The following is a 144,179-nucleotide window of genomic DNA, read 5'->3' as shown; positions in this document are numbered from 1 at the left end:
AAATTTTAATGATATTTAATTAGATTACATAATTAAATTTGTTATTAAAATAAATTGAAACTGTAAGTTATGAATGACATTTTAAATGTATTAAATTATTATTTTAATAATACTATTTTAAATAAAGGGTAAATTATTTTATTTGATAATCAATAATTATTATTCTAATAAATTTAATAAATAGTGACCCTTTGAATATTTTAGAAAATTAACTTTGACCAATAGGGGTAATTCTAGTTTCTTTTCGAATATTAAAATGGGTTAATTTGTAGGGTAAATTCAAATTTTCATCTTGGTATGTTGAAACGAAAACTAAAAACCTTGCATCTAACTCAATAATATGTTTTCAGAATGAACCAAACTATTAGACTACTTTGTTTCTATGTGTGGTCTGTGTTTTGGGGTTTCAAGGTTTGTCCTAGAGTTGACCAGTCTTAGGATGTTACCAGAGGCTTGGGGGTTATGTGATTGTGATGTTATGATATTAGATCTCAATCTTTTATACCCAACCATGGTAATGTGATGGTACGCTCTATGATTTATGTTGATCTATTGATTGTTATTGCTTTCCAGTGTTCTTGTGTGATGCTAAGGTGAAATGTATGACCTTCTTGACTTAACCATTTTTAGTCCTCGACTAGTTATATTTGAATTGCTTTCCAGTCGCTTTGATAGGACTGAGGTGATTTTTTTCTTTTTTCCTGGTGATGCCATGTTGTGACATGTTTGACTTAACCATTATGAGTCTTTGATTAGTATTTTGGGGATGTTTTCCAGTTGCTCATAGAGAATTGATGTGTTATTGTGAATTATCTTTTGATGCTTTCCAATCACTTGTATAGGACTGAGGTGATTTTATATGATCATTTGATTTTTGATTTTATAAGCCTAGGGTAGGTTATCTATATGTAATGTTGGGAAGTGTCTTGTAATGGTGGCCAGGGCTCTAAGTGGTTCCCAGGGTAATCCACTGTAAGTTGTTTAATAAGTGAAAACATTACACTAAATGGGAATAAAATGAACCTAATAAGAGTCTTTGTATGTTCTCGCCCATGCCTTGAGTGCTAGGACAGACTAGGATGAGAGTAGAGAGAATGGTTGGTTGCGACATTGCATCCGCAGTATGCCTTGTCAGTACGAGAAGATACTAGTGGCCGCATAGGGATCACTAGGGGGCCAAGGTCCAGATAGACTACTAGGGTAACTCTAGCATGATTTGTTCGATGACACTTGCCCACTTACATAGTAGGTTTCTTACATGTCTTGTGTGCCTCTGGGTATAGATGTCAACCTATCTTGGAACCCTTGAGTTAGAATACTTTTAGTATTTCCTAGACTTAGAGAGTACTTTTGATATTTGGTTTGATATCATGTTTGGGACTTGAGGTTATCTCCTTAGCATGGTGGGAGTGGGCCATTTAGGTTCCATGCGATTGGGTGGTAGTGCTTTTAACTCTTACCATTGAGATCCGTCTATTGCTACTATGGCTAGAGTTTCCTTGATTGCATTTCCTTTCATTCTATCTTTGTATCATTATGATGGATGTTTATATCTTTTATGATGGATGGTTTCATTTATTGTATTGTACCTTGTATCATGAATCCAAGGAGGATGATGTAATTCTATTTTTATAAATGTATATTCTTTTAGCCTATCATACCCTATGACATGTACAACAGATGATTGAGCATTCTAAATTTTATTGCCAACTAGCATTTAGAACAAATGTATATTATTTAAATAGACTTTGGACTTTTAATTATTCTTTCATGTGAATGTGGTATTTTTTAGACTTGGTATTAATTAAATATAAATGTGACTCAACATCATGGGATCCTTAAGGAATGTAACCTATTATGTATGCTTATGGATGATTGTATGTTATTGCTTCCACTACTTTATGTTTGATGTGGATCTTATTCTTTCTTGTTAAAAAAAAATGTTTGGCAAACTTAGTAAAACTTTAGATTAATTCTTTTGGATCCCTTGGCAGGGCGTTATAATACACTCTAACTAGGTAGATATTAGAAGGAGTTTGAAATCACTTAACAAGGGTTTCTTAATAGAACTTTGATAGTCTAGTTCTTAACGGGCCTAATGATTCTCTTAATTGAGTATTCCTTAAAACGGTGTTGTAATTGCTCTTAACAAGTGAAATTTATTAAAGCACTAGTGGAAATTTGTGGGCATCATTCCCACACATGGTTTTCACCATCTAACAAGGGGTTTTCTAGGAAAAATATTGTTTCAGGTATTCTATGTGTGTGAACACTGTATGTGATTGGCTTATATGTGACATTCTCCTTTGCATATTTTTTAATGTTAAAGTTATTTAAGAAGTGTTATGGATTTTTGGTTGCACTAATTCACCCACCCCCTCCTTCTCCCCCTCTATCAATACTTGTGAGGCCTACCAGTTGGTATCAAAGGTAGGGGCCCTTAAAGAAGCCTAACAACTTGTGTGAGATAGAAAGGCATAGAGAGTTATAAGTACAAGATACAACTAGAAAAAGAAGAGAAGTTGATCCATGGACTAAAAGATCAACTAAATCCATCCATTGCTAAGAGGCTAGAGCTTTGTGAGAAACTGAATGAAATGGAGAAGACTACATTAAACACTTGTTAGAACATTGATCTAAAGAATTTGAGGAATCTAATACAGATTTGATGAAGGAAAATGAGAAGTTGAACAAATAAATGAAACCCCAAGGGATGATATTGACGGTTAAGTAATTAAGATATGTGAAGAGATAGAAGAAAGAAGAGTTGCAAAGGATGCTTGAGGAAAATTGCATAAAAGGATTAGAAATTTGCTAAGGATTCCCTAAAGACAAAAGAGGAAGATCTATTCAAGATTTGACAACAAAGTTCAATAATGCATGAAAGGGTTCATGATATAGGAGAAGAAAAATAGCATATCCTAAGTGAAAATGAAAGATTGAGGGATGAGATTTTGAAGACTGACCTAAAATTTGAAAAGGAAGTCAATGAGAAACTAAATAAGTATAATAAAAGTTTATAAAAGTTGTAATAATAGTTCCCACTGTATGAACCAATAAAAATATGGAACCTTTATCTTGTTTACATCTGGACTAGATTTCAATAAACTGCTCGACTCATCCATTTGTATTCAAATGATGAGGTTCTAAAGCCTTTGAAGTCATATGGAAGAAATATAATTTAAGAAAAGGTGCAACACACTGCCACCCACTCAACTAATCCCAAACATTACAATACCCACTTAGCAAAGTGTAAATTACAAACTGGATAAATAAATGTAGTCACAATAGCGATGAGAATAAATAAGGAGAAAACATCTTAGAGCATGAATTTAGTGAGCTTGTGCAAATGGGCATTTGATAAATCCTATGAAATTTTTGTTTGTAATTACCAGAGATTTGAAAGAGACATTTAAACTCAAGTCTCAACCTCTGAAACTATGTCACAAAATTATCAAATACTTTGTGATTTCTTTGCCGTATTTTTCCTTATTCATCACCTACATCTCTTTTATGTATCGTTGTCTCTATACTGCTTCTCCCCTTGCCACCAAATAACTTCAAAAACACAAACAAATAAGATAAATGGAAAATTTTTGAATCACATCCAGCCACATGAATTATTTTAAGGTTTTCACTTTCCCATGATTCCTAGGTGTGTGGATTATTAACATTTTTCCTAATTTTGTTAAACTAGATACATAAATGACTACCAAAAAAGTAGGCATAGCCAATCATAAAACATGATTACATACATAAAAATATGTTTTAAGCCCATGATTCCTAGGTGTGTGGACTATTAACATAGTTAGATACAAGACTGACTACCAACAAAAGTAGCCATAACCAATCATAAAACATGATTAAATACATAAAAATAAATTTTAATAGAATAATTTTAGGAGACCATATGTTAAATGATTTGAGCACGGCTTTCAAAGCACAAATGAATTGTAAAGAAGGATATGAAAACTATAGTCTCCTCCTATCAATAGCGAGACTAATAAATGATAAAAATAAGTTCAAAATAAAGAAGCATTTTGACCTGTACACTATGATGACTTTATATGTATTATTCTTATGAATAATTAATTATTAATAACTAATCATTATTTATAATTTATTATTAAATATGTATAATTGATTTTAATTTTAAGAAAATATATGCAAGATTCATAGGTGATAAACTAATAGTTTATCTTTTTCTCTACAAAATTAAGTAGGTTGAGATATATTCATACTAAGATTTAAATTTAAAGGATCTAACAAATTAGACATGTATCAATGAAATGAAATTCTAACATGCTTTTAATAAGATAAAAATAAAGTTCTGTAGTTCTCTTTGTTTCTTGTGTTGTTCTGCTCTATTTGGTATTCAATAAATTTTTTACCCATCTTTTAAATTAAATAAGTTAAAAATAAATTTAAGAAACAAAAAATTAAATAAATTATAATATTTTTTATAAAATTAATAGAACATAATATTAAGAATAGATAACATTTCAGAAACAAAGGAAATGCACCATGCTTCAAGGAATACATTAAAGTTTACACAATTAAGATAATTGCAACATCAAATTTATTAGGATAATTACATGGTTCATATGAGTTTATTGTTGAAGTAAATATTTTTTGAATTTTTTTTTTATGTTGGAACTAAAAGAGAGGTAAAATTTTTATTGAATATCAAAGAGAACAGAACAACAGAGGAAATAAAGAGCACTAAAGAGTTTTATCATGGTCCACAAGTTGAACCAGCTTATAAGAAAATGGAAGCATCCTATGATAAACAATGTTCCAATCTAGCTAATTAATTTAAAAGTTTACTTTTCTTGGCACATGCTATAGCATCTTTAAAAGCTTGCTCTACACTATATTTATAAGAGAAACCAAGATCCAATAATTTTTTGGAAGAAAATGGTACATATTTATTATTAGAATCCTCTTCAGAAGAAAACCTGCAATAAACATGAAAGAAAATTTGTCATTGATGTCTATAAACATGAAAGATAAATTGTCATTGATTTCCACATACTATAGATCACTAAACTACTTAAAAATCATTTACTTACTCAAGTGAAATCTTCAACTCTTTAGCAAGAAAATCTTTAAGAGGCTTGATAGTAGCAGAACCAACAAAACAACCATGCCGGCCTAGTGCACTAGGATGCTCCATCAAAAATATATGAGCATTGCATGTATCCTCGATATGAGCTATTGGTACGGAGCCGAATAAAATTTGAAAATACTTTATAAGTTCATAGTATGAAGGGTCCCCTGCCAAAAACAAACAATATTAGTAAGATCCAGAATTGAAACTATTTTGCTAAAAAAGAGCATTTATCTGTACCTTCAATTCAGATAACATTCGAAAAGAGGATGTATCTATGTATACCTCCAATTAGGGCAGATATTACTTTAAAAGATGTCAAATCGTTTGTGTTTGTGAACCAAGGCCCAATAACAAAAGCTGGTTGCACTGTTATGACCTCAAGGTTGTATTTGGCACCATAATTAAGGGCTTCCTGCTCTGCTAACGTCTTTGCACTCATATACCAAGCCATAGCATTTTCTTGAGACTTAAGGTAATCCAGAGGGCTCCAACATGATTCATCAATGCATGAATGAGCTAATTCCCCCTTGTCATTCAATGGACAAATAGCAGCAACAGATGAAGTGAAAATCACTCTCCTAACAGTTTTAGCTCTTGTGCATGCTTTCATCACATTAAGTACACCATTTACAGCAGGTACAATGTAATCTTCCTGCATCTCATCAGTTTTACAGCAACAATTTATATTTGTAACAGAATGAAAAACTACTGAATTTAAATAGCAAAAGGTTTCGTAATCAAACTGCTTATTGTAAATTTCAACATTATTTATGAGTAAAATATCTTGAATGATTTAAGTTAACAGTTATGAACAACTTTACATATTATCTACATAAAATAATAAATAATTATCTTATCCAAACTTATAAAACTATAAGGTAATTGCTTTCGTTTTATTTAATGAAATGTATATATGAAACTTATTTAAGATCTAAGTTCATCAAATTTCTGAAAAAATTACTTATAATTTTCAAAATAAATTACTTACAGGAGAGGATCGAACACCCACAGGACCGGCTAAATGAAAAACTCCTTCACAACCCTCCACTGCAGAATCAAAGCTTCCCTCTTTCAGCAGATCAGCTTGGAAAAGCTTAAGCCTGTCCCCTGCTCCTGCAAGATCTAATAAAGGCCGATATTTTTTCTCGTCTCCTGCAATTTTTGGTGAAAACCGTCTAAATATATATTTTTTAAAGTCTCTATTTAAATGTTAAACATATATTTTCTTGAAATAGAATCTTTAAAGCAAATTACTTACTGCTAACGATTCAGGATCTTTCGGATTCATTAAAAAGTCACAGGATTCAGGGTAAGGTTAATAAGTACCTGGATCTTTAATTTATTGGTAAAAATTTACTGAAATTTTACAGATAACAGCTCTGTTTAAGCGTTGGACGCGATTTTTTAAAATAAAACATCTAAAGCACATTATTTACTGTTTAAGTGTTTAAGATCTAGCAGATCTGGGAAAAACAGAAGCTTCAGGGTGAAGATAAAAGCTACCTGGATCTCTGAGAGTGGCGTTCACCGTGTAACCCCTTTCCAGAAGATTTTTAACCAGCCATGATCCGATGTGTCCTGATGCTCCAGTCACACATACTCGTTTTACAGTCTTCTCAGTCTTATCCGCCATTATTTTTCTTAGGACAGAGCCGCGTGGGACTTCAGTTTTCTTCCAACTAGGTCTCTGTAACTAATGGTAGATGTTTATTTTAAAGTAAAATACATTATAAGAAGATAGTTCAGAAAGAGCATATATCGATAAACGTTTTTTAACTATTGTTTGGATTGCAATCTCAATATTATATTATTAGCTCCGTTTCTATGTTTTATGCAACTCTTGAGTGCTCAAAGTAATTACTTTAACAGAATTTTAGAATTAATTTATTCTTAAAGTTTGTTACATAGCCAGTTGTTTTGATATTTTTTTTAATTTGAATAAAATTATTTATTTAAATTTCCATCGACTCCCGCCACTAAAAAGATGATCAAAAATCAAAATTTAAATGTGACACAGTCGTTTTACGGTATTTAATTTTGCATGATTGTAAGAGAAAATATACCGATAAAATTGAAATCCATTTACAAGAAGATAGTCCATAAAGAAAAAATTGAATTCCATATACAAGAAGATAGTCCAGAAAGATTTGACAGGCTCTTGTTGGATGGATGTAATCAGTTCTATATTTTATTTTAGAATTGCTCTCTTGCTGGTAAATTAAGATGGTGATTGAGACTCATCTATTAAATAAAATTACTTTAATTTTCATTTAATATTAGAGGGGTCACACTTATCGAATCATTTCAAGATTTAGTTCTTTTTTTTTTTTAAAATAATTTTAGTTTATTTGTTTTATTAGTTCTTAGTTTATATCTTAGAATATTATTTCATTATTTCTAACATTAGTAACCTCTGGCTATCTTTCAGCCTTTTTGTATTCTAGGGTCAGCCCTAGTTCTTTTGACTGCTATCTAATACTTGAATAACTCTCTTTCTAATTTTTCTCCATTTTGAAATTAATTTAATTTAATTTTAATATTTTTTGATATTTTTATGACATTATAGAATCTTGTCACTTTCTTATAAAATCTCATTGTTTTTCACAATGTATAATAGAAATAATTGAAATAATAACAACTAGTCTATAGAATATTGTTGGTACATAAAATGTCCTTGTTAGATTTCAATTAATTAATTTTTAATTTGTCTAATTATTGATGGTAATGTTGTTTTCAATTTTTTATTTGTGTGATATTAGTTTTTAATATTGTTAACTTTAGCTCTTAATAAAGTATAGATTAGATCCCATTGCCTCTATGGCCAGTTTGTCTATGGATGTTATGGAATTCAAATAATCTTATTATTGATTTGTCATTCAATCATATTATTTAAGTATAATTAGTAGATAGATGAAATGCATTATTGAGAATTTATCTAAGTGTATGTTTAATCTTGAATTAATTATTACAATAACAATATATTCTTGAAGTATTATTTAAGTATAATTAGTAGATAGATGAAATATGTTATTGAGAATTTATATAGGTGCACGTTCAATCTTGAATCAATTATTTCAAGAACAATATCTTCTTGGAGTTTGATTTAGAGTGGAGAATTCATTAAAATTGTATCTCCGCCTAAGAGAATCTCTCTCGATTTTATTATTATATCAAATGCTATTTGAGTGATTTTCATTATCATTATTAAGTTTAAGTTGTATGATGACCACTTCATAGAATTTCTAGGCAACTTGGTGTGGTCTCCATTGAAAATAAATGCTAGGTAAGTATGCTTGTACCATGCTCTTAAAAGTAATGTACATAACTCCTCAACTATCTCTTTTCTTCTTTAAAACAGTTTTATGAAGGATATTCCTTGTTTTGCTTTCATAGACTAGCCTCTACCATAAGTGATACCACCACTCTAAGGGCTCATTTGGTTGTTGGAGTACAACTGGAATAGGAATAAAATATTAAAATTTGTTTTGTATGCTTTGTGTGATACCCCAAATCAAAATTGGGAATATGAATGTACGCCAAATCAAAATTGGGAATAAGTCAAAGGGCCCTTGGTCTACTGGTGAAGTTGAATGGCTCACAAAGAGCCCACTAGGGATCAAGTCTTGCTGAGTGCAAGGCCCAAAGACATCATAAGGGATGAGGTCGGGATCATGCCTCGGGCGAATTTGGTAGCGTGGATGCTAGTTAGTCCTTGGCTCTAAGCTGAAAAGGTTTCAAGCACGAGTGGGCCCGTATCAGGTTCCTAAAACGTCTAGGTGGCCTTCGTTGGTTGGGAGCTTGTGGGCTTCATGCCTCGCTAGGCTACCTCGTAGGTTTGAACCCTCTATCAAAAAAAAAAAAAAAAAATTGGGAATAGGAATGCATATTCTCATTTTGGCCTCAAAATGAGCATTTGACCATTCCCAAAAATACTTGTTATTGAAATAGATTATTCTTATTCCTATTTTGACTTTTTCTAATTTGATAACATTTTCAAATCCACTATTGGTTCAAGTTCACTAGCTTCCAAATGTTCTCTCGCAATGTGGGGCATCTGATCAGATCCTTCTTTCTATCTGAGTGTTATACAAGGGAAACCCAAATTATAAAAGAAGAAGCATGACATCTATAGGTAAAGAATTTAGCAGGCCCAAAACAATGCTTGGCACTATGAAGCCTTCTCACATGATATCCAAAATCAATGCTATATAATTTTCAAGCACAATGGTTATCCCCATCTTTCGAACTAAGTGAATTCCCTCTCTATGGATTTTCAATACCAATCAGGCCAATTTTCTTTCCCTAGTTCAAAGGCTCACCGAGAAGATACCATCAACGAAGAATCTTACTAGTACAGTCGGTTCAAAGAAGAAGAAGAATTTATTCAGAACTAAATCTTCTTCCATGAAACACCCGCATGGCATGGTAGCTGTTGATGAAAATAATTCTGAAAAGGAGGTAATCGAAAAAGAATATCCTCAATCCACTTTTACACACCATGGCATTTCTAGATATTTATTTAAGACAAAATTAATATGTTGTCTTAAATATTTAACTTTTTATTTTAAATACCTTAAATTAAAATTAGAACTTTCTTAATTGTCTGAAACTAAAAATTTAGATAAATGAAAGGAAACATGCATTTTCAATTGCATTTTGGTGAGGTTGAAGTGGGAAGAATTTTTTTGCTCCAACTTCTAATTTGCAAACTCTTATTATCCCATCTATTTTTTCTCACTTTTCAGCGGGCCATCTACAGAGTTGTGAGCTCTAAGCTCTTCACTGACATTGAGGTACGTAAAAATTACTAAGAGCAGTTTTAAAAATTGTTTTGATGCTTTATTGAATAAGGGTTCTGAATCCCTAACAAAGTGGAGATTTTAGTATAGTTTCAAAAACCCCATTTCTTAAGCCCATTTCTCTCATGCATAGATTCTTGTCTTGGTTTTAAGATTGCAAGTGTGCCCTAAAAATTAGAGCATAACCCTGGTAGGAGAAAGAAGAAGCTGCAAACCCATTATAATAATCTCAATTTGCATTCACCCAGCTTAGAGATTTCCCCGCCTATGCCCTTCGATGGATCCATCTGAGGCCATATTCCATCTGATGGTCTCCTATGTTTGCGTAAGGCTTAGGCTAAGCAGGGGCAACATTCTTGGTGGGGATTCAGACGGAGCAGTTGTGGAGATGGAAAGAGGGGAAATTCTAATTGAACAGAGACTCGATCATGCAACCTTGGATAGTTACCCCAAAATGATGTATTCCCAAAAGAGGGCTTCTAGGGGTGAGAAGGATTGCTGCTCCATTTGTCTTGCAAACTATGTGGATGAGGATGTGGTGAAGGTTTTGTCACTGCGCCATCATTAATTTATGTACATGGAATGGATAGATGAATGAATACCTAGATTTATATACTTATACAGTTTTGTATTCTTGTTTTTCAGATTGGAATGATTCAGTCGTGTCATTTTTCAATTGAATTATTGATCTGTATTTCATAATCAGTGAAGATTCATTTTTAAATTTGAACGAATCTGTTGAATGGTATGTTTTGGATTGTGCTCTATTGGGCAATTCTTTGGGGGATTAAAAACTATGTTTGATTTGAAAGACTCGTGAAGTCATTGTTCTAGCACAGATCTAACTAGAAGTGATAAATTGTCACATGCATTTAAATTAACTTGTATAATTTGTGATGGAATTAAGAGTTTATTTAAGGAAGTGTTCTTAGAATAAGGAGTTTATATTTGAGGGAGTGATCTTGATTTTAGATTTGGAATGAAGATTTTATCTAAACAAGTGATCTGGGTTTAAGATTTGGGATCGGTTTCTGTATTTGAAACTGATTTGGGAATTTAGAAAATTGTATTAAGCTATTTGATTTTGGGTTTTGTTTTCCAGATTTTATAGAACACAAATTAATATATAGAACTTGCAACTAGACTTTTTTTTGTTCCTCTGTATTAGATTATGGCCCCAATAGGGAAAACCAATGTCAAAACCCTCCGACTAAAATGACTTAGTCCGCAGATGACCCTAGTAGGATAGGAACATGTGCCCTTCAATGAATCCATCCGAGATCAACACATGTGGATGATAAGGAGATGATTGTGTCATCTCTGAAGAAGACCATATTATTAGAGGAGAAATGGTGAGAAACCCTTGAATTAATTTTCAGGAAGAGGCAGCCAATGCCATCCTTAAGCTCTTAAAAAGATTTTACTAGGATTTGGAGCCAGGATTGGTCACCCGACATTTGGGTGATATAAAATTGTAGAGAATTGATGCTCAACTCCAATTCCACCATCCAAGCTAATAATGATGCTGTTGTCAACGAGATATAGAAAAACATGAAATTAGTCACTCACAAAATTAACGGTAGTTAATTTTTTTTAATAATTTGTTGCATATATATAATTTTCCTTTCCGTGATTTTTATTGTTAAATTTATTTAAGAGGTGTTTTAATATTTTGGATGCATTAAATCATCCCCCCTCCCCCTCTCTAAGTGCCTTTGAGACATAGTAACAATTAGTATCAGAGCTAAGTTCCCTTGACGAAGCCTACTAACTTGGGTGAGATCCATAAGAAAGGCATGGCGAGTTAGAAGCGACTAGAAAAATAAGAAAAGGTAATAAATGAACTAAAAGATCAACTAAAGGTATCCATTACTAAGAGACCAAAGCTTTGTGAGAAATTGAATGAAATCCAAGACTAAATTAACCACTTGTTAGAACATGGATCTAAAGAATATGAGTAAGCTATTGCAGATTTGATGAAGGAAAATGAGAAACCAAACAAAGAAAAGGAAAACCTAAGGAAGGATATTGAAGGTTTAGAAATTACGAAAAACAAGAGTTGCGAAGAATGTAAGGAAAATTACATAAAAATCCAACAAATTTTCTAAGGATGCTCTGAAGACGAAAAGAGGATGATCTATTGAAGATTTGATAAGAAATTACCATAATGTAGGAAAGGATCCACGATACAGGTGATGAAAACCAACAGATCCTAAGTGAAAATGAAAGATTTAAGGATGAGAACAAGAAGTTGAAGAGTGACCTAAAAATTTAAAAGGAAGTCAATGAGAAACTAAAAAGTATGATGAAAGTTTAGAAGATTTGTAATAATAGGTCCTAATATAGAAACCAATGAAAATATGGAACTATTCTCTTGCTTACATTTGGACCATATTTCAATGCACTACTTGATTCATCCATCTATATTCAAATACTAACGTTCTACAGCCTCTGAAGTCATATAGAAGCGCTATAATTTAAGAAAAAAATCAACACCCTGCCACCCACTTAGCTAATCCAAAAAATTACAATACCCAATGAGCAAAGTGTAAATTCCAAACTGGATAAATAAATGTAATCACAATAGTTGTGAGAATAAATAAGGGAAAAACATCTCAGAGCATGAACTTGGTGAGCTTGTGCAAATGGGTATTTGATAAATCTTATGAGTTGTTGCAATTACTAGAGATTTGAAAGGGACACTTATAATTAAGTCTCCACCTTTGAAACTATATCATATATTTATCGAATACTCTATAAATTCTTTTCCTTATTCGTCGCCTCCATCTCTTTTCTATATTCTCGCCTCTCTACTACTTCTCCCCGTGCCACCAAATAACTTAGAAATAATAGACATAAAAGATGAATGGACTAGTATGCATGCATGCAAAATGTTGAAGAACACTCAACCTTGTGATTTTTTTAAGGTTTCCACCTGCCGAAATTATTAACATTTTTCCTTATTTTGTTAAGCTAAAATCATAAATGACTACCAACAAAAGTAGCCATAGCCAATTATAAAACATTATTAAATAGATAAAAATATATTTTAATAGAATTATTTCAAGAGACCATAGGTTAAATGATTTAAGCACAAATTAATTATAAAGAAGAATGTGAAAACTATAGTCTTTACCTATCGATAGGAAAGACTAATAAATAATAAAAACAAGTTCAAAATAAAGATGAATTTTGTCCTCTATACTATGACAAGTTTATATGTATTTTTTTAATAAATAAATAATTATTAATAACTAATTAATATATTATAATTTTTATTTAAATATTTATAATTAATTTTAATTTAAAGAAAATGTATGTAAACTGATAGTTTATCATTTTCTCTACAAAATTAATTAGGTTGAGATATATTCATAGTAAGATTTAAATCTAAAGAATCTAACAAAACAGAAATGTATTATTGAAATAAAATTCAGCATTATTTTAATTTATTTAAATGAAACAAAAAATTAAATAAATTATAATATTTTTTATAAAATTAATAAAACATAATATTAAGAGTAGATAATATTTTTGAAACAAAAGAAATGCAATATGCTCCAAGAAATATATTAAAGTTTACACAATCAAGATAATTGCAACATCAATTTATAAAATTTGATCTAAATTAATTAGGATACTTACATGGTTTATAACATCAATTTATAAAATTTGATCTAAATTAATTAATATACTTACATGGTTTATAAAAGTTTATCGTTGAAGTAAATCTCTCTTGAAAAAAGATTTGTGCTCTATATAATTAATTCAAAAGCTTATTTTTCTTGACACATGCTATAGTATTTGCAAGAGCTTGCTCTACACTATATTTATAAGAAAAACCCATATCTAATAATTTTTTAAAAGAAAATGGTACATATTTGTTTCTAGAATCCTCTTCATAAACCCTGCAATAAAGATGAAAGAAAAATGTTATTGATGTCCATATGTTATAGATCAACAGAATAATTGCAAATTACTTAAAAATCATTTGCTTACTCAAGTGAAATCTTCAACTCTTTAGCAATAAAATCTTTAAGAGACTTGATAGTTGAAGATCCAACAAAACAACCCTGCCGGCCTTGTGCACTATGATGCTCCATCAAAAATATATGAGCATTGCATGTATCCTCAATATGAGCTATTGCTACGGAGCCGAATAAAATTTGAATATGCTTTATAACTTCATAGTATTTAGGGTCCCCTGTCAAAAACAAACAATATTAGTAAGATCCAGAATTGAAACTGTTTTGCTAAAATGAGTATTTATTTGTACTTTCAACTCAGATAACATTGGAAAAGAGTATGTATTTATGTATACCTCCAATCAGGGCCGATAATACTTTAAAAGATGTCAAATCGTTCGTGTTTGTGAACCAAGGCCCAATAACAAACGCTGGTTGCACTGTTATGACCTCAACAAGATTGTATTTGGCACCATAATTAAGGGCTTCCTGTTCTGCTAATGTCTTTGCAGTCATATACCAAGCAAATGCATTTTCTTGAGATTTAAGGTAATCCACAGGGCTCCAACATGACTCATCAATGCATGAATGTGCTAATTCCACTTTGTCATTCAATGGACATATAGGGCAACGTCTATACAGCCACGAAAATGCACTTCCTTACGAAGGAGAGGACTTAGAATTTTTTTTGAAAAGTTAGAAAAAACAATGTAAAGGGAGTTCATTTTCGTGGCTGTATAGCCACGGGCATATAGCAGCGGCAGATGAAGTGAAAATCACTCTCTTAACAGTTTCAGCTCTTGTGCATGCTTTCATCACATTAAGTACACCATTTACTGCAGGCACAATGTAACCTTCCTGCATCTCATCAGTTTTACAGCAACAATTTATATTTGTAACAGAATGAAAAACTACTGAATTTAAATCAAAGTGTTTAATGTAAATCTCAACATTATTTATGAGTAAAATATTTCGAATAATTTAAATTAAGAGTTATGAATAATTTTACATATTATCTACATAAAAATAACTAACACTTGCACTCAAAAGAGATGCAAAGGGTTCGCCGATAGTTTAAAAAAAGTGCAAAAGTCTATATAAGATGGTTTTGTGCATATTTTTCTTGTTAAGCATTGAATATGATGTGAAAGCAAATGTAAAAGATGAGCACAAAATTAAAATAGTTAAATAATAAAAGCTTGGACCACAGACATAGTTTGTTCTTAAATTCACTTTTCTTGCAACTTCACATTGATAGATATTTGGGCATTCCTTTCTTAGTCCAACCTTCCATTAAGGATATGTGGTTGTCGATCTTTTTTGAGATTGAAGACAAGCATACAAATGGAAAATCCAACGGTTTTATCTTGTTGGAAGGGTCCAGATTGTGTAAAAAAATTTGGCATCTCATGCAATATATTACTTCTCTTCTTGGATGTTTGCCAGTTATTAGTTCAATGTGATAGAAAATCTTTTAAGAGACTTTTTGTGGTCTGACGATTTGGATAAGAAATTAGGCATTGTACTTGTTGGTATTATCCTTGCAAACCTAAAGTACTTGGTGGGTTGGGCTTAAAGGATCTTAAATACATGGTGTTTCTCTTGCTACCAAGTGGATTCTCAAGGCCTTGCTTGGAAATGAACCATTGAAAATTTTTGGTTCTAAGAAAACATATATTTGTAGGTTTGGAATAAAAATAGGTAAACAATGGGAAAATGTCCCTATACGTGATATTGTTTTTTGGGATTTTGAGATGAAAACATTTGGGTCCTCCATCTTTCATTCCTTATAGAAGGCATGGTGTCAAGTAAGGAATCTTCTCTATTGTCGAGTAGCCATTAATAAATCTCATGCATATGTTGTCCTTGATAGATCTTTATCGTGGGTCCCTGAATCTTAAGCCTCTTACCCTTACCCAATGTTGTTTTTTCAAAGAGTGGAATGCCAAATGGACTTCATTGGTTAAGGATATTTTGGTTGACAATTGGTTAGATTCTTGGGAGGAGGTTAGCAAGAAATTTGGCCATCCTTCCTCTCTGAAGAAAACATATTTTTTGATCACCCAAACAATGGACAATTTATTTCTAGGTAAACTATATGACAATGATAGTTTTGTTATTTAATTACAATGAGATAATAGTCCTATGCTTTTTGATATATCAACTAAATAACTTTATAATATGATGAAGAATGATTTAGTTTTTATTAGCAATATTAACCAAAGTTGGGGCGTCAACTAGCCTATCTCTTTTTGGCATCATATTTTTGAGCTTTTTTGGCATTCTCCTATGGAGCTTAAGAAGACTTGTTTTGGATGGTTTATTATTCTCAAAAAGTTAGTTGTTGGGTCTGTTTTATCCCCTATTGGTATTGAACCCTTGATGTGCTCTCTTTATAATTGGCCTAAAACTTTTGAGTGTCTTGTTCTTGAGTGCAAATTTGTTGTTGAAATCTGGTCATTATTTTTTAGGAGGCCAATTTTCTAGGATGGTCGTGTTCGTCTATCATAACATGAGGTCTAGGTTGGTTACGTTGATGCTATTAATCTCAAATTAAACAAGTTCTGATTTTCCTTTTCTATTGAAGTACCTTTGTATCTTTGGAAAAAGAGGAATGCAAAGGTTTTCCAAAACAAGAGGAGGGGTCTTACTGAGTTTAACTTTAAACTCATTTTTTTTTAACTTTAAACTCTCTTTTTTAACTTTAAACTCATTTTTTTTTACCATGTCACATGTTTTTGTTGTTCTTGAGATCGTGTAGACTAGACTTGTGATTTTGTGATGTAGAGCATCCTAGGTGTAAGGGCAATCTTGCATCACCCAAAACAAATTATATTTCTAGTTTTATATTTTCAATAAGGACTATTCCTATGTAGAGTTGTGAACAATTTTACATATTATCTACATAAAAATAATAATAAATAATTATCTTATTGGAACAGATAAAACTCTATGTAATTGCTTTCGTTTTATTTACCGAAATTTATAGATGAAACTCATTTAAGATCTAAATTTGTCAAATTTGTGAAATATTTACCTATAATATTCAAAAAAACATCACTTACAGGTGAGGATAGAATACTCGTTGGACCGGCTAAATGAAAAACTCCTTCACAACCCTCCACTGCAGAATCAAAGCTTCCCTCTTTCAACAGATCAGCTTGGAAAAGCTTAAGCCTGTCCTCTGCTCCTGCAAGATCTAATAAAGGCCGACATTTTCTCTCGTCTCCTGCAATTTTTGGTGAAAATCCGTCTAAAATTAGAAAAAGAAGAATCTCTATTTAAATTTTAAACATATATTTTCTTCAAATAGAATCTTTGAAACAAGTTACCTACTGCTACCGATTCAGAAATTTTTAGATCCATAAAAAAGTGTGAGGATTGAGGGTAAGGTTAATAAGTACCTGGATCTTTAATTTATTGCTAAAAAATTTCTGAAATTTTACAGATAACAGCTCTGTTTTAGCGTTGGACACGATTTTTTAAAATAAAACCTTTAAAGCACATTATTTACTGTTTAAGTGTTTAAGATCTGGCAGATCTGAAAAAAGCAGAGGCCTCAGGGTAAAGATAAAAGCTACCTGGATCTCTAAGAGTGGCGTTCACAATGTAACCCCTTTCCAGAAGATTTTTAACCAGCCATGATCCGATGTATCCTGATGCTCCAGTCACACATACTCGTTTTACAGTCTTCTTAGTCTCATCCGCCATTATTTTTCTCAGGACAGAGCCGCGTGGGACTTCAGTTTTCTTCCAACTAGGTCTCTGTAACTAATGGTAGATGACTGTGAGAGAAAAGGGACCTAAAATAGTATAGTACAATTATAAGAAGATAGTTCAAAATTTTAATGTGATGCACACTCGTTTTACAACATAAATTTTCATCAAATTAGATCTCTCTATTTAATTATCCATGATTGTACGCGAAAATATATTGATAAAATTGAAATCCATTTACAAGAAGATAGTCCATAAAGAAAAATATATCCTCAAGCGGCTGAATGAGTTTTATAAAAATTTGATAGTGAATGTTTCTTGTTGGAGAGTGTTCCGATGTATATTCAGTTTTATATTCTATTTCAGGATCGCTATCTTGCTGGTAAATTAATATGGTGACTGGGACTCATCTATTAATTGAAATTACTTTCATTTCAATTTAATAATTGAGGGGTCACACATACCCAATCATCTCAAGATCTAGTTCTTAGTTTTTATCTTAGAATATTGTTTTATTACTATATAACGTTATCTATATAATCTTGTTTTTAGTATCTTTTGGTTTTTTTATAGCATCATGGAATCTTGTCACTTTTTTATACAAGTCTCATTGTTCTTCACAACGTATAATAAAATAATTGAAATGATAACAACTAGTCTATAGAATATTGTTTATTGTTGGTAAATAAAATGTAGTTGTTAGATTTCAATTAAATAATTTTAAAGTTGTGTAATTATTGATGATAATATTGTTGTTTTCAATTTTTAATTTGTGTGATATTAGTTTTAAATAATATTGTTGACTTTAGCTTTTAATAAAGTATATATTAGATCCCATTGCCTCTATGGTTAGTTTGTCGATGGATGTTATGGAATTCCAATAATCTCATTATTGATTTATCTTTTAGTTGTATTATTTAAGTATAATTAGTAGATAGATGAAATACATTATTGACAATTTATCTAAGTGCATGTTTAATCTTGAATCAATTATTATAATAACAATATCTTGTTGAAGTATTATTTAAGTATAATTAGTAGATAGATGAAATGTATTGTTGAGAATTTATATAAGTGCATGTTTAATCATGAATCAATTATTACAATAACAATATCTTCTCAAACAATTAAACAAAAATTTGAAAATGTAACAACAGTCTGTAACGTTGATAACTGCTTTGCAACTTTACTGCTAAACTTTGAATTTGAATTTTGAATTTGGTTGATGGCAGGCCCTGTGCCTCTGGATCTGCCTCCTTTCCCGGATCTGTAACTCGTGCTTGCGGTTTGTACAGATTTGGAAGACAAATTGGATGGTTGTGGGACCATTGGGGTCGATGGGGAGATTGACACTGCTGCTTTGGATAGTGGAGGTCTTGTTGGTTGTTCGTTGAAGGGTGATCAGAAGTTGACAGATAAAACCCTGTTAGGTTGGAAGAACACGCTTGTTGGCCCCTCGAAGACTAATGTCCTTATGGAGGATCCCAAGATTTACCATGGTCAAAATGGACCTGTGATTACCCTCCAGGATTGTTTGGTGGACAATGTGACATCTGATCTTAAACTGTGTGTTGTTGGCGAATTTGTAGCATTTCGATCTACAATCGAGATGGTGCATAAATAGGTCAGTTAGAGATGGAAGGTCAGGGGTAGTGTTGGTGTCTTTGCAATAACTAATGGCCTCTTCTATTTTAAGTTCACCTTGGAGGAGGATATCAACCTCATTCTCTCTAGTACTTGGTATTATGGGAAGCATTGTCTTGCCTTAACAAAATGGCATTTGGGCATTGATGCTAGTACAAAGTTGAACAAACTTGCCCCAATTTGGGTTAGATTACCTAGCCTACCCCTGGAATTTTGGGATGATAAGATCCTAAGGTGGGTGGGGAATTCTTTTGGTCATTTTGTCAGAGCGGATAAGGTGACTATGCAAAAAGCACAATTGGTTTACACAAGGTTATGTGTGAATGTAGCCTTGAATCGAGCACTCCCCACTGTGGTTACATTGAAGACTAAATGGGGAGAGAAAGTCCAGCCTATAGAATATGAGAATGCAAGTCTATTCTGCTAAAAATGTGGTCACTTTAGACAACTTATTGTGCATTGCAAGATCTAGTTGTAGAAAGACAAATAGAAGGAGGGTTCTCCATGAATTATTATGGAAACATTGGGTGAATCTTCTGATGCGTCAAAACAGGTTGCAAAAATTCATTCTATGGAGATTCCCCCAGTGCTTTCCACTCTGAACAAAAATGTCCCTAGGGAGGGGAAAGCTTTGGAGGATAAAAAGAAAATGGATGAATACCCCTTTAGAAAGGAGTTAGAGGTACTCTTGTGTTCACCCATGGGGGGGCCTGGAGATGGGACGCTGTTGGAGGAAGGTGAAATTGAGATTCCCCACCCTCTTCCTGGTTCCCTAGCAATTCAAAGAGGTGACAACCAGTAGGAAATTACAGCTGTAGGATGTGATACTTAGGAGAGAGTGTGTACCCCATTAAAAATGGTTAAAACTTCCCCAACGAAGATTGTAGCAAAAGGGATGGAAAGCATTAATAAGGCTGAGAAGGATCTTAGCCCTACCTCACAACATGATGAGGATAATGGGGAATGAGAGGTTCATAAAAAGAAGAGCAGGGGGGAAAAAACTAGATGTACGAGCCTATGGGGCAACATGAAGACCATCTAGCAGAGCAACTAGGACAAAGCAAGCAGTAAGGGGCATGGCCAGTGGTAAGTAGCTTACACCAGAGACACTTACTAGAGGTAAGAAATGAAATTCCTCTCTTGGAATTTGAGGGGGTTAAATAACCCCTAGAAGCAATATGCTTTGAAACAATACATATTTCAGGAAAAATTTGACTGTGTTTTAATATAAGAAACTAAAATGTCTAGTGCTAGTTTTGATAAAATAGTTAGTAATATTTGGCTAGGTGTTGAGTATCTACATAGGGATGCTGGTGGTGCCTTGGGGGGTATTGCTACTATGTGGAACCCGAACTCCATGAAGGGAACTGAGGTTTGGAAGGATAAATTTTTTATATTTATTGATTTCCATTCTAGCACTCATTGTTGGGGACTGATCAATATCTATGCTTCTAATAGAAAATTAGGAAGGAAGGAAACACATAATAAATTGGCTAGGATTACTAAAACTATGAAGGATAAACAAATGATGTGTATGGGAGATTTTAATACCCCCCTGTATCATTCGGAGAAATTGGGTGGAAATAGGGACTGCCCAGAAAGCTTGCAAGACCTTAATGATTTTATGAGCAAAATGGACTTTATAGATGTGGAATTGAGAGGGAACCCATATACTTAGACTAACAATAGAAAGGGAAAGGACCTCATCCAAGTTAGATTGGATAGGTTATTGGTGATAGGGAACTGGAATAGACTTAGAAACTCTCATCTTGAGAATCTTACTAGAACTACTTTAGATCATTCCCCTATAATCTTCTTGTGGGAGGATGGTTTGAAAAGTGGGCCGAAACCTTTCAGATATGAAATAATGCGGCATTCTCACCCTGAATTCAAAGAGATATTTCAAGACTAGTAGAATATAAGGATATATGGTATTGCAATGTATAGACTAACCCAAAAACTTAACAACATAAGGAGGAATGTGAAGAGTTGAGCTAAGGATTCATTTGGCAACTTGTTCAAAACTAAAGGTGAAGTGGAGGAAAAGCTTAAAAAATGCCAAGGGGAGATTGTTGAAGGGATTAACATGGACAATGCATCTTAAGAAGAGGAGGAGTATAGAAAAAAGTGGAAGGATATTCTCTTCAAGGAGGAAATTTTTCGGAAACAAAGATCAAGAGTTCAGTGGCTTAAGGAAGGGGATAAGAACACTACTTTCTTTCATAGGTCAGCCTCTAACCATAAAAGAAGAAAAACTATTAATAGGCTGGATGGGGAAGGGGGAAGGGTCTTTAAGGATCAGGAGGAGATGGGAAAACATGCGGTGGAATACTTTAGTAAGGCTTATGTCAAGGACAATAAAGTTACGAATTCGGTGATCAGAAAAAGCTTGATTAATACGATTCCACAGGTACTTGGAATGGAGGAGAACAACCACATTCTTGGCAATATCATAGAGGAGGAGGTAAAATGTGCGGTGTTCTCTATGAAAGCTTATAAGGCTTTGAGTTTGGATGGGTTCCCCCCTGCGTTCTTTTAGCATTTTTGGGAGGTTGTTAAACTTGAATTGGTCTGGGCTACTAGAGATTTTTTCAGAATAGGAAAGATGTTTAAAAGTATCAATAAGACCTTTATTGCTTTAGTGCCTTAAATCCCCACACCAATGTGCCTATAGGATTTTAGACCTATCAGTTTATGTAACACCATTTATAAGATATTTGCTAAAGTCTTGGTGAATAGAATGAAGCCTTTTTTGGAAAGAATAATTCGTAGTCCACAGAAAGGATTTGTTCTAGGAAGACAAATTTTAGATGCGGCTATAACTACACATGAGGTTATTCTTCAATGGAGAAAAACAAAAAATCGGGGATGGCATTCAAATTGGATATCTCCAAGGCTTATGATAAGATTAAGTGGGATTTCCTTTAAATGAGGTACTTGAAAGAGTGGGGTTTAGTAACAAAGTTATAAACTTGATCAAATTTATGGTTGGCATGGTTCAATATTTTGTTCTCCTAAATGGTTCTCCTTGGGGCAACTTTGGAGCCAAAAATGACTAAGGCAGGGTGACCCACTTTCCCCCTACCTCTTCATTATGATTGCTGAAGTTCTAGGGAGGTCTTTCTATAAACTTGTGAATACTAGTTGTGTTAAAGGGGTTAAGCCTACTTCTATAGAAGATACTGAAGTCCTACAACAATTTGTTGATGACACATTCCTATTTGGAGAATCTTTAGTTATAGAGGCTCAAGCTTGGAAGACTATACTAGACAATTATGAAGAAAGCTCAAGTCAGCAAGTCAATTATCATAAGAGTAAGATTTATTTCTTTAATACTAATGCTTCATTATAAGGGAGGATAAGAAATATTTTGGAATGCCAATCAACCAGCTTCTCGGATACTTATCTTGGATTACCACTAACCACTAAAGAACTGACAAATGAATTCTGGAACATGATAGTGGAGAGAATTTAGAGGAAACTTGTAGGACATGGAAAGGGAAGATACTAAGAAATGCTATAAAACTATAGTTGTTTTTAGCGGCTCTCTAGGGTATCCCCATTTATTTCCTATCCCTATTCAAAATTAACCAAAACATGGTAGAGAAGAGTGATAAGATACAAAGGAACTTCCTCTGGTTAGGGACAGAGGAGAAAAATAAAGTGATTCTAGTCAAGTGGGAGGTGTACAAACCAAATAACAAGGGGGGGTTGGGAGTAAGAAGACTTCGAGACCTTAATAAGGCTCTACTCACAAAGATTGGCTAGAGATTAGAAGAAAACAAAACAGTTTGGGATCATATTATGAAAGCTAAATATCTATCAAATTTCTCTTTTAATGGGAATCTATTTAATAATGACCTCCCTTGAGGGTCTAAAATCTAGATGAATATAGTCAGAAGTAGAGGATTATTAAGGGAAGGGACAAGGTGGATTGTGGGAAATGGTTTTAGCATTAGGTTTTGGGAAGACAAGTGGATGGGAGGGAGACTATTGGTTTTCAACAAATTTAGAAGGTCAATGGAGTTGCTTAAAGAAGATGTGGGAAGTAAAGTTGGAAATTATATTGATCACGGGAGGAAGTGGAGGAAGCTTTATAAGGAAACTTACTCTCAAGAGGACATTCAACTTCTCAAGGAATTAGAAGAGTTGATTGGGGAACATAGACTCCCTGAATTTTTCCAGGAGGATACTATGGTTTGGGATTTAACTCCAAGTGGTAGCTTTACAGTTAAATCGGCTTACATACACCTATTTAGCAAGGATCCCTCCCCGTAATTGTGGAGTAAGGTATGGATTAGTAACCTTATTCCAAAACTTAATTTCCTATGGTGGACAACTCAACATGGAAAAATTTTAACGTTGGACAGTTTGAAAAAAATAGGCTTTTATATTACAAATTGTTGCTATCTTTGCAAGGAAAAGGAGGAAACCATAACTCACCTATTTCTATAATGCCAATTTTCCTTAGAGATCTGGAATAGGGTTTGGGAGAAATTTGGGTTGAATTAGGTTATGAAAGACAATTTGGGATAATTTGTGGAGAATTGGAGCTGTCCTTTTGTTCACCCTAGATTGGATTTGCTATGAAAGATGGTTCCACCATATGTATGCTGGCACATATGGAAAGAAAGAAATAACATAATATTTAGGGAGGAGAATAAACTGGTGGAGGTGGTCTTTGGAATAATGGAGAAATTGTTGAAGGAAAATTTAAGAGTGGCTAAATGTAAGATGCCAAAGGAGGAACCAAGTAGACAAGAAGGACTAATTGCTGAAAAATGGGGCTGTCATGAGGATTTTTTCCTCTTTGATAACTCAAAAATGATTAAGAGATAGAAAATGAGATGGATACCACCTACCCTTTCACATTATAAACTGAATTTTGATGGTGCTACTAGAGGAGGTATAGGAGTGGTGGGAGGAGTGCTACAAGATAGGAATGGTGATGCGTTGTTGGTCTATATTGGGAAAGTGGAAAATGGAAGCAATAATCTGGCTAAGGCAATGACATTATTTTGGGGCTTTTAGCTGATTAGGGAAATGCAAATTAAGGAAATTAACAATTGAGGGGGACTCCATATTAATCATTGATATGGTCAAGGGAGCCTCCCAACCAGGATGAAATATTCAAAATATCATTATGGATATCAATCAAATTTTAGAAGGGATGGAAAGTGTCCACCTACAACACATTTACAAGGAGGGAAATAAGGTGGTAGATGCAACAACTGCTATGGGGTTTAAAACTACAACAATCACATGCTAGAGGGATATGGTAGATCTCAATGAAGATATTAAGTCATTAATAACCAAGGAAAGAGGCAGGAATATTATTTAATTATGATTATTAATTTTAGAGTCGGGTTCAATTTTGGCAATTATGTGATGATGTCTGCTAAATTTAACAAAGGTCTATTGCAAATGAGGAGACGTGGCCATACAAACAAAAAAGGAGTGAATGCAAATTAAGAGGGGTGTCATTTCATAATTATGGAAACACATTGCGAATTTCAAATTACTCCCCAATTAAAAGTACAAAAGATATCATTTATCAAACTGTTAGAGATTTTTGGGGTGTGAAAATTATGATGCTATACAATCATGAATCCCATAATAATTTGACATAGGATTTTGAAACTTATCAAGGACGGGTCTAGAAATTTTTCTGGTTTATTGTTAAAGGGCTTAAGGTGAATAGTAGTTGTGGAGATATCATTGAAAAGGAAGTTCAAATGCTCATTACTGAAGAAGGAGAGGCAGAAATTGGTAGAATCGATATGGGGGGGGACTTGAATGTAACGCCCCGCTCGGGAACCCAAGAGAAATAAACCTAACATGTTACAATGTTTACTGAACTTTTTTTTTTTTTTTTTTTGAAGTTTAAGCAACATCAAGATAACATTAATGCGGAAGCAATAAGAACATACATATCAAATACACATTTGCAATTACAGTTTCAATTCCTCAAGGATTCCTTTACGTTGAATCACATTTAATAATTTTTAAATTAATTAGTTTAAGTTTCAAGTACAATGTCTCAAGGTCATAAAGGAATAACAAATACATAATCGCATAAGCAAATGCATAAGTATAAACAATACAATGAAAGTACATCCAATCAATAACATCCACTGCACATGTCGCAGGGTATGTGAAAATAGATACAATACACCAGGATATATGATAACATATATACATCATCAGAAAAGAAGTCTCTGAGATAAGAAATAAGAATGATAAAGGTACATCTTCTGCAACGAACATCCAACAGCTGGCAATGTAAAGGGGAACCCAAATGGTAAGAAGGCATTACCTCCCGACCGCGTGGTTACCTAGTCAGGCTTCCACTCCCACCGTGCAGGGAAGATAATGAACGATCCACATACGACTAATCAAACATAAAACATTCCTAGGCAAGGTACCCCTAATAGCCAAAACTACCTCAAAGGTAACACATGCTACTCAAGAAGATAAAATAATCCAAAGAGAAAGAACACTCAATCCAATACCGACACCTCATAATCAAACATCAATCATAAACCAAGTATAAACCAAATACCAAAATCACAAGATAAAGTCAACAAAAGATAATCATCTCAAGTCAAAAGCCACATGTCAAAAGTACAACATCCATGAATCACCAATCATCATCAATGAAAGTAAATAACCATAATAAACACATCCGACAATAGATACACCACCAACAATTAAGTACACCACCAGAGGTACACAAATCTACAGAGATCTACAAAGGAGACTCAGGCTACATACTAGGGAGTGTCATCAAATGGTTGCTTGAGTTACCCTGGACTGATCTCTTAAGAGACCCCGGACCCTCAAGCGTTGAGTTACCCTGGACTGGTTACTATGAACCCTGGACCCTCAACATCACACATATGGAAACTAGAAAGCCCTCTCAAGAAGACGAGGCACTCATCTCATTCCCATCCTTAGTCTATACAAGCACTAAAGGCATGGGTAGATCAAATATCTCTAACTTATCTTTTTAGTGTGTTTACCCCCCCATAAATTTTACTTACTAGATTATCACTTATAACATAACTTGCATTAGGTTACTCTGGTACTGACCACTTTGGGTCCCGGACCCCTATGCAAGCCACTCCCAAGTCACGTACCTAGACAACCTCTCCTAAGCACATAAAAACACAGTTGTGTCCCATACCACAACACCCATAAAGATCAAGCTCGGTTCCTTAACAGGCAACCCAAAAGCAATTTGGTTCTCCAAACCCAAGTACACATAAATGTTCCATAGAGTAAACCTCATAAATATACCCTCCAATATGAATCATAAAACACATCATGACATCCAGCCACATAAATGGTATAAAAGAAATCTGACAAAGCCTTTGGTGTACATCCTAGACTGGTCAAACTAGGTCAAACCCAAAATCCACAAGTAAAGACAATACATAGAAAACAGTACAATTTCATTTTTTGCGTTTGATTTGAGAATACACAATTGGGTTACAAGTAAAGTTTTGGTTTACGTTTTAATGTATGTTTCAAGTTATAAGAGTCTTAGTTTATTCCATCCAATAACTCATCTGTTTATTCAATTCAAATAGATATATAAAGTTATCCTCTTTATAAAAAAATCAATTTCTAAAAATAACAATCAGAGGATAGTCATTTATTTAAAATAATCTTTAGTTATCGTTAATCAAAACCATTAATAATTCAATAACTATATAATCCATTAATTAATTACTCTTAATTAAAATTGTATTTAATTAAATAATTAATAATTATTTAACTAATCTTATTAATAAATCCATAATTTTTATTTCACCCAATTCACCATTAATTAAATTTAATCAAACTGATTTTTGATTAAAAATTAATTAAATAAATTTCGACTAAATATTTATATCAATCTCTCAAGTTGTAAATAAAAATGGTCATTAATTTTATTAATTAAAAGTTAATCATACTAAATGCATTATTATTTAAATTAATAATGATTATTAATATTCATAAATATAATACTGAAATCTTATTAATAAATATTATTAATTAACAATAATAATAAAAATATTAATTAAAACAATAATTAAAAATTAATATTATAAAACATTAACAAAGATAATCTTTCAAAACCTTTTCATAAAACTATACGCATTTTCCCAAATATGGGTCGGCGTTTTAAATAAGCCGCAGGCTTTTAAGCCAGTCGTGCGGTCCGTACTACATGCGGCAGTGTTAAAAAGGTGCGCCCCCATTCGCAGGCAGGTACACTGCGATATGCAGGTACCCTGCGAATGTCGCCGATCGAGACAGGTAAGTGGGTAATTTTGTTTGTTTAGTTTAATTTTTAATTTTTATTTTTTAAAATTTTTATTTCATTTAAAATTTAATACGAATTTTATTAAAAAAAATTTAAAATTATTATAAATGAAAGATAAGAATTATTTTATAATTTTATAATTCTTACAACTCCTCAATATATATATATATAAAACATTCACATTATTATCCCGACAAGAAAATTAAGTTTAACCTTTCAAATTTCTAATTAAAAATTTTCTTTTTATTTCAAACTAGTCCTCAAATTAATTTTCGTTCTTAAAATCTATTGAAAAAGGACAACGTGTATCTTTTAAAACTCAAGCTTGCTTTCAATGTCCAATAGATTCTCGTATTTTAACTAATTTCTTATTCAAATACAATCCTCTAAAATAAACTCAACGAAGTCATGTACAGATATTTCTCAAACAAGAACAATATCGCATGCCATAAAAACAACACATTCAAAAGACACAGAGCAAACAGAAAAGCGAAAAGCGAAAACTACTGTACAATTAAATCACAAGATCCTACCTGGATCTGATGCTAACCTCTGACAACTAAATGCAAATTCCTACCACAAGCAAAATCTTTCAAGCCACATAAATTTCTTTTCTTTCCAAACCCTTCGAATTGCTCTCCATAAACCTGTGTGTGCCCTGAAAACCTGTGTCCCCCAATAATGACCCGAAAACCCTCTAATCTAGAATCTAATTACCCCTTAGGGTTTATGTCACCACAACTCTAAAATAATAATTATTTTATTTAATTAATTCATTCATGCACAATTAATTTCCTTTTTAAATTAAAATATTCTTTTATTATTCCTTCATGCACTTTAAGTGAATTATTAAATTTACTTTATTTAATTTTCCACTTTACTTTACTTTAATAAATTTATAACTTTAATCTCATGTGCACATTATTAAAATATCAATATTCAAGTTCACATTTTTTTTATCTTTTTAATTAATTTTCTATATTTTAAACTCATACACGCATCATGCAAACTTAAATCTTTTATTCATAAAATAATATCTTTTCACTTTTTAATCTATTTTTGAACGTTTAGTTTGATAAATATTTATTAACTTAAATAACAACAATATTTAGCATTTATTTAAAAATGAACTCTAAATATATTATTATTAAATTAAATAAATATTATCACGTTCTAAATTTAATCTTAAAACTTTTATCTTCAATTTAATTCTTTATATTTAACTAATTTCTCAATTAATTAAATATAATTAAATATTCATAATATCATAATAATTCTCCATTAAATTAAATTATTAATTTAATCTATTAATTAGACTTAATTAATAGAAATTCATCAAAGATTCACAAAACAACATACGCACAAAATCCTCACGGGTTTAAAAAGGGTAGACAATCTGTTATGAGTCCTCCTTGCAGGACAAGTATTATAGGCTTAAGGCTAGGATTGGACCTGATCATTATCTTCCCATTCTCACCATTTGAGTATTTGTAATAGGGCACGCTCATCCTAGCAATTCAGGGAAGTCGATGCCCAGTACCTGCATCCTGCATAAAAGACGAGCATGTACATGTATATAATATATCTAAACTAAATAGACAATGGCGGGGAGTGGTTCATCGTGTAGATCCCGACTAGAAAGTGACTACGACTCCCTCCCTTAACCACATCAAACACGTCAGACAAAAAGATAAAATAAACATGCGCACCATACACATGCAAGTATGGGGTAAGTATCGTAAAAATCACAAGTCTAACATCAAATGCGCACATGTAATAATGCATCTCTATCAATACAACATAATCATCATTAAAGACATCACATTAACATTGTTACAAAAGAAACCACATTTACTAATTAGGAATCATTAAGACATCATTAACGACACATGAATGAAATCAACTAAGCAACAATAACTGATACATTTGTAATCAAAGTCATGAAATAATATCATAATATTACAAATCTAGTATCTCTAAAGCTAATCAAAGCATAAAATCAACCTAAAAGAATTTGACAATGATAACAAAATGCGATCTAGGGGCAAGCACTACATTGAATAGGCTGGAGCCCATGAAGATAGAGAACTTCAAAGATAGGATGACCACTTGTTTTTGCTAAAAGAAGGGGGCTTTCTACCCTACATGCAGTCGATGGTGGGGTACAATGAGAATTGCACCCTTCAATTTATTAATGGTTGGAATGACTGCAAGGTCACCATTAATGGAATCACCTTCCAAGTGACTGAGGGAGTGATTGCAATGGCAATTGGCCTTTCAATGAAAGAGAAAAAAATGGAGAAAGGTCACTAAAACTGTAGACGAGGCTAGTATGAATAATTTCTTTGCAGAAAATGAGGAGCCAATTTGATATAAAGGAGGGTTTAAAAGGGACAAGCTACCAGCCCCATGGGATGATGTGTGGTTGGTCCTAATGAGATATCTGATGCTGGAGGGTAGGTTCGGTGTTTATAACTACTACCATTCTTGTTAAATCACTTTAGAAATAGGGATTCATTTCTATCTCATTTTATCTTTTGCATTCTCTTGAGGATATGGTAGCAGACATTAGGGAAAAAAGAATCAAAGGGCAAAACTATACCATAATCCATCAAGGCCTAATTTTCTACCTCTACTAGTTTCACCTTGCCCTGTTTCCCGTGAGGATGGTGGTGGTTGACAACCAATGCCACCACTAGAATTCACCCCAAAGCACTAGTACTGGTAATAAAATTCACACCCCCACCCCTCCCCTTGTTGGGAAAACAAGAAAAAGAAAAAACCTGATACAACTATGGAACAAAAGGGTAATAAAAAGATAAAAGTTGAAAAACCTATATAGGTGGATGAAGAAGATTTGGAGGAGGAGGCCAGAGGTAAGGCAAGGAGGAGATCTAGAAGACTTGCCCAATCCTAGGCAAGGCATAAATAGAAATCCAATAGATTCAGGGTGGAGGAGGTTCAGGAGGAAAGCTCAGAAAATAATAAAGAAGAAAGGGAGAAGGAAGAAGAAGAAGGTAAGGAGGAGGTGGAAAGAAGTATGAACTCAGAAGATAATTTAGTTGATAATAAATGGACTCAACTTTCTTTCGGTAATGTCAATACCACGAAGATCACACATGTGTCTGCAAGCTTCTCCCTCTAGCTCATAACCTTTTGTGAAGAAAGTAGCAAAATGGACACCTCCCCCATAACTATCTCATCCATGGCCAAGGAAAATTCTAAGGTTTTTACTAACCCAAAGGTTTTGCAAGATAAAATCCAGGTCAAGAAAACCAAGGAGGAAGCAAAGAAGGTGAAAATAGAAACCAATGAAGAGACTGAGGAGCAGGTGGAGTAGTATGCCAAACTGGAGAAGAGGGTTAAAGTTTTGGAGGAAGGGTTATTCACCTTCTCTTAATTTAACCTCTAAGTCACCCACACCGTAGCCACCACCCTCTAGTTGTTGGCAAATCAAAAGGAGGATATAGGAATAGATATGGAGGACCATAAGCTGCTCTTCAAATTCCTTGCTGATGACTAGTCTCAAATTCGGTTGGCTATGAAGGGGAAGGAGAAAAAAGAAAATTGAGTTTTTTAGTTTAATGGGATCCTCGGATCCAAGACTTTTATGTTTATCTACTGTTTTTGGTTTTGCTGGTACCCAGCTATAATTAAGACTTGATGTTGGCTTGTTATGCCAACAATTACTTTGTTGAACTTCCATAGTATTAGATAATGGACTTTTTAGTTTAGTTGATCCTAGTCTAATGCTGATTAGTTACTAGTTGAACAATCTTTGGTTTTTTGAAGCTTTAGTTAGTTTTTTTCTTGCTGTTGGTCATTACTAGTAATGTGCTAGTTACTGACTTTTTGCTTGTAAGGGCCAACCCCCTAGTTTTGGTTGTTTTATATTTCAAAAACAATATCTTCTCAAAGTTTAATTTAGAGTGGATAATTCATTAAAATGTATCTCCACCTAAGTGAAAATTCTCTCAAATTTTATGATATATCAAATGCTATTTGAGTGATTTTCATCATCATTATTAAGTTTAAGTTATATAATGACCACTTCATATAATTTCTAGGCAACTTCATGTGGTCTCCATTGAAAATAAATGCTAGGTAAGTATGCTTGTACCATGCTCTTAAAAGTAATGTCTATAATTCATTGACTATTTCTTTTCTTCTTTAAAATAGTTTTATAAGGGATCTTCCTTGTTTAACTTTCACTAACTAGCCTATACCATAAGTGATGTCTCTTCTCTAAGGGCTCATTTGGTTGTTGGAGTACAACTAGAATAGGAATTGAAAATTAGAATTTATTTTGTATCCTCCATTTGATACACAAAATCAGAATTGGGAATAAGAATGTGTATTCCCATTTTGGCCTCAAAATGAGCATTGGACCATTCCCAAAAATACTTGTTATTGAAATAGATTATTGCTATTCCTATTTTGACTTTTTCTTATTTGATAACATTTTCAAACCCATTGTTGGTTCAAGTTCACTAGCTTCCCAATGTTCTCTCTCAATGTGAGACACCCAATTAGATCCTTCATTCTATCTGAGTGTTATACAAGGAAAGCCCAATTAAAAAGCCAGAGGTATGATATCTATAGGTAAGGAATCTAGTAGGCCCAAAACAATGCTTAGCACTACCAAGACTTGCCACATGATATCTAAAATCAATGCTATGTCAATTTTAAGCACTAAGGTTATCTTTTTCTTTTGAACTATGCGAATTCCCTCTCCATATATTTTGATTACCAATCTGACCAATTTTCTTGCCCTAGTTCAAAGACTCATCGAGAAGATATCGAAAATGAAGAAGCTTACCAGTATAGTGGTTCAAAGAAGAAGAAGAATGTATTTAGAACTAAATCTTCCATGAAACACCTGCATGCCTTGATGGCTATTGTTGAAAACTATTTTGAAAGGAAGTAATTGAAAAAGATTACCCTCAATCCACTACTACACACCATGGAATTTTTAGACATTTATTTAAGACAACATTAATATGTTGTCTTAACTATTTAAGTTTTCATTTTAAATACCTTAAATTAAAATTATAACTTTCTTAATTATCTGAAACTAAAAGTTTAGACAAATGAAAGGAAACGTGCATTTACACATGCATTTTGAGGAGGCTAAAGTAGGAAGAAAGATTTTTCCCCACTTCTAATTTGCAAACTATTATTATTCCATCTATTTTTCTTAGTTTTCAATGGTCCATCTACAGAGTTGTGAGATCTGAGCTCTTCGGTGACATTGAGGTAAATTAAAATTACTAAGAGTAATTTTTAAAATCATTTTGATGCTTAATTGAATTAGGGGTCTAAATCCTTAACAAAGTGCAAAATTTAGTATAGTTTCAAAAATCTTAGTTCTTAAGCCCATTTTTCTCATCCATAGATTTTTGTCTTGGTTTTAAGACTGCAACCATGCTCTAAAAATTAGAGCATAGCCCTAGTAGGAGAAAGACGAAGCTACAAACCCATTATAATATTCTCAATTTGTATTGACCCAGCTCAAAGATTTCCTAGCATGTGCCCTTTGATGAATCCATCTAAGGCCATATTCCATTTGATCACCTTCTATTTTTGAATAAGTCTCAAGCCGAGTAGGGGCAGTATTTGTAGTGGGGATTTAGGTGTAGTTACGGAGATGGAAAGATGGAAAATTGGAATTGAACAAGGACTTGATCAAGAAACCTTGGATAGTTACCCCAAAATAGTGTATTCCCAAAAGAGGGCTTTTAGGGGTGAGAAGGATTGCTACTCCATTTCTCTTGTGGACTATGTGTATGAGGAGGTGGTGAGGCTTTTTCTTGATTGTGCCCACGTCTTATATGTTTCTTGCATTAATAAGTGGCTTTCTAGAAACCCCACTTGTCCTATTTTTAGAGTGGCTTATCCCCTCACTACACCCCTCTCCATGCCCCTCTCCAAGTTTATTCCTCTCACCAAGAATGACTCGCTATGTCATCATTAATTTCTATACATGGAATGGATGGATGTGAATACCTGAATTTATATATCTATAAATTTTGTATTCTTTTTTTTCAGATGGGATGATTTAGTTGTGTCTTTTTTCAATTGAATTATTGATCTGTATTTCATTATCAATGAAGAGTTTTTAAAATTTGAACAAACCAATTGAATGGTATGTTTTGGATTGTGCTCTATTGGGAAATTCATTGGGGGATAAAAAATTGTGTTTGATTGAAAACACTCATAGAGTCATTGTTGTAGCACAGATCTAACTAGAAGTGATAAATTGTCACATGCATTTAAATTAGCTTGTTTGAATTACGATGGAATTAAGAGTTTATTTAAGGAAGTGTTATTAGAATAAGGAGTTTATATTTGAGGAAGTGATTTTGATTTCAGATTTGGAATGAAGATTTTGTCAAAATAAATTATTTGGGTTTAAGATTTGGGATTAATTTATGTATTTGAAACCAATTTGGGAATTTAGCAAATTGTATTAAACTTTTTGATTTTGGTTTTTTTTTTCGGATTTTATATAACATGCATTAATATATAGAACTTGCAACTAGACTCTTTGTCATTCCTCAACATTAGATTATGGTCCCAATTGGCGAAACCAATGTTGTTAGAGTAAATGGTTCTTTCCCATTTCACTCTTTTATTAAGTTTACTTAGGCAAACTCATAAATTAGGAGGAATTATATATTTTGGATATTATTATTAGGATGATATTGTTGATTCATCCCTTTGACTTTAACTACTCCTAAAATGTCACATGTGGTTAATTCCAATTGGACACCACCCTTCTAAATTGTAGGTGGATGGTATGTGGTTGAGTCCACGAGGATTCTACTTCCTCCAAGTTGAGATACTTGTCTCAATCTTGTTCAAGTTTCTGCCCAGGTCATGCCTATATAAACATGCTAGCTCTCTATATTTCATATCTTAGATATATACCAAATATATCATACAACATATTAGGAAATATTGATGCTATTATACCTCTAAGCATTTGCATAAGAAATTGGTCTCATATTGTTATTATGTCAATTTCATTTCCTATTGTTTAACCTAACCCTTTCAATAGATTATGGATTTATATTTGTTTTCACAATTTCTAACATGGCATCAACACAGTTATTGAAAGATTAGATTATTTTTAATGGTCTTGGAAAATATTGTATGCTCTTCTCTTGCATTTCTATATGAACTGGACAATCAAAAATGATTTATGATGACCTAATAATGTCTTTTGCACATATATTGTTTTTCTTGATCTAGTGATTGCAACACTTTGAAGGATTTAGATCTTGAGGACAACACGCAAATAGCATTTTTTTATATTAGTGGAGCCCACCTTCTTGTCGAGCCCACCTATCCATGGGGCCCACCAACTTGCAACATCCTACACAAGTGGGGTCCACACCAATTAGAGTCCACCTACAATAGGTCCAACTTCTAGCAAGGCCTACATCAAGTGGGACCCACACCAAGCAGGGACCACACCAAGTGGGGTTCACATCTAGTGGGGCCTCCTATAGCAGGGCCCACTTTTGGCTAGCTCATATTAAGTGGGGCCCACCTCTAACAATGTCCATCTTCTTGTGGGGGCCACCTCTTATGGGTACTTCTTACAGTTCTTTATGACAATCTTTGCACAATCTTGAATTTTACAACTTCTGAGGCAACATTTGAGCTCATGCAGATACTTTTTGAGGTGTTATTTTGTTTAAAGTGCATGATTTTGACTACTTCTCATCTTTAGTATTGATTCAAGGATATTATAGGTAGACATAGTACTTTCAAAATTTGGTCAAAATTGGCCTAATTTAGCACTTGTACTCTATTAGATCCTTGAGTGATCTAGTGTCCTAATTGTATAAGTCTCTTATTGCTTCATATTTGAAGTTGTAATTATCAAAATTAAAAGTTCACTTTGGTCCATTTTGGCAATTGGCAGTTGTACATGCACTAAATTATAAAGTGCCAAATCATTGCATCTTGAGGGAAAATTTCTAATCTAGTAAATTTGGAAGGGTGATCATGTGTTGTGTTGGTTTCATTGGTTCTTGGTTGTAGTAAAAATGGGAAAATAAAAAATTGAATTCCTAACTCCATATAATTATGAATCATGGAAAAAATCAGTAAGGAATTTTCTAAGGGAAAAAGGTTGCACATGATATGTAAATGAAACTATTACTGCACCTATTGATGCTTATGCTCTTCAAGCATGGGAGATCAATCATGAGAAATCTCTTGGATACATTTGGGCATTAGTCTCTTTTGATTTGCAATTATATTTGGAATCATTCAAAACACCTAAGAGGCTTGAGATGCTCTGGAAACTTTGTTTGGTAAAACTGATAAGATTAGGGTTATCAAATAGATAATGATTTTATGAATATTGATCCAAAATTTTTTAACAACATCCAAGATTACATCTCCAAGACTAAACAATTAAGAACATAGCTAAAGGAATGCAAGATAATTTTAAGGAAGATATACAATTTATTCTCAATGTGTTATCCAAGCTTGGTTTTGGGTATTCTATATTTGTTTCTACCTTTCATACCAATCGGGTTTCTATAGGAGCTACATATGTTTATCCTACTTTTGATGCATTTTCAAATCTTCTAATCCAAGAGGAAGTAAAGCTAATTCAAATGGGTATCGTCAAGACATCCAAGTCACAAGCATTAATTTCTAGTGAGCCTAAGGTACAAAAAGAAGTAGGGAATCCTGAATAGAAACAAAAGAATAAACATACAAGTCACAGAGAAAATTTGAATCTTCTTCCTCAAATACAAAATCATCTAAAAAGGAAAATCCTACTTGTGCATATTGCAAGAAGAATGGACATGAAGAACATCATTGCTACAAGAGGAACATTGATGAACTTAAGAATATTCTTAAGAAAAATCAAATAAATCTACCTTCAAGAGTGACTACTTCATCCTCTTCTTCTCTATCCAATGTTGCTAAAGGAAAAGATAATAAGGGAAAAGATCAAATTGAGGGAGAGGTCTTCTAGATTCAAGAGGTTCTCATCATATGGCATCTTCACAGTCTTTGTATTCTTCATTTGTGCCTTGTAATGAACTACCTATTTTAATGGGCAATCTGTAATGCCCCACCATGTGACCCAAAAGAAATTAACCTAAAGTTTCACAAAGTTTGCCAAACATTTTTTTTAAAGATAAAAATACAACAATAGTTATGAAATAGCCAAAGCAATTAACATACACTCATACATCAATGACACATAAATAGGTTACAACTCTTAAGGGTCCCATGACGATGAATCACATTTAATTTTAATTAACACTAAATCCAAATATAATAAATGCACATCACAGAATAATGTACAAGTATGATTCCATTTAAATAATATATAGTCATCTCAAATGCCACTTGGCAATAATCATAATGCACCATCATCCATTGTACAAGTCACAGGGTATGAAGGGCTGAAATAATATGCATCATAAAATAGATTATAACATCTCTTAAGAACTTGTGAAAATAAATACAATACACTTAGAGTATAACTATCCATCATAGAAAAATAAAATCAGATATGAAAGAGATACAAAATAGGAAACTCTAGCCACGACAATCAAACTATCAGATCTCAATGGTATAAGAAAAAACACTACCACTTGACCTTGTGGAACCCAAAAAAGCCCACTCCTACCATGCTGAGGAGATAAAACCAAGTCCCAAATAGGATAACAAACTCAAAAGTCAAAACCAACATCTAGGTTCAAGGAATCACCTGAAAGCAAACTATCTCAAAGGGTACTAAGACACAAGTATCAACTAAACCCAGAGGCATCACAAACACATAGGAAACCTATTATGTATGTGGGAAAGTGTCATCGCACAAGCCAACTCTAAGGTTACCTAGCTAGTATTTTAATCATCCATCCCCCTAGTGTCTCTATGCAACTTTAGTATCCTTTCATACTAACAAGTCATACTAACGAGTCAACTCTAAGGTTACTCGACTAGTCTTTTAATCCTCCGACCCCCTAGTGACTTTCTATAGTACCAATATCTTGTTAATTCATTTTAAACCCATTTAATGAAATTTTATCACTTATTTAATAACATACAATGGGTTACCCATTAGCCTCTTTAGGGCCTCGACCTCCGTTGCAAGCCACTTCCAAACATGACATACAGATAACCTACCCTAAGCTCAGTAAAATTGAAAGATCACAAAAGACCAAATACCATATATCAAATCTTAAACCAACAACTAATAAGTACCAAAAATCATTGATCATAATCACAGATCCCACCAATACGATCATCCTAACACGATTGATCCCAAAATCAGGTATACATAAAACAATTCATGTCATAACTTGACATCACCAAGAACAAGTCATACAAACACCTAAGTCCTATAAAAGTGACTAAAAGGAAATCCAAATACAATTGATTGAAGACTCAAAGTTTATATCAGGTAGGTCACACCATTCACCTCAGTTTCACACAAGAACAATGGAAAGCAATAATAATCAATACATCAAAACACCTCATAGAGCATACCAGACACATTACCATGGTTGAGTATAAAGATCAAGATCAAAATATCATCATGACATCACAAAAAAGTACTCCTGAGCCTCTGGTAAACATCCTAATTTGGTCAAAGCTAAGTTGATCCTGAAACCCGACATTAGTAAAATCACACGTCTCATACAAAACATACAATAGTAACTTATCACAATACATTAGGTTTTGGAAAACATGCATATTTAATTTTCACTTATAGGTTTCCAAGTTTTCATTTCCAAATATTTTAGTTTATAATGTTTTCAATCTCAATTAGGGTTTCAATTTTCATTTTCTCAAAGTATTATAATTGCTAAGGTTTTTGAATAATAAAATTTCCCTAGTATAACAAATCATTTTCAAATATCTAAACCATATAAATACATCCAAGTTTATAAAAGAAAATATTAATTCTCCCAATTAATTTTTTTGATTTTTAATTTCTTTAGAATTATATTTAAATAATAAAGTAATAAATCAAATTTTTAAATAATTAAATTTCAAATTTTAACAATACTTATTAAAAATAATAATAATAATTATTATCAATTATTACCATAATAATCATCAATTATTACCATAATAATTATGAATTATTACCATAATAATTTTAAATTTATTAAACTTTGGAAAAACTTTCTTGAAAAAGAAACCTTAAAAATAGAAAATTTCAAAATTAGAAACATGCTAAAAATGGAAACTTTCCAAAAATGGAAAGCTAATAAAAATGGAAACTTTTCAAAAATAGAAATTTGACAAAAAATAGAAACTTTCCCAAAAATAAAAACTTGCTAAAAATAGAAAATTTTCAAAAATGGAAACTTGCTAATAATAGAAAATTTCCAAAAATAGAAATCTGCTAAAACATAAACTTTTCAAAAATGGAAATATGCTAAAATAGAAACTTTTCAAAAATGGGAACTTACTAAAAATGAGAACTTTTCAAAAAATGAAAATTTACTAAAAATGGAAACTTTCCAAAAATAGAAATGTACTAAAAATGGATTTTTTTCAAAAATAGAAACTTACTAAAAATATAAACTTTCTAAAAATTGAAACTTGCTAAAAATAGAAACTTCAAATTAACAACAAGGGTCTCAATTCCTCCATTCATTACAAATGCTTTTGAAAATGAAGAGCAATAATTTTAACATGAGGGTTTCAATTATAAATCACAGACAATTTCAAGAACAAAAATCGATTTTATCAAACAAGGGTTTCAGATTCCAAACTCAAACAAAGAACAAATAAAATTTATCACAAGGGTTTCAATTGAATCTATAACTCTAAAATCATATTTATCTAGATACGAAGAAGACAATAATTCGAAGAATGGAAAATGGAAATCTTATTGCGCAAATCCAACACAAAATTCTACTTAAATCTGATGCTAACACACAAACACGTAAACACACAATTGCATGAAGAACACGAGAAAAAAACCCATTCTTCTAAAAACTTCCTTCTCCCAAAATCGCTTCTCCAAATCCCAGTTCTTTGAAAATCTTCTTTCTTGAAAATTGCTCCTCCAAAACTTGTGTAATTGTAAAATGAGCTCTAGATCTTTGATAAAGAGTTCTCCTTAAATTTGGGGCTCTGATTGTGCAATCATGATAGGGAACTCATTGATCAATTACTGTTTATAACTTTATTACCTTTTACCTTTTCATGCACAACTCTTTTAGATATTTAATTACAAAATATCTTCATTTAAATAATTAGCTTGCTCTCTTTAATTAATTTATTATATTTTAATTTCATGCATACACTTTATGCACTTTAATTAAAATAAACTTTATTAAATAATTATTTACTCTCTCTTATTAATTACTAGAAGTTTTAATAATATATTTATTAATTCAACTAATAATATTATTTAGAGTTTATTATTAAAATAAAACTTCTAAATAATAATTATTAAATTAAATAAATATAAATACACCTAAATTAGAACTTTAATTAAAATCATTAAGTTTAATTCCTTTATTTAATTAATTTCTTAATTAATTAAATATAATTAAATATCAAATTTCTTTATAAAATTTCTATTAAATTATCTTTTAATTTGATTTAATTATAATAGAAAATCGTCACAGACCCACAAAACCAAAAATGACAACTCAATTGAAGATAAAGAACAAAGTCAAACTCTAGGGTCAAAGTCACGAATTCATGTCATTTGATGAATTCGAAAAGGTGAAACTAACTCAGATACTTGTCCTATTTTCTAAGACAATTGGCTTAGGGTTTAGGATTTAGACTCAAGAGTTATCACCCCACTTATACCCTTGAAATACTGCGATAGGGTACACTCATCCTAGCAATTTAGGGAAGTCGATACCTAGTACTTGCAATCTACATAAAATCCATGCATGTATAAACACAATATTCTAACTAAACAGACAATGGTAGGACATGGTTCATCATGTAGATCCTGACTAGTAGGTGATTATGACTCCCTTCCTCAACTACATCAGAAATGTCAAACATAAAGAAAACATACACACACACTATACACGTGCAAGTATGGGGTAAGTATCCATAGAAATAGCATAAAAATAGTTCATCTAACTAACATCATGATATAATTGGAATCACTACATGAACATATATATCATCATTGAAATAATGTTTCAAACATGTTCCCTATATCAAAACAAAACTTGCACCACAAATTTAAATATTTTAAAATTTGATAGATATAAAGTTACCTATATATATATAAATTCATATATGTATGTGCACACATATATGTATAATACCTATGGGGAACAACATTTCATCACTTTCTTCAAGATCATATAACTTTGTCCTCTCTATAGTACATTGCAATAAATAATAACTGACACCTTTATGATTTCTAGGCTCAACAATCACTGCAAAGACATCTCCTGCATAACAAGTATACATACATGTGTACAATATATATAAGATAGTTCATTGACAATTAAATAACAAATTGAGATTAAGTGATAAGTTGAGATTAATTTTTATGATACTTACCCACTTTTACCAATCCAAACAAATGATTATAATCATAAGAAATTAATGGAATATCATCAAAATTTTCACCATCTTTATCAAATGTATTAGTAACATCAAGTGGTACCAAAATCCATGCACCTGTATATCCATGTGTTTGATTGATGCATTCTTGATAGTCTTCATCAATGCAATTATCACAAAAACATGAGTATTCTCTTGTCTTTAGTGTCCAATTGCAATTATTTGTACTCATGACTGAATGTAAAGAATGTGTCTTTTCTATCCCCTTGCAACCATGCATGTTTTTTCTATTAACACTTGAAAGTTCATTAAATTGAAAATATGGACAAATTAAATTTAAACTTCAACAAATTGAAAGATAAAACATAAAAATAAAAATTTAAAACTTAATTGCATCAAATTTAAACAAATGTATACATCCATACCTATTATCTCCCAAATGACTCTACATGGCACCTGTCGACTTGTTGTTGATGATGTCCCGACCTCATTTTGTGCAAAATGTGTCTTACACCATTCAATAACATCATGTTCATCATTTATACGAACTCCCTGATAATTCATTTGATACTTTCGTAGAGCACATTTGATGCAAGCTCTAGCACCATCATGTTCACCGTTTCCATGGCCACTCTCGAAGAAATTGCATGTGTGTTTTATATTCTCATTGAGTTAATATCTACATAATGCATAAAATGGTCTAGATGATTTAAATTGTACAACACATCCATCAAACCAAAGATGATTTAAACTATAAGGCACATCCATCAAACCAAACATAATATTTATCAACATTTATGTCTCTTTCTTTCAAATAAGAAAATAACATATTGAAGCAATGTTCTACATAGTGAATTTCATGTTCTTTATCATCACTTATATAAAAGTGATATTCCTTTTTAATTACTCATGCCAGAATTGTACTCTGAACACCATCCGAATCTAACTGTGCATGTCTATAACAAACATGTACCATAATAGTGACCTTCTTAGAAAAGAAATAATCTAATTGAATTGCTTTCTGATGAACAAAGGAATAGTTCTTTGCAAAATCAACTAATACAATCCATGTGGAAAATCATCTCTCAAAGTTTGAAATTGTTGTGCTTGCCACTTTGCAAAAAATGCGTAATGAATATAAGGTTGAATCAAATTCTTAAATATGTCCATAAATGTTACAATAGGTAACTCCTCTTCAACATATTCCAACCTTTTTGTCTCTTTCCCCAACATTGTTTCATTCTTCACATACTTGTAACTTTTGCAATTCAATTTTTTTGTTACATCAATATTTTCAATTTTCAAAGGAAATAGAGCCAATTCACGACATGTTTCACATAATCCTTTGATGTAATTTATTTGACCAGCTAGATCATCTATTTTTTCACATAGAATGGATGATATAAACTCAGGGAGCAACATGAAAACCATATGTGTCTTTCTACAAACTTTCAAAATACCTGATAGTGGAGATCAAACTCAATATGATGACAACAAAAATATGTTTCAAATACTTTGTTTGACCTCACAAAGTATGGCTTCAATTTTTCAAACAATGTTTGCCCAACTTTTACATTAGGATGTTCACTACAAAATCACACATATAAATCATGTTGTGTTGTGTCCAACCAATGTTTTGTATGATGTTCATATTCACCAGATGCAATCCTATGCCTGATAACATCTCTACTATTTGATGAAGGATGAGTGTTATCAATTCAAAATGATATGACTAAATTTTTTAATCCCTCTTCAATCCTATCAGAATGAGGTACTCTACACATGATTGCCCAATTGTCTTCCATAATATTGTCATCTAGAATTAATCTTCTCTTAACATATTCTCTCGTTGTTTTCCTACTAAAACCTATTTTAGATGAAATTGAAGATATTTATATATTTTGGGTTATATTATTATTTACAATAGACATCAACATCACTTTTCTTGCCATGGACTTATCTTTAGTTTGAGACAGTTTTCCTATGTTTCTCAAACCTTGTTTAACATTTTCAATCACATCAGTTTGCATGTTAGAAAATCTTCCATTCTCTAATGTTGTATCTACATGTAAAAATTTCAATGCCTCTTACAACTTCTTTTGTGTAAGAAAAAGTGGAAGCAATTGAACTTGTTCAAGTGTTTCAGTGTTATCAAATTTAGTCATAATTTATCTTATCTTCTTATTCATTGACCTTTTCTTAGACAAACTTACTGGTTGAATAGTAGCTACAAGTCTTTTCAATTTATCCACATCCATTTTAAGTAAATGATCTAAATTTTTATGAGAAATAAAATTCTTTATAGATTGAGAAATATTAATGAGTTCATCCATACTAATTCCTACACCTGATCCTAACCCTTCTCTGACTTCTATTACTAAAATTTCTATAGGGAGCAATCTTGAACCTTCTCCAACATTCATTGTTTGAGATTCTCCAGGGAAAGATTTTGACCCTTCTCAAACTTCTTTTATTTGAAACTCTATAGGGAGTGATCTTGAAGCTTCTTCAATATCATTGTTTGAGATTCCATAGGGAGTGTTCCTAAGCCTTCTCCCATATGCACTTCTACTACCTCTGTTGAGCCTTCTTCAATATTTCATTCACCTTATTGATTGTTTGCAACAAATTTATAAATAAATCAAATTAGATAAAAAATAAGATTGAAACATAATTAAATTCAAGACTATAAAAATAAATAAATTTAATATATATAATTAAAGACTTTGTTTATTTCGATGATAACGTGCCATAGTCTTTTGAAGATTTCTTTGTTATACTTCATCCGATCTCTTCCTTGAATATGCCTTCCTTTCTTGTTTTCCATCAAAAAGTCATAAAAATAAAAAATTTACCCTTGCCTTAATAAATTAATGCAGTAACTTTATAAAAATTTTGTAGCAACTTTAAAACATTTGGCTTCACTATCAATATTTTGTCTTGTTTGCACGTTATGTGATGATTTATGTTTTTTTGACATGTTCGAATGAACAAAAATTATTTTACACGTTCGCCCGAACATGTCAAATTAAGTTTGCAGGGGACAAAAATTTTAGCCATGTATGTTTGCCTAAACATATGTTCGCACGAACATGTTCTATATGTTCGTGCGAACATCATGTTCATGCGAACATGTTAGTTTATAAACTTTTCACCCTCTTTTCTGGAAAGAAAATTAAATTGGCTCTTTTGACATCCAAAATTGATAATGAATGATCTCCTATTGTAAAATAAAAAATGCCAATTTGTACTACTCAAAGCAAGTTTTCCAATGACTATAATTGTAATACATATTGTATTCATTAAAACTTTCAAATATGAGTTTAACTCATTATAGGTTCATTACCAATTGAACATTGACTGACTTCAAAACTTTAGGAAAATTAGTAAACTAGGTCAAAAAAATTTGAAAAAATCTAGGAAATAGGTTATTGAGATAGGTTTCTATTAGAAAATAAATAGATTTATGATAAATTGAGTTCATGTTATCTGTGTCAAAATGAACATATGTCTAAATTACAATTGATGTCACTTCAAAACTTCATAAACTATACAATATTCAACCAAATTGAATCAAACCAAATGCATCCTCTAGATATTGATGTTACCAATCCAATGCCAAAAGAATTACCTCATTATCATTTTTAGAAAAAAAGTTATGTGTGTCAAGCAAACTATCACTCTTTAAAAATATTGATTTTTAATATGTACCACTTTCTGGAGGAGAAGAAAAAATTGACTTAAGTAATTTATTTTTTTAAATTAAAAAATGTGGTTACGAAGTAGGAATAGAGTACTAAAAATCACTATTTTACATCATCTTAAAATTATTCATAATTTTAGAGATATAGTCACTTGAATGTAAGGCTTGTTTTAAAAATATCGATTTCAGTGTCAAAATTGGTCAAAAAGTGGATTGTGGAATTCTAGAGAGATCATTGCTACAAGAGTGGTTGATCATGGATCTTAGATAGACCACCTTGAAGACTTTTCTCTTGATGATGATAGTAACTCTTCAACATATTTTGATCACACTTCTAGTGTTGATTCACATATTGAGGAGAACTTTGGCTACTCAAACTTGGGAATTCTTACATGTGATGAAGTTCCTGAGTCATCCATTCCTTCTCCTTCTATTGATATTATTTCTACTAGTATTCCAGATGATTCTTACATTCATACAACCATGGGTTCATATGAATTAGTACAACAGTTGGAGGAGATCACTTTATCTTCACGTGAATTAGTACAACAATTAGAGGATATCACATTACCTTCAAAGAAGATTCTTGATTCTTTACAACACGTCCTGAATTCATCCTCAGTTGATAGCGTCTTGTCCTTTTAAGCAGAGTGCCCAAGTACACATTCTCACATGGATTAGTTACCAATGTCTCCTTTTTTGTTACCTTCTTCTATTAGTGTTGATCTCAATTGGTTCATGACATCTTCTTTCAACCTTGACATGGGGACACTTGAGCACATTCTAGCAATTCCATACTTTTTTAGGTTTCTTCCTTCAGATTGGGAGGCTTCATTAATGCACCTTTAGTTTTATTTCTTCCTAAACGGAGGAATATTGTTATTCAGTCATGACACAATTTCTATATTGAACCTGGAGCATCTACCACTGGTCGACATTCCACATTGAAGAAGGGTTGTTATCTCTCTCTTCTTCTCATACTTATCAATAGTATATGCATGATGTATGTCGCAATGGGGGGGTCTTTATTATACGTTCCATTTATGCATCTTGTCTTCTCAGTTACCCAATACATGATTTATCCACAACATTCTAGAATATCCACAACCTTCTAGAATTTCCACCTAAATACAACTAAGCACCACCATGTGGCCCAATTAGAAAATTACATTTCTTTTGTAGATCACAGCAAATATTAAATGCATGATTTAAGGAACTTTCTAAAAACTTCTTAAGATGCCACCTACACACCTCAATTAATGGAATAACAACTATTTTTATTATTTTTCTATTTATGCCACCTATGCACCTTGAAAATAAAAATTTCTCTTTTCTCCTTTTTTCCTTTTTTTCTATTTTTTATTATTTTCTTTTTATTTTCATCATTTTCTCTCTCCTACACAATTTTTCTTTTATAATAAAATTTTATAAATTTAATTTTCTCATGCAAGATGCTCCTGCATCAAGATCTTGTCGTAAAAGTCCAACCTCACATTATCAATGGCATTCAACTCTAGATTCATTAGCATGGTCCAAGGAACAAATTTCCCACTATTCATGTCATTGTAGTACACACTCACTCTCTCCATCTACAAATCAGTTGTCACTATTCATCTCATTGTAGTACACACTCACTCTCTCTAGCTACAAATCATTTGTCCCGTGACATCTCCTAGTTGGATCAATTCCATGCTCTACACACACTTTTAGAATTTGGAATCTATCTCATTCCCAAACTGCCCTTCTTTAATGTGTAGAATTGACCTCATCTTCACCTCAAGTCAAGAGTGAGTAATCAATCAAGAGAAATATCAATCCCAAAAAACCATGGATAAAAAAATGTGATATGGAAAAAATTTGCACAAATTTTGGGGCTTTATATAAATGGGAACCCAAATTTCCACTGGGAAAAAGAAGACCATATTAGTAGGAAGAGGAATTGTGAGAAACCCTTGAATTAATTTCTAGAATGAGGCAACCAATACCATTTTAATTCTTTTTTAAAGAATTTACCAAGTTTTGGAACTAGAATTGGTTGCGCAACATTTAGGCAATCCAAAATTATAGAGAATCGATACTTAACACTCCAATTCCATCATGTAAGCTAATAATGATGTTGTTGTCAATGAGATATAGAAAACCATGAAATTAGTCGCTCACAAAATTAATGGTATTTAATTTTTATTTATAATTTTGTCCATATATTTAGGGGAGTTTAATTTAGTCCATAGTTTTCAGCAAACAATGGGGAATAACACATGCATCATTCATTGCTAGTCTTCACCAATAAAGCTTGTTGTGTAGTAGTTTGGGTATGATTTTTAAAACTTATTCAAGAAGCAAATATATAATTTGCCTAGGATATGATGAAATTTTATGATGATTATAGACTTATAATAGAGATATGTTATTTTGAATTGGTGAGAGAGCATCAATTATTAATAAATTATGGACTCTCTGTTGTAAAAAATAAAGTATTCACTGTTCAATCTGAGCTTGTGTAGTATGATGTCTATTCAATGTGCATGTATGTACTTCAACTATTGATTACCTTTGAATCTAGTTGTTGTAGCTTTTTTCTTTTCTACAAAAATCTCATCCAAGTTATAACCTAATAGAGAATCTCATTGCATATGAAAGCCACATACATCTACTATGACTAAGAACATAGTGGAAGAAAACATATTGAGATTACATATCTGTGTTTTATGGTGACATTGTTTTCCCATGATGTCTTTTCTCACCAAGTAGCATGTTTTACCATTATAATAAACTTGAGAATTTGAAGATCAAATTTTCATCACCAGTAAAATTGTTTCCATAATGATAGTGCAACCATGACCATTCCACTAAGCATTAGCTAGTTAGTGCTTATCAAATATAGGTTGAGATCCATGCCCATTTCATTGAGCATAAGTCTATTAGTGTTTTTCAAATATAGGTTGAAATTCTAATTATTTTTAGTTAGAGCCTAATTTCTAGAGCAAGTCAAAATGTATAAATATTTTTTAAAAAAGTATTTAACATATTTCATGGGTATTATGATTAGCAGATGTGTAAAATAAATTTTATCTCAAATTAATGTACAAAATAATTTTTTTTGCTGAATTACTATGTAATTTCAAAGCTTAAAGTTATCTAGATTAATTGTTCTAAATTTTTGATAAGGAAGAGTGAATATATGGTACCAGAAGGCTAAATTTTAGGTCTTATTTAGAATTTGTTGGGTTCATTTGTGGTAAAATGTGTAAAACTAAAGTTCTTTTTTCTATGGTGAAGGGTTACTATTGTTCATCAAAATAATGACATAACAAAAGTGGTTTCTAGCTAAGGCATTGGTAATATTCTTGTGTGTTTTTGTGAGGTAAATATCAAGAATGGATGTGTTATTCACTTGCATTGACTATTTTCCAATTCATCCATAAATATGTGAATTTAACAGTATATACAATCTATTTTTTGTTTACAACAAGTATTTTCTCATTCATCTTTAATTGTTGTCTTATATTTCAGTAGCTCAGTAGCTACTCAACAATGGAATACTACATCCAACTGTGATGATATGCCTATAAAATTTGAATTAGTTTCTCCTCGCAAGTTTAGTGAAATTTGCTACTACTAATGTACTCTAAAGTATCTTTATTTTTCTCTTTTTTGTTTCATATTTCTCCTTGTGATGCCTTCCTGCACCTTGTGAAGGTGGCTTATGTGTTTGATTTTGGCCAATAATAAAAAATCTATTAGATTTGATTGTAGCTTATGTTAGCAGCTGATATTAATGATATAATCGTAACTAACTGATATAAAAAGGGTTTTAGGAAAATTATTGGCATATATGATAGACCCATATAAAGAGATTGAAAATTATATTTCCTTCAATTAAATGAAAATGCTAAATAATAACAAAAGAAGAAAAGCATACGAGCTAAACATAACATAAATAGATAGCATACAACTACCTCCTTATTTATTGATTAGGAATTGCACTTGCAACAATCATAACTTTGTCAGTGCTAACTTTGAAAATAATGAAACAAAATAAGATCAAGTAATTGTAACAAGAGAGGAGTAGATCTAGCAGAGCCTTTGATGTTTCAATATCACAATCTGTTAAGTACATTCAATGATTAGAATGGGATTATCCCATTTTTAGATTTGTAAACCTAAAAGGCCATACACCCAATCAAACTTATTATTTTCATACCCAAGATACAGAGCCATAAAAATTGATACTTATAATTGTCCAATAAAAGAGGTTCTCAAACATTACATCCATCAATATATAATAGAAATATAGGATACATGGCCCTGCAAAAGTAGAACTTGAATTCTTGAAGTCCAAATAATTCAGTGCAGATTTATTTAAAATATATTACAGTAAGCATCTAAGGCCGCAATTGATCTACCCAATAATGCCACAATGCCAAGCCAATAAATCTTTGTGTCTCTATACTCTTGTTCAAGTCCAACACATACACAACCCCTATAGCTTCCAAAATCTGAACCAAGCAATTAAAAGCATTGTTTATGCCCCCAGTCCTCACATTGAATATCAACACATTCACATTGTTTAACTGGCAAGTTATTAAATTTATGCTTACCTAGTAAGAATATTTCAATAGCAGCATATTCATGTTCTTAAATAGTTTATAGGAACTTTATCATCTTGAATTTGGACAAGATGAAAAATGCAGGTTATCCAGTTAGTGGATTGAAGATGAGTTCTAATTCTCTTGTTTGTTGTTACTATCAACACATATTGGTTTTTGGATTACATTAATAGATTGCATTGTAATGGATGTTCTGATCAGTCAAGCAAAAACAAACTCAAGATATTGATAGGTTTTATTTTTGTTTGATGATATAATATCTTTAGAAAAGTACATTATTTGTTGGAAGCTATCCAAGGACAATGACATATATATAATCATAATTTTTTAATAATGAGAAAAATAATTGGAATTGCATTATTTATGTTTAGTTATGTGAAGTCTAAAACATTAACAATCTTTAAAATAAAAAAATGTATTATTATTAACCAATATATACAAGATTTATTCACCTAGGAAAAAATATTTTCAAGAGATTCAATTGTAAAATTATTGCTGGCAGGTAGTTCCAACCCATCTTCATTGATTTCTTGCTCGGGCATTCCATCAATCACAGAAAGAAGAATCACCAAAAAAACCAAGGGATAGCTGATAGTAGTAAACTCCTAGTTGATGAGGAACTATTTAATTAATGAATTTTTCTTAGAATAAATTTCAACGCTACAACTATTCTTGCACTCTATACTCATTGTAGAACCCCATGTATCCATTTAGAGTTTGTGAATCATTAGTTAGAGCTTTATAAAAGGGGTCAAAAACATCATATAATTATCTTTAAAAATATTTATAATCTCTTAGGTCTCAGTCCATAGATCAGAATAATTTACAAGGGTGACCTTGCTTCCGTCATCCCTATTGACCTTATCGAGATGTAGTAGACCCAATGTAAGGCCTGTTCCAAGGGCCATGAAGCACATGAATGCTATGTAGCTTCCATCATTTATAGATGGATTATTGATTGAGTAGTTTAGAATGAAGGGAATGAATCCTCCAACAACCCTACCAAAGTTGATAAGACTTCAAAACAAGGAATTAGTAATGATCCATACTGTGGTTGAACTGCCCACAATCTCCTAGGGATGAGTGAGCACTTAATATTCTTGGGAATAAGAAGCACACAACTCCTATCAAGCCCACTTGCACCAGAGGTGAATTATAACAATGCCAAAGATAAAGACATCCTTCCTTAATACCATCCATTTTCACTTCCATAATAACAATACAAACTCTTCTCCCCCATTGACTTTATAACCATCCCCAAGATCTCCAAGAACAAAGGAAACCACCAAAATTTCTAAAGAGGGCAGTTTTGAATTTACAAAGATGAAAGTAGGCTGTCTTATCTCACAACTAGTAGATTGAACATGAGTTTTGACTTCCTTGTATTGTTCGGTGTATGTAATAGATGATGTACTCACTCAGAAAAAATCTAATACATAGAAATTATAAGTACAAAATCATGTGACAGTTGGATTGGATTGAGTTAGATCTTGTTAAGTTGTAGCATCTTGTTGAGAGACATATCTTTGGCAAGGTGATGTGGACTTCCAATTACAAAATCCTATGGGTGTCCAACATTAGGATTTATTTGATAAATTTTTGAATATAATAATGAAATTTTTTTTATGTACATTTTATTGAAAGAAATGAGTATTTTTATGTGTATAATATAAAGTAATATGAGACTACAAAAGGTATAGATATAAGACTTAGTGATTTGAATTTGAGAATCTTTTTTTTATTTCATAACCATCACTTATATCAAAAGTGATATGTTGGATGCACTAAATTATTAAAGGGTGTTAGAATTCATTAGCATCACTCTAGTCTACATGTCAAAAAAAAAATACTATTTTGGACACTTCATTTTGCACGTAAATTAAAATGTTGTTGTTAATTGTATTAGATCATTCTATTAGAAGAAAATATATTTTGATGAATTACACTCTTTCCTATTTGCATATTCGTTATTCTTGAGAATTTGTCAAAGTATGATACAAGTTGTTCACTAGGGTTCAATTTTTGTAGGATCTTACAAAGATAAACTTGAATACTTTACATATAAAAGTTCTCTTTTCCACTATTTTGCATTAGTGTTACCTTTTTTTGGGATACACATTTTTATATATTTCATCAACTATTTATGTAATGATCCTAACTAGCATACATGGACTTTTTTGTAGCTTCCTATTAGGCTATCTTTTTGGTGTGCATATGAAATGAAAACCACATAATTATGTTTTTTTCTTCTACTCACACCATCATTTTTGTGAAATGAAAAACTAAACTATGAGTTAATAGGATGCACATTGAGTAATATTGTTTCATATCAATTTTATTATGATTAAAATATTTAACTAATTATTGATAAAAATTATATGTTTTAGATTAATATATATGAATTATAGAACTCCTTAGTGACATAACTGAAACCCATCAATATAGCAAACACATTCAACAATGAAAATTAAATAATCTTACCGATGAGCTATTGTGCGAATAAACTCATAAGCATTGAGTGAGAGTTTTTGAAGAGAAGCGTGTTACTTAAAATGGTTCTTAGCTATGGTTGTGTGATGAGATAAATGTCAAAACATAGTATATTTTTTTGCTATATAATTATTTTAAATAATGATAAAAAATCATTCTAATATATTATCTCAAGCTACCTCAAGACATACAAGAATTCATATTAATTTGTTGTTGTTGGTTTCCACATTGCAAATTCCCCAAAAAGGTGATCCAAGAATAAGAAAATAAAATTAAAATTTCATTTCTTTGAAGTTGAAAACTATTTGTCAGTTTTTGCACCACTGAATTCTATATTAATAATATATAAAAAGTTTCCACTTATGTATGTGTCACCTTAAAGTTGTGTTTTCATAGTTCTAAATTTCTTAAGTTGTAATAGTTGTGTGATCCTGAAGAAGATGTAATATCCAAGTTAAACGTTGCAAACTTATTGTTGATAGTATATGGTGCATTCAGGGAAATAGAAGATCATCATCATCTGAATATTCAGATGATCGAGCAACAAAACCTGCTCTATGTACGAAATAATATTTTAATGAAATGATATATTGCATTGCAAAAGGTGTCAAAATACGAAACTAAAGAAGAGACGACTTGTTGGTATGCATAGATTGAAATATGGAGTTTATATAGAACAAGTATACTATAATTAACATATTGGTAATTCTTATAATAAATAGTATATATGTGTATTATTATGGATCATTTTAATTGAATTTTTGATAAAAAGGTCCTTCTATCTCCCAATGTTGTTGAAGAACCAATGAATATTACTAATGATAATGAATCCCAAGATGAGGATCAAGACGAATTTATGGATGAAACCACTTCATAGGTAAATGAGGGTGGTGTCAATAAATTTATCCAAGACTTCTTCATATCTTGTGAAGAAGTTACTGATTCACCCCTAGCACAGATGGCTAGAATGCCACTTTTCCCAAATGGTGATACTTCAATATTGGTGACACTTATGTTGTTGTTGAAATTGAAGGTTACAAACAGATTGACAAATACATGCTTTATTTATATATTGAGGTGGGATTTTGTGTTCTTATAAATTAATGCTCTTTGATGTCTTTAAAGTTTTAAGTATTATGTATACTAATAAAAATAATTTATTGCATCATATAGACTTTTGGCAAAAAAAAAACTTCCAAAGGACATTAAGTTGCCTCATTCCCATAGAGAAGTATATTCCATAATAAAAGACATTAGAATAAGGTACAATATATATGATGTATGTTCAAATGACCATATATTATACTATGGGCAAAATGGAAATTTACAACAATGCCCAATGTGTCACACAAGTAGGTATCATCAAGATCAAGTATCCAAAAAGGTTCCTTATAAAGTACTACAACATATTTCCCTAAAGCCAAGGTTTGAGAGGATGTTAAAATGCAAGGAACTGGTAAAATATATGAATTATCATGCACATGGGAGAAGCCAAGATAGTGTCATGCGTATGGCTATGGATAGAAAATATTGGAAAGGGATTGAAGAAAAATTGCCACATTTTAGAAATGTGTCAAGGAATGGAAGAAACTCTCTAGCAATGGATGGTGTTAATATTTTTGGACATCTTAGAACAACATATTATGTTTGGCTAGTTTTAATTATTAACAACAATCTTCACCCTTGGATGGTAATGAAAAAGGAGCATGCAATGTTAAATCTTATCATACAAGGTATTAGAACATATGACTAAAATGATCTCTTGAATATTATATACAATTAATTAAATTTTTTTGAACCCTAATAATAATTTTTTTGTTTAAATACTTAGGGAAGTATCAGGTAAAGGAAATAGATGTATACATGGAGCCCCTCATTGATGAGCTTCATGAATTATAGAATGGTGTAAATATGTATGATGTATCAAGGCCTATCAATGATAGAAACTTCCTCTGTCATGTGATACTTATCTAAACAATTAACAATATTGCATAGGCAGTTGGCATAGTTGCATGATTTTCTATTAATCCTAAATAAAATCACATGATGATAGTCAAAAGGATTTTAAGATATCTAGAAGGAACTGAAGAATATGGGCCATGTTATAAGAAAGGAGGAAATCTTGAGTTGAGAGCCTTTACTGATACAGATTGGGCAAGAAGCATTGGTTATAGGAAAATTACTATGGTTATAGGAAAATTACTAGTGGAGGATCATTATTTCTTGGAAAGAGGTTAGTATCTTGGACAAGAAAGAAGTAGAATTGTATTTCTCAATCCACAATAGAGGAAGAGTATATTGTTGTAGCAGTTAATTGTTCTAACATAATGTGGATCAAGAAATTGATGTGAAGAATGAAAGAAGAAATAAAGGAAACAACGGTTCTCTATTGTGATAACACAAGTGCAATCAATATATCCAAAAATACACTGATGGACACAAAGACAAAATACATTGCAAACAAATATCATTTCCTAAGGGAATTGGTTCAAGATAAAGAAGTGAGATTGGAATATGTGAACACAAAGGAGCAAGTAGAAGATATATTTACTAAAGCTTTAGTACCTAAGGATGAATTCATGTATCTAAGAGGTAAACTAGGGATTATTTCCCTATCTGATGCTCACTAAAGAAAAAGATAGCGAGGCATCAACCTGGCTCCATTGAAGATCTATCAAGTTGATGTAGATTGTCACACTTCAAGTGTGAAATGGAGAGCATATTGCATATGAATCAATTAAAGGTACATTGCATCTTCAAAAGCCTATATCATTTGGCAATTGATGTCAAAGAGGGAGTTAAGAATTTAGTGTCAACATGGAAGATTGAGGGAATTTCAGTATCGATAAGTGTAAGAATTTGTCATAGGGAAAAATTCACCCAAGATCAAAGAACTCAAACATAATCACAATAGTAAACCAACAAGGTATGATTAGAATAACAATATCCACAATTGATTTATTGCTATTCAATGTTCTATACAATGTATTGTATGCATACACACTAGGAATGCCTATATATAAAGGCCTCTAAGATGCATCTAGAATGTCTCTAGAAGGTTCTAGGAGATAAGGTCAACAACTAAGCACACATCCACCAGAAGTGGATTATCCTCCATTGTAGATAAGAGGATAAGTATGATGAGGTGTATCTCACGTGGAGATGATGTAGACACCATGGGCTGAAATAGAGTGCTTACTCCTATGTTGTAGACACCATGTGCATAAAAAGAGGTACAAACTGCTATGTTGTCAACATGACAACTCACAAGAGTATGCATACTCCTAGGTGACTAGCTAATAAATAATAAAATAATGCATTAACCTAAGTAAACTTAAGCAAGTGTAAATAGTGAGTACTTATTTACACCAACACCCCCACTTAAGTGTAACTTAGGGGAATGCATTAAGCTCATAAAATCTAGGATGAAAATGCATGATAGGTCTCGGCTACTAGGCCATGTTAGGTACCCAAGTACACAATGAAATGAAATCTCTCATAAAGTAGAGAAAGAGGGAAAACCTCATGGGAAAAACCCTCCCCCAAAAATAGAGATGAAAAACAAGATGCATCGATGGATGAAGTAATCATGACCCCCCCATTATGACATACATCAAGTATATACAAAAAGAGACTAGAAGGACAAAATCCCTTAAGAGGAAAAAGTCCCCCCCCCCAAATGTAGTGTGTTGATAAGTGATAGCTACTCCAATGTAGAAGATGATCCATGAATGTTAAATAATGTTCCTCCCCTTTGGAAGAAACAATGGCAGAGGTATAGGTGAGATGCTTCCCGTATGTGTAGAAATAATCTTGATGATGAATGGTGTCTCTAAACCCTGCTCAACTGTCCCTGTGTCGATGCTGATGGTCACTCCTTCCAACACTACGAAAAGAACATATGCAGATCTAGCAAGGATGGATGTAGAACATGCCCTAAAGAACCAAGTGTCTACTCAAATGATAAAGAGACCTCCTGCAATTGCTATACATAAGGATCCACAATCATATCAACTTGTGAAGACTGATCATGTAGAGAATGGACATGAGGGTTAGAGTGAGCCCTCGCAAAAACTTTGGAAGGATCATCTTCATCGAAGAGAAGATGTAGATCATCAAGGAGTTCTCCCAAATCTGCTATGTGTGACTCCACAAACAAACCTAAAATAGATATCAAGAAGCCATCAACTACTGCTAGAGCTAGAAGACAAGGCATACCCTATTGTGTTGGACCTATCATTGTGGAAATGGATGAAGTATTTTACTCAACAAGAAGATCAAGGATAATATCAAGTTTTTGCATGGTTTACAAAGTTGTAATTGCCAAGGAAGCTTGTTTGATGAATAAAGTGAATAGTAATCGAAGCTAAACTGAATATGTAAGACATGAAGTGTCATATTACAATCATTTCATCTTGGGTCCATCTCAAGAAAAGCCCTAATAGGTTTGTATGTTATTTATCCTCTAGCAAGGTCACTCCAAATAGGATGAGAATGATATCTACTAGGATATGAAGATTATACATGTAGTGCCTGCCCCTTGTTTGCATTTCTGTTATCATTGTCAAACTCTTTTAGGCCGGTTTTATGCTTGATGATTAGTAGCATTATTTTGAGATTATCAAATATTGTTTCAAATTCAGTTGATTTTATAATGAGATTACTTGGTACTCTATACTTCAAGTATGCATGATGATTTTTAGTTAAATGGATTATCATATGTGTTTTCTTATGGATACTTACCCCATATTACATGTGTATGGTGTGTGTGTATGTTTTCTTTATGTATGGCATTTCTGATGTGGTTAAAGAAGGGAGTCGTAGTCACCTGCTAGTTGGGATCTACATGATGCACCACTTCCTACCATTGTTTGTTTAGCTTAGAATAATGAGCTTGTACATGTGTGGATTTTATGTAGGTTGCAGGTACTGGGTATCGACTTCCTTGAATTGCCAGGATGAGCGTACCCTATCACATTATCTCAATGGTAAGAGAGGGGAGATAAATTCTTAACTCCAAATCCTAAACCTTTAAGCCATTTGTCCTAGAAAATTAGGACAAGTATCTGATTTGTGTACCCTCCGAATGCATTGGATGACGTCAATTCGTGATTACAACCCTTTAGTTTGATTTTGTATGGATTTTGCTATGATGGGTTTTCGTATTTTATTTTATGAGACCTTGGTGAATTTTCTATTAATTAAGTCTAATTAAAAGATTAAATTAATGATTTAATTTAATTGAAAACTATTGTGATATTTTAATATTTGATTACATTTAATTAATTGGAAAATTAATTAAATAAAGAGAATTAAATTTGAAGATAAAAGTTATAAGAATAATTTAGAATGTGATAATATTTATTTAATTTAACAATAATATATTTAGAGTTCATTTTTAAATAAATGCTAAATAATATTATTATTTAAGTTAATAAAATATTTTATCAATTAAGTTTCGAAAATAAATTAAAACGTGAAAAGATGTTAATTTATTAAAAGTATTTAGATTGCATGATCTATGCATGAGATAAAAATATAAGAAATTAATAAAAAAATAAAACAGGTGAATTTATTAAAGATATTTTTATTGCATAAAGTGTGCATGAGATTAAAATTTAATAAGTTAATTAAAAAAAGTAAAGTAAAATTAAATAAAGTTGTTTTATAATTTAATAAATGTGCATGGGAAAGATAAAGGAAAGATTAAGAAAAGTTAATATAGAGTTCGAGTTTGGTGAGCAAGGAGTTCTCTTGGGTGAACGCACAATTGGTGCCCTGATTTTAGGAGAGAACTCCATATCACAATTTGGGGGTTCATTTTCAAGGGATTGAAGTTTTGGGAAAGACCACAAATTTTGGAGAAAGAAGGACTTTTTGGGAAGGAGAAGGTTCTGAGAGGAGGAATTTTCTCTATAGTTTTCTTGGGCATAGTGATTAGCATCAGTGTCCAGGTAGATGCTTGTGATTATTCACTCAAATTTTAATATGCTCTTCCTTTCTTGTCTTCTTCGTGACTGTGGTTTGTTGGTCTGTGTTTTACTACAACGAATCTTGTAATTTTGTTATCAGGAATTTTTATATGCATATCATTTTCGTCTGTATATGAGAAAAATTAAACATTAGAGCAATCCTCCTTTCATAGAATTAAAATTTAGAAATTAAATTGGGAAAGGTTTGAATTTTATAATGAAAATTTTAGTTTGGAAATTCTAATGGTTAATGATATTTATTCTATTAGACTATAATTGTAAATGTTTATAATAAAAAAGTAATAAATAAATAAATAAATAAATATATTTATATATTAATTTTTATCTAAAATTATTAGTGAATGGGGAAATTGGTTGGAAGGATAAATTTTATTAAAAATAAAATTGTGTGTGTGTGTGTGTGTGTGTGTGTGTGTGTGTGTGTACACATTGGGGGAGGGAACTGTTTTAAAAGTTTTAATTAAAAATATATATAAATAAAATATAGTTTTTGGGAGGAGGGGGCCACCACCCCCCAAACCCCTTTATCCCCTTAACCTTTTGGCACTGGCGGCTGCCAAAGCAAGCCGTGGTAGTTAAAGGCAGACCACGGCTGCTAATGATAGCCTACGGTTGCCTTGTGTAGCTGCAAGGGCTTTTAAGGTAAGTATTTTTAAAAAAAAAAAATTAAAATGTTTTTTTAAAAAGAATTTAATTAATATATGTTATTAAATATATTAAAAAAATATTAAATGTTTTAAATTGATTAATATATTAAAATTATTAAATTTTATTAAGTGTTAAATAATTATTATGCTAATTAATAATAATAATGTTATTTATTATTATTATTATCTGAATAATAATTATTTGTTTATCGATAGAATAAGTATTTAAAGAAGTTAATAATAATTAATTAAATTTTTTAATTAATTATTATTATTATGTATTTGGAGAATAAAAGAAAGATAATTAAATTTTAATGATATTTAATTAGATTACATAATTAAATTTGTTATTAAAATAAATTGAAACTGTAAGTTATGAATGACATTTTAAATGTATTAAATTATTATTTTAATAATACTATTTTAAATAAAGGGTAAATTATTTTATTTGATAATCAATGATTATTATTCTAATAAATTTAATAAATAGTGACCCTTTGAATATTTTAGAAAATTAAATTTGACCAATAGGGGTAATTCTAGTTTCTTTTCGAATATTAAAATGGGTTAATTTGTAGGGTAAATTCAAATTTTCATCTTGGTATGTTGAAACAAAAACTAAAAACCTTGCATCTAACTCAATAATATGTTTTCAGAATGAACCAAACTATTAGACTACTTTGTTTCTATGTGTGGTCTATGTTTTGGGGTTTCAAGGTTTGTCCTAGAGTTGACCAGTCTTAGGATGTTACCAGAGGCTTGGGGGTTATGTGATTGTGATGTTATGATATTAGATCTCGATCTTTTATACCCAACCATGGTAATGTGATGGTACGCTCTATGATTTATGTTGATCTATTGATTGTTATTGCTTTCCAGTGTTCTTGTGTGATGCTAAGGTGAAATGTATGACCTTCTTGACTTAACCATTTTTAGTCTTCGACTAGTTATATTTGAATTGCTTTCTAGTCGCTTTGATAGGACTAAGGTGTTTTTTTTCTTTTTTCTTGGTGATGTCATGTTGTGACATGTTTGACTTAACCATTATGAGTCTTTGATTAGTATTTTGGAGATATTTTCCAGTTGCTCATAGAGAACTGATGTGTTATTGTGAATTATCTTTTGATGCTTTCTAATCACTTGTATAGGACTGAGGTGATTTTATATGATTATTTGATTTTTGATTTTATAAGCCTAGGGTAGGTTATCTATATGTAATGTTGGGAAGTGGCTTGCAATGGTGGCCAGGGCCCTAAGTGGTTCCCAGGGTAATCCACTGTAAGTTGTTTAATAAGTGAAAACATTACACTAAATGGAAATAAAATGAACCCAATAAGAGTCTTTGTATGTTCTCGTCCATGCCTTGGGTGCTAGTACAGACTAGGATGAGAGTAGAGAGAATGCTTGGTTGCGACATTCCATCCGTAGTATGCCTTGTCAGTACGAGAGGATACTAGTGGCCGCATAGGGATCACTAGGGGGCCAAGGTCCAGATAGACTACTAGGGTAACTCTAGCATGATTTGTTCGATGACACTTGCCCACTTACATAGTAGGTTTCTTACATGTCTTGTGTGCCTCTGGGTATAGATGTCAACCTATCTTGGAACCCTTGAGTTAGAATACTTTTAGTATTTCTTGGACTTAGAGAGTACTTTTGATATTTGGTTTTATATCCTGTTTGGGACTTGAGGTTATCTCCTTAGCGTGGTGGGAGTGGGCCATTTAGGTTCTATGTGATTGGGTGGTAGTGCTTTTAACTCTTACCATTGAGATCCGTCTATTGCTACTATGGCTAGAGTTTCCTTGATTGCATTTCCTTTCATTCTATCTTTGTATCATTATGATGGATGTTTATATCTTTTATGATGGATGGTTTCATTTATTGTATTGTACTTTGTATCATGAATCCAGGGAGGATGATGTAATTCTATTTTTATAAATGTATATTCTTTTAGCCTATCATACCCTATGACATGTACAACGGATGATTGAGCATTCTAAATTTTATTGCCAATTGGCATTGAGAACAAATGTATATTATTTAAATGGACTTTGGACTTTTAATTATTCTTTCATGTGGATGTGGTATTTTTTAGACTTGGTATTAATTAAATATAAATGTGACTCAACATCATGGGATCCTTAAGGAATGTAACCTATTATGTATGCTTATGGATGATTGTATTTTATTGCTTCCACTACTTTATGTTTGATGTGGATCTTATTCTTTCTTTTTTTAAAAAAAATGTTTGCCAAACTTAGTAAAACTTTAGATTAATTCTTTTGGATCCCTTGGCAGGGCGTTATAATACACTCTAACTAGGTAGATATTAGAAGGAGTTTGAAATCATTTAACAAGGGTTTCTTAATAGAACTTTGATAGTCTAGTTCTTAACGGGCCTAATGATTCTCTTAATTGAGTATTTCTTAAAACGGTGTTGTAATTGCTCCTAACAAGTGAAATTTATTAAAGCACTAGTGGAAATTTGTGGGCATCATTCCCACACATGGTTTTCACCATCTAACAAGGGGTTTTCTAGGAAAAATATTGTTTCAAGTATTCTATGTGTGTGAACACTGTATGTGATTGGCTTATATGTGACATTCTCCTTTGCATATTTTTTAATGTTAAAGTTATTTAAGACGTGTTATGGATTTTTGGTTGCACTAATTCACCCACCCCCTCCTTCTCCCCCTCTATCAATACCTGTGAGGCCTACCAGTTGATATCAAAGGTAAGGGCCCTTAAAGAAGCCTAACAACTTGTGTGAGATAGAAAGGCATAGAGAGTTATAAGTACAAGATACAACTAGAAAAAGAAGAGAAGTTGATCCATGGACTAAAAGATCAACTAAATCCATCCATTGCTAAGAGGCTAGAGCTTTGTGAGAAACTGAATGAAATGGAGAAGACTACATTAAACACTTGTTAGAACATTGATCTAAAGAATTTGAGGAATCTAATACAGATTTGATGAAGGAAAATGAGAAGTTGAAAAAATAAAATGAAACCCCAAGGGACGATATTGAAGGTTAAGTAATTAAGATATGTGAAGAGATAGAAGAAAGAAGAGTTGCAAAGGATGCTTGAGGAAAATTGCATAAAAGGATTAGAAATTTGCTAAGGATTCCCTAAAGACAAAAGAGGAAGATCTATTCAAGATTTGACAACAAATTTCAATAATGCATGAAAGGGTTCATGATACAGGAGAAGAAAAATAGCATATCCTAAGTGAAAATGAAAGATTAAGGGATGAGATTTTGAAGACTGACCTAAAAATTGAAAAGGAAGTCAATGAGAAACTAAATAAGTATAATAAAAGTTTATAAAAGTTGTAATAATAGTTCCCAATGTATGAACCAATAAAAATATGGAACCTTTCTCTTGTTTACATCTAGACTAGATTTCAATAAACTGCTCGACTCATCCATCTGTATTCAAATGATGAGGTTCTAAAGCCTTTGAAGTCATATGGAAGAGATATAATTTAAGAAAAGGTGCAACACACTGCCACCCACTCAACTAATCCCAAAAATTACAATACCCACTTAGCAAAGTGTAAATTACAAACTGGATAAATAAATGTAGTTGCAATAGCAATGAGAATAAATAAGGAGAAAACATCTTAGAGCATGAATTTAGTGAGCTTGTGCAAATGGGCATTTGATAAATCCTATGAAATTTTTGTTTGTAATTACCAGAGATTTGAAAGAGACATTTAAACTCAAGTCTCAACCTCTGAAACTATGTCACAAAATTATCAAATACTTTGTGATTTCTTTGCCTTATTTTTCCTTATTCATCACCTACATCTCTTTTATGTATCGCTATCTCTATACTGCTTCTCCCCTTGCCACCAAATAACTTCAAAAACACAAACAAATAAGATAAATGGAAAATTTTTGAATCACATCCAGCCACATGAATTATTTTAAGGTTTTCACTTTCCCATGATTCCTAGGTGTGTGGATTATTAACATTTTTCCCAATTTTGTTAAACTAGATACATAAATGACTACAAAAAAAGTAGGCATAGCCAATCATAAAACATGATTACATACATAAAAATATGTTTTAAGCCCATGATTCCTAGGTGCGTGGACTATTAAATTTTTTTTTCTAATTTTGTTAAGCTAGATACAAAACCGACTACCAACAAAAGTAGCCTACTAGTTGGTATCAAAGGTAAATGGAAATTTTTTGAACCACATCCAACCATGTGAATTATTTTAAGGTTTCCACTTTCCCATGATTCCTAGGTGTGTGGATTATTAACATTTTTCCTAATTTTGTTAAACTAGATACATAAATGACTGCAAAAAAATTAGCCATAGCCAATCATAAAACATGATTACATATTACATAAAAATATGTTTTAAGCCCATGATTCCTAGGTGTGTGGACTATTAACATAGCTATATACAAGACTGACTACCAACAAAAGTAGCCATAACCAATCATAAAACATGATTAAATACATAAAAATAAATTTTAATAGAATAATTTTAGGAGACCATATGTTAAATGATTTGAGCACGACTTTCAAAGCACAAATGAATTGTAAAGAAGGATATGAAACCTATAGTCTCCTCCTATCAATAACGAGACTAATAAATGATAAAAACAAGTTCAAAATAAAGAAGCATTTTGACATGTACACTATGATGACTTTATATGTATTATTCTTATGAATAATTAATTATTAATAACTAATCATTATTTATAATTTATTATTAAATATGTATAATTGATTTTAATTTTAAGAAAATATATGCAAGATTCATAGGTGATAAACTAATAGTTTATCTTTTTCTCTACAAAATTAAGTAGGTTGAGATATATTCATACCAAGATTTAAATTTAAAGGATCTAACAAATTAGACATGTATCAATGAAATGAAATTCTAACATGCTTTTAATAAGTTAAAAATAAAGTTCTGTAGTTCTCTTTGTTTCTTGTGTTGTTCTGCTCTATTTGGTATTCAATAAATTTTTTACCCATCTTTTAAATTAAATAAGTTAAAAATAAATTTTAGAAACAAAAAATTAAATAAATTATAATATTTTTTATAAAATTAATAGAACATAATATTAAGAATAGATAACATTTCAGAAACAAAGGAAATGCACCATGCTTCAAGGAATACATTAAAGTTTACACAATTAAGATAATTGCAACATCAAATTTATTAGGATAATTACATGGTTCATATGAGTTTATTGTTGAAGTAAATATTTTTTGAATTTTATTTATGTTGGAACTAAAAGAGAGGTAAAAATTTTATTGAATATCAAAGAGAACAGAACAACAGAGGAAATAAAGAGCACTAAAGAGTTTTATCATGGTCCACAAGTTGAACCAGCTTATAAGAAAATGGAAGCATCCTATGATCAACAATGTTCCAATCTAGCTAATTAATTTAAAAGTTTACTTTTCTTGGCACATGCTATAGCATCTTCAAAAGCTTGCTCTACACTATATTTATAAGAGAAACCAAGATCCAATAATTTTTTGGAAGAAAATGGTACATATTTATTATTAGAATCCTCTTCAGAAGAAAACCTGCAATAAACATGAAAGAAAATTTGTCATTGATGTCTATAAACATGAAAGATAAATTGTCATTGATTTCCATATAGTATAGATCACTAAACTACTTAAAAATCATTTACTTACTCAAGTGAAATCTTCAACTCTTTAGCAAGAAAATCTTTAAGAGGCTTGATAGTAGCAGAACCAACAAAACAACCATGCCGGCCTAGTGCACTAGGATGCTCCATCAAAAATATATGAGCATTGCATGTATCCTCGATATGAGCTATTGGTACGGAGCCGAATAAAATTTGAAAATACTTTATAAGTTCATAGTATGAAGGGTCCCCTGCCAAAAACAAACAATATTAGTAAGATCCAGAATTGAAACTATTTTGCTAAAAAAGAGCATTTATCTGTACCTTCAATTCAGATAACATTGGAAAAGAGGATGTATCTATGTATACCTCCAATTAGGGCAGATATTACTTTAAAAGATGTCAAATCGTTTGTGTTTGTGAACCAAGGCCCAATAACAAAAGCTGGTTGCACTGTTATGACCTCAAGGTTGTATTTGGCACCATAATTAAGGGCTTCGTCCTCTGCTAACGTCTTTGCACTCATATACCAAGCCATAGCATTTTCTTGAGACTTAAGGTAATCCAGAGGGCTCCAACATGATTCATCAATGCATGAATGAGCTAATTCCCCCTTGTCATTCAATGGGCAAGTAGCAGCAACAGATGAAGTGAAAATCACTCTCCTAACAGTTTTAGCTCTTGTGCATGCTTTCATCACATTAAGTACACCATTTACAGCAGGTACAATGTAATCTTCCTGCATCTCATCAGTTTTACAGCAACAATTTATATTTGTAATCAAACTGCTTATTGTAAATTTCAACATTATTTATGAGTAAAATATCTTGAATGATTTAAGTTAACAGTTACGAACAACTTTACATATTATCTACATAAAATAATAAATAATTATCTTATCCAAACTTATAAAACTATAAGGTAATTGCTTTCGTTTTATTTAATGAAATGTATATATGAAACTTATTTAAGATCTAAGTTCATCAAATTTCTGAAAAAATTACTTATAATTTTCAAAATTAATTACTTACAGGAGAGGATCGAACACCCACAGGACCGGCTAAATTAAAAACTCCTTCACAACCCTCCACTGCAGAATCAAAGCTTCCCTCTTTCAGCAGATCAGCTTGGAAAAGCTTAAGCCTGTCCCCTGCTCCTGCAAGATCTAATAAAGGCCGACATTTTTTCTCGTCTCCTGCAATTTTTGGTGAAAACCGTCTAAATATATATTTTTTAAAGTCTCTATTTAAATGTTAAACATATATTTTCTTGAAATAGAATCTTTAAAGCAAATTACTTACTGCTAACGATTCAGGATCTTTCGGATTCATTAAAAAGTCACAGGATTCATGGTAAGGCTAATAAGTACCTGGATCTTTAATTTATTGGTAAAAATTTACTGAAATTTTACAGATAACAGCTCTGTTTAAGCGTTGGACGCGATTTTTTTAAATAAAACATCTAAAGCACATTATTTACTGTTTAAGTGTTTAAAATCTGGCAGATCTGGGAAAAACAGAAGCTTCAGGGTGAAGATAAAAGCTACCTGGATCTCTGAGAGTGGCGTTCACCGTGTAACCCCTTTCCAGAAGATATTTAACCAGCCATGATCCGATGTGTCCTGATGCTCCAGTCACACATACTCGTTTTACAGTCTTCTCAGTCTCATCCGCCATTATTTTTCTTAGCACAGAGCCGCGTGGGACTTCAGTTTTCTTCCAACTAGGTCTCTGTAACTAATGGTAGATGTTTATTTTAAAGTAAAATACATTATAAGAAGATAGTTCAGAAAGAGCATATATCGATAAACGTTTTTTAACTATTGTTTGGAGAGTGCATTGACTTGTAATCTGTTTTGTATTGCAATCTCAATATTATATTATTAGCTCCGTTTCTATGTTTTATGCAACTCTTGAGTGCTCAAAGTAATTACTTTAACAGAATTTTAGAATTAATTTATTCTTAAAGTTTGTTACATAGCGAGTTGTTTTGATATTTTTTTAAATTTGAATAAAATTATTTATTTAAATTTCCATTGACTCCCGCCACTAAAAAGATGATCAAAAATCAAAATTTAAATGTGACACAGTCGTTTTACGGTATTTAATTTTGCATGATTGTAAGAGAAAATATACCAATAAAATTGAAATCCATTTACAAGAAGATAGTCCATAAAGAAAAAATTGAATTCCATATACAAGAAGATAGTCCAGAAAGATTTGACAGTCTCTTGTTGGATGGATGTAATCAGTTCTATATTTTATTTTAGAATTGCTCTCTTGCTGGTAAATTAAGATGGTGATTGAGACTCATCTATTAAATAAAATTACTTTAATTTTCATTTAATATTAGAGGGTCACACTTATCGAATCATTTCAAGATTTAGTTCTTATTTTTTATTTTAATAATTTTAGTTTATTTGTTTTATTAGTTCTTAGTTTATATCTTAGAATATTATTTTATTACTTCTAACATTAGTAACCTTTGGCTATCCTTCAGCCTTTTTGTATTCTGGGGTCAGCCCTAATTCTTTTGACTGCTATCTAATACTTGAATAACTCTCTTTCTAATTTTTCTCCATTTTGAAATTTATTTAATTTAATTTTAATATTTTTTGATATTTTTATGACACTATAGAATCTTGTCACTTTCTTATAAAATCTCATTGTTCTTCACAATGTATAATAGAAATAATTGAAATAATAACAACTTGTCTATAGAATATTGTTGGTACATAAAATGTCCTTGTTAGATTTCAATTAATTAAATTTTTAATTTGTCTAATTATTGACGGTGATGTTGTTTTGAATTTTTTATTTGTGTGATATTAATTTTTAATATTGCTGACTTTAGCTCTTAATAAAGTATAGATTAGATCCCATTGCCTCTATGGTCTATGGATGTTATGGAATTCCAATAATCTCATTATTGATTTGTCATTCAATCATATTATTTAAGTATAATTAGTAGATAGATGAAATGCATTATTGAGAATTTATCTAAGTACATGTTTAATCTTGAATCAATTATTACAATAACAATATATTCTTGAAGTATTATTTAAGTATAATTAGTAGATAGATGAAATGTGTTATTGAGAATTTATATAGGTGCATGTTCAATCTTGAATCAATTATTTCAAGAACAATATCTTCTTGGAGTTTGATTTAGAGTGGAGAATTCATTAAAATTGTATCTCCGCCTAAGAGAAACTCTCTCGATTTTTTTATTATATCAAATGCTATTTGAGTGATTTTCATTATCATTATTAAGTTTAAGTTGTATGATGACCACTTCATAGAATTTCTAGGCAACTTGGTGTGGTCTCCATTGAAAATAAATGCTAGGTAAGTATGCTTGTACCATGCTCTTAAAAGTAATGTACATAACTCCTCAACTATCTCTTTTCTTCTTTAAAACAGTTTTATGAAGGATATTCCTTGTTTTGCTTTCATAGACTAGCCTCTACCATAAGTGATACCACCACTCTAAGGGCTCATGTGGTTGCTGGAGTACAACTGGAATAGGAATAAAAAATTAGAATTTATTTTGTATGCTCTGTGTGATACCCCAAATCAAAATTGGGAATATGAATGTACGCCAAATCAAAATTGGGAATAAGTCAAAGGGGCCTTGGTCTACTGGTGAAGTTGAATGGCTCACAAAGAGCCCACCAGGGATCAAGTCTTGCTGAGTGCAAGGCCCAAAGACATCATAAGGGATGAGGTCGGGATCATGCCTCGCGCGAATTTGGTAGCGTGGATGCTAGTTAGTCCTTGGCTCTAAGCTGAAAAGGTTTCAAGCATGAGTGGGCCCGTATCAGGTTCCTAAAACGTCTAAGTGGCCTTCGTTGGTTGGTAGCTTGTGGGCTTCATGCCTCGCTAGGCTGCCTCGTAGGTTTGAACCCTCTATCAAATTTTTTTTAAAAAAAATTGGGAATAGGAATGCATATTCTCATTTTGGCCTCAAAATGAGCATTTGACCATTCCCAAAAATACTTGTTATTGAAATAGATTATTCCTATTCCTATTTTGATTTTTTCTAATTTGATAACATTTTCAAATCCACTATTGGTTCAAGTTCACTAGCTTCCAAATGTTATCTCGCAATGTGGAGCATTTGATCAGATCCTTCTTTCTATCTGAGTGTTATACAAGGGAAACCCAATTTATAAAAGAAGAAGCATGACATCTATAGGTAAAGAATTTAGCAGACCCAAAACAATGCTTGGTGCTATGAAGCCTTCTCACATGATATCCAAAATCAATGCTATATAATTTTCAAGCACAATGGTTATCCCCCTCTTTCGAACTAAGTGAATTCCCTCTCCATGGATTTTCAATACCAATCAGGCCAATTTTCTTTCCCTAGTTCAAAGGCTCACCGAGAAGATACCATCAACGAAGAATCTTACTAGTACAGTTGGTTCAAAGAAGAAGAAGAATTTATTCAGAACTAAATCTTCTTCCATGAAACACCCGCATGCCTTGGTAGCTGTTGATGAAAATTATTCTGAAAAGGAGGTAATCGAAAAAGAATATCCTCAATCCACTTTTACACACCATGGCATTTCTAGATATTTATTTAAGACAAAATTAATATGTTGTCTTAAATATTTAACTTTTTATTTTAAATACCTTAAATTAAAATTAGAACTTTCTTAATTGTCTGAAACTAAAAATTTAGATAAATGAAAGGAAACATGTATTTTCAATTGCATTTTGGTGAGGTTGAAGTGGGAAGAATTTTTTTGCTCCAACTTCTAATTTGCAAACTCTTATTATCCCATCTATTTTTTCTCACTTTTCAGCGGGCCATCTACAGAGTTGTGAGCTCTAAGCTCTTCACTGACATTGAGGTACGTAAAAATTATTAAGAGCAGTTTTAAAAATTGTTTTGATGCTTCATTGAATGAGGGTTCTGAATCCTTAACAAAGTGGAGATTTTAGTATAGTTTCAAAAACCCCATTTCTTAAGCCCATTTCTCTCATGCATAGATTCTTGTCTTGGTTTTAAAATTGCAAGTGTGCCCTAAAAATTAGAGCATAACCCTGGTAGGAGAAAGAAGAAGCTGCAAACCCATTATAATAATCTCAATTTGCATTCACCCAGCTTAGAGATTTCCCCGCCTATGCCCTTCGATGGATCCATCTGAGGCCATATTCCATCTGATGGTCTCCTATGTTTGCATAAGGCTTAGGCTAAGCAGGGGCAACATTCATGGTGGGGATTCAGACGGAGCAGTTGTGGAGATGGAAAGAGAGGAAATTTTAATCGAACAGAGACTCGATCATGCAACCTTGGATAGTTACCCCAAAATGATGTATTCGCAAAAGAGGGCTTCTAGGGGTGAGAAGGATTGCTGCTCCATTTGTCTTGTAAACTATGTGGATGAGGATGTGGTGAAGGTTTTGTCACTGCGCCATCATTAATTTATGTACATGGAATGGATAGATGAATGAATACCTAGATTTATATACTTATACAGTTTTGTATTCTTGTTTTTCAGATTGGAATGATTCAGTCGTGTCATTTTTCAATTGAATTACTGGTCTGTATTTCATAATCAGTGAAGATTCATTTTTAAATTTGAACGAATCTGTTGAATGGTATGTTTTGGATTGTGCTCTATTGGGCAATTCTTTGGGGGATTAAAAACTGTGTTTGATTTGAAAGAATCGTGAAGTCTTTGTTCTAGCACAAATCTAACTAGAAGTGATAAATTGTCACATGCATTTAAATTAACTTGTATAATTTGTGATGGAATTAAGAGTTTATTTAAGGAAGTGTTTTTAGAATAAGGAGTTTATATTTGAGGGAGTGATCTTGATTTTAGATTTGGAATGAAGACTTTATGTAAATAAGTGATCTGGGTTTAAGATTTGGGATCGGTTTCTGTATTTGAAACTGATTTGGGAATTTAGAAAATTGTATTAAGCTATTTGATTTTGGGTTTTGTTTTCTAGATTTTATAGAACACAAATTAATATATAGAACTTGCAACTAGACTCTTTGTTGTTGCTCTGTATTAGATTATGGTCCCAATAGGGAAAACCAATGTCAAAACCCTCCGACTAAAATGACTTAGTCCGCAGATGACCCTAGTAGGATAGGAACATGTGCCCTTCAATGAATCCATCCGAGATCAACACATATGGATGATAAGGAGATGATTGTGTCATCTCTGAAGAAGACCATATTATTAGAGGAGAAATGGTGAGAAACCCTTGAATTAATTTTCAGGAAGAGGCAGCCAATGCCATCCTTAAGCTTTTAAAAAGATTTTACTAGGATTTGGAACCAGGATTGGTCACCCGACATTTGGGTGATATAAAATTGTAGAGAATTGATGCTCAACTCCAATTCCACCATCCAAGCTAATAATGATGCTGTTGTCAACGAGATATAGAAAAACATGAAATTAGTCACTCACAAAATTAACGGTAGTTAATTTTTTTTAATAATTTGTTGCATATATATAATTTTCCTTTCCGTGATTTTTATTGTTAAATTTATTTAAGAGGTGTTTTAATATTTTGGATGCATTAAATCATCCTCCCTCCCCCTCTCTAAGTGCCTTTGAGACATAGTAACAATTAGTATCAGAGCTAAGTCCCCTTGATGAAGCCTACCAACTTGGGTGAGATCCATAAGAAAGGCATGGTGAGTTAGAAGCGACTAGAAAAATAAGAAAAGGTAATAAATGAACTAAAAGATCAACTAAAGGTATCCATTACTAAGAGACCAAAGCTTTGTGAGAAATTGAATGAAATCCAAGACTAAATTAACCACTTGTTAGAACATGGATCTAAAGAGTATGAGTAAGCTATTGCAGATTTGATGAAGGAAAATGAGAAGCCAAACAAAGAAAAGGAAAACCTAAGGAAGGCTATTAAAGGTTTAGAAATTACGACATTTGAAGAGATGGAAGAAACAAGAGTTGCGAAGAATGTAAGGAAAATTACATAAAAATTCAACAAATTTTCTAAGGATGCTCTAAAGATGAAAAGAGGATGATCTATTGAAGATTTGATAAGAAATTACCATAATGTAGGAAAGGATCCACGATATAGGTGATGAAAACCAACAGAAAGGATGCTCTAAAGATGAAAAGAGGATGATATATTGAAGATTTGATAAGAAATTACCATAATGCAGGAAAGGATCCACGATACAGGTGATGAAAACCAACAGATCCTAAGTGAAAATGAAAGATTGAAGGATGAGAACAAGAAGTTGAAGAGTGACCTAAAAATTTAAAAGGAAGACAATGAGAAACTAAAAAGTATGATGAAAGTTTAGAAGATTTGTAATAATAGGTCCTAATATAGAAACCAATGAAAATATGGAACCATTCTCTTGTTTACATTTGGACCATATTTCAATGCACTACTTGATTCATCCATCTATATTCAAATACTAAGGTTCTACAGCCTCTGAAGTCATATAGAAGAGCTATAATTTAAGAAAAAAATCAGCACCCTACCACCCACTTAGCTAATCCAAAAAATTACAATACCCAGTGAGCAAAGTGTAAATTCCAACCTGGATAAATAAATGTAATCACAATAGTAGTGAGAATAAATAAGGGAAAAACATCTCAGAGCATGAACTTGGTGAGCTTGTGCAAATGGGTATTTGATAAATCTTATGAGTTGTTGCAATTACTAGAGATTTGAAAGGGACACTTAGAATTAAGTCTCCACCTTTGAAACTATATCATATATTTATCGAATACTCTATAATTTCTTTTCCTTATTCGCCACCTCCATCTCTTTTCTATATTCTCGCCTCTCTACTACTTCTCCCCGTGCCACCAAATAACTTAGAAATCATAGACATAAAAGATGAATGGACTAGTATGCATGCATGCAAAATGTTGAAGAACACTCAACCCTGTGATTTTTTTAAGGTTTCCACCTGCCGAAATTATTAACATTGTTCCTTATTTTGTTAAGCTAAAATCATAAATGACTACCAACAAAAGTAGCCATAGCCAATTATAAAATATTATTAAATAGATAAAAATATATTTAGAATTATTTCAAGAAACCATAGGTTGAAATGATTTAAGCACAAATTAATTATAAAGAAGAATGTGAAAACTATAGTCTTTACCTATCGATAGGAAAGACTAATATATAATAAAAACAGTTCAAAATAAAGATGAATTTTGTCCTCTATACTATGACAAGTTTATATGTATTTTTTTATAAATAAATAATTATTGATAACTAATTAATATATTATAATTTTTATTAATATTTATAATTACTTTTAATTTAAAGAAAATGTATGTAAACTGATAGTTTATCATTTTCTCTACAAAATTAATTAGGTTGAGATATATTCATACTAAGATTTAAATCTAAAGAATCTAACAAAATAGAAATGTATTATTGGAATAAAATTCAGCATTCTTTTAATTTATTTAACTGAAACAAAAAATTAAATAAATTATAATATTTTTTATAAAATTAATAAAACATAATATTAAGAGTAGATAATATTTTTGAAACAAAAGAAATGCAATATGCTCCAAGAAATATATTAAAGTTTACACAATCAAGATAATTGCAACATCAATTTATAAAATTTGATCTAAATTAATTAGGATACTTACATGGTTTATAAAAATTTATTGTTAAAGTAAATCTCTTTTGAAAAAAGATTTGTGCTCTATATAATTAATTCAAAAGCTTATTTTTCTTGGCACATGCTATAGTATTTGCAAGAGCTTGCTCTACACTATATTTATAAGAAAAACCCATATCTAATAATTTTTTAGAAGAAAATGGTACATATTTGTTACTAGAATCCTCTTCATAAACCCTGCAATAAAGATGAAAGAAAAATGTTATTGATGTCCATATGTTATAGATCAACAGAATAATTGCAAATTACTTAAAAATCATTTGCTTACTCAAGTGAAATCTTCAACTCTTTAGCAATAAAATCTTTAAGAGACTTGATAGTTGAAGATCGAACAAAACAACCATGCCGGCCTTGTGCACTATGATGCTCCATCAAAAATATATGAGCATTGCATGTATCTTCAATATGAGCTATTGCTACAGAGCCGAATAAAATTTGAATATGCTTTAGAAGTTCATAGTATGAAGGGTCCCCTGTCAAAAACAAACAATATTAGTAAGATCTAGAATTGAAACTATTTTGCTAAAATGAGTATTTTGGTAAAAAGAGGGGTAAAAATTTATTAAGATAGAAAGGAATATAACAAGGAGAGCTCAACAAGGAGCTCGATCCTGAGCAACAAGATCATCAAATTCTTGCACCATCTTAAAGGACAGTTGCCTCCTATCCCTAATATTCCAACCCGGATCATGACTAGAAGCCCATTTGGCTAAACAATCAGCAGTTCTATTCCATTCATGAGGAATATACGTGAACCTAATGAACTGAAAAGAGGAAGAGAAGAAAAGAATCTGCTTAACAACAGTGGCCAGCTGCCAACTAACATCCTCAAGCTCTTGCGAAGAAAGCATGTTCACCACCACCTGGGAATCAGACTCACAGATAATCTTACTCCATCCCCACAAGAAACACTGTTCCATAGCATATAAAATAGCCTGAGCTTCCGTGAGATTGTTAGTATAATCACCCTTATGAACTGAGAAGAAAAATTTAACATCCCCAGAACTACAACGAGCCACTCCGCCAATACCAGCTGGACCAGGATTCCCACGGGAAGAACCATCAGTGTTAATTTTCAGAACTCCATAGGGAGGAGGAGTCCAGTGCCCATCCCGGTTAACCCAACCCTTCCTCTGATGGTGAAGCTGCCTGGACATAGAAGGAACCTATGAGCTGCAGCCCCATCCTGAAGATGAAAATTGAGGCGATTACAGATAGCAAGATCAACCGGATACATATCCCCATCAAGCTCACACTTCACAAGAATAGTTTCCTGAAGAGAATGTGATATTTTCCACCAAAGATGCAAAACACCAAGCCGAACATCTTGGAATATGCGACGATTCCTCTCCAACCAGATATGCCAAAGCATGAAAGATGGGCCAGCCATCCAAGCAGCATGGAGAGAAGAAGACTTGGAGGGAGCACTACCCAAGCGGGCCCAGAACTCAGGCAAAGAGGAAGCATGCCGACAAGAGCAACCCCAAGCGCTCCACCAAAGGTGCCATATCTGAGTAGAATAGGAGCAATGGAAGAACAGATGGGAGACAAACTCCTCTCCATTACCACACAAAACACAATAAGAGGGGCCCTGAAATCCACATTTACAAAGATTATCCTAGGTAAGAAAATGGTTGTGAGCCACTAGTCACATGAAAAAATTGCACTTGGACCAAGAAACTTTATTCCAAACTTGCTTCCACCAAGGGACCTCAGCATCCTCAAATAATTGTCTAGTTATCTCCTGATACCCAGCAGAGACATGATATTTACCAGACAAGGTACCACCCCAAGCCAAAACATCTGGACCAAGCAAATAACACTCTCTAGAGGCCAGAATTTGAGAAAGCTCCTGACAATCCATGTCTGTACCTCCAGGAGGCCAATCAAAAGAATGCTTCCATCTGTAACCAACAACAGGTCCCAATTGATAAGGAGTCTTGTAATGAGCCACTTTATCCCATCCAGCGGCAAGAAAAGAGTCACAAAGAGGCTGAAGATGAGGGTATATGGATAAAATGGGAGGGAATCCATCCCAAGCATCAGACCAAAAAAAATCCTGAGAACCTCCTTTACATATCCAAAACAGACCCCTCTTCACCAACATCGCACCTGTCTTCAAAGTATGCCAAACCATTGAGCCACGACCTTCAAGAGGAAGTGCAGAAACAAAGGAAGGATCAGCACCATGAAAATATTTATGAGTGATAATACGAGCCCAAAGTTGATGTTGTCCAAAGCACCATCACCAATAAATTTTAGCAGCCAAAGCTTGACTACTCAATAGAGTAGATCGAAGACCAAGACCACCCTCCTTTTTAGGCCTACAAATAGTTGCCCAATTAACCAAACTCCATTTAGTACTACGCAAATTACCACTCAAAATGAATTGTCAAGAAAGAGCATCAAATTCCTTGAGAAAGTAAATAGGTGCAGCGTGAACCATGCTTCTATAAGTAGGAAGAGCTTGGATAACAGCTTGAAGAAGAGTAACCCGGGTAGCAGTAGAAAACCATCTACGAGTCCAATGATTTACCTTATCCTGAAGCTTGGTAATCAAATTTTGCCAGAAGAGATGTGGCTGCTTGGAAACAGCAATAGGAATGCCAAGATAAGTCAAAGGAAGTGATCCTATCTGAAACCGTAGGATACCAACAATCCTGTGCTGAATAGAATCAGGAGTGTTAAAAAAGTAAATGGAAGATTTGTGCTCATTAAATTTCTGGCCTGAAGTTGCCAAATAAATGTCCAAAGCATGTCGAAAGGCTTCAGCTTCCTTGATCCTAGCAAGACTGGCAAGAGCAGAATCATCAACAAATTGAAGATGGGAAAGAGAAGGTAAGCCATTACCCCACTGCCAGCCTTGAATAGAATTCTAGGACACCTGATACTTAATGAATCTGCCCAAGCCTTCAGCCATGATGATGAATAGATATGGGGAGAGAGTGTCACCCTGGCGGAGGCCTCTAGAAGCACCAAATAGTTGAGAAGGTTGACCATTAATAAGAACAGAAAAAGAGGCAGAAGTAACACAACTCATAATCCAACTCACCCAATCAAAGCTAAATCCAAAAGAAAGAAGAATACTCCTTAGGAAGCTCCATTTAACTCTATCATAGGCCTTAGCCATGTCCAGCTTAAAAAACATGGCTCTCTCCCTTGAAGTAGCCATAGAGTGAATAGCTTCAGTAGCAATAACCACCCCATCCAAAATTTGTCTGCCAGCAACAAAACCGCCTTGTTCTTCTGAGATAATAATGGGAAGCCACCTTTTCAGTCTCTCAACAATCAACTTAGTAATAACTTTGTAAACCACATTACATAAGGCAATTGGTCTTAAAAACTCCAATTGATTAGCACCCTCTCTCTTAGGAATAAGAGTCAAGAATGTAGAGTTCAAAGCTCGAAGCATCTGCTTGCTAGCATAGGATTCTTTAACCACCTCCAACAAATCATGATTAATGATGTCCCAAAATTACTGAAAGAATTCAACTGGAAAGCCATCAGGACCAGGAGCCTTCCCCTTAGGCATGCCAAAGACCACCTCCTCCAGCTCTTCCAAAGAGATAGGACGCATGAGATAATCATTCATTTCCTGAGTGATAAGGGAAGGAATACAGGACAAAATAATATTTTCTTCATTATCAGCAGGAGGAGAGTCCTCAGAGAAGAGGGTAGAGAAGTACCAAATAGCCTCCTGGAACAAAGCTGGCAAGGAATTTAGTTGGATACCTTGAGAATTAACCAAAGAAGAGATAGTGCTCTAATTTCGGCGAGATTGCACTGTTTTATGGAAAAAGGCAGTGTTTCGATCACCTTCCTGGAGCCAATCAACTCTAGCCTTTTGCTTCTAAAAAATTTCCTCTCGAAGTTCCCATTCTTCTAGAGCTCTAGAAGCAAGGGATTAAGCCTTGCCAAGATCCTTTGAGAAACCTCGATCTCTAATCTCCCTTGTGATGATATCAAGATCTTCTTGAGCAAGCCTCTTCATAAAGTGAAGGTTCCCAAAGCATTCCCTATTCCATATCTTGAGCTGCCTTTTAACATATTGAAGCCTTTAAGAAAATGAGAACATTGCAGTACCATATGTAGGAGCACCATCTTTCCACCAACAAAAAACAAAATCATGAAGAGAGGAGTCACAAAGCCACATCAACTGGAACTTAAAAGGAGGATGCTTCGAAACATAAGCCCCTATAGTGGAAAATTTGATTGGCCAATGATCTGAACCCCTCCAATCAAGGATTTTTGAAGAGATAGTAAGGGTGCCACTAACCCAGAAGCAAGAAACAAGAAATCTATCCAGACGTTCTGAGATAGCAGCAACACCAGTCCTATGATTATTCCAGGTGTAGAGAGCATTAGAAGGCTTAACATTAGAGAGATGAAAAAGAGATATGTGTTGCTGAAGAAGAGCAGAAGAAGGCCCCAGTCTAGCCAAACCACCATGCTTCTCCTCCAGACTTAAAACTGAATTGAAGTCCCCTGCTAACACCCAAGGATGATAAGGATGACAATTTCTAACATATTGAATATGTTCCCAAAGTTCCTCCTTTCCCACAAGATCAATAGGTGCATACACATTAGTAACCATGATTACCTCTCCTGAGTCTAGAGCAAAAGCTACCATAGAGAGAGTTGAACGAGAAGACATCCAGCCAAGAGGAGAAATTTTTTGAGGATCCCAAAATATAGCTAAACCACCAGCACTGCCTATTGCCCCAACACACTGGCATTGGCCACGAGACCAAATACTAGAGGCATGTTGGACCATAGACTCCATAGAGAGCTTAGTCTCTTGGATACAAAAAACATCAGGACTATGATCAACCACCAAGTTATGAATAGCCTTTTGTCTAGGGATGCGATTCAACCCCCTTACATTCCATGAGAGAATAATCATCATTGGGTAGAATTGGGAAAATGAGAATCCAAAGGTTTCACTGAACCAGACTCAATCAATATATCTCCTGTGAGTTTAATCTTCTCTTGGTCTGTTTTACGCCCACTCCTTAGAGGGGGAGTAGAAGAAGCCCGCTTAAAGGGTCGAGGCAACAACCCCAAGGGGAGAGGAGATCCCTTGCCCTTACCTGATGGTAGCACATCCTTAACCAAGTCAGCCAAAACAACATCATTATCCTCCAACACTGCAGGAGTCACCAGAGCCTCTGTCATAGGAGCTACAGGGACCTCACAGTTCTGATATACCAAAACTTGGGATGCCCCACAGGCATCATTAGGAACAAATCTCTCATCTAGGCAAACTAGATCAGGAGGAGGAATACCCTCCTCTAGAACCATACTATCCAGCACCTCAAAGCGATTAAAACCTGAATCAGATAATCTTTCTTTCAAAAGCCTCTTTTGACCACGTCCCTTAGCTCGAGGGCGAACAAGGGTAAATCCATCCTTATCCTGCATTTGAGCCTTACCCTTACCTGTAGCATCTTGCGGATTCATCCCCTTGGTAGTATTAGCCATTTGAGATTGTCCTTTCCCTGTAGTATCTGCCAAACCACCAGCATTGCCAGCTGTAGAACCATCCACTCCTTTGAAACTCGAGTTACGGGGGCACTAACACTGTAAATGACCATACTCATGACAAATTTGGCAACGGAAAGGGAGGGATTCATAATCTAACTGCTGCACCCAAGAAGAATCCCCCAGACAAATTTCCAAAGAATCTGGTAATGGGTTATTCAAATTAATTTCAACACAAATTCTAGCATAAGAAATAACCTTTTTATCGAGGGATTGATGTATGATCGTAGCCGGCTTCCCCAAAAAATCAGCAATTTGTCAAAGGATGTCTTCACGCCAAAATTCTAAGGGAAGACGAGGCAAGCGAACCCAAACTGGCACTATTGAAGGGAGATCCTCAGCAGAATTAAAACCTGAATGCCAAGGTTTGAAAAATAATCCCACATGGTTGTAGAAATAAGGGCCTCCTTCAAAAACACGATCATGATTAGACATGCAAGAGAATACAACAAAAAAATAACTATTCCCTGCCAACATAATCTCCATATCGCCTTCCACCTGCCATGAGCGGCGGATGCATGCCTCAAGAGCGGATAGGGAAATCTAGATTCCAAGAAATTTATATATCAAAGCATGCTTGGTCCAATAATCAATGTCCTCCATTACAGTCGTTGGAGGAATAACCAGAACAGGGGGATCATGGTTACGCGGAAAACAACCATTAACTTTTTTCAGCTTGGAGCTCTCCCCTGAATAAAATGATTTAGATCGCATTGCATGCATAGTTGGAGAAGAACCATCTGTTCTCACCAACGGAGAAGAAATCCCAGGCCTTGCCATGCAAACAATAAAACCCCAATCCAAAATTGACTGCAGAAGATTTCCAAAAACACCGACGCCTAAAATGAGTATTTATTTGTACTTTCAACTCAGATAACATTGGAAAAGAGTATGTATTTATTTATACCTCCAATCAGGGCCGATAATACTTTAAAAGATGTCAAATCGTTTGTGTTTGTGAACCAAGGCCCAATAACAAACGCTGGTTGCATTGTTATGACCTCAAGATTGTATTTGGCACCATAATTAAGGGCTTCCTATTCTGCTAATGTCTTTGCAGTCATATACCAAGAAAATGCATTTTCTTGAGATTTAAGGTAATCCACAGGGCTCCAACATGACTCATCAATGCATGAATGTGCTAATTCCCCTTTGTCATTCAATGGACATATAGCAGCAGCAGATGAAGTGAAAATCACTCTCTTAACAGTTTCAGCTCTTGTGCATGCTTTCATCACATTAAGTACACCATTTACAACAGGCACAATGTAACCTTCCTGCATCTCATCAGTTTCAAAGCAACACTTTATATTTGTAACAGAATGAAAAACTACTGAATTTAAATAGCAAAAGGTTTCGTAATCAAAGTGTTTAATGTAAATCTCAACATTATTTATGAGTAAAATATCTTGAATAATTTAAATTAAGAGTTATGAACAATTTTACATATTGATAAGTAGGAGATGATTTCCACAGCTAGTCAAATTGTGATGTGAATATCAGGATTTAACTGTGTGATTTTGAGTCAAACTCGATGACCCATGTTTCATGAGTAGTGATTCAACATGAATCCATCTCTCATGAGAATAAATGGAACACTTAGCACTCACTGGATCTAGGTGATGCTCACAGGGGTGAAGCACGGGGGACAATGATTGTATTAATTTAATTTATTATTATTGTTATGCCATTTGACTGACTATATGTCTATAACTAAATTAGCTACAGAAAAACAATTTAAAATTAAAATAAGAAGTTATGTTTTTAAGGTGAGTGGATTTAACATTCATATAGAAGAACAATTATAAATATTTAAATTTAAAGTTATTTTAGAAATTTCTTAAATCTGAATGTTTATTATACAGATATTTAGTTAAAAAATCATAAATAGAAATTATAGTAAATATCAAATTTTATTCTAAAATATCATGAATATACGTTTATTTTATTTGTTTTAATTTAATTTGTTAATTAATCTGGTGAGAAGTGTTTTTTGTGTGTTGCTATATTTTCATATCAAATTATTTCTTATGAAGATTACTATAAGATATTTTCTCCTTTTCTATAAAGTCCATTAACTTTTTTAAAACTTCACTTTTGTCTATGATTTCTTTTCACATAGCTCAATTTAAATTAAATATTATTTTATTCAATAATATTAAATATTAATTTATTAAAATTCTATTTAAATGTAAGTCAATAAAAAAATGTAACTATTCAAGATAAAACTATAAAATATTAGAATATCATTTTAGTTGATAATCAAAATAATAATTATAATATAATATTATTAATATAAAATTAATAATCAAATGGAAAGATTAATAGTAAAATAGTAATATATTAATTGAATAATAAATTATTAGAATTCAATAATATTATAATATTTTACTAATGACAATATAAGATTATATAGTAGTATTGATATAATATATTTATTATATAATGAATCATTTTCTAATAATTTAACAAATCACATATAATTTGTAATTATTGTATAACTAATTCTAAAATATGTTAAAATATATTTAATGGCTATACAAATTACATAGTTCTCTTTATTTACTATGCATGTTAGAGAATGTGTCAAAACTCACCTTTTGGAGAACTCATCTTTCATTTATGGTTTGCATTTTTTGGTTACTTTGCATATCCTCATTTTAGGGTTTTGTATGTGATCATTCTAGGGTTACCTTCCATGTCTTCTATTAGGTTTGTCTCTTAGAGGGTATACAAAATATCATTTTTTTGGAGTTGGAAAATATATTGCACTTTTGAGTTGTATTTTTATATAATGACACTAGATTATTATAGCTAAACAAGTATTATATGTGTCTTTTTATTTTTGACATTTCACATGTCATGTGTTTTGTAAATATTAAAATATCATTATGACGTTAAATTACTTTATAAAAATTATATACCATCAACTCATTTGGAAAGTTGCTAATATAAAAATCTATAATAAATATAAAGATATCAACTAATGTACAATTTCAATTATCTTTTAAAATTATGATAACAAAAGCTTGATTTTGACATTTCATAATATTAATAAAATATGGTAACTTTTCTCATTATCAAATAAGTCAACATAAAAAAAATTAGTGAAATAATTAGTATTAATACCAAAAGTAATAATTTAATTATTCTAATTATTCAATTATATATAAAGAAATAAGTAACACTACAACAACATTACTGGATTTTATTTACCAATTTAATATTCTATTTCTCAATCTTTGCAATTATTTTAATTGGATAATTCCATTCCATTTCAAAACCTAACATAATAATAGTCAAAATTTTCATCATATTAAAACAATAATTTAATTAATTAAAAAAATTGAATATATCTATTTGAAATTAAATATAAAAATTTATAATTGAATTATTTTTTAATAATTATATTTAATATATCCTTCCATTTCGAAAGAAATTATTTTATCTTTTATAAAAATTAGTACACTTAAAAATACTAAAATTATATATTATTCATAATAAAATATTTTGTTTTAAACAATACTCAACTCAATTGACATTTTTTTATTGGTATTGTCTTTTTATTTAAATGTCTCAAATATAAATCATGATACATTGAAAATATAAATCTTACTGTTGTACAGGAGACAGTACGATTGTTATGGGAAATGTGGATGCTATGGTGTTAATGGCTCCATCCCATTCCATGCAAGGAGGCAAATGACGCATCGCACATGACATTTGAGGCAGTGCAAATTTTTGGCTATTTAGCTAGTGCTAGGATCGAGGGGGACGCCTGACCACAAATTCTGTCCATAGTAATGAAGACACGCCAGGAATATCATCTACGCAGCCTTGCAACCCAACTGCAATGACAAATTATTAACAATCACATCTGATTTTTCAATGCTAAGCAATTAGGAATAAATTAACTACTAATGATTCTTGAGTTTTCATCTGTACCCAAATTTAAATAATGATTGAAGAAGAGGAAAGATGTGATGGAAGTTGTCCACAGTGAAACAGAGAGGAGATGAAGTCGTTTGGCAAGAGGAACCGCCCAACTGAGTGCACTGTCGGCTACTAAGTAGGACGTTGTGACTCCTGAGTGATTGAGGTCTGAAATGAGGTCAGTCACATGGGATTCCATGTTTGTGAGTGAGAGGAGACAGGCCCCCTTGTTACCCCACCTTTCTGATTCTCCCACAATGTAGTGTGGAATGATGCCCACCCGAATGTCTAGGCCAGGTTTATGAGCATTTGAGAAAATATCCTTCTCGACCTTCGCGATGATTTTGTGCCAGGCCTGAGTGAGAATGAAAGTAAGAGAAACTCCGTGAGAGGCGAGTTTTCTTGTGAGGTGCATCATGGGGTTGATGTGGCCTCGCCTTGGATGGGGTTGATGTGGCAATCATACAAGATATTTATATAGTATTAAATTATTTATTTTAATGGTAGAATTCATGTACACTTTTAATTTCCCCTTTATTTTCCACATTTGTCATTGGTAAGAAAGTTGGGAGAGTTTTAATTATTAAATTATTAAATAATATTAAAATATTGTCCAATCACTTTGTATGGGTAAAGTAAAAACTTAACATTACTTTTATTTTTTACAAGTAAATGAAAATAGTTACTATTTTTTTTATTCTAAAGGGAAAATAATTCGATGAACTTGCAAATACATGGTACATTGATTGTAGCAAAGGTGGTATTGTAAAACTTAGGCAACATTGGTAATGCACACACAAAGATTTGAAGACAACAAATGCAAAAACTACAAATAAAAATAAAAATACATAGTTGAATCCAATGCTACTAGAAAATATCACAATTTGACTTGTTTGGAAAATATGGGCTACTTATCAAAGGCAAAAACAAATGAATTCAAGATTGATTTTTAGTTGGAATAAATATGTCAATTATAATTCATTCAAGTGTATATTGAAACAATTGACCAGATTGATTCTTATAATTTCCATAATATGTGTTATTTTTATATTTTGTTGATTTAATTTAGTAAATTTTGGAAAAAAAATTCAATGATGGGATGAGACAACTTGATTTAAGTCAAAATACTCTTTGTTGACCCCAACCACAAAACTCAAATGTAAAATACTCATAGAGACTCTTTGCTTCCAATTTAACATTTAGATTGCAACAATGGAAGTAAATGTATTAAAAATAAAAAATAAATTATTCAATTATTAAAGAATATATAATACAAATTACAAATAACAAATATAATCCTACATCACTCTTCTCCTATGCATTCACATTATCATTGGTAATACACATCGCTTTGTCTGATTATCCGAGTGCTCAAAAGACAAAATCCCTTTTACTATGTTACTTTCATTGTTATGTTGTCTTCCTAAGAAAACTCTCACTCTACATCTTGTGCCAGTTCCCACCGTAAATAGTCTATTCTTTTGGTCTTTCAATCCTAATTAATTTCATGATACTTCCCTCCTATTTATTGTCCCTTTTGAAAATGTATTTTGTGTGTCCTCTAGATTTTTCCACAAGACCTCTCAGAGTTCTGTTTACTTTCTCTTCTTTACAAGGTTTCTTTATTGGTTATATGCTTTGATTGCTATCAGATTTTTTTCCCTTAGTTTGCATGCTTTTCAAGTGGACTAAGTTTTCTATAATATAGTTCTCTATATAAATTGCATTATCCATATTCCCTTTCTCTAGTGTTACTATGTTAGGAATTTTTTTAATTCCTTATAGTTTCCATATTTTGATAACTTTTCCTATTTGTGATATTGTTATCAATATTCAACTATGTAGTTTTGAGTTGAACTCATTGATCTATGTTTCATGAATAGTGATTCACATGAACCTATCTCTCATGAGAATCAATAGAACATTTAGTGCTCATTGCATATAGGTGATTCTCATAGAGGTGAAGCACCAAGACTTTCGAAGAAGTCACCCATCCTAAGGCTACTCCAATTTGAGCATGTTTAACAACAAATTTTCTTCCATGGTTAAAGTGACTTTTCTTAGGGCCCCATTTGTAAATCCTTAAGCAAGTGATACCATTGATTAGATTAAGCTCATTAATTGATAGACAAAGATATTTTCAAGAACAAGTCAATAGGTCAAATCATAATATTTCTATCAGAACCTAACTGTGTAAGATTCAACTTTCCCATTTGTTTTCTCCTCCTTTTATTTTTGTAGCATTTAGCTGTTGGGTGCATTTGTGTATTGGAATTGAGACATTTAAAAAAAATATCTATAGAATTTGGTTGTTGGGTGCATTTGCGTATTGTAATTGAGACAATAAAATCTAGGCTCCTTAATTTCCATCGTTTGTCTATGTATTCCTGCAACCGATTTGAGTTTTATTTTTATATCTTATATTTAGTCAATTTATGCAAAGAATTCCCATCTAAAAAATTATGATGTCTCTTATAGAAATATTGAGATGTTTGGAAGGTGGTGGATTTTGATATAACATTTGAAAAGAATACAAAAACATCAATATAGAAGGCACTAACATTATGGTATTGCACTTGTAAACATAGGTAAAATAAAGTATCTAAAACTAGTGTAGAATTATTATCATAGAAGATAGAATTTAAACCTATTTCATTAGAAAAATATCCATATTTATAAATTTAGAAAATTATTGTAGACTTCATGCAAGTGTATTAAGGGGAGCTTTGAAGAATTATTATTAATGATAAGTAGATGAAGAATTGTTGAGAAGGGAATTCAACCTAAGGAGTGAATTAATATTAGTTGTAGAAATTAAGCTCTATCAATTTTATTAAAAACAAAATTTTTGAATAAAAAACAAGATTTCTGAATTGTTAATATGACTATTGTTGAAATAGATAGTCATGAAACTTGAATATTTAAATAATTTATTAATTAAAAAGATTGCCTAATAATAATGTTTAAGCATTTTAAATCTCCATTAGTATTGTTAGTTGTGTCCTTAACTTCTCGTTAGTGTTGGCGTGCCTCAAAATTGTAGCATGCACATGGCTTGCATGCTATGCACTGATCAAAGCATCATGCCATCTATCATTATTTTCTCTCAAGATTGCTTGAATATTTGTTGTTGTCATCTCCTTATCTACTGCTTCATAATTTTCTATGCATTGACAGATGTGGATCTAATTTTCTTGTTAAAAAAGACATTGCAAAGACTGTACATAATTAGAGATGTTGAAGCCAAATGCTACAAATATTCTTTATTGATTTCCCTTGCTTTGAATTTGATCTAATTTTTTTATTAAAACTTCACAATTGGTCATAATCATGGCTTATATATAACTTCAATGGTACCTTCATTTTTTGAATTCCCTATAGTTTTTAGGATATGATTAAATTAAATGTATGGTAGAAGTTATCTTTTATTTTTTCCACTACGAGTAACAATTTTGTTTGCACATGCATTGATTCAAGCACTCACCTACAGATTCACAATGCACTTTGACTACAATGTAGAACAATTCCTATAATGATTCTTCTTCTTCTATTTTGGCTTCCTTTCATATAGGCTCCTCCAAATGACAAGTGACATAGCAATTGCTTCTAACCAAAATATGGCTTTAGTTGTTTCGGTGGCTATTCTACTGTTGTGGATCCTCCTCTAAGAATTTTTCTCACAACAAGTACTCCTCCTTTCTGATTGAATGAAAATTAACTTGTAAAGAAGGAAGAACTAGTGTACTAATGGAAGAGGTGTCCTCCATGGTGGAAATGGTATTTTCGCATATCCAATGGCATGGTGTTTGTGTGGCTTCATTTCTTCACAGTACATAGATGTTGGGACAAGTGTAAATATGTTGTCTATTAGGCTGTCTATATGTACTCCATTGCAATCTCATACATCCTCTTCAATTGGCAGTGTGTTCACCTTATAACACACCATGATTTCATTGGATTTTTTAGTAATTGTTTAAAGAATAATTTGAAAAGAAATGATTTCTGATCAAATGTTTGATTTCAAAATATGAGTAAATAATATTAGTACAAACATATAAATACTATAATTTATAACATACAAAATTATAGCTTGAAAAAAAACCATCAACTTAAATTTTATATCAAAAATAAATTTAAAAAAATGATTAACATAATCAAGCACAATAGATAAATAATATGGATGGTTTAAACACCACACACTATGGCTTGATTCCTAGACAAAAAGTGTTAAATAGTCAAAGTTGGCTTACTTTTTCCAAACTTAATTTTTCCCTTAGTGTGATGTTGAAGGGTGGCAAAAATAATAGTACATAATTAAGTCATTCATTAGAGAAGTTTGGTAGCAAAGTCTATGTTTTTTCATCTCCTATGTTGTTAATTTGGGGTTTTTCTATTTTTTGCAACGTGTTTGTAGTAGTTGCAAAGAAAAAGTACTAGTTTTTTTTTGAATTTTTTCAAAGCCAAAATTCAAATAAAAAATCTATAATAACTATACTAATACATATGATCTATGGTAATGAGACTCATTTGGTAGGTTCATATGTCTAAGATGAACCTTCATATATGATAAGTAGGAGATAATTTCCACAGCTAGTCAAATTATGATATTGCTATTAGGATTTAATTGTGTGATTTTTGAGTCAAACTCATTGACCTATGTTTCATGAGCAGTGCTTCAACATGAATCCATCTCTCATGAGAATAAATGGAACACTTAGCACTCATTGGATCTAGGTGATGCTCATAGGGGTGAAGCACCAGGACTTCCCGGGAGGTCACCCATTCTAGTACTACTCCAGCCTGAGCGCACTTAAATACAAAGTTTCCTTCATGGTTAAACCCAAAGCTTGCAATCCCATTTGCAAAACCTTCACCAAGTGTTGTGCCTTATGAACCATTCACTAGAAAGCCCCTTAAGCTCATCAATTGATAAGTAGGAAATAATTTCCACAGCTAGTCAAATTATGATATTACTATCAAGATTTAACTATGTGATTTTTGAGTCAAACTCGATGACCCATGTTTCATGAGTAGTGATTCAAGATGAATCCATCTCTTATGAGAATAAATGGAACACTTAGCACTCATTGGATCTAGGTGATGCTCATAGGGGTGAAGCACTGGGACTTCCCAGGAGGTCACCTACCCCAGTACTACTCCAGCCTGAGTGCACTTAACTACAAAGTTTCCTCCATGGTTAAACCCAAAGCTTGCAAACCCATTTTCAAAACCTTCACCTATGAGATTAGAAAAATTTGAGCACATAAGACTAACTTACTAAAATTAGCAAGCCTCTACAAATAACAACTCTGCATACGAATAGTCTTTATTGAAGATGTACAACTAGAAATATAATTTTTTTTGGGTGATGCAAGATTGCCCTTACACCTAGGATGCTCTACATCACAAAATCACAAGTCTAGTCTGCACGATCTCAAGAACAACAAAACCGTGTGACATAGTAAAAAAAACATGAGTTTAAAGTTGAAAAGGAGAGTTTAAAGTTAAAAAAACATTAGTTTAAAGTTAAACTCAGTAAGACCCCTCCTCTTGTTTTGGAAAACCTCTGCATTCCTCTTTTTCCAAAGATACAAATGTACTTCAATAGAAAAGGAAAACCAAAACTTGTTTAATTTGAGATTAATAGCATCAACATAACCAAACTAGACCTCATGCTATGATAGACGAACACAACCATCCTAGAAAATTGGCCTCCCAAAAAATAATGACCAGATTTCAACAACAAATTTGCACTCAAGAACAAGACATTCAAAAGTTTTAGGCCAATTATAAAGAGAGCACATCAAGGGTTCAATACCAATAGGGGATAAAACAAACCCAACAACTAACTTTTTGAGAATAATAAACCATCTAAAACAAGTTTTCTTAAGCTCCATACGAGAATGCCAAAAAAGCTCAAAAATATGATGCCAAAAAGAGATAGACTAGTCGAGGCCCCAACTTTGGTTAATGTTGCTAATAAAAACTAAATCATTCTTCATCATATTATAAAGTTATTTAGTTGATATATCAAAAAACATAAGACTATTATCTCATTGTAATTAAATAACAAAACTATCATTGTCATATAGTTTACCTAGAAATAAATTGTCCATTGTTTGGGTGATCAAAAAATATGTTTTCTTCAGAGAGCAAGGATGGCCAAATTTCTCGCTAACCTCCTCCCAAGAATCTAACCAATTTTCAACCAAAATATCCTTAATGAATGAAGTCCATTTGGCATTCCACTCTTTGAAAAAACAACATTGGGTAAGGGTAAGAGGCTTAAGATTTAGGGACCCACGATAAAGATCTATCAAGGACAACATATGCATGAGATTTGTTAATGGCTACTCGACAATAGAGAAGATTCCTTACTTGACACCATGCCTTCTATAAGGAATGAAAGATGGAGGAGCCAAATGTTTTCATCTCAAAATCCTAAAAAACAATATCACATATAGGGACATTTTTCCATTGTTTACCTATTTTTATTCCAAACCTACAAATATATGTTTTCTTAGAACCAAACATTTTCAATGGTTCATTTCCAAGCAAGGCCTTGAGAATCCACTTGGTAGCAAGAGAAACGCCATGTATTTAAGATCCTTTAAGCCCAACCCACCAAGTACTTTAGGTTTGCAAGAATAATACCAAAAAGCACAATGCCTAATTTCTTATCCAAATCATCGGACCGCAAAAAGTCTCTTAAAAGATTTTCTATCACATTGAACTAATAACTGGCAAACATCCAAGAAGAGAAGTAATATATTGCATGAGATGCCAAATTTTTTTACACAATCTGGACCCTTCCAACAAGATATAACCGTTGGATTTTCCATTTTTATGCTTGTCTTCAATCTCAAAAAAGATTGACAACCACATATCCTTAATGGAAGGTTGGACTAAGAAAGGAATGCCCAAATATCTATCAATGTGAAGTTGCAAGAAAAGTGAATTTAAGAACAAACTATGTATGTGGTCCAAGCTTTTATTATTTAAATATTTTAATTTTGTGCTCATCTTTCACATTTGCTTTCACATCATATTCAATGCTTAACAAGAAAAATATGCGCAAAACCATCTTATATAGACTTGCACTTTTTTTAAACTATCGGCGCACCCCTTGCATCTCTTTTGGGTGCAAGTGCTAGTATAAAAATTTGATAGTGAATGTTTCTTGTTGGAGAGTGTTCCGATGTATAATCAATTTTATATTTTATTTCAGGATCGCTATCTTGCTGGTAAATTAATATGGTGACTAAGACTCATCTATTAATTGAAATTACTTTCATTTCAATTTAATAATTGAGGGGTCACACATACCCAATCATCTCAAGATCTAGTTCTTAGTTTTTATCTTAGAATATTGTTTTATTACTATATAACATTATCTATATAATATTTTTTGTAATATCTTTTGGTTTTTTTTATAGCATCATGGAATCTTGTCACTTTTTTATACAAGTCTCATTGTTCTTCACAACGTACAATATAAATAATTGAAATGATAACAACTAGTCTATAGAATATTGTTTATTGCTGTTAAATAAAATGTAGTTGTTAGATTTCAATTAAATAGTTTTAAAGTTGTGTAATTATTGATGATAATATTGTTGTTTTCAATTTTTAATTTGTGTGATATTAGTTTTAAATAATATTGTTGACTTTAGCTTTTAATAAAGTATATATTAGATCCCATTGCCTCTATGGCTAGTTTGTCGATGGATGTTATGGAATTCCAATAATCTCATTATTGATTTATCTTTTAGCTGTATTATTTAAGTATAATTAGTAGATAGATGAAATACATTATTGACAATTTATCTAAGTGCATGTTTAATCTTGAATCAATTATTATAATAACAATATCTTGTTGAAGTATTATTTAAGTATAATTAGTAGATAGATGGAATGTATTGTTGAGAATTTATATAAGTGCATGTTTAATCATGAATCAATTATTACAATAACAATATCTTCTCAAATAATTAAACAAAATTTTGAAAATGTAACAACAGTCTATAACGTTGATAACCGCTTTGCAACTTTACCTCAACTTTGAATTTGAATTTTGAATTTGGTTGATGGGGGGCCCTGTGCCTCTGGATCTGCCTCCTTTCCCAGATTTGCAACTCGTGCTTGTGGTTTGTAGAGATTTGGAAGACAAATTGGATGGTTGTGGGACCATTGAGGTCGATGGGGAGATTGATACTGCTGCTTTGGATAGTGGAGGTCCTATTGGTTGTTCGTTGAAGGGTGGTAAGAAGTTGACAGATAAAAACCTGTCGGGTTGGAAGAACACACTTGTTGGCCCCTCGAAGACTAATGTCCTTACGGAGGATCCCAAGATTTATCATAGTCAAAATGGCCCTATGATTACCCTTCAGGATTGTTTGGTGGACAATGTGACATCTGATCTTAAACTATGTGTTGCTGGCAAATTTGTAGCATTATCGATCTACAATCGAGATGGTGCATAAATGGGTTAGTCAGAGATGGAAGGTCAGGGATAGTGTTGGTGTCTTTGCAATGCCTAATGGCCTCTTCTATTTGAAGTTCACATCGAAGGAGGATATCAACCTCATTCTCTCTAGGACTTGGTATTATGGGAAGCATTGTCTTGCCTTAACAAAATGACATTTGGGCTTTGATGCTAGTACAAAGTTGAACAAACTTGCCCCAGTTTGGGTTAGATTACCTAGTCTACCCCTGGAATTTTGGGATGATAAGATCCTAAGGTGGGTGGGGAATTCTTTTGGTCATTTTGTCAGAGCAGATAAGGTGACTATGCAAAAAGCACGACTGGTTTACATGAGGTTATGTGTGAATGTAGCCTTGAATCGAGCACTCCCCATTGTGGTTACATTGAAGACTAAATGGGGAGAGAAATTCCAACCTATAGAATATGAGAATGCAAGTCTATTCTGCCAAAAATATGGTCACTTTGGACACCTTATTGTGGATTGCAAGATCTAGTTGTAGGAAGACAAATAGAAGGAGGGTTCTCCATGAATTGTTATGGAAACATTGGGTGAATCTTCTGATGCCTCAAAATAGATTGCAAAAATTCATTCTATGGAGATTTCCCCAGTGCTTTCCACTCCAAAAAAAAATGTCCCTAGGGAGGGGAAAGCTTTGGAGGATAAAAAGAAAATGGATGAATACCCCTTTAGAAAGGAGTTAGAGGAACTCTCGTGTTCACCCATGGGGGGGCCTAGAGATGGGACGTTGTTGAAGGAAGGTGAAATTGAGATTCCCCACCCTCTTCCTGGTTCCCCAGTAGGAAATTACAGCTGCAGGATGTGATACTCAGGAGAGAGTGTGTACCCCGTTAACAATGGTTAAAGCTTCCCCAACGAAGATTGTAGGAAAAGCGATGGAAAGCATTAATAAGGCTGAGAAGGAGCTTAGCCCTAACTCACTACATGATGAGGATAATGGGGAATGGGAGGTTCATAAAAAGAAGAGCAGGGGGGAAAAAACTAGATGTACGAGCCTGTGGGACAACATGAAGACCATCTAGCAGAGCAACTAGGACAAAGCAAGCAGCAAGGGACATGGCCAGTGATAAGAAACTTACACTGGAGACAGTTACTAGAGGTAAGAAATTAAATTCCTCTCTTGGAATTTGAGGGGGTTAAATAACCCCCAGAAGCAATATGCTCTAAAAAAATACATATTTCAGGAAAAATTTGACTGTGTTTTAATATAAGAAACTAAAATGTCTAGTGCTAGTTTTGATAAAATAGTTAGTCATATTTGGCTAGGTGTTGAGTATCTACATAGGGATGCTAATGGTGCCTTGGGGGGTATTTCTACTATGTGGAACCTGAACTCCATGAAGGGAACTGAGGTTTGGAAGGATAAATTTTTTATATTTATTGATTTCCATTCTAGCACTCATTGTTGGGGACTGATAATAAATTGGCTAGGATTACTAAAACTATGGCTAGGATAGGAAATGTATAATAAATTGGCTAGGATTACTAAAACTATGAGGGATAAAAAAATGATGTGTATGGGAGATTTTAATACCCCCCTGTATCATTCAGAGAAATTGAGTGGAAATAGGGACTACCAAGAAAGCTTGCAAGATCTTAATGATTTTATGAGCAAAATGGACTTTATAGATGTGGAACTGAGAGGGAACCCATATACTTAGACTAACAATAGAAAGGGAAAGGACCTCATCCAAGTTAGGTTGGATAGGTTATTGGTGATAGGGAACTGGAATAGACTTAGGAACTCTCATCTTGAGAATCTTACTAGAATTGTTTTAGATCATTCCCCTATAATCTTCTTGTGGGAGGATGGTTTGAAAAGTGGGTCGAAACCTTTTAGATATGAAATAATGTGGCAGTCTCACCCTAAATTCAAAGAGAGAGTTCAAGACTAGTAGAATATAAGGATAGATGGTACTGCAATGTACAGGCTGACCCAAAAACTTGACAACATAAGGAGGAATGTGAAGAGTTGAGCTAAGGATTCATTTGGCAACTTGTTCAAAACTAAAGGTGAAGTGGAGGAAAAGCTTAAAAAATGCCAAGGGGAGATTGCTAAAGGGATTAACATGGACAATGCAACTTAAGAAGAGGAGGAGTATAGAAAAAATTGGAAGGATATTCTCTTTAAGGAGGAAATTTTCTGGAAACAAAGATCAAGAGTTCAGTAGCTTAAGGAAGGGGATAAGAACACTACTTTCTTTCACAGGTCAGCCTCTAACCATAAAAGAAGAAAAAATATTAATAGGCTGAATGGGGAAGGGGGAAGGGTCTTTAAGGATCAAGAGGAGATGGGAAAACATGCAGTGGAATACTTTAGTAAGGCCTATGTCAAGGACAATAAAGTTATGAATCTGGTGATCAAAAGAAGCTTGATTAATATGATTCCACAGGTACTTGAAATGGAGGAGAACAACCAAATTCTTGGCAATATCATAGAGGAGGAGGTAAAATGTGCGGTGTTCTCTATGAAAGCTTATAAGGCTTCGGGTTTGGATGGGTTCCCCCCTGTGTTCTTTTAGCATTTTTGGGAGGTTGTTAAACTTGAATTGGTTTGGGCTACTAGAGATTTTTCAGAATTGGAAAGATGTTTAAAAGTATCAATAAGACCTTTATTTCTTTAGTGCCTTAAATCCCCACACCAATGTGCCTGTAGGATTTTAGACCTATCAATTTATGTAATACTATTTATAAGATATTTGCTAAAGTCTTGGTGAATAGAATGAAGCCTTTTTTGGAAAGAATAATTTGTAGTCCACAGAAAGGATTTTTTCTAGGAAGACAAATTCTAGATGTGGCTATGACTATAGATGAGGTTATTCTTCAATGGGGAAAAACAAAAAATCGGGGATGGCATTCAAATTGGATATCTCCAAGGCTTATGATAAGGTTAAGTGGGGTTTCCTTTATAAGGTACTTGAAACAGTGGGGTTTAATAACAAAGTTATAAACCTGATCAAATTTATGGTTGGCATGGTTCAATATTTTGTTCTCCTATATGGTTCTCCTTGGGGCAACTTTGGAGCCAAAAATGACTAAGGCAGGGTGACCCACTTTCCCCCTACCTCTTCATTATGATTGCTGAAGTTCTAGGGAGGTCTTTCTATAAACTTGTGAATACTAGTTGTGTTAAAGTGGTTAAGCCTACTTCTATAGTAGATACTGAAGTCCTATAGCAATTTGTTGATGACACATTCCTATTTGGAGAATCTTTAGTTATAGAGGCTCAAGCTTGGAAGACTATACTAGACAATTATGAAGAAAGCTCAGGTCAACAAGTCAATTATCAGAAGAGTAAGATTTATTTCTTTAATACTAATGCTTCATTATAAAGGAGGATAAAAAATATTTTGGAATGCCAATCAACCAGCCTCTCGGATACTTATCTTGGATTACAACTAACCACTGAAGAACTAACAAATGAATTTTGGAACATGATAGTGGAGAGAATTTAGAGGAAACTTGCATGATGGAAAGGGAAGATACTAAGAAATTCTAGAAAACTATAGTTGTTTTCAGTGGCCCTCTAGGGTATCCCCATTTATTTCCTATCCCTATTCAAAATTAACCAAAACATGGTAGAGAAGATTGATAAGATACAAAGGAACTTCCTCTGGTTAGGGACAGAGGAGAAAAATAAAGTGATTCTAGTCAAGTGGGAGGTGTGCAAACCAAATAACAAGGGGGGGTTGGGAGTAAGAAGACTTTGAGACCTTAATAAGGCTCTACTCACAAAGATTGGCTAGAGATTAGGAGAAGACAAAACAGATTGGGATAATATTATGAAAGCTAAATATCTGTCAAATTTCTCTTTTAATGGGAATCTATTTAATAATGACCTCCTTGGAGGGTCTAAAATCTAGATGAATATAGTCAAAAGTAGAGGATTATTAAGGGAAGGGACAAGATGGATTGCGGGAAATGGTTTTAGCATTAGGTTTTGGGAAGACAAGTGGATGGGAGGGAAACTGTTGGTTTTCAACAAATTTAGAAGGTCAACGGAGTTGCTTAAAGAAGATGTGGGAAGTAAAGTTGGAAATTATATTGATCACGGGAGGAAGTGGAGGAAGCTTTATAAGGAAACTTACTCTCAAGAGGACATTCAACTTCTCAAGGAATTAGAAGAGTTGATTGGGGAACAGAGACTCCCTGAAGTTTTCCAAGAGGATACTACAGTTTGGGATTTAACTCCAAGTGGTAGCTTTATAGTTAAATCGGCTTACATACACCTATTTAGCAAGGATCCCTGCCTGCAATTGTGGAGTAAGGTATGGATTAGTAACCTTATTCCAAAACTTAATTTCTTTTGGTGGACAACTCAGCATGGAAATTTTTTAACATTGGACAGTTTGAAAAAATAGGCTTTTATATTACAAATTGTTGCTATCTCTGCAAGGAAAAGGAGGAAACCATAACTCACCTATTTATATAATGCCAATTTTCTTTAGAGATCTATAATAGGGTTTGGGAGAGATTTGGGTTGAATTAGGTTATGAAAGACAATTTGAGATAATTTGTGGAGAATTGGAGCTATCCTTTTGTTCACCCTAGATTGGATTTGCTATGAAAGATGGTTCCACCATATGTATGCTGGCACATATGGAAAGAAAGAAATAACATAATATTTAGGGAGGAGAATAAACTAGTGGAGGTGGTCTTTGGAATAATGGAGAAATTGTTGAAGGAAAATTTAAGAGTGGCTAAATGTAAGATGCGAAAGGAGGAACCAAGTAGACAAGAAGGACTAATTGCTGAAAAATGGGGCTGTCATGAGGATTTTTTCCTCTTTGATAACTCAAAAATGATGAAGAGATAGAAAATGAGATGGAGACCACCTACCCTTTCACATTATATACTAAATTTTGATGGTGCTGCTAGAGGAGGTATAGGAGTGGTGGGAGGAGTGTTGCAGGATAGGAATGGTGATGCGTTGTTGGTCTATATTGGGAAAGTGGGAAATGGAAGCAATAATCTGGCTGAGGCAATGACATTATTTTGGGGCCTTTAGTTGATTAGGGAAATGCAAATTAAGGAAATAACAATTGAGGGCGACTGCAGATTAATCATTGATATGGTCAAGGGAGCCTCCCAACCAAGATGGAATATTCAAAATATCATTATGGATATCAATCAAATTTTAGAAGGGATGGAAATTGTCCACCTATAGCACATTTATAGGGAGGGAAATAAGGTGGCAGATGTGACAACTGCTATGGGGTTTAAAACTACAACAATCACATGCTGGAGGGATATGGTAGATCACAATGAAGATATTAAGTCATTAATAACCAAGGAAAGAGGGAGGAATATTATTTAATTATGATTATTAATTTTAGAGTCGGGTTCAATTTTGGAAATTATGTGATGATGTCTGCTAAATTTAACAAAGGTCTATTGGAAATGAGGAGACGTGGCCGTACAAACAAAAAAGGAGTGAATGCAAATTAAGAGGGGTGTCATTTCATAATTATGGAAACACATCACAGATTTCAAATTACTCCTCAATTAAAAGTACAATAGATATCATTTATCAAACTGTTAGAGATTTTCGGGGGTGTGAAAATTATGATGCTATACAATCACGAATCCCATAATAATTTCACATGGGATTTTGAAACTTATCAAGGATGGGTCAAGAATTTTTTTTGGTTTATTGTTAAAAGGTTTAAGATGAACAATAGTTGCAGAGATATCGTTGAAAAGGAAGTTCAAATGCTCATTATTGAAGAAGGAGAGGTGAAAATTGGTAGAATCGATATGGGTGGGGACTTGAATAGGCTGGAGCCCATGAAGATAGAGAACTTCAAAGATAGGATGACCACCTAGTTTTTGATAAAAGAAGGGGGTTTTCTACCCTACATGCAGTTGATGGTGGGGTACGATGAGAATTGCACCCCTCAATTTATTAATGGTTAGAATGATCGCAAGGTCACCATTAATGGAATCACCTTCCAAGTTATTGAGGAAGTGATTACAATGGAAACCAGCCTTTCAATGAAAGGGGAAAAAATGGAGAGAGGTCACTAAAATTGTAGACGAGGCTAGTATGAATAATTTCTTTACAGAAAATGAGGAGCCGATTAGATATAAAGGAGGGTTTAAAAGGGACAAGCTACTAGCCCCATGGGACGATATGTGGTTGGTCCTAATGAAATATCTGATGCTAGAGGGTAGGTTCGGTGTCTATTACTACTACCATTTCTCTTTGTTAAATCACTTTAGAAATAGGGATTTCATTTCTTTCTCGTTTTATCTTTTTCATTCTCTTGAGGATATGGTAGCAGATATTAGGGAAAAAAGAATCAAAGGGCAAAACTATACCATAATCCATCAAGGCCTAATTTTCTACCTCTACTAGTTTCACCTTGCCCTATGTCCCGCGAGGGTGGTGGTGGTTGACAAACCAATGCCATCGCTAGAATTCACCCCTAAGCACTAGTACTGGTACTAAAATTCACACCCCCACCCCTCCCCTTGTTGGGAAAACAAGAAAAAGAAAAAACCTGATACAACTATGGAACAAAAGGGTAATAAAAAGATAAAAGTTGAAAAGGCTATAGAGGTGGATGAAGAATATTTGGAGGAGGAGGCCAGAGGTAAGGCAAGGAGGAGATCTGGAAGACTTTCCCAATCCCAGGCAAGGCATAAATAGAAATCCAACAGATTCATGGTGGAGGAGGTTGAGGAGGAAAACTCAGAAAATAATAAAGAAGAAAGGGAGAAGGAAGAAGAAAAAGGTAAGGAGGAGGTGGAAAGAAGTATGAACTTGGAAGATAATTTTGTTGATAATAAATAGACTCAACTTTGTTCTGGTAATGTCGATACCACGAAGATCACACATGTGTCTATAAGCTTCTCCCTCTAGCTCATAACCTTATGTGAAGAAAGTAGCAAAATGGACACCTCCCCCATAACTATCTCATCCCTGGCCAAGGAAAATTATAAGGTTTTTACTAACCCAAAGGTTTTGCAAGATAAAATCCAGGTCAAGAAAACCAAGGAGGAAGCAAAGAAGGTGAAAATAGAAACCAATGAAGAGACTGAGGAGCAGGTGGAGCAATATGCCAAACTGGAGAAGAGGGTTAAAGTTTTGGAGGAAGGGTTTTTCACCTTCTCTTAATTTAACCTCTAAGTCACCCACACTGCAACCACCACCCTCTAGTTGCTAGTACATCAAAAGGAGGATACAAGAATAGATATGGAGGACCATAAGCCGCTCTTCAAATTCCTTGCTAATGACTGGTCTCAAATTCTGTTGGCTATGAAGGGGAAGGAGAAAAAAGAAAATTGAGTTTTTTAGTTTAATGGGATCCTCAGATCCAAGACTTTTATGTTTATCTGCTATTTTTAGTTTTTCTAGTACCCAGCTATAATTAAGACTTGATGTTGGCTTGTTATGCCAACAATTACTTTGTTGAACTTCCATAGTGTTAGATAATGGACTTTTTAGTTTAGTTGATCCTACTCTAATACTGATTAGTTACTAGTTGAACGATCTTTGGTTTTTTGAAGCTTTAGTTAGTTTTTTGCTTGCTGTTGGTCATTACTAGTAATGTGCTGGTTACTGGCTTTTTGCTTGTAAGGCCAACCCCCTAGTTTTGGTTATTTTATAATTCAAAAACAATATCTTCTCAAAGTTTAATTTAGAGTGGAGAATTCATTAAAATGTATCTCCACCTAAGTGAAAATTCTCTCAAATTTTATTATATATGAAATGCTATTTGAGTGATTTTCATTATCATTATTAAGTTTAAGTTGTATAATGACCACTTCATATAATTTCCAGGCAACTTCGTGTGGTCTCCATTGAAAATAAATGCTAGGTAAGTATGCTTGTACCATGCTCTTAAAAGTAATGTCTATAATTCATTAACTATTTCTTTTCTTCTTTAAAATAGTTTTATAAGGGATCTTCCTTGTTTAACTTTCACTAACTAGCCTATATCATAAGTGATGTCACTTCTCTAAGGGCTCATTTGGTTGTTGGAGTACAACTGGAATAGGAATTGAAAATTAGAATTTATTTTGTATCCTCCATTTGATACATAAAATCATAATTGGGAATAAGAATGTGTATTCCCATTTTGGCCTCAAAATGAGCATTGGACCATTCCCAAAAATACTTGTTATTGAAATAGATTATTGCTATTCCTATTTTGACTTTTTCTTATTTGATAACATTTTCAGACCCATTGTTGGTTCAAGTTCACTAGCTTCCCAATATTCTCTCGCAATGTGAGACACCCAATCAGATCCTTCACTCTATCTGAGTGTTATACAAGGAAAGACCAATTAAAAAGCTAGAGGCATGATATCTATAGCTAAGAAATCTAGCAGGCCCAAAACAATGCTTAGCACTACCAAGACTTGTCACATGATATCTAAAATCAATGCTATGTCAATTTTAAGCACTAAGGTTATCTCTGTCTTTTGAACTATGCAAATTCTCTCTCCATAGAATTTGATTACCAATCTGACCAATTTTCTCGCCCTAGTTCAGAGACTCATCGAGAAGATATCGAAAATGAAGAAGCTTACTAGTATAGTGGTTCAAAGAAGAAGAAGAATGTATTCAGAACTAAATCTTCCATGAAACACCTGCATGTCTTGATGGCTATTGTTGAAAACTATTTTGAAAAGGAAGTAATTGAAAAAGATTACCCTTAATCCACTACTACACAACATGGCATTTTTAGACATTTATTTAAGACAACATTAATATGTTGTTTTAAATATTTAACTTTTTATTTTAAATACCTTAAATTAAAATTATAACTTTCTTAATTGTTTGAAACTAAAAGTTTAGACAAATGAAAGGAAATGTGCATTTACACATGCACTTTGAGGAGGCTAAAGAAGGAAGAAATATTTTTCCCCACTTCTAATTTGCAAACTATTATTATTCCATCTATTTTTCTTAGTTGTCAATGGTCCATCTATAGAGTTGTGAGATCTGAGCTCTTCAGTGACATTGACGTAAATTAAAATTACTAAGACCAATTTTTAAAATCATTTTGATGCTTAATTGAATTAGGGGTCTAAATCCTTAACAAAGTGGAAAATTTAGTATAGTTTCAAAAATCTTAGTTCTTAAGCCCATTTTTCTTGTCCATAGATTGTTTTTTTGGTTTTAAGATTGCAACCGTGCTCTAAAAATTAGAGCATAGCCCTAGTAGGAGAAAGAAGAAGCTACAAACCCATTATAATAATCTCAATTTGTATTGACCCAGCTCAAAGATTTCCTAGCATGTGCCCTTTGATGAATCCATCTAAGGCCATATTCCATTTGATCACCTTCTATTTTTGAATAAGTCTTAAGCTGAGTAGGGGCAGTATTTGTAGTGGGGATTTAGGTGAAGCAGTTGCAGAGATGGAAAGAGGGAAAATTGGAATTGAACAAGGACTTGATCAGGAAACCTTGGATAGTTACCCCAAAATAGTGTATTCCCAAAAGATGGATTTTAGGGGTGAGAAGGATTGCTACTCCATTTCTCTTGTGGACTATGTGTATGAGGAGGTGGTGAGGGTTTTTCTTGATTGTGCCCATGTCTTATATGTTGCTTGCGTTAATAAGTGGCTTTGTAGAAACCCCACTTGTCCTATTTTTAGAGTGGCTTATCCCCTCACTACACCCCTCTCCATCCCCCTCTCCGAGTTTATTCCTCTCACCAAGAATGATTTGCTATGTCATCATTAATTTCTATACATGGAATGGATGGATGTGAACACCTGGATTTATATATCTATAAAGTTTTGTATTCTTTTTTCAGATGGGATGATTCAGTTGTGTCTTTTTTCAATTGAATTATTGATCTGTATTTCATCATCAATGAAGAGTTTTTAAAATTTGAACAAACCAATTGAATGGTATGTTTTGGATTGTGCTCTATTGGGAAATTTATTGGGGGATAAAACATTGTGTTTGATTGAAAACAATCATAGAGTCATTATTGTAGCACAGATCTAACTAGAAGTGATAAATCATCACACGCATTTAAATTAGCTTGTTTGAATTATGATGGAATTAAGAGTTTATTTAAGGAAGTGTTATTAGAATAAGGAGTTTATATTTGAGGAAGTGATTTTGATTTCAGATTTGGAATGAAGATTTTGTCAAAATAAATGATTTGGGTTTAAGATTTGGGATTAATTTATGTATTTGAAACCAATTTGGGAATTTAGCAAATTGTATTAAGCTTTTTGATTTTGGGTTTTTTTTTTGGATTTTATATAACATGCATTAATATATAGAACTTGCAACTAGACTCTTTGTCATTCCTCAACATGAGATTATGGTCCCAATAGGCAAAACTAATGTTGTTAGAGTAAATGGTTTTTTCCCAGTTCACTCTTTTATTAAGTTTACTTAGGCAAACTCATAAATTAGGAGGAATTATATATTTTGGATATTATTATTAGGATGATATTGTTGATTCATCCCTTTGACTTCAACTACTCCTAAAATGTCACATGTGGTTAATTCCAATTTGGACACCACCCTTCTAGATTATAGGTGGATGGTATGTGGCTGAGTCCACGAGGATTCTACTTCCTCCAAGTTGAGATACTTGTCTTAATTTTGTTCAAGTTTCCACCCAGGTCATGCCTATATAAACATGGTAGCTCTCTGTATTTCATATCTTAGATATATACCAAATATATCATACAACATATTAGGAAATATTGATGCTATTATAACTCTAAGCATTTGCATAAGAAATTGGTCTCATATTGTTATTATGTCAATTTCATTTACTGTTGTTTAATCTAACCCTTTCAATAGATTATGGATTTATATTTGTTTTCACAATTTCTAACATGGTATCAACACAGTTATTGAAAGATTAAATTATTTTTAATGGTCTTGGAAAATATTGTATGCTCTTCTCTTGCATTTCTATATGAACTGGAGAATCATAAATGATTTATGATGACCTAATAATGTCTTTTGCACATATATTGTTTTTCTTGATCTAGTGATTGCAACACTTTGAAGGATTTAGATCTTGAGGACAACATGCAAATAGCATTTTTTTATATTAGTGGAGCCCACCTTCTTGTTGGGCCCACCTACCCATGGGGCCCACCAACTTGCAACATCTTACACAAGTGGGGTCCACACCAAGTAGAGTCCACCTGCAATAGGTCCAACTTCTAGCAGGGCCTACATCAAGTGGGACCCACACCAAGCAGGGACCACACCAAGTGGGGTTCACATCTAATGGGCCCCCCTCTAGTAGGGCCCACCTTCGGCTAGCTCATATTAAGTGGGTCCCTCCTCTAACAATATCCATCTTCTTGTGAGGCCACCTCTTATGGGTACTTCTTACAATTCTTTATGACAGTCTTTGCACAATCTTGAATTTTACAACTTTTGAGGCATCATTTGAGCTCATACAGATACTTTTTGAGGTGTTATTTTGTTTAAAGTGCACGATTTTGTCTACTTTCTCATCTTTAGTATCTATTCAAGGATATTATAGGTAGACATAGTACTTTCAGAATTTGGTCAAAATTGGCCTAATTTAGCACTTGTACTCTATTAGATCCTTGAGTGATCTAGTGTCCTAATTGTATAAGTCTCTTATTACTTCATATTTGAAGTTGTAATTATCAAAATTAGAAGTTCACTTTGGTCCATTTTGGCAATTGGCAGTTGTACATGCGCTAAATTATAAAGTGCAAAATCATTGCATCTTGAGGGGAAATTTCTAATCTAGTAAATTTGGGAGGGTGATCATGTGTTGTGTTGGTTTCATCAGTTCTTGGTTGTAGTACAAATGGGAAAATAAAAAATTGAATTCCTAACTCCATATAATTATGAATCATGGAAAAAATTAGTAAGGAATTATCTAAGGGAAAAAGGTTGCACATGATATGTAAATGAAACTATTACCGCACCTATTGATGCTTATGCTCTTCAAGCATGGGAGATTAGTCATGAGAAATCTCTTGGATACATTTGGGAATTAGTCTCTTTTGATTTGCAATTATATTTGGAATCATTCAAGACACCTAAGAGGCTTGAGATGCTTTGGAAACTTTGTTTGGTAAAACTGACAAGATTAGGGTTATCAAATAGATAATGATTTGATGAATATTGATCCAAAAAGTTTTAACAAAATCCAAGATTACATCTCCAAGACTAAAAAATTAAGAACATAGCTAGAGAAATTCAAGATAATTTTAAGGAAGATATACAATTTATTCTCAATGTGTTATCCAAGCTTGGTCCTGAGTATTCTATATTTGTTTCTACTTTTCATACCAATCGGGTTTCTATAGGAGCTACATATGTTTATCCTACTTTTGATGCATTTTCAAATCTTCTAATCCAAGAGGAAGTAAAGCTAATTCAAATGGGTATCATCAAGACATCCAAGTCACAAGCATTAATTTCTAGTGAGCCTAAGGTACAAAAAGAAGTAGGGAATCCTGAATAGAAACAAAAGAATAAACATAACAAGTCACAGAGAAAATTTGAATCTTCGTCCTCAAATACAAAATCATCTAAAAAGGAAAATCCTACTTGTGCATATTGAAAGAAGAATGGACATGAAGAAAATCATTGCTACAAGAGGAACATTGATGAACTTAAGAATATTCTTAAGAAAAATCAAATAAATCTACCTTCAAGAGTGACTACTTCATCCTCTTCTTCTGATTCCAATGTTGCTAAAGGAAAATATAATAAGGGAAAAGATCAAATTGAGGGAGAGGTCTTCTAGATTCAAGAGGTTCTCATCATATGGCATCTTCACAGTCTTTGTATTCTTCATTTGAGCCTTGTAATGAACTACCTATTTTAATAGGCAATCTGTAATGCCCCACCATGTGACCCAAAAGAAATTAACCTAAAGTTTCACAAAGTTTGCCAAATTTTAAAATAAAAAATAAAAATACAACAATAGTTATAAAATAGCCGAAGCAATTAACATACACTCATACATCAATGACACATAAATAGGTTACAACTCTTAAGGGTCTCATGACGATGAATCACATTTAATTTTAATTAACACTAAATCCAAAATATAATAAATGCACATCACAGCATAATGTACAAGTATGATTCCATTTAAATAATATATAGTCATCTCAAATGCCACTTGGCAATAATCATAATGCACCATCATCCATTGTACAGGTCACAGGGTATGAAGGGCTGAAATAATATACATCATAAAATAGATTACAACATCTCTTAAGAACTTGTGAAAACAAATACAATACACTTAGAGTATAACCATCCATCATAGAAAAACAAAATCAGATATGAAAGAGATATAGAATAGGAAACTCTAGCCACGACAATCAAACTATCAGATCTTAATGGTATAAGAAAAAAAACTACCACTTGACCTTGTGGAACCCAAAAAGGCCCACTCCCACCATGTTGAGGAGATAAAACCAAGTCCCAAACAAGATAACAAACTCAAAAGTCAAAACCAACATCTAGGTTCAAGGAATCACCTGAAAGAAAACTATCTCAAAGGGTACTAAGACACAAGTATCAACTAAACCCAGAGGCATCATAGACACACATGAAACCTATTATGTATGTGGAAAAGTGTCATCGCACAAGCCAACTCTAAGGTTACCCAGCTAATATTTTAATCCTCCATCCCCCTAGTGTCTCTATGAAACTTTAGTATCCTTTCATACTGACAAGTCATACTAACGAGTTAGCTCTAAGGTTACCTGGCTAGTCTTTTAATCCTTCGACCCCCTAGTGACTTTCTATAGTACCATTATATTATTAATTCATTTTAAACCCATTTAATGAAATTTTATCACTTATTTAATAACCTACAATGGGTTACCCATTCGCCTCTTTAGGGCCTCGACCTCCATTGCAAGCCACTTCCAAACATGACATACAGATAACCTACCCTAAGCTCAGTAAAATTGAAAGATCACAAAAGACCACATACCATATATCAAATCTTAAACCAACAACTAATAAGTACTAAAAATCATTGATCATAATCATAGATCCCACCAATATGATCATCCTAACACGATTGATCCCAAAATCAAGTATACATAAAACAATCCACGTCATAACTTGACATCACCAAGAACAAATCATACAAACACCTTAGTCCTATACAAGTGACGAAAAGGCAATCCAAATACAATTGATTGAAGAATCAAAGTTAATATCAGGTAGGTCACACCATTCACCTCAGTTTCACACAAAAACAATGGAAAGCAATAATAATCAATACATCAAAACACCTCATAGAGCATACCAGACACATTACCATGGTTGAGTATAAAGATCAAGATCAAAATATCATCATGACATCACAAAAAAGTACTCTTGAGCTTCTGGTAAACATCCTAATTTGGTCAAAGCTAAGTTGACCCTGAAACCCAACATTAGTAAAACCACACGTCTCATACAAAACATACAATAGTAACTTATCACAATACATTAGGTTTTGGAAAACATGCATATTTAATTTTCACTTATAGGTTTCCAAGTTTTCATTTCCAAATATTATAGTTGGTAATGTTTTCAATCTCAATTAGGGTTTCAATTTTCATTTTCTCAAAGTATTATAATTGCTAAGGTTTTTGAATAATAAAATTTCCCTAGTATTACAAATCATTTTCAAATATCTAAACCATATAAATACATCCAAGTTTATAAAAGAAAATATTAATTCTCCTAATTAATTTCTTTGATTTTTAATTTCTTTAGAATTATATTTAAATAATAAAGTAATAAATCAAATTTTCAAATAATTAAATTTCAAATTTCAACAACACTTATTAAAAATAATAATAATAATAATTATCAATTATTACCATAATAATTTTAAATTTATTAAACTTTGGAAAAACTTTCCTGAAAAAGAAACCTTAAAAATAGAAACTTTCAAAATTAGAAACATGCTAAAAATGGAAACTTTCCAAAAATGTAAACCTAATAAAAATGGAAACTTTTCAAAAATAGAAACTTGATAAAAAATAGAAACTTTCCCAAAAATAGAAACTTGCTAAAAATAGAAACTTTTCAAAAATGGAAACCTGCTAATAATAGAAACTTTCCAAAAATAGAAACTTGCTAAAACATAAACTTTTGAAAAATGGAAATTTGCTAAAATAGAAACTTTCCAAAAATGGGAACTTACTAAAAATGGGAACTTTTCAAAAAAATGAAACTTACTAAAAATGGAAACTTTCCAAAAATAGAAATGTACTAAAAATGGAAATTTTTCAAAAGTAGAAACTTACTAAAAATATAAAATTTTTAAAAATTGAAACTTGCTAAAAATAGAAACTTCAAATTAACAACAAGGGTCTCAATTCCTCCATTCATTACAGATGCTTTTGAAAATGAAGAGCAATAATTTTAACATGAGGATTTCAATTATAAATCATAGACAATTTCAGGAACAAAAATCGATTTTATCAAACAAGGGTTTCAGATTCCAAACTCAAACAAAGAACAAATAAAATTTATCACGAGGGTTTCAATTGAATGTATAACTCTAAAATCATATTTATCCAGACACGAAGAAGACAATATTTCGAAGAATGGAAAATGGAAATCTTATTGCGCAAATCAAACACAAAATTCTACCTGAATCTGACGCTAACACACAAACACATAAACACACAATTGCATGAAGAACATGAGAAAAAAACCCATTCTTCTAAAAACTTCCTTCTCCCAAAATCGCTTCTCCAAATCCCAGTTCTTTGAAAATCTTCTTTCTTGGAAATTGCTCCTCTAAAACCTGTGTAATTGTGAAATGAGCTCTAGATCTTTGATAAAGAGTTCTTTCTAAATTTGGGGCTCTGATTGTGCAATCATGATAGGGAACTCGTTGATCAATTACTGTTTATAACTTTATTACCTTTTACCTTTTCATGCACAACTCTTTTGGATATTTAATTACAAAATATCTTTATTTAAATAATTAGCTTTCTCTCTTTAATTAATTTATTATGTTTTAATTTCATGCATACACTTTAATTAAAATAAAATTTATTAAATAATTATTTACTGTCTCTTATTAATTACTAGAAGTTTTAATAATATATTTATTAATTCAACTAATAATATTATTTAGAGTTTATTATTAAAATAAAACTCCTAAATAATAATAATTAAATTAAATAAATATAAATACACCTAAATTAGAACTTTAATTAAAATCTTTAAGTTTTATTCCTTTATTTAATTAATTTCTTAATTAATTAAATATTATTAAATATTAAATTTCTTTATAAAATTTTCATTAAATTATCTTTTAATTTGATTTAATTATAATAGAAAATCATCACAGACCCACAAAACCAAAAATGACAACTCAACTGAAGATAAAGAACAAAGTCAAACTCTAGGGTCAAAGTCACGAATTCATGTCACTTGATGAATTCGAAAAGGTGAAACTAACTCAGATACTTGTCCTATTTTCTAAGACAATTGGCTTAGGGTTTAGGATTTAGACTCAAGAGTTATCTCCCCACTTATACCATTGAAATACTGCGATAGGGTACACTCATCCTAGCAATTTAGGGAAGTCGATACCCAGTACTTGCAATCTGCATAAAATCCATGCATGTATAAACACAATATTCTAACTAAACAGACAATGGCAGGACGTGGTTCATCATGTAGATCCTGACTAGTAGGCGATTATGACTCCCTTCCTCAACCACATCAAAAATGTCAAACATAAAGAAAACACACACACACACTATACATGTGCAAGTATGGGGTAAGTATCCATAGAAACAACATAAAAATAGTTCATCTAACTAACATCATGATATAACTAGAATCACTACATGAACATATATATCATCATTGAAATAATGCTTCAAACATGTTCCCTATATCAAAACAAAACTTGCACCACAAATTTAAATATTTTAAAATTTGATAGATATAAAGTTACCTAGATATATATAAATTCATATATGTACATGCAAACATGTATGTATAATACCTATGGGGAACAACATTTCATCACTTTCTTCAGGATCATATAACTTTGTCCTCTCTGCAGTACATTGCAATAAATAATAAGTGATGTCACCTTTATGATTTCTAGGCTCAACAATCACTGCAAAGACATCTCATCCATAACAAGTATACATACATGTGTACAATATATATAAGACAGTTCATTGACAATTAAATAACAAATTAAGATTAAGTGATAAGTTGAGATTAATTTTTATAATACTTACCCACTTTTACCAATCCAAAGATATGATTATAATCATAAGAAATTAATGGAATATCATCAAAATTTTCACCATCTTTATCAAATGTACTAGTAACATCAAGTGGCACCAAAATCCATGCACTTGTATATCCATGTGTTTGATTGATGCATTCTTGATTGTCTTCATCAATGCAATTATCACAAAAACATTAGTATTCTCTTGTCTTCAGTGCACAATTGCAATTATCTGTACTCATGACTGAATGTGTCTTTTCTATCCCCTTGCAACCATGCATGTTTTTTCTATTAACACTTGAAAGTTCATTAAATTGAAAATATGGACAAATTAAATTTAAACTTCAACAAATTGAAAGATAAAACTTAAAAATAAAAATTTAAAAATTAATTGCATCAAATTTAAACAAATGTATACATCCATACCTATTATCTCCCAAATGACTCTACATGGTACTTGTTGACTTGTTGTTGATGATGTCCCGACCTCATTTGGTGAAAAATGTGTCTTACACCATTCAATAACATCATGTGCATCATTTATATGAACTCCCTGATAATTCATTTGATACTTTCATAGAGCACATTTGATGCAAGCTCTAGCACCATCATGTTCACCTTTTCCATGGCCACTCTCAAACAAATTGCATGTGTGTTTTATATTCTCATTAAGATAATATCTACATAATGCATAAAATGGTCTAGATGATTTAAACTATACAACACATCCATCAAACCAAAGATTTAAAATATAAGTCACATCCATCAGACCAAACATAATATTTATCAACATTTATGTCTCTTTCTTTCAAATAAGAAAAGAACATATTGAAGCAATGTTCTACATAGTGAATTTCATGTTCTTTATCATCACTTATATAAAAGTGATATTTCTTTTTAATTACTCATGCTTGAATTGTACTCTAAACACCACCCAAATCTAACTGTACATGTCTATAACAAACATGTACCATAATAGTGACCTTCTTAGAAAAGAAATAATCTGATTGAATTGCTTTCTGATGAACAAAGGAATAGTTCTTTGCAAAATCAACTAATACAATCCATGTGGAAAATTATCTCTCAAAGTTTGAAATTGTTGTGCTTGCCACTTTGCAAAAAATGCGTAATGAATATAAGGTTGAATCAAATTCTTAAATATGTCCATAAATGTTACAATAGGTGACTCCTCTTCAACATATTCCAACCTTTTTGTCTCTTTCCCCAACATTGTTTCATTCTTCACATACTTGTAACTTTTGCAATTCATTTTTTTTGTTACATCAATATTTTCAATTTCCAAAGGAAATAGAGCTAATTCACCACATGTTTCACATAATCTTTTGATGTAATTTATTTGACCCGCTCGATCATCTATTTTTTCACATAGAATGGATGATATAAACTCAGGGAGCAACATGAAAACCATATGTATCTTTCTACAAACTTTCAAAATACTTGATAGTGGAGATCAAACTCAATATGATGACGACAAAAATATGTTTCAAATACTTTGTTTGACCTCACAAAGTATGGCTTCAATTTTTCAAATAATGTTTGCCCAACTTTTACATTAGGATGTTCACTACAAAATGACACATATAACTCATGTTGTGTTGTGTCCAACCAATGTTTTGTATGATGTTCATATTCACCAGATGCAATCCTATGCCTGATAACATCTCTACTATTTGATGAAGGATGAGTGTTATCAATTCAAAATGATATGACTAAATTTTTTAATCCCTCTTTAATCCTATCAGAACGAGGTGCTCTACACATGATTGCCCAATTGCCTTTCATAGTATTGTCATCTAGAATTAATCTTCTCTTAACATATTCTCTCATTGTTTTCCTACTAAAACCCATTTTAGATAAAATTGAAGATATTTATATATTTTGGGTTATATTATTATTTACAACAGACATCAACATCACTTTTCTTGCCATGGACTTATCTTTAGTTTGAGACTGTTTTCCTATGTTTCTCAAACCTTGTTTAACATTTTCAATCACATCAGTTTGCATGTTAGAAAATCTTCTATTCTTTGATGTTGCATCTACACGTAAAAATTTCAATGCCTCTTACAACTTCTTTTGTGTAAGGAAAAGTGAAAGCAATTGAGCTTGTTCAAGTGTTTCAGTGTTATCAAATTTAGTCATAATTTATCTTATCTTCTTATTCATTGACCTTTTCTTAGACAAACTTAATGGTTGAATAGTAGCTACAAGTCTTCTCAATTTATCCACATCCATTTTAAGTAAATGATCTAAATTTTTATGAGAAATAGCATTCTTTATAGATTGGGAAATATTAATGAGTTCATCCATACTAATTCCTACACTTGATCCTAATCTCTGACTTCTATTACTAAAATTTCTATAGGGAGCAATCTTGAACCTTCTCCAACATTCATTGTTTGAGATTCTCCAGGAAAAGATTCTGACCCTTCTCCAACTTCTTTTATTTGAAACTCTATAGGGAGTGATCTTGAACCTTCTTCAATATCATTTTTTGAGATTCCATAGGGAGTGTTCCTAAGCCTTCTCCCATATGCACTTCTTCTACCTCTGTTGAGCCTTCTTCAATATTTCCTTCACCTTGTTGATTGTTTGCAACAAATTTATAAATAAATCAAATTAGATAAAAAATAAGATTGAAAAATAATTAAATTCAAGACCATAAAAATAAATAAATTTAATATATATAATTAAAGACCTTGTTTAATTTGATGATAACGTGCCATAGTCTTTTGAAGATTTCTTTGTTATACTTCATCAAATCTCTTCCTTGAATATGCGTTCCTTTCTTGTTTTCCATCAAAAAGTCATAAAAATAAAAAATTTAACCTTGCCTTAATAAATTAATGCAGTAACTTTATAAAATTTTTGCAGCAACTTTAAAACATTTGGCTTCACTATCAATATTTTGTCTTGTTTGCATGTTATGTCATGATTTATGTTTTTTTGACATGTTCAAATGAACACAAATTATTTTACATGTTTTCCCGAACATGTCAAATTAAGTTTTTAGGGGATAGAAATTTTAGCCACGTATGTTTGCCTAAACATATGTTCGCACGAACATGTTCTATATGTTCGTGCGAACATCATGTTCATGCGAACATGTTAGTTTATAAACTTTTCACCCTCTTTTCTGGAAAGAAAATTAAATTGGCTCTTTTGACATCCAAAATTGATAATGAATGATCTCCTATTGTAAAATAAAAAATGCCAATTTGTACTACTCAAAGCAAGTTTTCCAGTGACTATAATTGTAATACATATTGTATTCATTAAAACTTTCAAATATGAGTTTAACTCATTATAGGTTCATTACCAATTGAACATCAACTGACTTCGACACTTTAGGAAAATTAGTAAACTAGGTCAAAAAAATTTGAAAAATATCTGGGAAATAGGTTATTGAGATAGCTTTCTATTAGAAAATAAATAGATTTATGATAAATTGAGTTCATGTAATTTGTGTCAAAATGAACATATGTCTAAATTACAATTGATGTCACTTCAAAACTTCATAAACTATACAATATTCAGCCAAATTGAATCAAACCAAATGAATCCTCTAGATATTGATGTTACCAATCCAATGCCGAAAGAATTACCTCATTATCATTTCTAGAAAAAAAGTTATGTGTGTCAAGCGAACTATCACTCTTTAAAAATATTTATTTTTAATATGTACCACTTTTCAGAGCAGAAGAAAAAATTGACTTAAATAATTTATTTTTTTAAATTAAAAAATGTGGTTACAAAGTAGGAATAGAGTACTAGAAATCACTAGTTTATGTCATCTTAAAATTATTCATAATTTTAGAGATATAGTCACTTGAATGTAAGGTTTGTTTCAAAAATATTGATTTTAGTGTCAAAATTGTCAAAAAGTGGATTGTGGAATTCTGGAGAGATCATTGCTACAAGAGTGGTTGATCATGAATCTTAGATAGACTAACTTGAAGACTTTTCTCTTGATGATGATAGTAACTCTTTAGCATATTCTGATCACACTTCTAGTGTTGATTCACGTATTGAGGAGAACTTTGGCTACTCGAACTTGGGAATTCTTACATGTGATGAAGTTCCTGAGTCAGCCATTCCTTCTCCTTCTATTGATATTATTTCTACTAGTATTCCAGATGATTCTTACATTCATACAGCCATGGGTTCATATGAATTAGTACAACAGTTGGAGGAGATCACTTTATCTTCATGTGAATTAGTACAACAATTAGAGGATATCATGTTACCTTCAAAGAAGATTCTTGATTATTTACAACACGTCCTAAATTCATCCTTAGTTGATCGCGTCTTGTCCTTTTAAGCAAAGTGCCCAAGTACAGATTCTCACATGGATTAGTTACCAATGTCTGCTTGCTTGTTACCTTCTTCTATTAGGGTTGATCTTAATTGGTTCATGACATCTTCTTTCAACCTTGACATGGGGACACTTGAGCACATTCTAGCAATTCCATACTTTTTGAGGTTTCTTCTTTCAGATTGGGGAGGCTTCATTAATGCACCTTTAGTTTTATTTCTTCTTAAAGGGAGGAATATTGTTATTCAGTCATGGCACAATTTCTATATTGAACTTGGAGCATCTACTACTGGTCGACATTCCACATTGAAGAAGGGTTGTTATGTCTCTCTTCTTCTCATACTTATCGATAGTATATGCATTATGTATGTCACAATGGGGGGGTCTTGATTATACCTTCCATTTATGCATCTTGTCTTCTCAATTCTCGCTTTTTGGGAGAGGGTTTTTCCCATGTGGTTTTCCCTCTTTCTCCTCTTTTTGAGAGATTGCATATTTTTAGTTGTACATAGGTGCCTAACATGGCTTTGTTGCCAGGACTCGTCACACTTAAGGAGAGGTGTTAGAGTAAATGGATCTTTCCCATTTCACTCTTCTATTAAGTTTACTTAGGTGAACTCATAAATTAAGAGGAATTATATATTTTGGATATTATTATTAGGATGATATCATTGAGTTATCCCTTTGGCTATAATTACTCCTAAAATTTCACATGTGGTTAACTCTAATTTAGACACCACCCTTATAGATTTTAGGTGGATGGTAGGTTGTTGAGTCCATGAGGGCTCTACTTCCTCCAAGTTGAGACACTTGTCTCAATCTTGTCCAAGCTTGCTCCTAGGTCATGCCTATATAAATAGGTTAGCTCTTTGTATTCATATCTCAGATATATATAAAATATATCATACAACATATTAGGAAATATTGATGTTATTATGCCTTTGAGAATTTACATCATAAATTGGTCTTATATTGTTATTATGCCAATTTCATTTCCTGTTGTCTAATCTAACCCTTTCAATAGATTTTGGATTTATATTTATTTTCACAATTTCTAACAAATGTCAAAACCCTCCAACTAAAATGACTTAGTAAATAGATGGCCCTGGTAGGATAGGACCCTATGCCCTTCAATGAATCCATACAAGAATGTTACATATGGATGACAAGGAGATGAATGTGTCATCTCCAAGGAAGAAATAATAACTGATACATAGAATCTCAAACTTTGTTTCCTGAAGATCTGATGCATTTTTGGTTGTGAGTTGGTAAGGGTGGTGGCCCTACATCTGATGTAGGTATAGTCTGATACCACTGATGTAAGGCCACACCACCCGTACCAACTCACAACCAATATCACAACAAGATGGATACAAAGAGATGACAAAAATGCTTCATAAAGCATCCATTGATACTCGCAATTCATTACAATATTCTCCAAATGGAAAAAGTCCAAACTCTTATAATATAAGAGAGATTGCTCACTAAGAGCTTCTACAAGAAGAGCCTATCCTTCAAGAGGTTATATTCGAAGAGCTTCTACTTCCCAAACTTCTACTTCTCAAGCTTCTACTTGAAGAGCTACACCTTGAGAGCTTCCTTACAAGAGATTACATTTGAAGAGCTTCATTATAAATGAACATAAGCCTTCCTTAAATAGGTACTTACCACCCCATACATGATTTATCCACAACATTCTAGAATATCCACAACCTTCTACAATATGCACAACCTTCTAGAATTTCCACTTAAATACAACTAAGCACCACCATGTGGCCCAATTAAAAAATTACATTTCTTTTGTAGATCACAACAAATATTAAATGCATGATTTAAGGAACTTTCCACAAACTTCTTAAGATGCCACCTACACACCTGGATTAATGGAATAACAACTATTTTTATTATTTTTCTATTTATGCCACCTATGCACCTTGAAAATAAAAATTCTTCTTTTATCCTTTTTTCCTATTTTTCTATTTTTTATTATTTTCTTTCTATTTTCGTCACTTTCTCTCTCCTCCACAATTTTTTTTAAAAAAAAATATTTATAAATTTAATTTTCTTATGCAAGATGCTCCTGCATTAGACTCCCCTAGTAGATAGAAAAGTGTGTCCCAGACTTTGACGCCAAAAGACAGATATACAACCATCTTCATCTTCACTAAAGGATTCCACATTTTTTTTTTTTTCCTGATGCATGATGCTCCTGCATCTGACTCCCATGGTAGGAAAATTTTTGTGAGTATAGATTCACAAAATGAAGTAGCCATTGCTAACAAATTCATTTTTCCTCTTCCTCCAACACATAGCTGGAACAAGTATCCGGTGCCGATATATTTCCTTCTTTCTTCTTTTCCAACACCTAGTCAGAACAAGTGTTTGTTGCTGAAATTTCTCCTTTGCAATGAACTTTGTCCAAGTATAAATCTCATCCTCATCCAATCTTGTTGAATTAATCACACCTATAATAAACCCAACAACACCATACCAATCTTTCTTTGCATACCACACATCACTAACAAGATCCTCATGCAAACCATCATCAATATCTTTTAAACTCATCTCAAAGACAACATCCCATGATTCATAAGAATTTACCTCCTTGACATAGTCATCTTTGCTTGCCTCTTTCATGCCGTCAACAATGTATGTAACTTCTTCACTTGCTTGATCTCCAACTAAGGCACTATATGTTTCCTCCATTTTTGCAATCTTCAAATCATCTTGATCTACTTTTGGCACACAAATATGGTTATCTTCATGTTCTTCCTCTTCTCTTTCATCTTCTTCAACTTTTGGTTCACAAATAATTTCCTCTTCATCTGCTTGCTCTTCTTTTGTATCACATGTATGATACTCCACTGGATCTTCTATCTTTTTCGCATCCAAGGAATTATCAACATCTCTTTTCTGGTAATGCGCTGTTCATTTTTGTAACTTAGCTTTAATTCATTCACTTGCTTCTGTAAGTCAACTAGCAATGCATCTTGATTTCTTGCCCTAGTTTTCTGTAGTCGAGGAATCCTTAGAATCCATCCAATCACAAAAGTCATCTTCTTCTTTCTCTTCTCCATACTCAAGTCTTTAGAAGAAAAATCTTGTGCAACACAAGAGCCTTGTGCAAACTGCCTCATAGTCGGCGATCTGTCTACACAATCAAGAACTTCTTGACAAACTTCACCCAACTCAAGGTCCTAGTGCAAACTGCCTCACATTTGGTGATCTGTCCACACGCTCAGGAACTCCTGCTCTGATACCACTAATGTAGGTATAGTCTGATACCACTAATGTAGGGCCACACCACCCGTACCAACTCACAACCAATATCACAACAAGATGGATACAAAGAGATGACAAAAATGCTTCATAAGGCATCCATTAATACTTGCAATTCATTACAATATTCTCCAAATGGAAAAACTCCAAACTCTTACAATATAAGAGAGATTTCTCACTAAGAGCTTCTACAAGAAGAGCCTATCCTTCAAGAGGTTATACTCGAAGAGCTTCTACTTTCCAAACTTCTACTTCTCAAACTTCTACTTGAAGAGCTACACCTTGAGAGCTTCCTTACAAGAGATTGCATTTGAAGAGCTTCATTACAAATGAACATAAACCTTCCTTAAAAAGGAACTTACCACCCAATACATGATTTATCCACAACATTCTAGAATATCCACAACCTTCTACAATATCGACAACCTTCTAGAATTTCCACCTAAATAAAACTAAGCACCACCATGTGGCCCAATTAGAAAATTACATTTCTTTTGTAGATCACAACAAATATTAAATGCATGATTTAAGGAACTTTCCACAAACTTCTTAAGATGCCACCTACACACCTCGATTAATGGAATAACAACTATTTTTATTATTTTTCTATTTATGCCACCTATGCACCTTGAAAATAAAAATTTCTCTTTTCTCCTTTTTTCTTATTTTTCTATTTTAAATTATTTTCTTTCTACTTTCATCACTTTCTCTCTCCTACAATTTTTTTTTCTTTTTTAATAATTTTTTTAAAATTTATTTTTCCCATGCAAGATGCTCCTGCATCAAGATCTTGTCGTAAAAGTCCAACCTCACACTATCAATGGCATTTGACTCTAGATTCATTGGCATGGTCCAAGGAACAAATTTCCCACTATTCATGTCATTGTAGTACACACTCACTCTCTCTAGCTACAAATCAGTTGTCACTATTCATCTCATTGTAGTACACACTCACTCTCTCTAGCTACAAATCATTTGTCCCATGGCATCTCCTAGTTGGATCAATTCCATGCTTTACACACACTTCCCAGAATTTGGAATCTATCTCATTCCCAAACTGCCCTTCTTCAATGTGTAGAATTGACCTCATCTTCACCTCAAGTCAAGAGTGATATGAGTAATCAATCAAGAGAAATATCAATCCCAAAAAACCATGGATAAAAAAATGTGATCTGGAAAAAAATTTGCACAAATTTTGGGGCTTTATATAAATGGGAACCCAAATTTCCACTGGGAAAAAGAAGACCATATTAGTAGGAAGAGGAATTGTGAGAAACCCTTGAATTAATTTCTAGAATGAGGCAACCAATACCATTTTAATTCTTTTTAAAAGATTTTACCAGGTTTTGGAACTGGGATTGGTTGTGCAACATTTAGGCAATCCAAAATTGTAGAGAATCGATACTTAACTCCAATTCCATCATATAAGCTAATAATGATGTTGTTGTCAATGAGATATAGAAAACCATGAAATTATTCACTCACAAAATTAATGGTATTTAATTTTTATTTATGATTTTGTGCATATATTTAGGGGAGTTTAATTTAGTCCATAGTTTTCAACAAACAATGGGGAATAACACATGCATCATTCATTGCTAGTCTTCACCAATAAAGCTTGTTTTGTAGTAGTTTGGGTATGATTTTTAAAACTTATTCAGAAATCAAATATGTAGTTTGCCTACGATATGATGAAATTTTATGATGGTTATAGACTTATAATAGAGATATGTTATTTTGAATTGGTGAGAGAGCATCAACTATTAATAAAATATGGACTCTCTATTGTAAAAAATAAAGTATTCACTGTTCAATCAGAGCATGTGTAGTATGATGTCTATTCAATGTATGTGTCTGTACTTCAACTATTGATTACCTGTGAATCTAGTTGTTGTAGCTATTTTCTTTTCTACAAAAATCTCATCCAAGTTATAACCTAATAGAGAATCTCATTGCATATGAAAGCCACATACATCTACCATGACTAAGAACATAGTGGAAGAAAACATATTGAGATTACATATCCATGTTTTATGGTGACATTGTTTTCCCATGATGTCTTTTCTCACCAAGTAGCTTGTTTTACCATGATAATAAACTTGAGAATTTGAAGATCAAATTTTCATCACCAGTAAAATTATTTCCATAATGATAGTGCAACCATGACCATTCCATTGAGCATCAGCTAGTTAGTGCTTGTCAAATATAGGTTGAGATCCATGCCCATTTCATTGAGCATAAGTCTATTAGTGTTTTTCAAATATAGGTTGAAATTCTAATTATTTTCAGTTAGAGCCTAATTTCTATAGCAAGTCAAAATATATAAACATTTTAAAAAAAAGTATTTAACATATTTCATGGGTATTATGATTAGCAAATGTGTAAAATAAATTTGATCCCAAATTAGTGTACAAAATAAAAAATTCTGCTGAATTACTATGTATTTTCAAAGCTTATAGTTATCCAGATTAATTGTTCTAAATTTTTGATAAGGAAGAGTCAATAAATGGTACCAGAAGGCTGAATTTTAGGTCTTATTTAAAATTTGTTGGGTTCATTTGTGGTAAAATGTGTAAAACTAAAGTTCTTTTTTCTATGGTGAAGGGTTACTATTGTTCATCAAAACAATGACATAACAAAAGTGGTTTCCAGCTAAGGCATTGGTAATATTCATGTGTGTTTTTGTGAGGTAAATATCAAGAATGGATGTGTTATTCACTTGCATTGACTATTTTCTAATTCATCCATGAATATGTGAATTTAACAGTGTATACAATCTATTTTTTGTTTACAACAAGTATTTTCTCATTCATCTTTAATTGTTGTCTTATATTTCAGTAGCTGCTCAACAATGGAATACTACATCCAACTGTGAGGATATGCCTATAAAGTTTGAATTAGTTTCTCCTCATAAGTTTAGTGAAATTTGCTACTACTAATGTACTCTAAAGGATCTTTATTTTTCTCTTTTTTGTTTCATATTTCTCCTTGTGATGCCTTCCTGCACCTTGTGAAGGTGGCTTATGTGTTTGATTTAGGGCCAATCAAAAAAAATTCTATTAGATTTGATTGTAGCTTATGTTAGCAGCTGATATTAATGATATAATTGTAACTAATTGATATAAAAAAAGTTTTAGGAAAATTATTGGCATCTATGATAGACCCATATAAAGAGATTGAAAATTCTGTTTCCTACAATTAAATGAAAATGCTAAATAATAACAAAAGAAGAAAAGCATACGTGCTAAACATGACATACATAGATAGCATACAACTACCTCCTTATTTATTGATTAGAATTGCACTTGCAACAATCATAACTTTGTCAGTGCTGACTTTCAAAAGAATGAAACAAAATAAGATCAAGTAATTGTAACAAGAGAGGAGTAGATCTAACAGAGCCTATGATGTTTCAATATCACAATTTGTTAAGTATGTTCAATGATTAGAATGGGGTTATCCCATTTTTAGATTTGTAAACCTAAAAGGCCATACACCCAATCAAACTTATTATTTTCATACCCAAGATACAGAGCCATAAAAATTGATACTTATAATTGTCCAATAAAAGAGGTTCTCAAACATTACATCCATCAATATATAATAGAAATATAGGATACATGGCCCTGCAAAAGTAGAACTTGAATTCTTGAAGTCCAAATAATTTAGTGCAAATTTATTTGAAATATATTACAGTAAGCATCTAAGGCCACAATTGATCTACCCAATAATGCCACAATGCCAAGCCAATGAATCTTTGTGTCTCTATACTCTTGTTCAAGTCCAACACATACACAACCCCTATAGCTTCCAAAATCTGAACCAAGAAATTAAAAGCATTGTTTAGGCCCCCAGTCCTCATATTGAATATCAACACATTCACATTGTTTAACTGGCAAGTTATTAAATTTATGCTTACCTAGTAAGAATATTTCAATAGCAGCATATTCATGTTCTTAAATAGTTTATAGGAACTTTATCATCTTGTATTTGGACAAGATGAAAAATGCAGGTTATCCAGTTAGTGGATTGAAGATGAGTTCTAATTATCTTGTCTGTTGTCAGTGTCAATGCATATTGGTTTTTGGATCACATTAATAGATTGCATTGTAATGGATGTTCTGATCAGTCAAGCAAAAACAAACTCAAGATATTGATAGGCTTTATTTTTGTTTGATGATATAATATCTTTAGAAAAGTACATTATTTGTTGGAAGCTATCCAAAGATAGTGACATATATATAATCATAAATTTTTAATAATGAGAAAAATAATTGGAATTGCATTATTTATGTTTAGTTATGTGAAGTCTAAAACATTAAGAATCTTTAAAATAAAAAAATGTATTATTATTAACCAACATATACAAGATTTATTCACCTAGGAAAAAATATTTTCAAGAGATTCAATTGTAAAATTATTGCTGGCAGGTAGTTCCAACCCATCTTCATTGATTTCTTGCTCAAGCATTCCATCAATCATAGAAAGAAGAATCACCAAAAAAACCAAGGGATAGCTGACAGTAGTAAACTCCTAGTCAAGGTATATTTTAGTGGCTAATATTCATAAATTGGCTAATTTTAGAATTTTTTGGCTAGTGATTTGGCTAATAATTTAAGATTTGATACAACCTAAATCGCCATAGTTTTATAAAATTTAGTTCTAGAATATTTAAAATCGCTCAATAATTTATTTTATTAAAAAATTTAAACTCAAATATTCGCCATAATATTCATTACATGATTAGATTTGAGTCACCTAAATATAATATTATTGGATAAATTAAATTGAACTGACCAATAATTATCATAATTATTAGTTACTTTAGGGATATATCACCAATATTTAGTCTTCACTATTGATTTAAAGTATATGTAATGATCCTCATAATATTCCATGAGGTAAAAAAATGTTCAATTTTGATTTGTAATATTTCATGGTGATTAATGAACTTCCTATTATTATTGAGATTCATCAATATTTTATACAAAAAAATTATGATTCGAAAATAATCACCAATATTAACAATATTTAGAATAAAAAATTGAGAGATTCGCCAAAAGAAATAATTTTGTTTTTTTTTTTTAATATGAAAGATTTGCCAATATTTTATATCTTTTTTTGGAGACGGCTTTCTTAAAGTTTACCTTGCTCCTAGTTGATGAGGAACTATGTAATTAATGAATTTTTCTTAGAATAAATTTCAATGCTACAACTATTCTTGCACTCTATACTCATTGTAGAACCCCATGTATCCATTCAGAGTTTGTGAATCATTAGTTAGAGCTTTATAAAAGGGGTCAACAACATCATATAATTATCTTTAAAAATATTTATAATCTCTTAGGTCTCAGTCCATAGATCAGAATAATTTACAAGGGTGACCTTGCTTCCGTCATCCCTATTGAGCTTATCGAGATGTAGTAGACCCAATGTAAGGCTTGTTCCAAGGGCCACGAAGCACATGAATGCTATGTAGCTTCCATCATTTATAGATGGATTATTTCTTGAGTAGTTTAGAATGAAGGGAACGAATCCTCCAACAACCCTACCAAAGTTGATAAGACTTCAAAACAAGGATATATACATCCCCTTTCTATCTTAAGTAGGCTAGGAATTAGTAATGATCCATACTGTGGTTGAACTTCCCACAATCTCCTAGGGATGAGTAAGCACTCAATATTCTTGGGAATACGAAGCACACAACTCCTATCAAGCCCACTTGCACCAAAGATGAATTGTAACAAGGCCAAAGATAAAAACATCCTTCCTTAATACCATCCATTTTCACTTCCATAATAACAATAAAAACTCTTCTCCCCCATTGACTTTACAACCAACCCCAAGATCTCCAAGAACAAAGGAAACCGCCAAAATTTCTAAAGAAGGTAGTTTTGACTTTACAAAGATGAAAGTAGGCTATCTTATCTCACAACTAGTAGATTGAACATGAGTTTTGACTTCCTTGTATTGTTCGGTGTATGTAATAGATGATGCACTCACTCAAGAAAAATCTAATACATATAAATTATAAATACAAAATCATGTGATAGTTGGATTAGATTGAGTTAGATCTTGTTAAGTTGTAGCATCTTGTTGAGAGACATATCTTTGGCAAGGTGATGTGGACTTCCAATTACAAAATCCTATGGGTGTCCAACATTAGGATTTATTTGATAAATTTTTGAATATAATAATGAAAGAAATTTTATGTGCATTTTATTGAAAGAAAGGAGTATTTTTACGTGTATAATATAAAGTAATATGAGACTACACAAGGTATAGATATAAGACTTAGTGATTTGAATTTGAGAATCTTTTTGTCATTTCATAACCATCACTTGTATCAAAAGTGATATGTTGGATGCACTAAATTATTAAAGGGTGTTAGAATTCATTAGCATCACTCTAGTCTACATGTCAAACAAAAATATACTATTTTGGACACGTCATTTTGCATGTAAATTAAAATTTTGTTGTTAATTGTATTAGATCATTCTATTAGAAGAAAATATATTTTGATGAATTACACTCTTTCCTATTTGTATATCTGTTATTCTTGAGAATTTGTCAAAGTATGATACAAGTTGTTCACTAGGGTTCAATTTTTGTAGGATCTTACAAAGATAAACTTGAATACTTTACATATAAAAGTTCTCTTTTCCACTATTTTGCATTAGTGTTACCTTATTTTGGGATACACATTTTTATATAGTTCATCAACTATTTATGTAATGATCCTAACTAGCATACATGGACCTTTTTGTAGCTTCCTATTAGGCTATCTTTTTGGTGTGCATATGAAATGAAAACCACATAATTATGTTTTTTTTCTTCTACTCACACCATCATTTTTGTGAAATGAAAAACTAAACTATGAGTTAATAGGATGCACACTGAGTAATATTATTTCATATCAATGTTATTATGATTAAAATATTTAACTAATTATTGATAAAAATTATATGTTTTAGATTAATATATATGAATTATAGAACTCCTTAGTGACATAACTGAAACCCATCAATATAGCAAACACATTCAACAATGAAAATTAAATAATCTTACCGATGAGCTATTGTGCGAATAAGCTCATAAGCATTGAGTGAGAGTTTTTGAAGAGAAGCGTGTTACTTAAAATGGTTCTTAGCTATGGTTGTGTGATGAGATGAACGTCAAAACATAGTATATTTTTTTGCTATATAATTATTTTAAATAATGATAAAAAATCATTCTAATATATTATCTCAAGCTACCTCAAGACATACAAGAATTCATATTAATTTGTTGTTGTTGGTTTCCACATTGAAAATTCCCCAAAAAGGTGATCCAAGAATAAGAAAATAAAATTAAAATTTCATCTCTTTGAAGTTGAAAACTATTTGTTAGTTTTTGCACCACTGAATTCTATATTAATAATATATAAAAAGTTTCCACTTATGTATGTGTCACCTTAAAGTTGTGTTTACATAGTTCTAAATTTATTAAGCTGTAATAGTTGTGTGATCTTGAAGAAGATGTAATATCCAAGTTAAAAGTTGCACACTTATTATTGATAGTATATGGTGCATTCAGGGAAATAGAAGATCATCATCATCTGAATATTCAGATGATCGAGCAACAAAACCTGCTCTATGTACAAAATAATATTTTAATGAAATGATATATTGCACTTGTAAAAGGTGTCAAAATACGAAACTAAAGAAGAGATGACTTTTTGGTATGCATAGATTGAAATATGGAGTTTATATAGAACAAGTATAATATAATTAACATATTGGTAATTCTTATAATAAATAGTATATATGTGTATTATTATTGATCATTTTAATTGAATTTTTGATAAAAAGGTCCTTCCATCTCCCAATGTTGTTGAAGAACCAATGAATATTACTAATGATAATGAATCCCAAGATGAGGATCAAGACAAATTTATGGATGAAACCACTTCATAGGTAAATGAGGGTGGTGTCAATAAATTTATCCAAGACTTCTACATATCTTGTGAAGAAGTTACTGATTCACCCCTAGCACAGATGGCTAGAATGCCACTTTTCCCAAATGACGATACTTCAATATTGGCGACACTTATGTTGTTGTTGAAATTGAAGGTTACAAACAGATTGACAAATACATGCTTTATTGATATATTGAGGTGGGATTTTGTATTCTTATAAATTAATGCTCTTTAATGTCTTTAAAGTTTTAAGTATTATGTATACTAATAAAAATAATTTATTGCATCATATAGACTTTTGGCAAAAAAAAAACTTCCAAAGGACATTAAGTTGCCTCATTCCCATAGAGAAGTATATTCCATAATAGAAGACATTAGAATAAGGTACAATATATATGATGCATGTCCAAATGACCATATATTATACTATGGGCAAAATGCAAATTTACAACAATGCCCAATGTGTCACACAAGTAGGTATCATCAAGATCAAGTATCCAAAAAGGTTCCTTATAAAGTACTACGACATATTTCCCTAAAGCCAAGGTTTGAGAGGATGTTAAAATGCAAGGAATTGGTAAAATATATGGATTATCATGCACATGGGAGAAGCCAAGATAGTGTCATGCGTATGGCTATGGATAGAAAATATTGGAAAGAGATTGAAGAAAAATTGCCATATTTTAGAAATGTGTCAAGGAATGGAAGAATCTCTCTAGCAATGGATGGTGATAATCCTTTTGGACATCTTAGAACAACATATTTTGTTTGGCTAGTTTTAATTATTAACAACAATCTTCACCCTTGGATGGTAATGAAAAAGGAGCATGCAATGTTAAATCTTATCATACAAGGTATTAGAACATATGACTACAATGATCTCTTGAATATTATATACAATTAATTAAATTTTGTTGAACCCTAATAATAATTTTTTTGTTTAAATACTTAGGGAAGTATTAGGTAAAGGAAATGGATGTATACATGGAGCCCCTCATTGATGAGCTTTGTGAATTATAGAATGGTGCAAATATGTATGATGTATCAAGGCCTATCAGTGATAGAAACTTCCTCTGTCATGTGATACATATATGAACAATTAACAATATTGCATAGGCAGTTGGCATATTGCATGATTTCCTATTAATCCTAAAGAAAATCACATGATGATAGTCAAAAGGATTTTGAGATATCTAGAAGGAACTGAAGAATATGGGCCATGTTATAAGAAAGGAGGAAATCTTGAGAGCCTTTACTGACACAGATTAGGCAAGAAGCATTGGTTATAGAAAAATTACTAGTGGAGGATCATTATTTCTTGGAAAGAGGTTAGTATCTTGGACAAGAAAGAAGTAGAATTGTATTTCTCAATCCACAATAGAGGAATAGTATATTGTTGTAGTAGTTTATTGTTCTAACATAATGTGGATCAAGAAATTGATGTGAAGAATGAAAGAAGAAATAAAGGAAACAGTTGTTCTCTATTGTGATAACATAAGTGCAATCAATATATCCAAAAATACACTGATGTACACAAAGACAAAATACATTGCAATCAAATATCATTTCCTAAGGGAATTGGTTCAAGATAAAGAAGTGAGATTGGAATATGTGAACACAAAGGAGCAGGTAGAAGATATATTTACTAAAGCTTTAGTACCTAAGGATGAATTCATGTATCTAAGAGGTAAACTAGGGATTATTTCCCTATTTGATGCTTACTAAAGAAAAAGATAGTGAGGCATCAACCTGGCTCCATTGAAGATCTATCAAGTTGATGTAGATTGTCACACTTCAAGTGTGAAATGAAGAGCATATTGCATATGAATCAATTAAAGGTACATTGCATCTTCAAAAGCTTATATCCTTTGGTAATTGATGTCAAAGAGGGAGTTAAGAATTTAGTGTCAACATGGAAGATTGAGGGAATTTCAATATCGATAAGTGTAAGAATTTGTCTTAGGGAAAAATTCACCCAAGATCAAAGAACTCAAACATAAGCACAACAGTAGACCAACAAGGTATGATTAGAATAACAATATCCACAATTGATTTATTGCTATTCAATGTTCTATACAATGTATTGTATGCATACACACTAGAAATGCCTATATATAAAGGCCTCTAAGATGCATCTAGAAGGTCGCTAGAAGGTTCTAGGAGATAAGGTCAACAACTAAGCACACATCCACCAGAAGTGGATTACCTTCCATTGTAGATAAGAGGATAAGTATGATGAGGTGTATCTCATGTGGAGATGATGTAGACACCATGGGCTGAAATAGAGTCCTTACTCCTATGTTGTAGACACCATGTGCATAAAAAGAGGTACAAACTCCTATGTTGTCAACATGACAACTCACAAGAGTATGCATACTCCTTGGTGGCTAGGTAATAAATAATAAAATAAATCATTAACCTAAGTAAACTTAAGTAAGTGTAAATAGTGAGTAATTATTTACACCAACACCCCCACTTAAGTGCAACTTAGGGGAATGCACTTAAGCTCACAAAATCTAGGATGAAAATGCATGATGGGTCCCGGCTACTAGGCCATGTTAGGTACCTAAGTACACAATGAAATGCAATGTCTTATAAAGTAGAGAAAGAGGGAAAAACTCATGGGAAAAACCCTCCCCCAAAAAGAGAGATGAAAAATAAGATGCATGGATCCATGAATGTTAAATAATGTTCCTCCCCTTTGGAAGAAATAATGGTAGAGGTATAGGTGAGATACTTCCCCTATGTGTAGAAAGAATCTCAATGATGAATGGTGTCTCTAAACCCTTCTCAACTATCCCTATGTCGATGCTAATGGTCACTCCTTGCAACACTACAGAAAAGAACATATTCAAATCTAGCAAGGATGGATGTAGAACATGCCCCAAAGAACCAAGTGTCTGCTCAAATGATAAAGAGACCTCCTACAACTGCTATACATAAGGATCCACAATCATATCAACTTGTGAAGACTGATCATGTAGAGAATGGACACGAGGGTCAAAGTGAGCCTTCAAAAAAACTTTGGAAGGATCATCTTCATCAGAGAAGATGTAGATCATCAAGGATTTCTCCCAAATCTACTATGTGTGACTCCACAAACAAACCTAAAATGCCTATCAAGAAGCCATCAACTACTGTTAGAGCTAGACGACAAGGTCTACCCTGTTGTGTTGGACCTATCACTGTGGAAATGGATGAAGTATTTGCCTCAACAAGAAGAAGATAAATATCATCGATGATGTCTCCCACATCTTCAATGTGAGACTCCACAAACAGACCTGTAATGTCTGGTAGGAAATCATCCCATGAAGCTAAAGTAGGAAGACATAGGGTTTCCTACTGCACTGAATCAGAAGCATATATGGTTGGAACTAGATTAGTAGTAGCAATAGGAGCATCAGGAGGTGTGATCTCATCTGGATAGGATGCAACTACATCAAGAGGTAAAAGATCTTCTAGAAATGGAGGAATGTGTGGATCTCCACATGGCTCCCAAAGATAGATCCAATAATCATATAAATTAGATTAATTCATGCCATCAAGTGAATCCATAACCTCCATATCCATAAATAGAAAGAGTGTATGACAAATGATGGAAAAATTGTCACCATCGTATGAAAGTCCTTTCGCATATGGTAGTACATTTTGATGACTAAGATATGGTGATAACCAATTGACTCCATTGTTGATAGTTTTTTGGTGTCAAGATAATTAAATCTTCCACTTCCATGATGGACTAGTCAATGTACCCCCCAAAATGCAAGAAAAATGAATCAACCTCTCCCTAATGTATGATTTAGTGCTTTAGAGGTAGTGCATGTACAAGAGGCCACTCGTCAAAATGTACTAAGTAGTCATTTGATTTTGCTAGTTACAACTGCCTTTTGAGGCTAAACTAAGCACTATAGCTTAGATGTACAACAATTTTGAAAAGTAATCAAAGCAATACAATGCAGAAAAGACCCTAATGTTGAAAGTGATATTTCTTTCTGCATAGCCAATAATCTAATTTTAGAACTAGAAAGTAGATGAAAAATAATACACTTTAAAAAAAAATGGAACCTGAAAATGTGTCCAGATGAGCTTGCATGCAGCGTTTCAAGTTGCAAAATGCGAGATTAGATAGGTACAATCACCAAAAGACATAATTTTTGACAAATCTATGCACCAAAACTAGAAAAGAACACCACCACTGAAATGTTCAAAAAATTCTACTCAAAAAAAATAAAAAATTGAACCTGATTTAGAGTTCGAATGACTAAGTTATGGCCTTTCAAAGTTGGAGTATCAAATCAAAACTAAATCTAGAGAGGGGTTTGAGCAGCAAACTAGTATGTTAAATTTGATGGTCAAATGATCATTTTAGTAGTTTAAAAATGCCTAAAAATGACAGTTAGACAGTTGTCAAATTTAGGCTCACAAAATGATGATGTCAGCAAAAAAGTCCTCTTGGGTGATGTAGCAGTACAGATTGTTGATGTGGTGGCAGTACAGTCATATAGACTAAATAGAAAAGTACACATGGTAGTTGACATGTACAAACACATGGAGCTTGGTCGTTGGGCCACGTGGCATGACTGGGCTCCTATGTGGCAAAAATGTGTTAGATCTGACTGTATGGTATGGCCAAGTGAGGTGTCTCCAACATGCCATATGGAAGAGTGCCACGTGTCTGACTGACTTGATGCAGGTCTAGGTCCAATGTGGACAGGTCGTCACTACTGCGTTGGCAGGTTGGGCCACATGGGTTATCTTAGCATTGATGTGGAGGGGTTGCCTATGATTGCTGGAGCTTAAAGGGAAGCTGAGAATCCTTAGACAGTGAGAGGTGGGGCCGGTGATAGAGGACTTATGATGGTCACTATTGCTAGAAAGCTTAATGTGCAGTGCCAGAGTGTTTGAGAAGATGGTGCCGCAAGTCATTTTTGGATCGCTAGGAAATCCTAATTAGTGCCATATCAATGGGAAAGAAACCTATTGGAGTGTTTAAAAAGACTTCACCATAAAGACTTTAAAAAAAGAGTTGCTGGTAGATTGTCTGCTAGATTTGTGAGTAGGGGTCAGATGTGTGGGGTTGTCAACCAGATGGTATGTGCTCATCGGTGGAACTTTGTTGCTGGGAAATGTGTTGTAAGGCAGAACTTTGTGAGCAGGTGCCAGAACTTTGCCAGAACTAAAATAAAATGCCACCAATAAAATAGAATATTCTTTGTGAATATTCTCTATAGGGGTAGAGGTGTCACTACCCATTTCTTGCAAAAAAATTTCTTTCCAGAGGCCTGTAGGACTCAATTTTTTTTTCGAAAAAGCTGTTTGAAAATCGTAAAGAAAAAAAAATACCAATCTGAATATAATTGCAGATCTAAAGAATGATCATACCAGATGTGCAAATCGGGCCTTTGAGTGTTGGTTTGCAAAAAAGCTTTGCCTCAAAATTGACTTTGGCCTAGGGTAGGAAAATTTATAGCTGATTTTCATCAAATCAACATTCTAGACACAATGGTGAGGTTCACTTTGGCTCTAGATGCTCCCAATGACTGCGATACTCCAAATCTAGGCTAAAGTGTTGAAGCAAGAAGATGGTCTCGAATAGCTATGTGAAGAGAATTTCTCTAAGCTCTGATACCATGTAAGAATTTGTCTTAGGGAAAAATTCACCCAAGATCAAAGAACTAAAATGAAAACACAACAATAGACCAAAAATTATAATCAGAATAACAATATCCATAATTGATTTATTGCTATTCAATGTTCTGTACAATGCATTGTATGGATACACACTGGGAGTGCATGTATATAAAGGCCTCTAAGATGCATCTAGATGTCTCTAGAAGGTGCTAGGAGATAAAGTTGACAACTAAGCACACGTCCACTAGAAGTGGATTATCCTCCATTGTAGATGAGAGGATAAGTATGATGAGGAGTATCTCATGTGGAGATGATGTAGACACCATGTGGATAAAAAGAGGTGTGAACTCTTGTGTTGTAAACATGATAACTCACAAAAGTATGCATACTCCTAGGTGACTAGCTAATAAATAATAAAATAATGAATTAACATAAGTAAACTTAAGTAAGTGTAAATAGTGAATACTTATTTACACCAACAATAAGAAGTAGGGAGAGTCTTGATAGTCAAATAATGAAATGTACAACAAAGAGGGAGAAAATTATAGTAGAATATTGACAGGAAAGTAGTAGAGACAAATCCAAGAAGAATCTAAGAGGGAGTTGATATGAATGAGAATCAGAAAAAAACAAGGATATTATCTTATTTCTCATGTTTTATCAATCTATGTTGATATGTTATGTTGCCATCAATGCCAAAGAGGGAGTTTGTTCGAAACAATTCTTAAATTGTATATTGTCATTGATGTTTACACAAATGTCAGTATTAACCGAATAATATAGAGTTTATAATATTAACCTTGTATATCTTAGTATTGATTGAGAACTCAGGTAAAGAAGACTTTCCTATATGAACTGAGCAATTGGTTAATATAGGGATTGATGCTTGTAGTATTGATCAAGTGGTCAGACATCTGGTCGAGCATCGAAAGACTCACAGTGTCAACTGAGCATTCAATCCTAGTATTGACTGAGTGACAAAAAAATATAATTGACTAATATTTTATGAATTGAGGCCGACTATTTGGGTATTTCTTGATTATTTTTGAATGGTATTCAAGCCAACTTGTCTAATCTTATGATATATAAGAAAGTTCAAGTTGTGAAGATAAGATGTAATAGTTGAAATTTGAAATAAGATGGTTATGTAAGAGAAGGAAAAGAAAAAGCAGGAAAGTGTTGAAGATAAGTTGTAAAGATCATCTTATCAAGAAAGTTGCTTCATCAATCAAGTCAAAATTGCTATAGCTTTCTAACCATTGTAGTAGTAAAGAAATATCTTAATAGAGTTGACTTAACAACCGTTTTGTAAATCCTCTAACAAGGTAACATTTCAAGATTGAAGTGTTTAAAGACCTCTAACCATGCCACTCCTAATAGGGTGATCTAAATCCTCTCGTAGGGTAAGCTTTAATAGGGTCAGCTCCTAACAGGACTCACTTCAGAAGAGTGAAAATTAATGACCAATTGTAGGGTGGTTTTTCCCAAATCGGGTTTACGTTAAATCTTGGTGTCATCCATCCTGATGTTATTTTCTTATGCTTTATGTTTCTACAACTAAGTTACTAAAGGTTAAAATAGATTAAAAAATCTAAAAGATTGCTTTGTTAACATAGTGACTGTAAAATTCTAATGTTAACCAAGCTAGTTAGTATTGCATGAATAGTGGAAGTTTGTATTGACATCTAAGGGACACGGATTTTTTATGTTGTAACTAATTCATCCCCCCCTCTCAGTTACTCTCTTACATTTCCAATAGGGTGACCTTCAGGAAGTCTTGCTGTTTCACCTCTTTAAGCATCACCTAGATCTAAGGAGTGCTAAGTTTTCTATTTATTCTCAAGAGAATGGTATGTGTAGGATCATGGTCAACTAAACTATGCCCTTAAGTGGTAATTAAAAACCAAAAAATTAGGGTTATGTCAACTTGACATGCAATTTTGAACTTGTTATGACCTTTGTATAAAAAAATTGAGAGAAAAAAATGTCTAAGAAATTGAATTTACTTTCTAAACTACTAGGCCTTATCTAAAAATAAAATAAAATTTGATCGGTCAATAATTTGAATTTTAATGCAATAGTACAAAAATTTGAGGATAAAAATAAGAAGTAGAATTATGTGTAACTACCTTAATCAAAATCAAATGATAATATTTTTAAATAAGATTCTAGATATAATAAGTAGACTCATGCCTGTGTGTGACACATATTTTTGGGTATTTTTACTCTAAATAAATAACTTTTTATGTATTTTATACTATAGTATTTTTAGAATAACAAAACTCTCATGTCTAACCACCTTAACTAATTCAAAACTCTGTAAAATTTAATTTTTATTTATTTTTACTTATACTAGAAGAAGTATAGAATGTGATGCATCTTTTGGATTTCAAAAATATTATACAATTTGAAAGTTATAGTTGTTTTTCAATCAGTGTGTCAATTAACACTTTATATGTAACTCCATTAGAAAATAACTAATAATTACTTAATAAACTCATAATTTGAAAAATATTACATTTATGGAAAGATAAGAACATTCATAAGAAACCCTTTTCATTTCATCAAAATTGGGTGAGAAAAAAGTCATCAGATACATGTTTGAAGTAAAAAAAACATAAGAACAGGCCAAAAATATATTTTTGGGACGTTTTCAAAGTTGAGCATGTAGGGTTGCTATCCAAAGATATATTAGACCTTATAATGGTATTAATTTATTGGTTTGGTATCAGGATGGATAGGAAAAAATTTGGAATAGATTTTGAAATGATTTGAAGCATTTTAGAACTACATATTTTTGAGATCGCTATGTTTCCACACACCATGATCCTACACATACCCAAAAATGGATTCATGTGTGAATCACTACTCATTAAATATATGGATCAATGAGTTTGACTCAAAAAATATAAGTTAAATCATGCTAGTAATATCACAATTTGACTTACTGTGGAAAACTATCTCCTACTTGTAAATTGATAAGCTTAATTGACTTTCTAATGAATGGTTCATTAGGCACAACATTTGGTGAAGGTTTTGCAAATAGGGTTGCACGTAGAGAGGGTTTAACCATGAAAGAAACTCTGTAGTTAAGCATGCTCAAGCTAGAGTAGTATTGGGATGGGTGACCTCTCAGGAAGTCTCGATACTTCACCTTTGTAAACATGACCTAGATCCGATGAGTGCTAAATGTTCCATTTATTCTCATGAGAGATGGATTCATATGTGAATCATTACTCATGAAATATGGGTCAATGATTTTGAATAAAAAACTACACAATTAAATTTGGAGAGTAATATGACAGTTTGGTTTCGATGTTTATAATATACTTTAAATAAAATGGATTCAAGTAAAAGGTTATACTCACTTATTTTGTATATGACTGACCATTCTTTTTCTATGAATGGGAATTTTTTCACATATTCTGTCTGCTATCCATTTCTTTGCACTCAATGTCTACTTTAACATATTGGTTTCATTTGTTATTTGGAGGTCTATTTTTATTATTTTTGGTCATAAAAGTTATTATATTTGGTATTAATGTACACCATTTATATAAATAGTTTAGATTTGGATATGAATGTAACACTATTAACATAAATAGTCTAAATCTGTGAGCATTGTAGTAATTCTATGAAAGAGAACTTGAGTTGTTGATTTCCTTGTCTAGTGTCCAATTTTTTTGCATTATAGGTCTATCTTAAATATTTAATGTGGATTTAATTTATTATTTGGAGGTCTATTTTTAATTTTTTTGTTGGAAAATATGTAAAATTTTAATTTGATTTAACTTATCTAAAATCTCATATTTAGTATGAATGTACAACATTAATATAAATACTTCAAAATTGAGTACGAATGCATAGCAATAACATGAATAGTTCAAATTTGTGAGCACAGTAAGCCAATAGGAACACAAAGCCCATGAACACACATGTCCAATGAGGGTTTAGAACACTAAGCCACTGGAATGATCATCAATGACATCAACATGAAGTTTCAAACATGTGAGTACAGTGAACCAAAGAAGGACAATGCCCACAATGATAATGGCTTACAAGAATTTGAACTCTGATGACTCTTACAAGAATGACATGATTAAACCATCATGACGCTAAGTTTTATTTATAATTTGTAAATCTACTCTAATTATTATATATACAATTTTAAAATAAAATATATTTATTAGTATTTATAAATTTGAAACATTAATAGTAAATAAAAATTGTTTATAACATAAATTGATTTATTGCATATCTTTCTTATCTTCAATGATTCTTTACTTTTATTTCTTTAGCAATAAACTTGCATCACACCCCTCCTAGTGATAATCTCTTCATTCCCACCCTTTTCTTCTTACAATTGTATTACACAATTGCATAGGAGAGACTAGTGAAAGACATTTGAATAATGTTCATGTTTACTCTATAAACATGGTAATAGAACTAACCTATACAAAATAGAGGAAAAGTTCAACAAAGATTTGAACATCAACTGAAAGAGAATGATCACTAGGTGGGATAGATCTACAAAGAGAAAAAGGATAAACAACAAAAACCCATAAAAATAATGGATAACTAGTAAAGAATACTTTAGCTCTTAATTGAGACACTTAGAATCATCCCAATTAATTTCTTCCATAAGTAGTTCCATAAATAAAGAACTAGTAACAAACTTTTCAACTCTTAATTGAGACACTTAGAATCATCCCAATTAATTGATTTCATAAATAGGTTCTTTTTTCACATTATTTTTAGTTTTCCCCACCTCATTCTCATTTTCCATTTTAATTCCTCTTATTCAACTTGGATTGGACTATGAGCACCTAAACAATTTCTTACCTCATAATCCAATAACTTCAACTAGTTGACTCAAATTTCATAGTCTTCTCCATCTTTTTCAATCTATGCTAGTAGAGCTTCCTAGTATCATACATGTTATCCCACTTTTTCATAAAACTTAGGCAAACTTTGGAATCTTTCAAAATTTTCTTCAAATATTCCACTCCTGCATGTAGCTCCTCAATGTCTACATAATAAGTATGCACAAAGGGGTAATGTTTAAAATAAACATTATTATCTCTTATCATTTATCACCCCTTTATAAAATTTATGTTACATACATGGAGATAAAAAAAATCTCCTATAAACACATATGAAAGTTTGCACACAGACAATGGAATCTTGGATTCTAAATTTTGAAGTCCCAACTGCCCAGTAATGTATTGAAATGCACAAATATCAAGTGAGGGATATTTTGTGAATAGAGTCAATAAGTTTTTAATAATTTCTTTTACATTTTTTAGAAATACAATTTTGCTAGCCTTTCCCTTTTCTTTTATTCACGACCTTCCTTGCACCCACTCCCTCCTCTTCTTCCTTTACCAATAGAATATGCATACATCACTCAATCTAAGAATGTGAAAGAGATATTGAAGTTTTTTGGATTGGAAGATTCAAAACCAATTAGCACACCTATGGTGATAGGACACAAACTATCAAAGAATGATGATTCTGTTGATGTGAATCAAACATTGTATAGGTCTATGATTGACAAGTTGAAATATGTAGTACATAGTAGACCTGACATTGCATTAGTTATTGGGATTGTTGCAAGATTTTTTGCAAATCCTAAGCAGAATCATTTTATGGTTGTTAAGAGAATTATAAGATATCTAAATGGAACAAAAGACTATTGTCTAAACTATAAGAAAAATGAAAAAATTGAGTTAAGAGCCTATACAGATGTTGATTGGGCTTGAAACATTTGTTGGGACTCAAAATTGAAGCTCTGATTTTGAGTACCATTGAGAAAATCAAGCCCTATAAATGGTTTTTGATGTACGTGTACCTGACTGTACTTTTGAGGCTTGTAAGGTGTTTAATGTTTCTAATACCTTCCATTCAGCCTATCCACTCATTTCATCAAGATAAATTGTCATTCTGAGCCATTTTGTGAAGACCTGTTTTGAGTAATTGTCAAATCTGCATTTTTTCTTAAGTGTCAAACAACGACAAGAGGCTTTGTTTGCAATTGAATATCTCACACCTAGTAATGTTTCATGACTCACCACTTTGGGAGTATTTAGTGTCCATAGTAGAGAGCCTATGTTTTAGATTTCTAGTCGTTTCAAATCCATTTGACTAGGTTTTGAATCCCTCAAAGTTGGTCATTTATTGATGTCATGTTGATGCAAAATGTTTAGAATTCTAGAAGGCCATGTTTGAATTGTTATTATTTTGACCCAGTCGACCAAAATGAGAAAATTCCTTTTGCATTGCATTTTAGAGTTAAGAAAATTTCTATGTTTCAAGTTTGAGCTTATGACGAATCCGTTTGATCAGTTTTCAAATGCAAATCCAAATGCAATTTCTAACTTTTTACTAGTGTCAAGAAGTGCAAATTTGTTAGTACCCCTATTCATGATGTCATCTTTGAATCCATGATAGGTGAGATCAAATGGGTTGTACCACTGTGTTGCACTCTAAAAATACTTAAGTGTGCAAATTTTTAAGTCTTGACAAATCTGTTTGCACACTTTCCCAAGTCAATTCCATTTGCAAAAAGTCACTTTTCTACCATTATTTCTAGTCTGCAAATTTGAGTAGCTCACTTTGACCGCTCGCCATTTGTGTCTTGTTATTCTCATGAGCCCAAATCCTAGATTCATACTCTCCTCATGACAATGAATCAACGCCCCAATTTTCGTGCCCCCAAGTGTCAATTTACCCAGTTTTTGAAGCTGATTCCAAACACAATTTATGGTTTCCTGAAATGTTTGTTTGTAGGTGATTTTAAGTAAGCAACTTTGACAGTCAATATCTTTTGATTGAGAATTTTTCATGAGATGAGATTCGATGGGGTGCAAGTATGTGAAACAAAGAATTAGTATGTTTGGTTTCAGAATCCAGTGAGGTGTTCGAATCAATTTTTAAAGCTGGTCAAAGGACCTTCTGGCACAAAATCAACAAGTTGCAATAAAGTGATAAAATATTTTTTAATGATCAATTACTATTTGAATTCAAGTTTAATCAATATCAGATTGATCGATAGGTTACTTTGCAATGTCAGTCATTCATTTTTTTTTTATAGCCAAACCCACGTTGGGTTCAACTAATTTTTACAAATTGAATAGACATTGTGGATTAAAATTTTGATGAGTATTATAATGGTTTCTTTTAATTATTATAATTACTTAAAGCGATATGTAATTATGTCTAAAATTGCACATGTGTGCCGACTCTACACAAGGCTTACAACATTGCACATCATTGGAGAAGGTAATAAAAAATGGATCAACAAATGATGCAAGTGGGAACATCCTCATTACAATCAAACCAATTAGAAACTAAGGAATGTGTCTCATGCAATAAAGTATTTAATTCTCAAGGTGATTTTGAATCACATCTTGGGCATATGCACTGAGTTGTGGTGCCAAAAAGGTGACAAGGTTTTTTTCTTCCTAATTTCAATAGCATGTATGCGCTATAGTGCGCACACACTATAGCATATACACACTATTTGCGTAATCAAAAAAGTATATATGATGGGCTGTAGACCCGTAGCCCATCATTTTTATCTTTATTTTTTGCTATTCCCACAGAGAATAGTGCATATGCGGATCAAAAACCCAAGTTTTCACCATCATTTGCAAATATGCCTCCTCACCAATGAAATCGAAGACAACAAGCACATCCACGATGATGCCGTAAGTGATATAAACATAACTTTGCATTGTTTAATATGTTTTTCATATTGTTTTGGAGGGTTTTTACAAATTTCATTTAGATTTGTTTATTTATTTGGATTTTAATTAATTTTTTATTAGAAAATGTCCATAATCAACTGAAAAATCCACAAGAGCCTCAAAACCCTCAAAATCAAAACCCTCCTCAAGAAGAACAACAAATTCCATAACCCGAACCAATTGCAAGACCTCCACTAGACACACAATAAAATATAATAAATGAAATAGAGAGAGGCAAAACTTAATTATAAAGACTCATTGCTCAATTGAAAGAATCGAGACAAATCAATCCAATGAGGGCTCAATTGGCATCATCCCTCAAATTCATTAAAACCCAGATAACCTAGTTAGTGGTCAGTTAGATATTTGGCGGGTTAAGAGGGATGAACAAAAAAGATTTTATGCAAATAAATTGTCATATGAAGATGTTAAAAAAAAAGAAATACCAAAAGGTAGTATATGTGCATTATTTAGAAAACCCGGTGAGCAAAATACTGTTAGAGAGGGTACTAAATGATTCCCCATCCATTAGTGCATGCACGATGCTATTAGAAACAATTTTTGAGATAGATGGTGGATGGTTTTTGATGCCCCTCCTTGCAAAAATCACGAGGTCCCCATGTATTTTTTGAAGAAATTATATTGTGAGTTTGTCCTTGGGGAGATCCCCAATTATTTTGATATATTAGACTCCTAGGGTAGAGGTGGGGGTTCATCATTTGAGAGGCTAGGAGCACATCATAACCCTAATGTAGTTAGGGCACCTATGGTCAAGCTACAATACGAGCATGTGACTATTCCTTCAGTTGTGAAGGAAAATGTAGAGGCTAGCACTTTAGGGACCATTAATGCTTTGACACAGACCCTCATCCATTCCATGAGCCCATTAGTTGAGGGGGAGCCTTTTGTGCATCGTAGTCACATGTGCACTTCATGCGGATCCCTATGCACATGTGACACTCATGCTGGAGATGGTGCAGATGATGGGCTTGCCACTGATTAGTTCTTGAACGACACATTTGGCATTGACACATAGGTAAATTACAATTATAATTTACTAATTTGATCACATTTCATATGTATAGTTAATGATTAATTAATTAGCATCTATTGACATTGTTCAAAATTCAGGGTCAGAGTGTTGTTGGGCCTAGCAGCGATCCTCTAGGCCCATTTTTTGTCCCTTCCATGAGTCCTGAGGTATGTATCGATTTAATCATTTTAATTAATATATATTTATTACGTAATCATACTAAGGATTGACAAAAAAAATTATGCATGTGCATCAGATCTCTATAGGACCCTCAACCTTTAGCATAGACTTGGAGCATAGACATCGTACGAGCTTCACACAGGTACAATTGTTTCATGTTAATTTAATTCATTTGATTATATTTATTTTATGTTTCATGTTAGATGTAATGTGTATTGTATGACATGCAGCTCATGATGTCAGACACACCTCCTCATCTGCAACAGTCTGTTGATAGTGGAGTGGCCACAGCTGTGGCTAGCTCACAACCACTGACAGAGGTATGAAATAATTTTCTTCATTTTAGTTGTTGTTTATAATAGTTAATCTCAAAATTTCTAATGTTTTTTATAAGTGATTATATTTATTGAATTGTTGTAGGGTCTCGTCATGTCTGATCATCCATGAGCATTTGAGGTGAACTTGCAGAGTGACTATTTATTGGCAGTAAGAAAATAATTGATTTTGTGTATACATATATTTGATTTCAATGTATAATAAATATTGATTCATATCTACTTTCTTTGTATCAATTGGAGCTGGAGAAGAGCTTCAACAAGAGGTCGAGTGAGCATGTCAGGAGGGCCCCGTCATCTCCACTGTCTCCCTCCACACAATGACAGAGGATGTCGAGAGACTTGTTTCCTTCCCCTCGTTGGAAGGAAAAGATGTAGTTGATCTATATATATATATATAGGCATCAGTGGACATATTCGATACACATTTGATGTATATGACATTCTATATTTGATGTATGACATTATTTGACTTATGACATTATTGGTTAATATATGATATGTTTGTTCATATACGACATATGATATGATATGTTTGTTCATGTTTGTTCATGTATGATATTAAATTAGATATGTTCGTGTATGACATTAAATTAGATATGTGCATGTATGAAATTAAATTCAATACCTAATCTATTCAAAACTTTGATAGAATATTGATTAACAATAAACTTTATCATTGTTTAAGAATAAGTTAATCATTTGCAATATCTCATCGTCATATGATTTATGATCTTGTTCATGTTTAAAGTTTTCCTTCTCTATCATTTGTTTATCAAGTTTAATTCAATACCCAATTAGTTTGAATTTTTGATACAATATTGATTGGAAATAGACTTTATCAGGCAATATTTGTGGACCTCCTAGCAATTGGTCACCTAAATGAGAACCTTGAGATTTATTAGGAACTCCATTAAAGAAATCAGTAGTTTGAAATTACTCTATCCAACAAAATTAGATCAAAAGTTCTCTAAACATTTATGTTAAAAATAAGAAATTTTTTTGATCACAAGTGGTCACAAAGTTTGTGTAGAAGAAAAAAACATTGTTACAAAAAGAACATAGACAAGAAGAAAAAACACAATTAGCTTGTTGAGCTTCAATACATAACCACCATTCTTTATCATTAATTGAAAAATGTCAGAGATAGTAGAGAAAAGATGGATTATTTGCAAAAAAAAGTCATTTTAAAAATCATAAATGTAACATAATCACTGATAGTTTTATGTGTTTTCATACATTAATGATTGTAACATAATCACCAGTTGATTGGAATGTGTTGTTATTATTCTATAGTAACTAGATTAAGGTAAAAATAAAAGTTTAATAAATAGTTGTGATGTATAAGAAAGAGAGATATCTCACATGAGACGGAGACGAATCTAAGATGACACATAAGATACTTGTAAGAGGGACCTATACTTGTTAACGAATTTACAATGCATGTTATGGAAAATCATAGAGCATCTTTAAAAGGAAATAAAAGAGTGTGACAAGTGGAAGGAACATGTTGTTTTTTACACTTGTATTCAAATTTGGGTGTCAATTTTCTAATGAAGGATTCAAGCACTACAATTTGGTAGTTTTGGCTCATGTTATCCTTGTATCTCACTCTCTCTTATCCCCCCCCCTCTTCATATTTCTATTTTTTCCATATCTATGTAGCCATCTATCCTCTTCATCTCCCCCTCACTAATGCAAAGATGTTGAGCAAGAAGTGAGGTTTAAGAACTTTCTTCTTCCTAATCTACCAAACTAAACTTGTGGCCTTCCTAATATTTTGCACCTTTAGGATATCATTTTTGTGGCCTATCTAAAGTGATAGGGTCATTTGTGAACTCCTCCAAGGTGAGTATTTCTCCAATCAAGATCTTGCACCATTTTGTTTTAGGGACACTAGCCCTATTCCAAGCCAATAACTATAACTCTTCACCAATGGCTTCACCAACCCAAAGTTTCTATTGGGACACTTTCCTTATGTTGAACTGATTGAGAATCAACTCTTGGTTTAACCCTCCAATTTTCATACAGTACAAAATGTTGACTATCATAGAATTCCTTGTGGGTCTCCTAATTTGATTTTCTGGACTTAAATTCCTCTTAGGTTGAAATCTAACTATTCTATGGGTAGATTCAGACACCCTTTTGAAATTTATTTAAGACTCCAAAGCCTAGATCCCCAATTCCATTCCTATGGCACCTAACCCATGTAAAGTACATAGACCTAATAAGGTCACACTAGGTTTGGTTTTCAAAGTAATTAGTAGATAGTTGGTGCATGGCCTTAAACCTCCTCTATTCACCAATATTTATCATCTTCAAATTATGATGAAACACAATAATGTTTCCACTTTTTTCTATTATATATTCCCCCTTATGAAAATACTCATAGAATTAATAAACCATTCATCTCCTCCTTGCAACACTTCTCTACTTCATGTCTTTGCTTGACGCATATCTTAACTATAACACTTCTCTCCCTGATTAGCATTCGCTAATAGTTCATTTATCCCCCTTTGACTCATATCTTATACTTTTACATCACTACCTTTGATATAAGTCCATTCAATATTTTATCTTCATTAACAATTTATCAATGTTTTAAACTAAATTTCCAATGTTGTTAACCAAATTTCCCCTTTTCTTAACATCTTTAAAGTTAGTCAATATTAATTATCCATTGTCACATAGGAATAGGACGAGGTTGGGGATAGGATTTACCCGGCCACCCAAAGCTAACAGAGCAGACAATTCGATCCCATGATGAAAGGTGAGAGAGATTTGGCAGTTGGCAACTTTGTACTAGCCAACATTGCAAGTTTCAACATCACCTGAGATGGTGTTGTAAAATGAAAATGGAATGTGATCTCCAAAAAGTGAGAGAGATTATTTTAGGTCTCTACAACATGGTCCTGTAGGAACTAGAATCACATCCATCCATCGCACAAGCTCCAAGATATGCCTCGTTAAAGATTGCAGCCCTATGGGATTTAGTGACCCTTGGGGACATTCCGGTTCGGCGTGCCCAAGAATGTTTGAGCACTAAAGGGGATAGGACAAGGTTGAGGCTAGGGTTTACCTAACCACCTGGAGCTAACAGAGCAAACAATTCAATCCCACGATGAAAGGTGAGAGAGATTTGGCAGTTGGCAACTTTGTACTAGCCAACACTGCAAGTTTCAGCATCACCTGAGATGGCGTTGTAAAATGAAAATGGAATGTGATTTCCAAAAAATGAGAGAGTTTATTGTAGGTCTCTACAACATGGTCCTATAGGAACTAGAATCACATCCATACCTTGCATGAGCTCCGAGATATGCCCCATCAAAGATCACAGCCCTATGGGATTTAGTGACCCTTGGGGACATTCCAGTTCGGCGTGCTCGAGAACATTTAAACACTGAAGGGGACAGGATGAGGTTGAGGATAGGGTTTACCTGGCCACCCAGAGTAGACAGTTCGATCCCACGATGAAAGGTGAGAGAAATTTGGCAATTGGCAACTTTGTACTAGCCAACACTGCAAGTTTTAGCATCACTCGAGATGGCGTTGTAAAATGAAAATGGAATGTGATCTCAAAAAAGTGAGAGAGGTTATTGTAGGTCTCTATAACACAATCCTGTAGGAACTAGAATCACATCCATACCTCACATGAGCTCCAAGATATGCCCCATCAAAGATCGCAGCCTTGTGGCATTTAGTAACCCTTAGGGATAGTCCAGTTTGGCGTGCTCGAGAATGTTTGAGCATTGAAGTGGATAGGATAAGGTTTAACCAGCCACCCAGAGCTAATAGAGCAGACAGTTCAATCCCATGACGAAAGGTGAGAGAGATTTGGTAGTTGGCAACTTTGTACTAGCCAACACTGTAAGTTTTAGCATCACCCAAGATGGCATTGTAAAATGAAAATGGAATGTGATCTTCAAAAAGTGAGAGTGGTTATTGTAGGTCTCTACAACATGGTCATGTAGGAACTGGAATCACATTGATACCTCACACAAGCTCTGAGATATGCCCCATCAAACATCACAACCCTAATAGATTTAGTGACCCTTGGGGACATTCTGGTGCGGCATGCCTGAGAATGTTTGAGCACTGAAGGGGATAGGACGAGGTTGAGGATAGAGCTTACCTAGCCACCCAGAGCTAACAGAGCAGACAGTTCGATCCAACGATGAAAGGTGAGAGAGATTCGGCAGTTGGAAACTTTGTACTAGCCAACACTGCAAGTTTCAACATCACCCAAGATGGCATTGTAAAATGAAAATGGAATGTGATCTCCAAAAAGTGAGAGAGCTTATTGTAGGTCTCTGCAACATAGTCTTGTAGGAACTAGAATCGCATCCATACCTCACACGAGCTCCGAGATATGCCCTATCAAAGATCACAGCCCTGTGGCATTCAGTGACCCTTAGGGACATTTCGGTTTGGTGTGCCCGAGAATGTTCGAGTGCTGAAGTGGATAGGACAAGGTTGAGGATAGGGTTTACCTAGCCACTCGAAGCTAACAGAGTAGATAGTTTGATCCCACGACGAAAGGTGAGAGAGATTTGGCACTTGGCAACTTTGTACTAGCCAACACTGCAAGTTTCAACATCACCTGAGATGGCATTGTAAAATGAAAACTGAATGTGATATCCAAAAAGTGAGAGAGGCTATTGTAGGTCTCTATAATATGGTCTTGTAGGAACTAGAATCGCATCCATACCTCACACAAGCTTTGATATATGCCCTGTCAAAGATCTCAACCCTATGGCATTTAGTGACCCTTGGGGACATTCCGGTTCGGTGTACTTGAGAACATTCAAGTGCTGAAGTGGATAGGATGAGGTTGAGGATAGGGTTTACCTGGCCACCTGAAGCTAATGGAGTAGATAATTTGATCCCAAGACCTTTTTTCCACCAAGTTGCAAATTTGAGCAACTTTTACAACTTTCAACAATGCAACTTTGCAGAAAAAGTGCAATTTTTACATTTTTGACTTGATTCCAATTCTATGACTTAGAAAAGGTTTGGAAATAGTAAAATCTCAAAGGAATATAGGAATATAGATAGTTTTATGGTTATTTCCTAAAAGTTGCTAAATTGTTGCAAAATTTGCTAATGCAATTTTGCAATTTTTGCATTGACAACATTTGGGTGAATTATGCATTTTGGCTTGGAGGGTATGGAAATTGAAAGGTGTTGATGGAAACATGCTAGATAGGGTAGAAAAAACCTATTAAAGCCTAAAAACATCTTAGAGTTGACTGTTTGTAGGATTTTCCCATTAGGACCTAGAAGGGTCACTTGGCACATTGTTATAAATTTGCTCATTTTGGGTTGTTACTTGGGTCCATCACCGTATCCTCTGCATTAGGATTGATCCTAGGTTAGGGGTGGATAGAAAAGACCTATAAAGGTATTAAATAATGTAATAAGGCTATCGAAGCCTCTAAAAGATGTAAAAGGCACTAAAAGTGCAATATTTTATAAAATTGCCAACATTGGCAATATAAGCCAAAATGGGCTTAATCAAGTCATGTAAAGGGTCCAAAGGGAGGTTTCATTTGGTTTTGAGAGTCTAAATGAGTTTAAAACCTTATTCCCACATGTGGGAGACAAGTTTGGGTAGCCAAAATTGATTGCTCCAAAGGTGGATTTAGTGTTTTCTCTAAACAAGAGTTTCATTTT

At 32.6% G+C, this 144,179-nt stretch overlaps 3 protein-coding genes and 2 pseudogenes across 4 annotated transcripts; all 5 read right to left on the bottom strand.

Moving 5' to 3' along the window:
* Nucleotides 1–4,666: 4,666 nt before the first annotated feature.
* On the bottom strand, nucleotides 4,667–6,937 carry LOC149557813 (putative anthocyanidin reductase). Its single transcript, XM_089832300.1, has 5 exons — nucleotides 6,617–6,937; nucleotides 6,102–6,265; nucleotides 5,396–5,765; nucleotides 5,073–5,277; nucleotides 4,667–4,958 (listed from the first exon to the last, which is right to left on the bottom strand). Exons 1-5 carry the CDS (start codon nucleotides 6,744–6,746, stop codon nucleotides 4,811–4,813), a joined length of 1,017 nt encoding a protein of 338 aa, XP_089688426.1. The 5' UTR covers nucleotides 6,747–6,937; the 3' UTR covers nucleotides 4,667–4,810.
* Nucleotides 6,938–13,558: 6,621 nt separating this feature from the next.
* On the bottom strand, nucleotides 13,559–17,975 carry LOC149557812 (putative anthocyanidin reductase). Its single transcript, XM_089832299.1, has 6 exons — nucleotides 17,459–17,975; nucleotides 16,943–17,106; nucleotides 14,623–14,735; nucleotides 14,234–14,511; nucleotides 13,912–14,116; nucleotides 13,559–13,820 (listed from the first exon to the last, which is right to left on the bottom strand). The coding sequence occupies exons 1-6, from the start codon at nucleotides 17,586–17,588 to the stop codon at nucleotides 13,676–13,678; spliced, it is 1,035 nt and encodes a 344-aa protein (XP_089688425.1). The 5' UTR covers nucleotides 17,589–17,975; the 3' UTR covers nucleotides 13,559–13,675.
* A 31,881-nt stretch (nucleotides 17,976–49,856) lies between these two features.
* LOC149557809 (UNC93-like protein 1) lies at nucleotides 49,857–121,407 on the bottom strand (annotated as a pseudogene).
* Nucleotides 63,762–66,103, bottom strand: LOC149557811 (putative anthocyanidin reductase). The gene is made up of 5 exons (XM_089832297.1): nucleotides 65,714–66,103; nucleotides 65,199–65,362; nucleotides 64,537–64,906; nucleotides 64,214–64,418; nucleotides 63,762–64,099 (listed from the first exon to the last, which is right to left on the bottom strand). The coding sequence occupies exons 1-5, from the start codon at nucleotides 65,841–65,843 to the stop codon at nucleotides 63,952–63,954; spliced, it is 1,017 nt and encodes a 338-aa protein (XP_089688423.1). The 5' UTR covers nucleotides 65,844–66,103; the 3' UTR covers nucleotides 63,762–63,951.
* On the bottom strand, nucleotides 72,855–82,074 carry LOC149557810 (putative anthocyanidin reductase; annotated as a pseudogene). Its single transcript, XR_016352429.1, has 4 exons — nucleotides 81,988–82,074; nucleotides 79,271–79,640; nucleotides 73,091–73,295; nucleotides 72,855–72,999 (listed from the first exon to the last, which is right to left on the bottom strand). The product of XR_016352429.1 is annotated as a putative anthocyanidin reductase (transcript).
* Nucleotides 121,408–144,179: the final 22,772 nt, after the last annotated feature.

Source organism: Cupressus sempervirens, chromosome 5 (assembly GCF_028749045.1).
Source record: "Cupressus sempervirens isolate cs-2001-9-10 chromosome 5, ASM2874904v1, whole genome shotgun sequence".
Classification (NCBI taxonomy): Eukaryota; Viridiplantae; Streptophyta; class Pinopsida; order Cupressales; family Cupressaceae; genus Cupressus; species Cupressus sempervirens.
This window is presented reverse-complemented; position numbering and strand designations above follow the sequence as displayed.

What these genes read in the sequence shown, in the direction of transcription:
- LOC149557813 (XM_089832300.1), bottom strand. Translation starts at nt 6,746, where the DNA reads ATGGCGGATAAGACTGAGAAGACTGTAAAACGAGTATGTGTGACTGGA. An exon ending in CGCCACTCTCAGAGATCCAG is followed by an intron (nt 6,266 to 6,616) that starts GTAGCTTTTATC and finishes CAAAAATTGCAG; the next exon opens with GAGACGAGAAAAAATATCGG. An exon ending in TGGGTGTTCGATCCTCTCCT is followed by an intron (nt 5,766 to 6,101) that starts GTAAGTAATTTA and finishes GATGAGATGCAG; the next exon opens with GAAGATTACATTGTACCTGC.
- LOC149557812 (XM_089832299.1), bottom strand. Translation starts at nt 17,588, where the DNA reads ATGGCGGATGAGACTAAGAAGACTGTAAAACGAGTATGTGTGACTGGA. An exon ending in CGCCACTCTTAGAGATCCAG is followed by an intron (nt 17,107 to 17,458) that starts GTAGCTTTTATC and finishes CAAAAATTGCAG; the next exon opens with GAGACGAGAGAAAATGTCGG. An exon ending in TCTGCCGCTGCTATATGCCC is followed by an intron (nt 14,512 to 14,622) that starts GTGGCTATACAG and finishes GTGGCTGTATAG; the next exon opens with ACGTTGCCCTATATGTCCAT.
- LOC149557811 (XM_089832297.1), bottom strand. Translation starts at nt 65,843, where the DNA reads ATGGCGGATGAGACTGAGAAGACTGTAAAACGAGTATGTGTGACTGGA. An exon ending in AATATCTGCCCTAATTGGAG is followed by an intron (nt 64,419 to 64,536) that starts GTATACATAGAT and finishes TGTTTTTGGCAG; the next exon opens with GGGACCCTTCATACTATGAA. An exon ending in GAGTTGAAGATTTCACTTGA is followed by an intron (nt 64,100 to 64,213) that starts GTAAGTAAATGA and finishes TGTTTATTGCAG; the next exon opens with GTTTTCTTCTGAAGAGGATT.